Source organism: Pongo pygmaeus, chromosome 20 (assembly GCF_028885625.2).
Source record: "Pongo pygmaeus isolate AG05252 chromosome 20, NHGRI_mPonPyg2-v2.0_pri, whole genome shotgun sequence".
Classification (NCBI taxonomy): Eukaryota; Metazoa; Chordata; class Mammalia; order Primates; family Hominidae; genus Pongo; species Pongo pygmaeus.
In genome coordinates this window covers 1,085,761-1,204,282 of record NC_072393.2, presented here as the reverse complement: position 1 = coordinate 1,204,282, position 118,522 = coordinate 1,085,761, and the positions used below count along the sequence as shown (strand labels likewise).

Sequence of the window (118,522 nt, the reverse complement as noted above, 5' to 3'; positions counted from 1 at the left end):
CCGAGCGGCGCCAGGGTCCGGGTCCGACCACGCTGGGGAGTTCGAATGCGGAGGAGGCTGGGGGGCCCGAGGCGGCGGGGAGGAGGCCGGGTGGGGGTGGGGGCACGAGAGGTCCCACGGGGAATGGGAGTCGCGGAGGGCCAGAGGCGGCGTCACCCTGCGGCTGTGGTCCGCTGCCCGCGGACGGTCACCCTGCGGAAGCTCGGAACCACCCCCGAATCAGCCCGGCCTAGCGCGCTGAGGTTCATTAGTCATTCGGCAAACATCACCTGCGCACACAAGGCTTGCTGGGCTCCGAGCTGGGCGCGCGGGGGGCCGCCGGAACGCGGACATTCATGCAACTAGCATTTATTAAGCACCTCCTGTGTGCTGGGTCCCCTGCAACGAACAAAACAAAATCCCGGCCCTTGGGAAGCTGACGTGAACGAGGGGACTGCAGCGGGCTGGGAGGGACGCCAGCGGGGAGGGCAGGGCATGGGGAGCTCCTGGGGAGTGTTGGGGGAGAGTGCAGCCCGCGAGGGCAGTGAGGGCGGGGAGGCCCCGGGGCAGGTCGCGCAGGCCCTGCGGGAGGTGGGAGCCACCGCGGGCTGTGGGCAGAGCAGGGCCGCGCCCGGCTCCAGGCTCGCGGGCGCCCGCTGGCGGCTGCGGGGAGAACGGGCCGTGGGCGGTGCCGGGAGAGGAGGGCGGAGGCGGCTGCGCCGGTCGAGGGCTGGATGATGGGGTGGAAGATGCGGCCCGGGCAGGATGGGGGCTGAGGGGGGTGTTATGAATGGTGCTAAGTCCCTGGAAACCAAAGAACGAGCGGCCGGAGAAAGGGGCGCCGCTTTAGCGGGGCGGCCGGGACAGGCCGCCTCCAGCAGGTGCCTCAGCTGAACCCTGGAGCGGGGACGGAGCTGTGCGGCTGCGGGGGAGGCTTCGGGGCCACCCAGGACTCCTCCTTCAGAAGTCAGGGGAGGGCGCCGAGTTCAGTGTAAACTGCCGTCCAGGCGGGAGGCCGCGGGGATGTGAGAAGCCGCGGAAACCAGGACAAGGCCTGAAGGCAGCTGACCCGCAGCGCCGGGGCCAGACCTGAGCCTGATGAGGACGGAGCTGCCTGTCTGAGACGGCACGGATGGGGCCGGGCAGGTCTGGAGAGTCCACGCAGATTCTGGAGCGGGGTGTGGGACCAGAGGGTAGAAACAGAAGCGTGGGGCCGGGCACGGTGGCTCCCGCCAGTAATCCCAGCACTTTGGGAGGCCGAAGCGGGTGGATCACTTGAGGTCAGGAGTTCGAGACCAGCCTGGCTAACATGGCGAAACCCCGTCTATACTAAAAATACAAAAAATTAACCGGCGTCGTGGCGCATGCCTGTAGTCTCAGCTACTCGGGAGGCTGAGCAGAATCGCTTGAACCCAGGAGGCGGAGGTTGCAATGAGCTGAGATTCTGCCATTGCACTCCAGCCTGGGCAGCAGAGCCAGACTCCGTCTCAGAAAAAAAAAAAAAAAAAAAGAGAAGTGCGCATGTGGCCAGAGAGGCCTAAAGACAGAACCTGGGCCTTGAGTTGGGAGTGGGGCCCTAGTGCTAGTTAGAGGCTCCCACCCCACCTCCTGGACACCCCCCAAATTCTTGTGGACCTAGGGCACCACCTGGCCACCAAGACATGTGTCTCTCTGAACTGGGGGTATCTTTTTGCTTTAAATACTAATACATATTTTCCCTGATCACACATGCTGGATTCCAACTGCAGAAAACCAAGGGAAGCACCCATTAGCAACCACGTGCTGGCCAGTAGGGGCGTGTGCAGGGAGGGCTTTTATGGACAGGAAACTTCCCGTAAAGGTCCAGACAGTAAATTTTCAGTGTCTGCCTGGCAGAAGTAATACATGTATGAATGGGCACAGCTGGGTGCCAGTAAAGCTCTGCAAAAGCAAAGTGAGGCCCAGCACCCACTCCCATTACGCTTTCCTCAGGGAGGGGCCCTGGGGCTTGTTCCCAGCTAGCTGCCTCATGATGGGCACGGCCCCACACATCTCTGTGTCATTTGCTCTGCAGATGGACCTGGTAGCTCAAAAGCTCTGTCATTTCCATTTATCTTTTTCTTTTTTTGAGACGGAGTCTCGCTCTGTCCCCTAGGCTGGAGTGCAGTGACGCGATCTCGGCTCACTGCAAGCTCCGCCTCCCGGGTTCACACCATTCTCCTGCCTCAGCCTCCCCAGTAGCTGGGACTACAGGCGCCCACCACCACACCCGGCTAATTTTTTTGTATTTTTAGTAGAGATGGGGTTTCACCGTGTTAGCCAGGATGGTCTTGATCTCCTGGCCTCGTGATCCGCCCACCTCGGCCTCCCAAAGTGCTGGGATTACAGGAGTGAGCCACGGCGCCCGGCTCCATTTGTTTTTTTTTAGACGGGGCCTCGGTAAAGACTTCAAGTGTGCACCACGGTGCACCACTAGCACTTTTTATTTCTAATGCTCAGGGTTGAAAACCATGTTGCAGATAAAGCTGTTTCAGCAGGGCATCCACTAATTTCCCACTTTGCTTATCTGAGGTGAAAAGCACCTAACACCTCAGCAATTTTTTTTTTTTTTTTTTTTGAGACGGAGTCTCTGTCGCCCAGGCTGGAGTGCAGCACTTTCAGAGGCCGAGGAAGGCCGATCGCCTGAGGTTGGGAATTGGAGACCAGCCTGGCCAACATGGTGAAATCCTGTCTCGACTAAAAATACAAAAATTAACCAGGTGTGGTGGCGTGCTTCTGTAATTCCAGCTACTCGGGAGGCTGAGGCAGGAGAATTGCTTTAACCTGGGAGGTGGAAGCTGCAGTGAGCCAAGATCGTGCCACTGAACTCCAACCTGGGCGACAGAGCGAGACTCTGTCTCAAAAAATAAAAAGACAAAAAAAAAAAAGAATTCTGAATGCTGACAACCGAGACTACAATGAACCCTGCCTATACACGCCTTCCCTCCCTCTCCTTGAGCTGGACCCGGGGTGGGCCTTTGAAGCTGGGTCCCGTACAAGCTTCTGCTGTTCACGCTGAAGTGAACCTGGCCAGTGCTGCCCAGAGACCTCCGGCGGCCACCTAGCAGCCAGACTGTAGCAGGACGAGCCGCAGACAAAACTCCTCAGACATTGGATTAAAGAAGGAAGAGGTTTTTATTCGGCCGGCAGCGTCGGCAGACTCGCATCTTAACAGCCGAGTTCTCCGAAAAAGAAATTCTTGGCCTTTTTAAAGGCTTACAACTTTAAGGGGTCCACGTGAAAGGGTCGTGATACATCAAGCAAGCGTGGGAAACGTGACTGGGGGCTGCATGCATCAGCTAACAACAGAAAGTTTTACAATGCTTTTTCATACAGTGTCTGGAATTTACAGATAACACAAGTAGTTTAGGTCAGGGGTTGATATTACTTTTTTTTAACTCCTAGGGCCGGGTGGTGGTGCCAAGGTTGTCTGGCTATTTATCTTACTTTTGCATTTTTTTCCACCTTTTCGCATTTTCTCTCCTCCTGTCTTGTGAACTAGGCAAGGTGTGGGAATGAGGGCAGCAGAAGTAGTAGTGGCCTCCTTAAGACCACACTCCAAACTTTGGACCGCTGGTTTCAAGCCCAGTGGGTTCAGGTCAGCCCACAGGCGAATTTTCAAATATTCTACATATCTCAGGGGCTGCCAGCCAAGACTCGCCCCACTTCTGACTACCCAGCCAGGTCCAGGCCCTCAGTGGCCTCCCTGGTCTTACTTCCTAGCAGGGTTGGCCAGGGCACCCGGTAAAGTGGAGGGCTTGAGAGGCACGGCCAAGTGCAGCACTGTCCCACCGGCTGCGGGCCCCTCTGGACACCAGCCAGGCAGGTCCAGTCCCACCGACTCATGCTGCCTGGGGGGCTCCCGGCTGTACTGGAGCCGAGCTTATAACCCTGGGCCGTCCTTCCTCTGTCCAACCCACCTTTTCCCAATCAGAGAGAAAAACATGGACCCACACTTTGTCCGTAATATAACTTGATTCCAAATCGAGAGGTAATAACACGAGCAAATCACGTTTTTTTTTTTTTTTTTTTTTTTTTTTTTTTTTAAGGCAGAGTCTAGCTCTTGTCGCCCGGGCTAGAGTGCGACTTCCGCCTCCTGGGTTCAAGTGACTCTCCTGCTTCAGCCTCTCAAGTAGCTGAGATTATAGCCGCATGCCACCATGCCCAGTTAGGCTAATTTTTTTGTATTTTCAGTAGAGACAAGGTTTTACCATGTTGGTCACGCTGGTCTCGAACTCCTGACCTCAGGTGATCCACCCATCTTGGCCTCGCAAAGTGCTGGGATTACAGGCGTGAACCACCGCGCCTGGCTGCAAATCATGTTTAAATATGAAGATACAGCCAGGTGCAGTGTCTCATGCCTGTGATCCCAGCACTTTGGGAGGCAGTGGGAAGATCACTTGAGCCCATGAGATTTAGGCTGCAGTAAGCCATGATCACACCACTGCACTCTGGCTGGGCAACAAATTGAAAAAAAAAAAAAAAAGTGGAGACACATTATAGAAGAGGGCCCACAGGAAGCTGCTGTGGGGCATTTGAGGGTGAAGGTGGGGCTCCTCACATCTCCCTTGCCCCCACCTGCCTGGCTGAGCTCTCACCCTCCTGTCCACGGCCCAAAGGGAGGGGCCCCCCCCATCCCTGGGCCGCTGTGCTGGGTGCTTAGTGAGCAAAGTTACCACCTTCTGGGCTGAGGGTGACTCCAGCATTGAACGGGGTTAGTTCTCACGATGTTCTCCAACCCATGTACGGCCATCAGAGAGCCCACAGAGGGCTGGACGGTGCCCCCCCCACACAGGCACAGCCACTTTGTCCTGTTCTTTCAAGCATTCTGTGCAAAGGAGACAAAGCTGGCCAGGCCATGGATGGTGCAGCCTAGCCACGGGACACAGCTCTGTCCTGGACACGAAGCCCCAGGCTGGGCGGATGGGGCTGGCGCTGCAGCCATGGAGCCTGCTGGGAGAGGAGATGCCAGCAGCGTGGTGTCAGGAGGAGAGTCAGGAGCTTCTAAGAAGCCAAGAAGCGATGAGAATAGAAGGGAGAGGCTCAGGTGGCCCAAAGGTTCCTGCTACTGCTTCACTTCCTGCGGGAACCCTCCACAGGAGATGAAGGAAGCCAGAAAGGAGAGCCCAGGCCAGGTGAGGGCTTGAGGAGGGGCTGCACTTAGCCCAGGAGTGGCCCCCTCTACGTGGGGCACCCAGCTCCACAGCTGTCCCTGTAGACCGGAGCAGGGGCGGCCGAGTTGGGACGGGGCCCGCACAGCTGTCATTCTTGGACACCAAGAGACCATCCACACAACACTACCACACACCCCCGAACGTCCAACCTGAACCTCCTCACACCACGAACCTGAAGCAGGCCCAGGCCCCTCCCAGAGCCCGGGACACCGGGAAGAACAAGCTGCGCAAAGGACTGGAGTCATGTGCACCTTTATTAGCTGAGCCACTACTTGAGAGGGATGAAGCGGGAGGAGTGAGTGGCCCCGATGCCGGGCCGGCCGTGCTTTACGGGCTTGTAGGTGATGGAGAACTCGCCCAGGTAGTGGCCGATCATCTCGGGCTGCGGGAGACCAAGAGCAAAGCTGGGTGTCAGCTGATCCCGCCCGCATCAGGCGACCCCAGCCCACCCCAGCCGGCAGGGACGGCCGCACGCACCTTGATCTCCACCTGGTTGAAGGTCTTGCCGTTGTAGACGCCCACCATGCTGCCCACCATCTCGGGCAGGATGATCATGTCCCGCAGGTGCGTCTTCACCACTTCCGGCTTCTCCATGGGCGGCGCCTCCTTCTTGGCCTTGCGCAGGCGCTTCAGCAGGGAGTGCTGCTTCCGCCGCAGGCCCCGGTTCAGCCGCCGCCGCTGGCGCGCACTGTACAGCTGCATCAGCTGCTCGCTGGGGAGGATGCACCAGGCTGCTTCGTGAGCGGCCCGGCCTGGGGAGACCCTACGCACTCCGGGGGACAGAGAACTAAGGCTTGGTTCTCCCCAGGGACACAGCCGCACTGGACTTGTCACTGTCCACTGCAGTGACTATAATGAACACGCCAAGTCCCTCTGGCACCCCCGCCAGATATGCGCGACTCACCCCTCAGATGCAAGAGCCACCGTGTGACTGCAGAGATGCAGAGAGAACAAGCGGCCCGGAGACCACAGCCTCAGACAAGGTGCTGCAGCGTACAGCTCGGGCCAAAGGCCTCTAAAAACGCAGGGGAAGGCAGGGAGGGCGCGGTGGCTCCCGCCTGTGATCCCAGCACTTCGGGAGGCTGAGGCGGGAGGGTCGCTTGAGCCCAGGAGTTCAAGACCAACCTGGACGACATACAGAAACCCTGTTTCTACAAATAATTAAAAACCAAGGCCGGGCGCGGTGGTTCACGCCTATAATCCCAGCACTTTGGGAGGCCGAGGAAGGTGGATCACCTGAGGTCAGGAGTTTGACACCAGCCTGGTCAACACTGAAACTCGTCTCTACTAAAAATACAAAAATTAGCCGGACGTGGTGGTGGGCCCCTCTAATCCCAGCTACTCGAGAGGCTGAGGCAAGAGAATCAATTGAACCCGGGAGTCGGAGGCTGCAGTGAGCTGAGACGCGGCCATTGCACTCCAGCCTGGGCGACAGGATGAGACTCCGTCTCAAAATAATAAAAAATTAAAAAACAAAAGCGCAAGCCAGATGCCCACCACCACCCTGCCTGGAAAGGACCCAGCGACTGCCACCGCGCTTAGAATCTAAGGAGTCTAACGCTGCCCCTTTATTCTAAGTCACGTGGGCTACAGACAGTGGCTACACCTTCCAACTACGCCGCGGAAAACTTAACAACGGGGGGCAGGTTGAAAATAAGCAAAAACCTCAACGTCTCTGGAGAGTTTTCTGGGCGCAAGACCACACTCAGTCCCAAACCCGCGCGGAAACTGTGCTCGCCCACCGCCGCAGGACCCTCGCCCCGCCGCCCTCACCCGGACAAGCCCCACCGCTGGCCCAGCCCCTGCCCGCGACCCCCGCCGGCCGCCCTTACTAGGACATGTCCAGCAGCTGGTCCAGGTCCACGCCGCGGTAGGTGAACTTGCGGAAGGTCCGCTTCTTCTTCTGCTCTACTTCTGCCTGCGCGGGCGCGGGTCGGGCGTCAGCGGGATCCCGACACCCACTTCCCGGGGCCACCGGGCCCGAGGACACCGCGGAAGACGCGCGGCGCCGCCGGGGACAGAAGCCCGACAGGGACACACCGCATCGACCCGTCCCCGGGGATCACGCGCGGCTCCGGGTTAGGGGGACCCGGACATGAAGGCCCGGACAGGCCTTCCCGGCCCCGCGTCGTCCCGACACCCACCAGGTCCGCCCCTCGCCCCAACATCCAGCCGCCTGCAGGGTCGGGATCAAGCCGCCGTAGCCGCAGAGCCGAACTGCGGCCCCCGCGAGACGGTCACAGGTTGGATGGAGCCGGATAGGCCCAGCAGAGACGCGCCAACTTGCAACACTCACCATCTTGCCGGATCCTCAGGAAAGAGCGCTCTAGTCCGCGCCTGCGCAGTTATCGCGAGACTGACCGCGTGTCCCGCCCCCTCGACGGTGCGCGCACACGCGCTTCCGCTTTCCCGGCGGCGAACACGCGCCCTCTGCCGTCTGGAGGGCAAAACACAGGCTGCGGGTATTAGAGCAGCCGCCGCCTGAGGTCTGCAGAGCCGCTTCCTCCACGGAGTGGGACTTTGGACAAGTCGCCGTCTCTGTCTGAGCCTCGGGTTCGTGCTCCGTCATCTACACGATGGCACCTACCTCAACAAGTATTTATGGAGCGCCTACTCTTTGCTCGTAGGTGCGGTTTGGCGGTTCAGGTCCCAGTGTGGGAGGAAGACAGGAGCTCATTACAGATGCTGGAGCAGGGACAGGGCCTCGCTGAAAGAACCATTCAGGCTTTAACAGATAAAATTTGGTATATAAAGTTAGTAAGGGCAACATAGTGAGACTGCCTCTCTACAAAAAAATACAAAAATTTGTGTACACACGGACATAAAAGAATAAAAAATACAAAAATTCCCAGCTACTCGTGGGGCTGAGCCTTGAGCCCAGGTCAAGGCTGCAGTGAGCCGTGATCGCGCCAACGGCACTCCAGCCTGGGCGACAGAGCAAGACTCTGTCTCAAAAATAAAGTTAGGAATATCACTGGGTTTGTTAAGATATGTAAATGTAATATGAATAATAAGGATAGCTCAAAAAGGAAGAGGAGTAACTAGAACTATGTAGGAGTGACTTTTTTTTTTTTTTGAGACAGAGTTTGACTCTTGTTGCCCCGGCTGGAGTGCAGTGGCGTAATCTCAGCTCACTGAAACCTCTGCCTCCCGGGTTCAAGCGATTCTCCTGCCTCAGCCTCCCAAGTAGCTGGGATTACACGCACCTGTCACCATGCCCGGCTAATTTTGTATTTTTAGTAGAGACAGGATTTCTCCATGTTGGCCAGGCCATGTTGGTCTTGAACTCCTGACCTCAGGTGATCCACCCGCTTTGGCCTCCCAAAGTGCTGGGATTACAGGCGTGAGCCACCGCGCCTGGCCTAGGAGTGACGTTTCTGTATCTTACTGGAATTAAGTATAAAGTTGAAGGTGACTATTAACTACGATGTGGCACCTGGCTGGGCGTGGTGGCTTATGCTTTTAATTCCAGCACTTTGGGAGGCCGAGGCGGGCGTATCACCCGAGGTCAAGAGTTCAAGACCAATCTGACCAACCCCAACTCTACTAAAAATACAAAAAATTAGCCAGGCGTGGTGGTGGCATGCCTGTAATCCCAGCTCCTTGGGAGGCTGAGGCAGGAGAATCGCTTGAACCCGGGAGGCAGAGGTTGCAGTGAGCTGAGATCGCACCACTGCACTCCAGCCTGGGCGACAGAGACGACTCCTCAAAAAAAAAGCACAAAACCACTGGGAACCCGAGCTTAGCTGTGGCACTGTCCAGGGAGCTGAGCTCTCCCCAGCCATCCCCACAGTCCCAAGGGAAGCCAATTACACTGTACTCAGGGAGGGCTGAGTCTCCGTCCTGAAGAGCACAGGACCTGTGTGTCGGGACCATCCATGTTGCCCATTTTCCTGCAGCAGATAGCATCCTGGCTGGAAAGCTGATTTTGTGAGTGCTGCTCCTTGGCTGGGGGAGCTAATGTAATGGGAGGGGCTGACACTCAACACCATGATGACCTGTGGTATGGAGAGACAGCTGCCCCCGCCTGGCCCTCCTGGGAACTGGGGCAGCAGCTCCTGAGGACATGGGGGAAGGCTCTGACAGCAGGGAATGGAGCTGGCTTCCTGGGCTGAGGCGTTGAGGGGTACTGTCTCAGTGAGGAAACTGCACTGCACAGGGATGTTGGGGGTACCCCTTTTCTTGGCTCTCTCCAAACTAAGTCAAACCTTCCCTGTCCCCAAAATATGAACTGGGGCGGGGAGGTTCTGGCTGTCGCCTGCACAATCTCACACCTGGCATGCTGTAGGCTTCCAGTTTGGGACTTCACGGTCCTTTTTTTTTTTTCTTATTTTGCTTTTTGAGACAGAGTTTCGTTCTTGTTGCCCAGGCTGGAGTGCAGTGGCGCAATCTCGGCTCACTGCAAGCTCAGCATCCCAGGTTCAAGCGATTCTTCTGCCTCAGCCTCCCAAGTAGCTGGGATTACAGATACACACCACCGCACCCGGTTAATTTTTGTATTTTTAGTAGAGACGGGGTTTCTCCATGTTGGTCAGGCTGGTCTCGAACTCCCGACCTCAGGTGATCCACCCGCCTCGGCCTCCCAAAGTGCTGGGATTACAGTCGTGAGCCTCCGCGCCCGGCCCTTTTTAAGTCTCGCCTTCCCTGCCACAGTGACAGAGTATCACTTCCCAAAGATGCCCCTGTCCTAATCCCCAGAACCTGGGGATATGTATGTCACCTTCCATGGCAAAAGATATGATTAAAGGTCTTGAGATGAGAAAAGCCTGGAGCCCACATTCCCCGAGAAAACTGGTGGTGACCACGTCCTAAAAGTCACAGCATCCCAAGACCCACCGAGGGATGGGCCCAGCTCGCCACTCGGCCTCTGCCCTGAAGCCCTCGGGGTTGCTGAGACCACCAAGAGCCAAGGGGAAGGCGAGGGCGTCTCCGCCGCGTTTCAGACCTTTCCCAGGCTCTGGAAGGGTGGGCACAGGCCAAGACCAAGGAGGGAAAAAACGGACACAAAGTGGTTTCTAATCCAAACGCACTTCTCTTTATTCAAACCAGGGTCAAACTGGTCAATGGGAAACGCCCTGAAGCCACGTGCCTGGGGAGAAAGGCTTCCTACTCGGTTCGGTTCAGCGCTGCGTGGGATCCACGCGGCTGGCTGTGCGCAACCCCCACAGTTCACCTCAGACACTACCAAGCAGGTCAGTCGACAAAAGCAAGGAATTAAACAAAAAACAGAAACACACTCAGTAGATTTCTTCTTGAAGCTCCCAGAGTTTCTGGACCACCAAGTCCCAACCCCCAAAGCCAGGAGCGAGGGGACTAACAGCGCACCCCCCTCCACCAGTGCCGACGGAAACCCTGTTTTAAATTAAAAAATAAGCCAGTATACATCGTAGAAAATTTCTCTTAAAAATCTCACAATTTGTAAATGTATATTTTTTCTTTAACATAAAAGTTTACAATATACCGTAAAACAAAAGGCTCAGGAAAATAATTTCCAAAAAAAAGGAAGAAAAAGAAACCTGAAGTTTTGAATTAAAGCTGAAGACATTTTTTTTAAACCCTGTTGTTGAACCAGTGACTTTTTTTTATTGTGCTGATGGGTTAGAGAAAGAAATATTTAAAAACCTCAGTCCAGACGACACCCACAGCCGCTCCAAAAGCCTCACGCCCTCCCCCCGCCCCCCCAAGGTTGAGTCGCTACTTTGCCGCCACATTTGTGATTGTCACGAGTTCACAAGTTTGGAATCCTGGGTCTGGGCCGTGCAGACATCGCGGCGCCGCGGGCTAGCGTCGGTAGGGGTGGAACCCTTGCACGTTGTGGTTCTGCCCTCGTCCAAAGCCGCTGCCACCGGCGGGGGGGCCCCCCGACCCTGGCACGGAGGGACCCCCGTAGGAAGGAGGCTGCTGGCTGGGGTCCGAGAAGCCCTGTCCAAAGCCACTCAAGTCCTGCCCGTAACCTGCTGGGGGAGAGAGTCCTGTGAGCTCAGGGAGGTCCCCGGGCGGCTGGCACTACCATCGAGCGAGGCCACCTGGACACAGTTCCGCTGAGCCTGCCTTGAATCCACAGGCCCCACAGGGTGGGGGTGGGGCCCTTCTGAGGCCAGCACCTGGGCCAGGGAGAGGACCCCGGGCATGTTCTCTCCCTCAAAAACATGTGAGCAGGGGCACACACAGAGAAAAGCGGCTTCTAGAGCCCTCCATGGCCCACATAACCTCACCGCTTCCCTGTTCAATCCCGAAGACGTGGTTGGGGGTGGGGGGGTGAGGGGAGGTGGAGAAGCCTCGGGGCTTGGAGACACACATGGCCCGAGGCACAGCGGACCGGTCTTCTAGAAAGCTGGCTCTCGGAGTTTCAGAAAACCCCTGACGGGCCCTTGCGGAGATACAGGGCCTGCCCTTCCATCGCAGACCAGACCCCACGTTGTCCTTCCTGTCAGGGCACGTCCATCGGTGGCACGCGTCAAGGAAGGGTTTCTGGGCCCAACCTGACTGCCCCAGTGACACCACTGGCTGAGGGGCCAGCACACCCTGCAGCCTGTCCGGCCCACACAGCCGACCTCAGGAGCGTGGACAGCGGTGTCTTCACAAGGACAGAGCTGCTCAGGCTGCTCCCCACCCCGCTGCACACCTTGCAGGAAGCCCCTCCCACGACCTCTGGGTTCCCAGTCGGGTGCACGTGGGCACAGGTGGGCGTGGGCTCTCTCTGGGGGATCCTGGGCCCGCTGAAGGCTTGTGGCCAATGTCTTGGCACCGGCAAGGGCCCCTTCCCAGAGGGCACCGCCAGCGTCCACCCCCGCCCGGGACGGCAGAGGAAGCCACGTCCACCTCCCGGTGCAGGCGGGTGGGAGGACCCTGGAGAAGGAGGCGGCACCTACCTAGGCCACATCACTGCTCAGCCTGACCATAAGACTGTAAACAAAGTGTGGGCCGCAGCCCGGCGGGGCCGGAGAATAGGAACCCAGGCCTGGCAAGAGACGAGACCGGGGTGACCAACCCAAGCAGCCACCACCAAGAGCAGCGGCTGACACACGCCACGCCCCAACTGGGCGCCTCACGCCCCCCTGCCAGTCGCAGACACGCCAGGGTTTGGTGGTGAGTGGGTCAAGAACCCACACATGCGGCAACCTCGGCCCAAGGCCTGGGCGTGGGGGCAGGGGAACCAGAGCCATGCGAGGTGGGTGGGCGGGCACCTCGGCCAAACACAGCTCCCACGCCCCGGCCTCCACCAGGCCTAAAGGAAGCGTGTTCACAGGCACCCCAGAAGCCCATGGCCACCTGGAGACAGGTGCCCCATGTTCTCAAACCCTGCTTGTGAATGACCCCTGGTGCTGGAGTCGCTGACCGTGGTTGGAGCCCTGCCCACTGAGACCACTGCGTTGGTCCTGAGCAAGGCTGCTGTGACTCCCGGCTCGGTGCAGGGCGAGAACTAGACACGCAGACCTTGACCCATGCTGACCCCGCCCCCCACAAGCTCCTGCCCGGGAAGCACATGCGCTGCCTGCAGATCACGTCCAGGCAGACCCAAGGCACGACAGCCATCCAGTCCAGGGAGAAGCCCACATCCAGGCCACGCCTGCTACAGGACCCAGCTTCTGCCCCAAGCGGGGTCTGGACCCAGCGGGAAGCTGATGACGCCAGAAACTGGAACCCACCAAGGGGCCAGTGCACCCGGGACCCACACCAAGGGCCTCAACCTTGAGACAGTGATCACAGCCGCCTGGGACTCACTTCCCTCGACCCAGTCGCCACTCAGGTTCCCACACATGCAGGCCCTGCAACACCTGCTGTGCGACGAATGCTCTGCTGCGACAAGACTCCCACACTCCCTTCTGCCGGGCTCGAGTTGCCACGAGGTCTCTCCAACAACCCCCGCACCCCCCTCTCCTCCCTCTCCCCTTTCCCACCAGGTAAACGCTGGGGGGCATCCAGCAGGGGAGGAAGCAGAAGTAGTCAGGCCGTGCCCAGGGTCCTGGGGCCAGCGGGGACGCGGCATGGCAGGAGACCACTTACCATACTGACCATAGGGGAAGTCTGGCTGAGCTGTTGGGGGCTTGCTCATGTCCGGGGCGGCCTGAGACGGAGGCGGTGGGAAAGCCAGAGGTGCTGCCCCGGGAGTGGCCGGTGGAGGAGGAACCCCCGGAGGGGCAAACTGATCTGGCGGTGGAGGTGGAGGCCCATAGCCAAAACCTGCAGAGACACAAGAGGGCAAGGCACAAGACACGTTGTGCAGCTGGGGGCAGACCAGCAGGAGACCCACGCCCAGCCCAGCAGGAGCTGCCCAGATGGGACTGCCACCCAAACCCACAGAACGCCCAGGCCTTGTGGACATCCACACAATGGACCACAGAGCCACGGTCCCGGGCTGCTCCCCCCAGGAAAAAACACGCTCCTGGGAGCGTGGCGGGATGCTCAGCTGCAGCAGGGCTGCCTCGTTCCTCACGGAGCAGCCGCCAGGTGGGCCTCAGACAAGAACTCAAGGAGCAAGTAACCCCACAGCAAAATTGCTCTTTCAGAAGGACAAAAACCTGCCACCATGCCCAGTCCCCATGTTTAGGAAGCTGCCAGCACAGGCAAGGGCGCATCCTGACGTGCTTGGAAGGGACTGCCATGCTGGAGGTGCTGCCGCCCTTGCCCTCTGTTGCTGGGTATCAGGCGGGCCAAGGTTCCACCCAGCTCCCCTCCTGTCAGTCATCTGGCCCACAGGCCTCTGTGTGCAGAGCCTGATCCAGGCCAGGGATGGACCTGCCTGCTGCTGTGCCACGGCCACGTGGAGCCTCCAAACACCCGAGATGGGACTAGCTGACACTGTGGTATGCCCCAACTGTGAAACACCCCCAGGGCCCAGGGCCCGCAGGTGAAATCAGATCACGATGCCGTTCCTGCTGGCTGCGTGCTGTGAGGTGCAATCCCTGGCTAGGCAGGTAAGGGATGCAAGGCTCCCAGAAAGGACACCCCACGTATGGCCCATGTCCCTTCTTCTCTACTGGAGGGTGCCAAGACCTCACCCTGGGGGCCCCGTCTAAAATTCTGGATGCGCTGAGGTCAGAAGTTCGAGACCAGCCTGACCAACATAGTGAAACCTGTTCTCTACTAAAAATACAAAATTAGCCAGGCATGGGGGCGGACACCTGTAATCCCAGCTACTCAGGATGCTGAGGCAGGAGAATCGCTTGAACCCGGGAGGCAGACGTTGTAGTGAGCCAAGATCGGGGCACTGCACTCAAGCCTGGGCAACAAAAGTGAAACTCCATCTCAAAAAAATAAATAAAATAGTCCGGGCGCGGTGGCTCACGCCTGTAATCCCAGCACTTTGGGAGGCCGAGGCAGGCGGATCACGAGGTCAGGAGATCGAGACCATCCTGGCTAACACGGTGAAACCCCGTCTCTATTAAAAATACAAAAAATTAGCCAGGCATGATGGTGGGCGCCTGTAGTCCCAGCTACTCGGGAGACTGAGGCAGGAGAATGGCATGAACCCAGGAGGCGGAGCTTGCAGTGAGCCAAGATGGCGCCACTGCACTCTAGCCTGGGCGACAGAGTGAGACTCCATCTCAAAAAAACCATAAATAAATAAATAAGTAAATAAATAAATAAAATAAAATAAAACCCTGGGTGTGTCAGCTAATCTTACACTCAGCTTTTCAATTACAACTGACGTGTACAGGAAAATTAGTTAAGAATTAGAACCTGTGAGGCCAGGCGCGGTGGCTCACGCCTGTAATCCCAGCACTTTGGGAGGCCGAGACGGGCGCATCACAAGGTCAGGAGAGCTGTAATCCCAGCTACTCGGGAGGCTGAGGCAGGAGAATGGCATGAACCTGGGAGGCGGAGCTTGCTGTGAGCCGCGATTGCGCCACTGCACTCCAGCCTGGGCTACAGAGTGAAACTCCGTCTCAAAAAAAAAGAATTAGAGCTTGTGCCCCCTCAAACAAATGCCCCCTAATCCTGAAGTACGAGGCGAAGACACGAAGTCCAGGCTCTGTCTCCTGAGGAGCCTGTGAGGACTGGTCGGGCCCAGACATTCCTGCCATGAGCTCTCCAACCGGGCCGCCCTTTAGCCTAACCAGCGAGGCCACAGGCGACGGAGCCCATCTGCAGGTGAAGGGCCTGGTGGCAGGTGACCTGCTCGCCAGCCGGCACCCCACCTGTGGCTTTCCCTGTGGCTGAGACCGGACGTGTAACACAAGACTCCCCATCACCCCCGCCCACCGCCTGGCGTCTCCGGAGCAGGCGGGGGGCCCTCCCACAAGGCCCCCTAGACTTACTGAACTGTGGTGGGGCACCATAGCCCTGAGGGAAGCCCTGGGGAGGGGGAAAGCCTCCAGGAGGGGTGGACACGATGTAGGAGGTGAACGGTGGGGGTGGTGGGGGGGCTCCTCTTCCTGCAGGCGGCGGTCCATAGCCACCTGAAACACACAGTACGGGGTGATGGACAGAGAGCGCTGGACGACACAGCCTGGCCACAGTTAGACCCAGGCCTGCCAGGGGCCCTAGCAGGCCCCTCACCCTCTCTTCCTCTCCAGCACTCAGGACACAGGAACCAGGCTTTGCCGGCTGCCCCAGGACACCTGGCGAGTCAGCCTGCCATGTGACTTCTGTCCCCGCCTTTGCTCTATAAACAAGGACTTACCAATCGCCTGTCCTGCCGGCACCCACATTCCTAGATAAGAGAACAGAAGAGGAGGTTGGCGCCATGTCCACCCAGCTGTCCGACGCAGAGAAGGAGCCGCAGAGCATGGACGTCAAGGGCTGGGACCAACCCCAGAGCCTCCTGTGCTTAGAGCCTGTTCGTCCTGAGGGCAGAGCCCCCTGAACCCTGAGCAGAGAGGCACTCCCAACCCCTTGTAGAACAGGCCTTAAAGCCACTCTCCTCTGTGCCCTGCCAGGTGGCGGGCACTGTGTCTGCTGACTGGGGCACGGGTGACCTCCCGGCTCCACCTGAGGACCCCAGAGAAACCTGAGACTTCTAAGCCTCGAAAGGGCAGGGACAGTCCCCACAGCACCTCCGAGTTTCCAAGGGAGGCTCCAGAGAAAAAGGTTTTAGACGAGGTGCAGGGAAGCCACAGTCTCGGGACCCGGACGAGGCACATCTGGAACCCTGACCCACAACTCAGGTCGGGCTGCGGCCAAGCCCAGGGGTTCCGTGGCTGCTGGAAGCTCCGAGGACGGCAGGCTGGCCACAACATGGGCCTAACCACAGAGGGCCCACGGTACTGCAGAGGGAACGGCAGATGGCAAGGATCCAAAGCCTGCCGGGTCCTCAAGCCCCCCGGGGGCAGCACTCCGATTCTGAGCTCAGCTTGGCAATGCCAGCCCTCTCAGGGTTTCATGCTCACACCCGCCGTGGCACACGGTCGCGAGGTGCAGACGCTCACTGCAGCTCGTCCCGGTGACAATGAGTCCCAGGCCCCAGACAGGCACCTGAGCCGTGGCCACCCCACTACTGAGGAGGCTGCGGGTGCTGCCCGGGAGCTGGCTCTCGGCCGGCACCTCGCGGGGGCTCAAGGACACTGTGCTGCGCCAGCTCTGCGAACCGCGGCTCTGTGGGTGCACAGCAGAGGTGGGGAGGCCGCAGCGACAGCAGAGCCCAGGATGCCCGGGCCGAGTCTGAGAAGGGGGACATTCCCGTGGGTGCCTCTGCGTCAGCCTTACCTTGCGGGCCATATCCTTGCTGCCACGTGGGCGGGGGCTGGCCTGCCCAGCCATTGGCAGCGTTGGGCACAACCCGGCTCCCCCACTGGCTGGCACCTGGCTGTCCCGGCGCTTGGCTCTTGCTGTCCCGAGGCTCAGCTCGTTTAACTTCCACCTAAACAAACCGAGCTCTGGTTTAGGGCGAGGCTGCGGGTCCCAGCACCCCCTTCCCTTCAGACACACCCTCGGGTAACTTACGACTACACTTAGCATCTTACGACTTAAGACTAAATACTTAACTATAAACCTTATTTAGGCCAGTAGCATTTTTTTCTTAAAAAATTCTTTTGTGTTGAATTTTTTTGTTTAAAAAATGTTTCTCAGGTACAACAGATGCAACTGTAAGACACACAGAGCCCGCCCGCTGCGGGGCAGCAGGACTGAGCCCAGAGCCCTCGGGGGTTTCGTGCGTGATGAAGGGTCTTTCACTCAAGTAAAATGGCAGCGTCCTCCTTCCTCTTGAAAACATGGGGACAAAAAGGGACCAGGATATTCCCAGCAATCGGCATCCTCATCACCCTCTGGACTGCTTGGAGCCCACCCACCTGTGCTTTTAACTCATACCTGAGAAACACGGTTGGTGTTTTACTTAGATTTTTTAATTTAAAATGTCTAATGGAAGATAAAGACTTACCTTCCCCAGGCTAACGCTTAAAGAATCTCAATTAACTCAAAAATAATGTCAGAGGGAATGGATGTGATAAGAGAATCTTACATTACATCTAACAAAAAAAAGGAACAAACATGCAATAAAATGGACATTTGGATCAGTAAGCAATCTTCATACTGTGTTCGCTCAGCAGCCCGGGGCCCTTCCTCTCTAGACGTGTCAGGAGCCACAGCCTTCTCAGGAGGAGGGTGTGGGGCCGGGGACAATGGATGGAGCAGGCCTGACCTACTTATTCTAGGCGCAGTGGCTGACCTTCCTTTAATGCCTGCTTGAAAATATGGGTGGACTAACAACAGAAAGATCCCCCAATTCCGGGGCTGCCTCAGCATTTGAGAATCCTGAATTTGTCTTACTTTTCTGATAAATTGTAATGAGAACAGAGACAATGGATCCACCTGGAGTCAGCCTTGGGGTCTCAGTCTGGAGAGCTGCACATCCTGAGTTCAGAATCCCTCAGTTCTGCCTGTTAGAGAACAGACCGCAGCAGCCGCAGAGGAACAAAGCCCCCACCTGCCCAGTGCCCCAAGGACCGGCCTATGATGGGAACAGGATCCGTTAGCTCAAGGCAATGCGACAGCAGGACCAAGGGACCCATTTCAAAGAACTCAAATGAGCGAGTCTTCACACACCCTCCTCAGGGGACTGCGGTTCCTGCTTACAAAGCAGAGCCGTCCTTGTGCTTAAAAAAAAAAAAAAAAAATTCTTTCACCCTTTTCTACCTGAATGCAGCAATGCAGTCGCCTGGCATGGAGGGTTAACTACCGCCTGGGACCAAACACTCTACTAACGGAAAACCCCCATGAGGGGCTGGCGACGACGCCAAGTGCCGGTCCAGCCAACCAGTGAAGGCCGGCGCCGGGCAAGCTGGACTCCAACAACTGTCTGGCTTGGAAGGCGAGACCCACGCTGAGGTCGCCCAGCTCAGGAGCTCGCGCAGAACACAGTCATGGCTGGGGGGACCCAGGGGCTGCCCAGGGACGGCAGCAGGTGTGTGCACTGTACAGAGCTCTTTCTGCCCCATATATCAAGACCATGCTTTCCCCAAATTGTCACTGTCGTAGTCCCTCAAAACACTGAGCGCAGACTCCTTGAACCCCTAGGGGCTTGTACTGTCGCGCACCCATGCAGCCTGCATGCTAATTTTAAACTACAAGCTGCACTGAATATCAGAACAAGGATTGTGTCTCCTGTTTTAGTTGGGTTCAAATGGAATTAATGAAGTCTGCAACCATATCTAAGCCACGTGTATACAAAAATAACTACACATGCTACCGCTTTCAAAAAGGTTCTGCTGTCGAGACCTCTGGCTGGGGTAGAGGGCGGGGGCAGGAGATGATGAGCGCGACGCTCCCTCCAGGACATTTTAATTGAAAAAACAACCACGGCCTTGTCAGAAGGGCTAAGCGTCTTCTTCTGTTAACGGGAGACGCTGCCACACCAAGGAGGCCGGGTCAGAATCCCACTGGGTGTGTGAGGCGGCCTGGCAGAGCCAGCAGAGCTCCTTGGTTTGAAAGGACCAAGACAGGAATCCTGCAAAAACCTGGACCCCTAAGCTTTTGCTAACTGCAAGAAATTCCACACTGTAGAATTTCTACCAGTTATTTATTTCAGAGTCCACTTCTCAAGAACCTCCAAGGGTCCAGGTAAAACAAGGATTTAGGGACCCCTTTCTGACACACACCTTCCAAGGGCTGGCCTGGGGGTTGGGGGGGTGGCCTCCTGTCCCTCTCATCTCCGGGGGTAACACAGTATGAAGATGACACAACCAGAGGTCACTTGACTGCATGGTGCTGAGTACTACCGAGAGCATGTGGCTGGTGCCGGAGTTCCACAGTAAGTGACCCAATTCAAACAACCAGTCCTTCATGATGTTTCCACTGTGCTTTCGATTTTAAGCGGAACCTCGGCTCTCAAAGGTCCCTTGCTGATCACATTACAGGTCAGTGTCAGACAATGGGGATTTGCAGACATCTGAAGGAGTGGTCGTGGAAACCAAGCCTGAGGCAACGCTGCGGTTTCACTGGAGCCAGCCCCAACACCGCCACAGCCTCCCAGCCCCAGCCCCTACCCGCCCAGTCCCAGGTCACCCAGAGTGAGGGGCTCCAGGAGCAAAGCTGGGAGACGCCCACCCCACAGGAAGGATGCTCGGGAAGGATGGGACCCTCCTCACGTCTACAGACCCAGGCCCACCTCACGTAGCGAAGGTTCACAGGACGAACTCGCCCGACCCTTTCCGTGAAGGAATGTTCCTTTCCAGTGAAACCCCTAAGTTGCCTAAGACTTGGTTTGGTCTTAAGGTAAAATAAAACTACAACTACACACTTTTTTGCCCATGATGTCGTGAAAATGCATGTTGACAGCCTGGTCCACTGATTGTTCGTCCTCGAAAGTAATAAATCCAAAACCTAGCCAACGACGAAGAGTGAATCAAGGTAGCAGGGTGTTGTGACACAAAACAGGATGATGAACAGTATTAGGGACGGGCCGAGGGATCGACCTTGGGTTTCAGCTAAGCTGTGTGTGGGGCGCTGCAGGCCGTGGGGCAGCTGCCTCCCTCCCCAGGAGCCGCCACTTGACTGGACACGGAGTGGACAGACGGTGACGTCCGCACTCCCGATGACGGCTCCGCTGACTGAGGCCTGAGTCAAGCCTCCGCCCCAGACACCCGGGGCTGGGGCTCCGTGTCACGAACAGATTTGGAACAAGGAGCACATCTTAGAAAGCAGCAGCGGAGACAGTGGAACAGTAAGGGCCTCCATCGCTACTGGTAGACAAAGCGCCCCCCGGGGGAGGGTCAGAGGCGCATGCTGGAATATTCTGGCTCTCGCCTATGGAGAGATTGCCAGTGAACCCTGCAGGCCGGGGGCCCGCGTGGAACGCGCCACCTCAGTCAGGGGTGTGCACCGTGGATGTGTGTCTGCTTCTCTGAAACCCAGGATTCTCCCCCTTGGCTTGCAATTTGCTTTGCAGCTAGTGCTGACAGCAGCCATATATCGTTCTAAAGCGTTAACAGATACAGTATCTATCATAGCTGGTGCCTCACTAGGCTTACGCAACACCGTTGGGTAAGCCCAAGGAGTCCTAGGAGAGGTCATATCGTAGGCATATATGCATATTCTATACAGGTAGATAAACAATGCACAAAGATACAGGCCACAACGGGTTCCAGCAGGTCAGACTCTGCTGTCAGCAGCAAGAGCGAGATGCACCATGGGATCAAAACAGAAAATTTTAAAGGCAAAAAAAATTTAGCATTTCCCAAACACGAGAGTGGCAGTATAAACGAAGTTTAGTGGGTCTGGGGTGGGCGCGGCCCCCGGCTAACGGGGCGGGTCTCCTCCTCTAGGCGCAGGAGTGCGCTGGGCTCTCCAGGCCTCCCCGGCTAGGTGGAGCGTGACACCGCAAAGCACACTGTCCTCCCGAGGCGGGGCCCAGGCGGCACTAGCCCCTCCCCAGATGGAAGTGCCCGGCAGACAGCTGCCCAAGACCTCACAGAACAAAGACGGACGTGGGAAGAGCTGAGACCGGGCTGAACGTGGGCCGCCCGCGCCAGAGGCACAGGGTGCGTGACAAAGCACCACACAGCAGGGGACAGCGCAACACGGGCGTGAGGCGTGAATGAGCGCGGCAGAGAAGGGCCGTGGGGGTGGGAATAGGCAACGGCCCCTGGAAGGAGCAGCCCACCGTGGGGCCTCTCAAGCTGAAGAGACAGGGGCCGAGGCTGCTGTAGCTGGGACCAGGCAGAAACAGGACAAGCAAAACTGGGGGCGGGGAAAGATGGAAATAGGGCAGAAAGGGCAACTCAGACTGTGAGGGGACAAAGGTCACTGTGGTTCAGGAGCCTCCCACCATCCTGAGCACACGTGTGCACCTGAGCGTGACTGTGCACGCAGTGTCTGCAACCAGACGGAGGAGGAGGAGGAGGAGGAGGAGGAGGAGGAGGAGGAGGAGGAGGGACCAGGAGGGCAAGGCACACAGCGAGAGGAGCGCGGGATGGAGAAGACCTGAGGGGAGTGAGAGGCGAACAAGGCAGCGGCTGGAGCGGGCGGGCCGAGGGCAGACGTGGGAGGGCCAAGCAGGGACCCGCACAAACACTGTGTGCCCGAGACACAGGTGGGGTCCCCGACAGGGACATGGCCATGACCTTCAGTCAGTGGAGAGGAAGAGGGAGGAGGTGGCGGGGAGGGGGACACAGACCAGTCTCAGAAGATGCAGAAAGGCCAAGGGAAGGGGACACGCTCTCTGGGAGGACCCGCTAAGCAGCGCCGCGGCGTCTCTCTGGCCCCTCCACTCGCCTGACACCCAAGGGACACTTTCAAAGCACAACAGCTAAGGACATGTGGCCACGTGCTGGCCCCGAAGTGCTCTGTACACCACTGTGGACTCAGTGACACTCGCCACGTCCCGTCCACACGGGACAGGACAGGACGCGAGGAGAAGGGGCGCCAGCTCCGGGCAGCCAGAGGGGGACCGGGAGGATCTAGAAGCAACCCTCAGATTCCCGCGCACTCAAGTTTCCCAAGATCAGAGGCAGTATTGGAACACAGCATCGGTGATGAAACAACGTATTTAGAAGTAGACATTTTCGCAAACTGCAGGAGTGTCTGAAACCACAGGGCTCGCCTGGTCCGGGCACAGTGCAAGAGGCGCTGGGTCCTGGGGGAGGCGCCCTGAGCGCTGTCTAGGAATGCGGCTGTCAAGAGGCGACATCACCACTGAGGAAGCGGGACAGAAACACCTGAAACTTCGTTTACACCCCACTGGAGCAAAGCCGCTCCCTCCTCTGACTGCGGGACTGGCCTGTACCTGTGTGATATAATTTAGCACCTGGAGAAGAGAAATCTAAAGAGATATCGTTAATCACACACAATTCACAGAGAGAAAAGGAAAAACAGCTTACTTAACATCACTGTACTTTACTATGAAACACTTAAGTACGTCACTAAGCATGTATGTCTAAATTAAGTTACGACTAAGACTTAACAGCGTAACCGACATGGAGGAGGAGCGCTCCTAACCGTGGGGAGGGAGGTTCAAATGGCAAACTATGCTCCAGCATGGCGGGCATGCTGCGGCGCCACCTGGCGCTCAGGGCTGCCCCGACTGACCTGGGCCGGTGGTGCGGGGGCGGCACAGACGCGGCGGGCAGACCCAGGCTGCAGATCTGCTCACGTGGCCGGCCAAAAGCAGCTGATGAACCAAAACCATGCGGGCGGGCGGGCGGGACAGACAGCAGCAGCCACGGAAAAGGGGCACAGAAACTGGGCGCCCATCGTCCCAGCTCCACAAACCAGCATGGATGGGCGTGCAGGAAGCTGAGGGAAAATGAGGGGAGGCCCTGAGGTGACTCCTCACCCCTCCTCCCACCTGCCCTGCTGACTTCAGAGATGGGAGAAAACCGAAAAAAAAAAAAAAAAGAAAAAAAGAAAAAAAAGAAAAGAAAAGGAAAGAAAAAAAAAAAAAAAAAAAAGCATGGGATGGATCACGGAAAGTCCAAGCTCCACACCGAGCCAGCTGACCCAGCTGACGACACGAAATGAGACCGGCCACACTGGGAGGACTGGACGAGGGTGAAGGAAGGTCAAATGCAGAAGGACCACACTCTTCCGGACAGTGAAAAACAGAAGCCAGGCCGAGACTCATGACAAGTCGTAAAAACTTCAAAAGAACGAGCCAAAAAACAATGTGTGACGTCTGACCTCGGGAAGCACAGACAGGCTGAATGGGGTGCACATGAGGAGGAGCCCACGTTTTAGTCATTTGTCTCCAAATCGTCCTTTCCTGAGGCTGTTTGCTACAGCCGCCACCTGTGTGTGCCTGGCGGGTGAGATAGTTTGCCATCTGAGGGAGGAGCAGGGAGAAGGCCGAGGACAAACTAGATCTGCCCTTACCTCGGGGCCTCTGCTTCTCGGCATCATAGATCATGACTACCTCCGTGACCTGGAAGGAGAGAGTGGCGTCAGCCCGGGCACCAGGGCCAGCGCCGCGGGTGCTCTTCCGAGGGCACAGCCTGTTCCTACGAACCCAAACTCTTAGCATAGGGCGCGCCCTCCTTGAGCGGGGGAGGTGCACGGGCAACGACTGCTCCGTGGGGCTGCTGTCTGAGGAAGGCGGGAGCCCCAACACTCCCAGGGCCAGACGCAGGCAGGGAGAAGCAGCTCCAGGGCAGGCGTCTGGATACCCGCCTCCGGGCTGCCCATGGCCCTGCTCATGTGTGTGCTGAGGGACATGAAGGGCCAACAATGCCGACCACGCACCCTAGCAGGGGACGTGGGAGCCAGGAGACCCCACAGAAGCCCTTCCCACCCAAACACGGGAAGCAAAGGGCACACTCGGCCCTCACTCAAAGTGGCAGGGCAGCCACACACAGCTCCTCTGCAGACCCTGCTCTTCCAGGCCCTGCTCAGGGACTCTCATTCCTGGCCCAGGCCCGTGGCACCCTCAGGTACCACCTGATGAACGTGCGCAGTACTCAGGCACGCAGGGCTGTCCTGCTGGCGGGGCTCAGCGTGTGACCTGCGGGGCACGGCGTGAGTCCCAGCAGGACCTTGGGGTGACCACACGCCCCTGCCTCAGGTGACTGGGAGGGTTCCCCACCGGCCCCCTCCGGCTGTCCCAGCTCCCTCTGGCACCAGGCTCAACTGAGCTCGGGCATTTTCCCACCTGCCCACTGGAAAGTCAGCTCTGTGGGGCTGGCTCGCCCAGGCCACACTGAACCCCGTTTCCGTGTAACTGCCCTTCTCTGACACTTGACCCCACGGTGTTCACAATGGAATCGGGCGGCCGCCCTGAAGGCTGTCACGCTGGTTCGCGGCCCAACTACCCTACTGGGACATGAAATGGCCATGAAGGCAAAGGCTGGGCTTTCCGTCTTTTCGGAGGGCGCAGGCGTCGGGCAAATACGAGACAGCGAGCTCCCAGCCTGAAAGGCCCAAGCACCTGTGGCTCCGCCACTTCAGCCCCAAGAAGGCCCAGGACTGAGCAGAAGCGGCTCTGTCCCAACAGTGCTGCTGGGGTGGGGAGAAACTCACCACTCCGAACTTCTTGAAGTATTCCCTGAGCTCTGTCTCACCACAATTGTGAGGAATCCCACCGACAAATATCTTATTTGATTTACTGTTATCGCTCCTGGGTCCTTTCTGCTGTTGAAGAAGGGAAGGACAGTTAGTTCACGCGGGAACCCTCCAAACCCTCCCGCGAGTTGCATAGGATGTAAAGGCCAATCCGCGCTGGTTTTAAGAGTCAGCTGAAAGCCAGAGCAGAACACTCCACAAGCCTGCTAAGTCCAAAGACACTGGGCTCTGCTGAGACGCTTTCTCATTTTTCTAGAGAGACCCAAGGAGACAGGGATTTAGCATTTTTGCAGGGCTGAATTTCAGCTAAACTGACACACAGCACAGTGCATGCCTTGCCTTCAGTTATTCTGAATCACAACCACTACAAAGTGGAAAAGTGCTCCAGTGCGAAGGCAGGGACTTTAGGATGGCAGGGGAAAGGCAGCAGCGACGATGAAATGAGCAGAGATGAAGCTGGATTTCAGGCTGTAGTTCTCCAGCAGGTGACAACGATGACTACGGAAACCTCCAGCAGCTCAAGAGCTGCGTGAAACACTGGCCCAAAACACACAGCCCCTTCTGCCAGCCTCCCACTGGCGAGGGCGCCTGCTCCTGGACACCACTTCCCGGGGCCTCGTCGCTCACTGGGCGGCCAGAGCCAGGAGTCTCGGGTCCAGCTCCTGGGCTGCCCTTGGGGCTGGGGCTGCTCTCCTCCTGCCCCCACCCACCAACCGTCCTTTTTTTTTTTTTTTCCTATCCAAGGCTATCATATTTTAAGTTGTTCCAACTGCTTTGAATTAAGAGACTATAAACCTTTGGGGGTGAGTGCTTGCTGCCGTGACAGTCGGGATGGTTTCATGAGTGTGTGCGTGGGGTGAGTGCTCGCTGCCGTGACGGTCGGGATGGTTTCACAAGTGTGTGCGTGGGGTGAGTGCTCACTGCCGTGACCGTAGGGATGGTTTCACGAGTGTGTGCGGGGGGGTGAGTGCTCGCTGCCGTGACTGTAGGGATGGTTTCACGAGTGTGTGCGTGGGTCAGAATCCATCAAGTGGCGCAGTTTAACTACGTGCCCATTATATCTTAATAAAAGCTAGAGAGACATTAATTAATAACCAGATGGAATATGAACCTTGGATTCCAGTCTGAAAAAACCAGCTATGAGAGACACTTGTGAAACAATTCTGGAGCTGGGAACACGGCCTCGACACAGATGACACGGGATTCCCTGCAGCCGCTTTCCAGCCTGCTGACGGTGGGTGCGTGCGAGAGGTGGCCGTCATTTTAGGAGACACACCCTCCGGTCCTTAGGAATGGTGTATGTGGACAGAGATGGATGTAAATACATATAGACACATTTGGCAAAATAATAATTGATAAATCTAGATGGTATATTTAGATATTCTTTGTGTCATTCTTCTAATTTTTCTGTAGTTAAAAAGTTTCCCAATAAAAAGTTAAAAAAAAAAAAAAAAGAACTGTTCCAAGAGTTCTGAAGCCTGCAGTAGACGGGATTCTGCTAGAAATGCAGATTCTCGGGCCCCGCCCTGCTGCCCACACTGTGGAGAGGCTGGCACCCGGTGCCTCAGCAGGCCTCCAAGTCTGCACTGTCCAGCACGTTCTATGGGGCTAAGAGCTTTTCCACCTGCACTGCCCCACCAGGCTCCTGGTGCCGGTGTGAGAACTGCAGGGCTGGAGGAAAGTGAGGTGTGAGTGGTGGTGAGACCCAAATGCCAAGGAGACCCCATGCCAGGACAGTGCCCTGTCGGCCAGGCAAGCACCAGGGCCGCAGGTCAGAGAACCCAAGTTGCCGCGTCAGGGGATCTCAAGTGGAGCAGTAAAGTGGCCAGCACGAGCTGACACGGCCCGGCCCAGCCCCAGCAGTGGAAGGATAGCCCACCTCTGAGGAGGGCCAGGCAGTGGGAGGGGCAGGCCTGGCACAGAGGACACACAGGGCACAGAGGAAACATGACTGGCTCCTGATAATCAATGGCATGAGCTGTCATTTTTTTTTTTCCTTAAGATAGATTAGTAAGAATTTTCTTGGCTGTAAAACACTCACGGCACTGATAAATCTGGGTGATCCTCAGCTGCTCGAGTGTCAACCTACAAGACCTGTGTCCCTCTCAATCTTAATGAGCGACAACAGCAGATCGAAGACATGTATTTCCTTTCCATGTGGAGTGGAGAACACACAAGGAAGCTGCCCAGCCCAGCCCCTTACCCATCCTTCCTTTGGCCGTGTTCTCTCTGGCTGCATCCCCCGGGGAGGAGGCCGCCCAGCCCAGCCCCTTACCCATCCTTCCTTCGGCCGTGTTCTCTCTGGCTGCATCCCCCGGGGTGTGCATGGCTTGGGGTCGATCTGTAGGAAATTTCAAATCAGCTGGTTGTGAATAATAAGAGGCTGTTTCTCTAGGAAAGAGGGTGTCAGCACAACAGCAGCCACAGCACAGCAGCCGGGCCCGCCCCGCCCCGCCCCACCAGCTCCATTTACCCTGTATCCTCCTGCAATATCCAGCCTCAGCACCAAGGCTTAATCCTTCCCAATCAACCCCACATTCAAACAAGCTCTAACGCAAACATCGGTCGGAGTCCAGGAAAAAATGAAGCAGAGGAAGGACAAGGGAGACAGAGAGTGGGTGTGAGCTCCCAGAAGGGCACTTACGTTTCGGCCGTCTAGCGTGTGCGGTCTGCTGGCCAGCACCGTCCCCACACAGTTTGGGTCTTTAAATTTGACAAACCCAAAGCCTCGAGACTGGTTGGTGGTTTTATCTTTCATGATAACACAATCTACGACTTCTCCATATTGGGAAAAGTAGCTGCGCAGAGTCTCTGCTCAGAAATCGGGAAGAAAACACAAACACACAGGGCCAGAGCATTAGGCACGTGCCTGGCAGTGCTGCCGGCACGCACACTCCTCCAGTCCACCAGCCACGCACCGAGCAATGCTGCACTGGGGGTGGGGGGGTGTACGGGAAGTGCTGGGGAATTCTGCCCAACACACACTTGAGGTCCTCACGTAAATCAGGGGCTGCCAGTGAGCACAGCAGTGGCCAGCAATGACAACCTGACTTTGTGGGCATCCAGGAAGGCAACGTTTAAGGCAAGGCAAACATGACAACTCTGAATGGTGGCAGTGGCCAAGGAGCGCCAACTTTGCTACACACTCTTTCCTCCTATTCTGAACTCAGTAACAGCCTGGCCATCCCCGAGCCCTCTGCACTTCCAGACAACAGCTGTCTGCCTCCACAAGCCACCTCAGCCCGGAGCTAGGAACCTGCAGCCTGAAGTCTTCCCTGTAACTTGGGATGGAAATACCAAATTAACAGTCTCAGAGCAAATACACACTTATTCTGTCCCCTGCCCAGAAATCAGAACAACGTCAAAAGGACTTTAAAACATCCAAGACAGTAGCAAGAGGCGGGCAGACACAACTTGAAGGCCAAGGTCCTAGAGCCCCGTCTGCAGTACCCACCTGACACCCCTTCCCCACCTACCTTGGGTCGTGCTCCAGTCAAGACCGCCCACGAAGAGCTTCCTGCAATTCAATGAGAAAACATTCAGGATCAAGACAGCGCTCGCCTTAGAAATGCCCCCATCCGAGCCAAGCTGAGGTCTTAATTCAAACCACAGAAGCAGTTTACGCGAACGTGCTTGTGCGTGTGACGGCACACAAAGCTCACAGCGATGGCGAGTCAGCCTCGCCCATGCTGTCTGCAGACACGAAAGATGATCCCAAGCCTTGCCAAGGGGAGAGGACCGTGCCACAGAGCCACACGCCGACCTCAAGTGCAGCGGGCGATGAGTTCCTGCGACAGGCCAGTGGTGACGGCACCACACTCACCTGCGCTGCTGCCAAGCGGGACACAGGCTCGCTTTCCTACAACTTTTGCAAGTATTTTATAATCAGGAAAAAGAAGGTAGAAGTCTAGATCTGAAATGATGCACAGTAAACTAGAAGCCTATGCCACACGGCCTTGAATTACAGCCTGGGGCGGGGGTGGGAGGACACAGACAGAAGCCGCCCAATGAGCCTGCACTCACGAACAAACGAGGGGCCCACAGATGAAGGTGAAGGCCCTGAAGCTCCAGTCTCAGCACTGGCCCCACTGACAAACCCGCGCCACCCCCACTCTGGGGCTGTCTCTTATTGGCAGATGAGAAGGACCTGAAATTCAGTCTCAGCACTGGCACTTCCTACCTGCCCCCCACCAAAGACCCACGCCACCCCCGTCCTGGGGCTGTCTCTTCCGGGCAGATTAGTTGGAGCTCTCCCAAGGCGTCCGCCATCGACCCTGCAGCGATGCCCAAGGGCCCACCCACCTTTCTACCTCACTGCCGCTCCAGGTGGCCCCAGGGTCCTTGGCTGTTCCAACTCCCAATGGGTACCGTGCCACCTTGCATCAGCCATGGCACCCACTGGGCATGTCTGAGACACATGGGCCACAAGGCTTACCCAGGCACGGGGCCTTAGATGTCATTCAAGCTTCCCCCAAGCCCAGGAGGCAGGGAAGAGGTGGTTCTATCGGCGACTCTCCCATCCTGCCTGCTTTCCCTGGGAAAGAGGACATGCATTCAGAAATGAAGTCCCTGAGCTGAATCTCAGCTGTGACTCAGTGCCAGCACCATCATCACCCTTGGTCTCCAGAGAGCAAAACACCGTGCAGGCCAAAGCTCCCACCCGAGCCGCAAGAATCCCGCCAGCCTCACTGAAAGCACCATTCCCACGCGGGGCCCCGTATCCCTGACGGCCAACCACACCACCCTTGGCTTCGGCTTTCAGCAAAAATGTCGCTGGCAGGTTGAACACATTACTGCCCCAACAGCAGTCGGGAGCAACGTGCTCCTCCCTGCTCCTGCCAGCTCTCCAGGAGAGACCCCTGCAAGGTGGCTGGCACACTCATCACCTCTCATCAGCCACCACCTGGGGCCTGCGCACTCAGACCCCGCGAGTCAGCCCCTGGTGAAGTGTCTGCCACAGCCAACCGCCAGGAGCTTGTCCCTGTTCCTTCTTTTTTCCCTAAGAAAGGCTAATTTAAATTTAGTGTGTGAAAAACAAAGCATGTTCCCACCACAGGAAAGGCACCCACTGCCGTCTTCAAAATGTCAACAAGCAACCCCCCAGCCCCGTTCTTCGGTGGGGAGGGCTGCGGAGGGAAGAATTAGAGGCGGGGTGTGCCAGCCGCCCCGTGCTTCCTGACCCTTAGAGACGGGATCTGAAAAGGCAAATTTTAGGGAAACCATGCTGATCACACAACAGCAACAGGCTTAGGTTGAGGCCTCATTAACTTAAAATCCTGCGTCTCCCACGCACCCTCCGCAATCAGGCCAGGGAGCGTTGAGGTCAGGCCTAGAGACAGTGGGAGGAGCGAGGCCTCCGCGTGCCTCACTCTCCATAGGCTGAGTCAGGGCCAGCCCCGCCCACATCCCTGCCAGCAGGGCCCGGCACCCAGCAGGAGCCAGCAGCAGCCCCCACCCCATGAAGGAAGGGCCACCAAGGCTGGCTGGAACTGACCGGAAAAATGCTCATTTACACAATCCTTTGGAATTAAAGTTCAAGCATTCTCAAAAAAAAAAAAAAAAGAAACAAAAAAACAAAAACACACACACACACAAAACCCTGAAAACCAAACCAAACCCAAGTCACTTGAAGAAACAGCAGCCTCTAGTTAGCACTGCACCCACCAAACAGCCAGGTAACAGGCAGGTGTCCTCCAAGCAGCCCAGTCCCCCCTCCACCCCCACCTCGCTGGCAGAAGGAACTCGTCAGACCAGTCCAGTTTCGGTCCTCATTTAAATTTCAAAAACTGTGTATTAAGGGGGAAGGGCTAGAAACACACAGCTGAGAAACCTGAAACAGGGCCGGGGGTTAGATAACCTGGCATCAGTACTGTCTTTCTCAGCTGGGCGCAGATCACGCCTGTAATCACAGCATTACGGGAGGCCAGGACTTCAAGACCAGCCTGGGCAACAAAACGACACTCCAGGTGGTGGCGGTCACCTGTAGTCCCAGCTACTTGGTAGGCTGAGGCAGAAGGATTGTTTGAGTCGAGGTCGAGGCTGCAGTGAGCCGTGATTGTGTCATTGCACTCCAGCCGGGGTGACACAGATCTCATCTCTTAAATAAAATAAAATAAAAAATACTCTTAAATAAAAATTTAAAAAATAATAAATAAATACTTTCTCAATTTTTTTTTTTGAAAAATTGTCTCGCTGTGTTGCCCAGGCTGGAGCGTAGTGGCGCGATCTCGGCTCACTGCAACCTCCGCCTCCCGGGTTCAAGCGATTCTCCTGCCTCAGCCTCCCGAGTAGCTGGGACTACAGGTGCCCGCCAGCTCATTTTTGTATTTGTAGTAGAGACGGGGTTTCACCATATTGGCCAGGATGGTCTTGATCTCTTGACCTCATGATCCACCAGCCTCGGCCTCTCAAAGTGCTGGGATGACAGGCGCGAGCCGCTGCTCCTGGCCACTTTCTCAATTTTGATCACTGTGCTGTGTTCATGTGAGAGAATGTCATTGTTCTTGGGAAACAACAGATATCTCAGTGTCCACATGAAGGGGACTGCATTGGTCTCCAGCTACTCTCAAATATTTCAGTAGAAACACACACAGTGGGGACGGGTACAGTGGCTCACGCCTGTAATCCCAGCACTTTGCAAGGCTGAGGTGGGCGTATCACCTGAGGTCAGGAGTTCGAGACCAGCCCGGCCAACACGGCAAAACCCCATCTCTACTAAAAATAAAAAAATTAGCTGGGCTCGGTGGCGCGCACCTGTAATCCCAGCCACTCGGGAGGCTGAGGGACGGGTACTGCTTGAACCCGGGAGGCGGAGGTTGCATTGAGCCAAGATCACGCCACTGCACTCCAGCCTGGGCGACAGAGTGAGGGTCCATCTAAACACACAGACACACACACAGACACACAGACACACAGACACACACACACACACACACACACACACACACACACACACACTTCACTGGGGGTGGGGCAAGAGGCACCACGTGCCAAAGGGTAAAAGGTCAGCCAATAGTGAGTCTGGCAGGGCCAAGAGGATATGGGAATTTTTGTAATTTTCCTGTAAGTCAGAAGTTATATATACAGTTATGGTATAAAAGACTTTCATTAGTGAGAACAAGATAGAATTTAAGTTTCTTTTGAAATAAGTCTCATTACTTATGAAACCTGAGACAGCAACAGATAGCTTTCGTTTCACATAGCTGTGTCTCGAACTCCTCACCTCAGGTGATCCGCCCGCCTCGACCTTCCAAAGTGCTGGGATTACAGGCATGAGGCACCGTGCCCAGCCACACTGTGTGTTTCTATTGAAATATTTGAGAGTAGCTTCTAACGCTAAAGCTTCCTGTGTCCATGTTTCTTTTACTACTGCTCAGGAGCCACCGGCTAACACCTTCTCCCTGGTCTACAGACGGAAGCCTCCAGGAAGTCCCAGAAGGCAGGGTCATCTCCTCAGTGGCAGGGACTGCCTCCAGGACCCTGGCACAAAGTCCCTACTTCTGAGTCTCAGGATGTTTTAATCAATAAAATAAGAAAGCTCCTGGCTGCCAACCTCACCAGGTTGTGAGTGAGAAACCGGCACCCCAGAAACATGCAGGGCCCTGGGCAGGCACCTCCCAGACACTGTCCATCAACTGCCCAGGCAGCAAAACCAACTCTCACACAAGTAAACGTCAGAGTCCAGGGAGCCGGGCGCAGGCAGAGGCCAACAGGAGGAGCTGCTGGCTCTCATGGGCTTGCTATGGGGCTGGCGGTCCGCTTGTCCTCAGCTCCAGGCTTGCTCAGCCTGTACCTGGGCTGGCAGCGTGTGGACCGAGGACGTTAACGGGGCAAGGCAACACTGGCCTACGCAGATGAAGGGGTCAGCGAGCAATGTGGCTCCTGCACTCTGTCTCTGAAGAGGCCCTGCCTCTGAGGGGCCCGCTGGGTGGGAGAGTCATCACCCAGCTGATGGCATCTCCGACACTGGAAGTCGTGGCTCCTACAGACCTCACACCCCACAAATCCAAAAGGGGTGTTCTCGTCAGTGGGGGAGGCGTAGGACGAGCTCCACTTCTTCCCTTGCAACCTGGAGTCCGGTGTGCAGTCTGCCCACCGAAGGTCATGATGAACATCTCCAGGATCTGCAAGCCTGGCACCCGGGACCTGCAGCTCGACACCTGGCAGGTGCTCAATCCACGGTGGCCGGCGCAGCCACCCTCTTCTGCCTGTTAAAGCAAAAGCCGTTTTGGATGGCAACCTCACTTGCTGCGTGCCATTAGGATGGCTGTGCGGTATGTATGCGTAAAGTCCATCTGCAGAGGCTTCCTCTGGCCTAGGCTGACCACAAAGAGCCCTGACCTCCTGGCAGCACCAGAGCGGGCTTCAAAAACCAACGGCCAGCCTGGCCATTCGGGGCCAGCAGCCTCAACGGGGGCAGTTGGTAGGCGACCTTTCCCTTCCTGCTGGGCCGGGAGACCAAGCCAGGAGGAGCCTGCCTCCCCACAGACCCCACCTGGCTCCAGGCTCCGCCAGTCACACTCAGCTCAGTGCACAATCTCAAGAGGCAGAAGTCCAGGCCCAGTGGCGGCTGATGTGTGGGGAGCCCTTCTCTTCTTCCAGAGCATCAGGAAGAGCCTCTAGGGACTTTCCTGCCCCTAAGACCAGGTGGGAACCAGGCCCACGTCACCCACTGCCTCAGGCCAGTGAGCCCAGCCCCACCCTCCACAGCCTGGACTCCCTCTCACCAGCAGGGTAAGATGCCCTCCCCCAGCCCACGCCTGCAGGGTGTGGGGTCCACAGAACACAGGAGCAGTCCGTGAACTGGAACGCACTGCTGTGTGCTGAAGGAGCCCCTAAATGCCCACATCCTGGGTGCTAACTGTGGTCACCCTCATCCTCTCCCTGCCAGCCCCGCCCTCCCAGGCAGACCAGTGTCCTCCTTGGCAACGCCTGGAGCCAAGCTGGAAGCTCAGCCCATAAGCATCTTGTCGAATGAGTGGCCTCTGCCAAAAGCCCGTCACAGCTCTCAGGGATTCTGACATCGTGACACGGTGTCACGGGGACCAGGCCTGGATGGGAAAAGGCCTCAGTCCACAGAAGACAGCACAACCTCAGATTGACGGGTCACACCATGCACACAGCCGCCCAACCAGGAGCGCCCTCTGTGCGGGGCGGGCAGTGGAGGAGTGTGGACTCCTAGCTCCGGCTCCTCCACTCCCTGGGGTGACCCCGGGCGCATCCCTCAACTCCTCTGTGCCTCCGTCTCTCTGGCAAAGCCAAGGGTTAGAGCCAAGGCTACAAGCACAGCTGGGCACGCTGCGTGCTGCTGCTAGCTGTGGGCCACTGGGGAGCTGCTGTGTGAAGGGCAAGCACCAGGGTCCATGCCGCTGCCTTTCTAGACACCCGCCTGCTCCAGACCATCGGAGCCAAGGCGAGCCAGTCAGGAGCACATCCAATCTCACGGCCCATTCACAGGAATCAAAGGAGCCGACACAGGACAAGCCATAAACCACAAGGAGCAGCTGCCCCCAGCGCAGGGGAAACCAGGCCAAAAGCACAGATGCTCCCAGACAGTGGCTCTCCCCCCAGCAGGACACTGGGTGATGTCTGGGGACATTTGTGGTTGTCACGACTGGGGGTACTCCTGACCCGGAGTAAGTGGAGGCCAAAGATGCTGCCCAGCACCCTGCAGTGCCCACAGTGCCCCAGAGTGATCCAGGCCAGAGTGCTGACAGACCCCAGGAGACCTGCCTCAGAATAACCCCAAATGCACCAAGAGAGCCCCAGAAAGGCCGGCACGGCCCCATGAGGTTCCCTATCACTCCCCACACTGCAACAGCCTCCCCCAGATCACGGCCCTTTCTGGCCTGACCAACAGTCTTGCCAAGTGCCTCGTGCTCACTCTGCACAGGTACAAGTGGTCACGGCCTCTAGGGGCCCAGCCAGGAGCCCCACTCAGGATGTCTCCTTCCGCGGCCACCCAATAAACCCAGAGACCTGCCGTGGGCCTGGCTCTGAGCTGCATGGCCCCCAGCCACAGTCTTGGGTACCCTTGAAGCTGCCCAGAGGCGGCTTTCTCCTCTCTCCGCTGAGTCCTTCCTCCCTCTATGACTTTCCTACTGTATTTCCAGGTGTCCCCGTCTTACCATTCCCCAGTGTACCAAATAAAATCTTCCATAAACCTCTCTCTCCAGTTCCATGACCGCGTGCCTCCTTGGAGGCCAGCAGAACACAACGGCCCGGGCGCTCGAGGTGACCCCTCTGAGCCTCTGTCCTCTCCCCAGTAAGCTGGGCATGGGCCCTACCCCTGACACCTGGCCTACCACCCAGGTGCCCAGCACCCAGCAGCTACTCAACAGGATGCGGCGACCCTGGCCGCACTGTGTCAGTTTCCCAGAATCCAAGTCACAGGCGCTCAACCCAGACTTTAAGATGACTTCACAAGGCCAGGGAGGGCACACTGGAGACTCAGGCCTTCCTGATCGCCTGTGCTCTGAGCGCTCCAGGCCACCTGCTGGTACCAACCCTCTAACCCTCCTGACAGGTCAGTGCCTGTCCCCCACCCTTCGCAAGAGGACCAGGACAGGCTCCGCTCCCAAATGAGGACACTATCCATCACATCCACCATGTAGGGTCCACATGCCAAATCCACCGTGGTCCAGACAGGGACTCCCCACACCCCCACCACACATATGCGCTTCCTCCTGCACGCAGCCCCCCTCAAGCTGACTGAAGTCGGTGTGCATAAGGCATCCGTTATCACCGGCAGGCCTCAGCTGACTTTCATCCCCCATCAGGCTTTACGTGGACTTCTAAGCCGGCACAGGGACCCTCGAAACTTGGGATGACTTCTCAGACTCAAAAGCAGAGCTTCCCCCAAGGATGGCTCCCTAACCCACCTTCCCAGGTGTGGATTCCCAGGGCAGCAGCTGGACGGCCACAAGTGTCCCAGAATAGGGGGCTCCCAAGCTGCAAGTCTCCTGAGGCGTTGACCTCGCACCCATGCATGCTCCAGGCCCAGCCCTCCAAGCGGGGTCCGGCGGGATCTCCTGCCTCCTCCATGGCAGTGAGCAGTGAGGGCTCTGCATCAGGAAGAGGCAGCTCCTCAGGCTGCCGAGCCCCCCAAGTGGGTAAGGGACACCGCATACCCATGGCGTCCTGAGAGTCGCCATCTACTGCAGAGAGGGCCTGCTTCCATCCAAGTTCAGCACCCTCCCGCGTGGCACCCACCACACATGCAGGGGACCTGCCAGGAGGGCGCTTCACAGGGTCACAAGCACTTCACTCACACAACAACTCCACACGGCAAGGAGGTCAGAGTAGACCGTGGACTCCGCATAGAATGAAAGCCGGTCTCCCACTCGAGGGGCAGCTGTGGCAACACTTCTTGCCCAAGGAGTCTGACTTAGAAAGCAGTGGACACTCCTGGCAGCCGGGGAGGAGAACAGGGTCCATGCACTCCAGTCCTCCTCCACGCAGCCCGTGGCGTCCAGGTGGCCTCCGAGCCTACCTATGCTGTGGGTGGGACCCCTCCAGACCCAGGCTGGGACCCCAGCTGCCCCACTTCCCAGGGGTGTCCATGCAGGGAGGGAAGGGACAAGAGCCCTCACCTCTCTCCAGCCTCCTCACGGCCACGGCTTGGGAGGAGCGGGCCCACGTTCGCCCGCGGCTTGAATGGACCTAACCCAGGTACCCCATCTGGGAGCCCTTTCCCTGCCTCACCCCAGCGTCGATGGCTCCATCCCCCGTGGCCGGTGGACTCCCTGCTCAGGCCCATCCCTGCAACGTGTCCCACACAGGCACACGGACCCTGCCAAGTCAAAGTGCCTGGAGAGGACTCACAGCACGGGCGAGGCAGGGGCTAAGTGCTTTCATCCTGGTTCTCCAACGGAAGGTGCTCTTTTGTTTTGTCTGGGGAGGGGGAGAACCCACAAAAGGCATTTCCCATCCACAAGTGTGACCTGTAGCTGGTGCGAGAGGGGCCTGCCAAGGCGACCCTCTAGCAGCAACCGCTCCTGCACTAGCCAAGCCCAGCGCTGAGAACACAGGGCGTTGCTCAAAGCTAAGGGCACCGAGAAATTTTCACCAGACCACTAGGAAACCCAACCCAGACTGTTTTGCCGGAAAAATGCAACTCTAAAACAACATCGCTGCTGCAAGAGCCGCTCCTACCAAAGAATGGAGCCGAGCCCCGGGCCACAGCGAAATGAGGTTTCCCGGCCCCGCGGGGTCCGGAGCAGATCAGGCTCCTATGGGAGGGGACGCCTCGGCTCAGCAAAGATCCGCGGGCCCGTCGCCGCCTCGGAAGCGCTGACTCTCCCTTCCGCAGCTCAAGCCCACCCCCGGCGGGGAGGCGCTGAGGCAACGTAAACACAGCAGGCCCCGGCTGACCCGAGCCCCCCGGGCCCTAGGTTTGCGAACCCCTCCCGACCTTACCACTTCGGAGGAGTGGGATGGGAGCGGGGAGCCCGGACCCCCGAGTGGGATAAGTTGGGCGGTGGCAGAACCGGAACCCTCGGCTCGGCTCGCCACGTGCGCCGCCCGCCAAGTTTGGGCGCGCGCTGGGGGCGCCCCGGACCACCCCCCACGCCACAGTTCGGGGTCCCCCTGACCAAGAAGCCGGGAGGCGGCGGCGAGGGCGCCCTGGACTCCCCGCAGACTCCCTCAGGTTCTCATTCGGGGTCCCCCAGGCCAGGAAACCTACAGGCGGCAACTGGGGCGCCCCAGACCCCCCCAAGTTCCCGTTCGGGGCCGCCACAGCCGGGAAGCGGCGGCGGGGGCCCCCGAACCCCTCTGGCTCCCGTTCAGGGTCCCTCAGGACGCGCAGTCGGGAAGCGGCGGCAGGGGTGCCCCAGGACACCCCCCCCAGGTTGCCGCTCGGGGTTCCCCCGACCAGGAAGTCTGGAGGCGGCGGCGAGGCCCCCCGGACCCCTCAGGCTCTCCTTCAGGGTCCCCCAGGACGGGAAGCCGGGAAGCGGCGGCGGGGGCGCCAGGACCCCCCCAGACCCCGGGCACCCGTCCAGGGCCCCCGGCGCGAAGCCGCGGCGAGTCCGGGTCCCGAGTCCGCCCCCGGCCGGCGTGACCTTGACGGGGCGGCCCCGGGGGGCGGCGTCTGAGGCCGGGCGGCGGGGAGCGGCGGGCCGGGCTCGGGGCGGAGACGCAGGCCCGCGCCGCTCGTCCTCACCCGATCTCGTCGGCGCCCGAGTTGTTCATGGCGGCGGCGGCAGCGACGCTCGGCGCTCCTGGGCCTCCTCGCTCGCTCCCGCCTCCGGAAGGTCACCCGCTCCGTCGCCCTCCCCACAGCCGCGGCCCGGATCTGCGCAACGGCGGCGGCGGCGGCGGCGGCGGCGGCAGCGGCGGCTGCCTCCTCCCCTCGGCGCCAACGGTCACCGCGCGTCCCCGCGCCGCCGCGCCGCCGCCCCTGCGCACGCCCGGGCGCGCTCCCGCACGGGGCCTCCGGGGGCGGGGCCAGGGGTACTCCGTCTGTGCGTGCGTCCCTGCGGCGGATTTCGCGCCGCCGCAGTCGGGGCCGTCGCGCGTTTTCCTTTCTCCTCGGAGGCTCCCGGCGTTGCCGCGGGGCACGCTGGGAAATGGAGTCCCTGCGCTGGCCCCGCCCCTGCGAGGGGAGGATGTGCGCGGGCCTGGCCACGTGCGTGCGTGCGCGCGCGTGCGGGCTTGCGTGCGTGTGCGCGCGTGCGCGTCCGGCGCTCCGGGCTGGGCACCGCGTGCGCAGGCGCGGCTGCCGTTTCCTCTTTAACTCTCCACTCGGAAGCGGTGGAGCCGCGTGGGGCGCTGTGGGGAGTGGGAGTGTACCCGCCCGCACCCCAGGCGGGCGGACGGAGCGGGAACGGCACGTGAGCGTCCCGCGCGAGGCTCCTTCCCCTGTCCGCATTTCACAGAAGAGGATCCCGAGGGTCCGAGAGGCTGAGTCACTTGGCCAAGGTCACCCAGTTCGGGGCTGAACTGGAATCAAATCAAAACAATTAACTAAATTCAATGACTATGAAAAGATATTATTGACCCCCCCCCAAGTGCTATTACTATTAATAGCCAAATACTGTTTTAGTTGCATCTGTTAATTGCATACATCAGTGGTTGTTCTTCTGGGTGACTTTGCCCCCTAGGGGATAACTTGGCAATCTCTGAAACACGGTTTTGGTTGTCACAACTTGAGTGCGCGGTGCTGCTGGCATGGAGTGGGTCCAGACGAGAGATGCCGCTCAGCACCCTACAGTGCACAGGATGGCCCCCCAAAAAGAATGATACCCGTCCTCCAATGTCAGCAGAAGGAGGTGGGAAAACAGGTCCAGGCTGACGGTAGTAAACAGGTGACCCGCAGGGTTTGTAAAACCGGGTACGTGCTGCCTACTGCTTTTCTCCTTAATCTCACAGCACATTGACAACCTGATCGTTTGATTTATTCATCATCACAGAATTCAATAAATACAAGGGACAAGGCCGGGTGAGGTGGCTCACGCCTATAATCCCAACACTTTGGGAGGCTGAGGATCAATTGAGGTCAGGAGTTCGAGACCAGCCTGGCCAACATATATAGTGAAACCCCATCTCTATTAAAAATACAAAAGAAAATTAGCCGGGCGTGGTGGTGGGCACCTGTAATCCCAGCTACTCGGGAAGCTAAGGCAGGAGAAATGCTTGAACGCAGGAAGTAGAGGTTGCAGTGAGCCGAGATCGCGCCACTGCACTCCAGCCTGGGCAACAGAGCAAGACTCCCTCTTAAAAAAGATAAAAAGGGCCGGGCACGGTGGCTCACGCCCGGAATCCCAGCAGTTTGGGAGGACAAGGCGGGCAGCTCACGAGGTCAGGAGATCGAGACCATCCTGGCTAACATGATGAAACCCCGTCTCTACTAAAAGTACAAAAAATCAGCTGGGCGTGGTGGCGGGCACCTGTAGTCCCAGCTACTCAGGAGGCTGAGGCAGTAGAATTGCTTGAACCCAGGAGGCAGAGCTTGCAGTGAGCCGAGATCGTGCCACTGCACTCCAGCCTGGGCGACACAGCAAGACTCCGTCTCAAAAAAAAAATAGAAGGAACGAGATCACAGACAAATAGTACAAAACACTTTTTTTTCTTTTATTTTGAGACAGGGTCTCACTCTGTTGCCCAAGCTGGAGTGCAATGATGCAATCATAGCTCACTGCAGCCTTGAACTCCTGGGCTCCAGCTATCCTCCCTCCTCAGCCTCCCAAGTAGCTGGGACTAAAACCCCATTTAAAATAAAACTGGGCCAGATGCAGTGGCCCATGCCTGTAATCCCGGCACTTTGGAAGGCCGAGATGAGAGGATTGCTTGAGCCCAGGAGTTCAAGACCAGCCTGGGCAGCATGACGAAACCCCATCTCTACAAAAAAAAAATAATAATAATAATACAAAAATCAGCCAGGTTTGTTGGCACGCACCTGCAGTCCTAGCTACTTGGAGGCTGAGGCAGGAGGATGGCTTGAGCCCAGGACTTGGAGGTTTCAGTGAGCCAACATCGCACCACTGCACTCCAGCCCGGCCCACAGAGCCAAACCCTGCCAAAAAAAAAAAAAAAAAATCTGGGCTCAGTGGCTCACACCTGTGATCCCAGCACTTTGGGAGGCTGAAGCAGGAGGATCACTTGAGCCCAGGAACTCGAGACAAACCTGGGCAACATGGCAAGACCCTGTCTCTACCAAAACAAAACAAAACAAAACAAGACTAGAACATTTGAAATAACCACACATCCATCTATTGGTGACTGGATAAATAAAACAATGAAGCAGTGGGTGGATGAAATGCACAGAATGTGGCCCAAAGAAGGAAGTCGGGCACAAGCTGATTACAAATAATATATTTTTTAAAATACAGGCCGGGCATGGTGGCTCACGCCTGTAATCCCAGCACTTTGGAAGGCCGAGGTGGGCGGGTCACCTGAGGTCAGGAGTTCGAGACCAGCCTGGCCAACATGGCGAGACCCCCGTCTCTACTAAAAATATAAAAATTAGGCAGGCGTGGTGGCAGGTGCCTGTAATCCCAGCTACTCAGGGGGCGGAGGCAGGAGAGTCGCTTGAACCCAGGAGGCAGAGGTTGCAGTGAGCCGAGATCACACCATTGCACTCCAGCCTGAGCGACAGTGCAAGACTCCGTCTCTGAAAAAAAAAAAAAAAAAGCCAGGTGTGGTGGTGGATGCCTGTAATCCCAGCTACTCAGGAGGCTGGGGCAGGAGAATTGTTTGATCGTGAGGGGTGGAGGTTGCAGTGAGCGGAGATCGCGCCACTGCACTCCAGCCTGGGCAACAGAGTGAGACCCCACCTTAAAAAAAAAAAAAGAAAAGAAGAGAAGAGAAAAGAAAAGAACTAGAAGAGCCTACTTCTCCGCTTCTCCCTCTTCCCCATTCATTTCCTTCCTTCCACCGAAGGGCAAGCAGCGAGAAAAAGGCTGTGCAGATAGTGATCCGAATTTACTCCCAGTGTGACTATAAACAGATCCAACACACGGTATATAGTTTTGGTCTCCTTTTTTTCTTGTGGTAAAATATATGTGACATAAAATTTTCCATTTTAATTATTTTTGTTTTTATTTTATTTATTTATTTATTTTTTTTTTGAGATGTAGTTTCTCTCTTGTTGCCCAGGCTGGAGTGCAATGGCGCGATCTCGGCTCACCACAACCTCCGCCTCCCAGGTTCAAGCAATTCTGCCTCAGCCTCCCGATTAGCTGGGACTACAGGCGTGCACCACCACGCCCAGCTAATTTTGTATTTTTAGTAGAGACAGGGTTTCTCCATGTTGAGGCTGGTCTTGAACTCCCGACCTCAGGTGATCCGCCCGCCTTGGCCTCCCAAAGTGCTGGGATTACAGGCGTGAGCCACCGCGCTGCGCCCGGTCAATTTTTTTCTTTTTTTTTTTTTTTGAGATGGAGTCTTGCTCTGTCACCCAGGCTGGAGTGCAGTGGTGCGATCTAGGCTCACTGCAAGCTCCGCCTCCTGGGTTCACTCCATTCTCCTATCTCAGCCTCCTGAGTGGCTGGGACTACAGGCGCCCGCCACCACGCCCAGCTTATTTTTTGTATTTTTAGTAGAACCGTGTTGGCCAGGATGGTCTCAATCTCCTGAATTCGTGATCTGCCCGCCTCAGCCTCCCAAAATGCTGGGATTACAGGCGTGAGCCACTGCGCCCGGCCCCATTTTTATTATTTTTAGGTGCACAGCTCAGTGGCATTGAGCACATTCCCACTGTTGTGCAACCATCAACACCGTCCTCTCCAGAACCTTCTCATCTTCCCAAACTGAAACTCTGCCCCGTGAAATACTCACTCCTTGTCCCCTCCCCAGCCCCTGGCACCCCCCCTCCCCCATCCTACGTTCCGTCTCTGTGGATCTGAGGACTCCAGGGACCTCCTAGGAGTGGAATCACATAGGATTTGTCCTGTTGTGACTGGCTTATTTCACTGAGCGTGATGTTCACTGCAACCTCCGCCTCCAGGGTTCAAGCGATTCTCCTGCCCCAGCCTCCTGAGTAGCTGGGATTACAGGCGCCCACCACTACGCCCAGCTATTTTTGTATTTTTGTAGACATGGGGTTTCACCATGTTGCCAGGCTGGTCTCAGGGGATCTGCCCGCCTCAGCCTCCCAAAGTGCTGGGATTACACGCGTGAGCCACTGCGCCCGGCCCTGGCTAATTTTTAAAACATTTTTTTTTTTTTTAGAGACAAGGTCTCTGTGTGTGGTCTAAGCTGGTCTTAACACTTGCACTGAAGCAATCCTCCTACCTCGGCGTCCCAAAGTGGTGGGATCACAGGCCTGAGCCCCTGCACCTCCCCCAGGCATTGGGATCACAGGTGGGGGCTGCTGCACCCAGCCTATCAAGCATGTTCTGTGTGCCAGGATCACTGACAGCCCTGTGAGAGGGACGCTAGGACCATGAAGAAATACCTTCCGTTAGTGAACTACCAAAGAGAGATAAAACAGCTTCTGGCCGGGTGTGGTGGCTCACGCCTGTAATCCCAGCACTTTGGGAGGCCGAGGTGGGTGGATCACGAGGTCAGGAGATACAGACCATCCTGGCTAACATGGTGAAACCCCGTTTCTACTGAAAATACCAAAAAAAAAAAAAAAAAAAAAAAAAATTAGCCAGGCGTGGTGGCAGGCGCCTGTCATGACAGCTACCCAGGAGGCTGAGGTAGGAGAATCGCTTGAACCCGGGAGGCAGAGGTTGCACTGAGCCAAAATCATGCCACTGCACTCCAACCTGAGCAACAGAGTGAGATTCTGTCTCAGAAAAACAAAAACAAACAAAACAGCTTCTGACCAGGACATGCCTGTCCTGGGGCAGAATGGGGGTGTCTCCTAGAGGACACGTGGGCTCAGCTTGAGACAGAAGGAGACAGCGGCCTGACCAGGAGAGAGGCTGTCTAGGCAGGGGGGAAGAGCATGTGCCAAGGCCTGGGGCTAAGGAGCTGTGCAAGAGGTGGCAGGGGCGTGTGGAGGCGTTGAGCAGGCAGTGATGGGACAGGCAGCTGCCCAGACAAGGTGGCGCAGGGAAGGCCGCGTGCGGGAGCTGTTTCAGAGGCTGCCTACGTTCACATCCTGGCTCTGCTGCAACCTGTGAACCTCAACCTCTCTGGGCCTCAGTTTCCCTCGTGTTAAATGGGCATAATGACTGCATCTGTTAACCCGTGCAGAACGCATGGCAGGCAGGCAGTGCTCAGGACTCATGACTGGCCCCACGTTCAGAGGGGGAAGGAAACCGGGTATCAGAGCCAAGACGCTCTTGGGCTTGGGGGCCCCCAGGAAACAGGAGGGGGGTGTGCTTGACCCTAAGGGGCTACCCTGGGCTGGAGGAGGCCTAATTCCACCCCCGCACACCGCAGCTGCAGGGCTGCCCGAGGAAAGGGCATTGCTGGGCCTGAGTCCTGGTCTCCAGAACTGGAGGCGTCTTTGGGCAGAGCCCCCCATTAGGGACCCGGGGTCTCAGATGACCCCTAGCCTATGGGGGTGTGACATGGGCTCATGAAAGAGGGGCATCAGAGCTCTAATCCTGGGTCCCCACCCTCGTGGCCACCGGACCACCGGCTTAGTCGGCTGCTCTGTCTATGGAGTAGCCATTCTTTTTTATTTCTTAATAAACTTGCTTTCAAAAAAGAAAGAAAGGAAGGAAGAAAGGAAAAACGACAGTCATCATAGAACCTGGCTGGCGCGGTGGCTCACACCTGCAATCCCAACACTTTGGGAGGCTGAAGCGGGAGGATCACTTGCGCCCAGGAGTTTGAGACCAGCCTGGGCAACATAGCAAGACCCCGTCTCCATTAAAAAAAGATAGAACTCACTGTAGCATCTTCTGAAGATTAAATGATTTTAAACACTTAAAGCACTTCCAACAGAGCCTGGAAGATCCTCAGATTCTGACACCCCAGCGAGGAGGGGGCCTTTCTGCGGTGCTGACAGGTGAGGAAACTATGGCACGTAAGCGGCAAGGCGGGGATTCCGGTCCCCGGCCTGCAGGTTCGCGTCCCCGCGCGCGGGGCTGCGGTGCCCGCTCCGCAGAGGGGGCACCGAGGCTCCTTGGGGAGGGGGCGACCGAGGCCCCGACCCCACTCCCGCCACCTCTCGCGTGGCCGCCGCTAGAGGCCGCTCCTGGAGCCGCGCGCGTCCTCTCGCGGGTCCGCCCCCCGGGCCTGTTAGACCCGCCCCCGGCCCACAAGGCCCTGCATGGAGCGGGCCCGGGCGCGGCGCGATCGAGGTCGGGTCGCTGTCCACCCTGCAGCATGAGCGCCCCCAGCGCAACCCCCATCTTCGCGCCCGGCGAGAACTGCAGCCCCGCGTGGGGGGCGGCGCCCGCGGCCTACGACGCGGCGGACACGCACCTGCGCATCCTGGGCAAGCCGGTGATGGAGCGCTGGGAGACCCCCTATATGCACGCGCTGGCCGCCGCCGCCTCCTCCAAAGGTAGCCCCCGCCCGGCCTGCACCGCCCCCGGGGGCGCAGGGGAAACTGAGGCCGGGGCTGCCCCGACCCAGGGGCTCTGCAGCCCACCCTCCCGCTGGGGCGCCTCTGTCTCCTCCCCTGGGAAGTGGGGCTGCAGGGGAGGCACACGGAGGCGTTCACGGGGGGAGTGCCGCAGGCGTGGGGCCCACACACATTTGCACCGCCTAAGTATCAGAAACTTCCTCTCCAGGGGGAGTGAGGCCCCCTGCTCTCCGGATGGGGACCTCAAACGTGAGACCTGGGTGAAACTAGGTGGAACCGGGTCCCCAGCTCCCTGTCTGAGATCGGGAGGAAGGGGTCGTGCCAGGGAGAGGCTGCCCTTCTGCCTGCCTGGGAGAGCAGCCCCGACTCGCCCGGCTAAGAATAGCACTCGGAAAGCTGAGCTCAGGGAGACAGCTGTCCCCGGGGTGGCCCTGGCCTGCCTGGCGTCAGAGGCTAAGGGCTGCTGAGAAAGGACTCCCTGGCCCCACACAGGCCCCATCCAGGGGTCGGGCCTCAGTGTTCCCACCCTGAAAATGGGCACGTCCACTGTCCAGTGCCAATCAGGATTGAGGAGGGGGCCCATGTGTGGCCCACTGGGGACCAGTCCTTCCCCTCCCAGATAGTCTCAAGTCCAGGTCTTGCCTGGCCACTCTTGCAAATCCAACTTTCGGATAGAGGGAGGGGGAGAGAAAAGTAACCAACCCGAGAGATAAGGGACCCGGGACAAACAGCGTGGGCTGGGCTCAAAGTCCAAGGCTCTCGCCTCCCCACAGGCCTGGCCCCAAAAGCAGCCGTCTTCGGCCTCCCTGGCTGGTCATCCTCTCTCTGGCCGCTGGCCAGGGCCCACGCTGTTCCCGCTCAGGACTACCGTGTTCCGCCCGCCTCTGTCCATGCTGGTCCAGGGTGCCCTCTCGTCCTGTGGCAAATGTGACTCACGGCCCAGTCCAGCCCTGCACCCCTCCTCCAAGCAGACCCCTAGCTCAGCCCTGCGTTCCTTCCTCCAGGCAGCCTCCCCAGCCCAGCCCTGCCCTACCCTGGGCCCCCTCCTCCAGGCAGCCTCCCCAGCTCAGCCCTGCGTTCCTTCCTCCAGGCAGCCTCCCCAGCCCAGCCCTGCCCTACCCTGGGCCCCCTTCTCCAGGAAGCCTCCCCAGCCCTGCTCTGCACCCCCTCTTCCAGACAGCCTCCCCAGCCCAGCCCTATCCTGGGCCCCCTCCTCCTGGCAGCCTCTCCAGCCCTGCCCTGCGCCCCCTCCTCCAGGCAGCCTCCCCAGCACTGCCCCACACCCCCTCCTCCAGGCAGCCTCTCCAGCCCTGCTCTGCACCCCCTCTTCCAGACAGCCTCCCCAGCCCAGCCCTGCCCTATCCTGGGCCCCCTCCTCCAGGAAGCCTCCCCAGCCCAGCCCTACCCTGTGCCCCCTCCTCCTGGCAGCCTCTCCAGCCCTGCCCTGCGCCCCCTCCTCCAGGCAGCCTCCCCAGCACTGCCCCACACCCCCTCCTCCAGGCAGCCTCTCCAGCCCTGCTCTGCACCCCCTCTTCCAGGCAGCCTCCCCAGCACTGCCCCACACCCCCTCCTCCAGGCAGTCTCCCCAGCCCTGCCCTACGTTGTGCCCCCTCCTCCAGGCAGCCTCCTAAGCCCGGCCCACTTAGTGATGCCGGGCGCCCTGTGTCTGCCCAGGGGGCCGGGTCCTGGAGGTGGGCTTTGGCATGGCCATCGCAGCGTCAAAGGTGCAGGAGGGGCCCATTGATGAGCATTGGATCATCGAGTGCAATGACGGCGTCTTCCAGCGGCTCCAGGACTGGGCCCCGCGGCAGATACACAAGGTGCCCCTCTGCCCGCAGGCCCTCCAGGACCCCCACTCCTTGGGGTGAGGGCACTGCTTCCTGGGGGTTGGGGGCCTGGGGCTGCCAGAGGTGGAGGAGGTGGTCTTCTCTCTCGGGAGTCCCCCTGGCCGCTCCCTTTCTCCAGGTGGGGAGATCTTGGGGACCTCTCTACCCTGTCCTCTCTTTTTCTTTTCCCCTCTTCAAGGTCGTCCCCTTGAAAGGCCTGTGGGAGGATGTGGCACCCACCCTGCCTGACGGTCACTTTGATGGTGAGGGGTGAGGGGACGTATCACAGGGTGGGCCTCCCCAGCTCCAATGCAGCCCCTCCTTTGCTTGTGGGGGGCCCTCTGATGTGCACTGGGGGGACAGAGCCCAGGTAGGTGTGGGCCTGGCTGTGAGGGCTGGCAGGGCACCGGGGATGGGCATGCTCACGGAGGGGCCCTGGAGGCGATCTCGGGGTTCTCAAGCCTGTGTAGGAGCCCCACCTCTACCCACAGCCCCGTCTCACTGCACCTCCACCAGCTCGGGGATGAGCCGGATGAGGCTGGGCGAGGCGCTGAGCCCGGCCCTGACCGCGTGGGCTTCTGTCCTCCGTGCAGGGATCCTGTACGACACGTACCCACTCTCGGAGGAGACCTGGCACACACACCAGTTCAACTTCATCAAGGTGGTTCTCTCTGACTTGCTGAGATGCGGGAGGCCCTCGGGGAAGCCCCTCTGCCCACACCCCCCTCTCTGTCCTGACCACTGGCCACTCCCCTTCCACAGAACCATGCCTTTCGCCTGCTGAAGCCGGGGGGCGTCCTCACCTACTGCAACCTCACCTCCTGGGGGGAGCTGATGAAGTCCAAGTACTCAGACATCACCATCATGTTTGAGGTGTGTCCACCTGGAGCTCCCCATGGGTCTCCAGGAAGTGACCTTGGATGGGGGTGGGAAGGGGCTGCTGGAGCCACCTTGCCACCTGGGGAGGGTCCCTTCCTGACCCCCTGGGTGGGCTGGACTGTGCTGGTTCATTTAGAAATCAAAGTCCTTTGCCTGGCCCGGTGGCTGCCAGGAGCAGTGGCTCAGGTCTGTAATCCCAGCACCGTGGGAGGCCGAGGTGGGCAGATCGCTTGAGCCTAGGAGCTCAAGACCAGCCTGGGCAACAGAGCAAGACCTCATCTTTACTAAAAAAAATATAAAAAACTAGCTGGGCGTGGTGGCGTGTGCCTGTACTCCCAGCTACTTGGGAGGCTGAGGTAGGAGGATTGCTTGAGCCCAGGGGGCAGAGGTTGCAGTGAGCCAAGATCGAACCACTGCACTCCAGCCTGGGTAACAGCCAGACCCTGTCTCAAGAAAAAAAAAAAAAAAAGAAAGAAAGAAAATTAAAAAAAAAAAGTCTGGGCGCAGTGGCTCAGGCCTGTAATCCCAGCACTTTGGGAGGCCGAGGCGGGTGGATCACGAGGTCAGGAGATCAAGACCATCTTGGCTAATGCAGTGAAACCCCGTCTCTATTAAAAATACAAAAAATAAGCTGGGCATGGTGACGGGCGCCTGTAGTCCCAGCTACTCGGGAGGCTGAGGCAGGAGAATGGTGTGAACTCAGAAGGTGGAGCTTACAGTGAGCCGAGATTGCGCCACTGCACTCCAGCCTGGGCGACAGAGCAAGACTCAGAAGGCCAAGGCAGGTGGATCACTTGAGCCCAGGAGTTTGAGCCTAGCCTGGCCAACATGGCAGAATCCCATCTCTACTAAAAATACAAAAGTTAGCCAGGCGTGGTGGCGGGCGCCTGTAATTCCAGCTACTCGGGAGGCTGAGGCATGAGAATCACTTGAACTTGGGAGGCAGAGGCTGCTCTGAGCCGAGATCGCACCATTGTACTCCAGCCTGGGCAACAGAGTGAGACTCCATCTCAAAAAAACAAAAACAAAAGAAATGGAAATCAAAGTCCCTCACCAGCTCAACAACCTCCCATGGCTCCCCAGGGCCCCGTGGTTCAGCCCAAGCCCGGCGTGTTCCCCTCCCTCCGGCCGCCTCCGCCTGGCTGTCTTTGCTGGTTCAGCAGTGCTTGTCTCGCTGTTCCCTCTGCCTGGTGGAGGCGGCCTGTCTGAGAAGGGCTCTATGTGGTTGCCCTGGGCCGCTGGTGTGAGAGCCGGCTGGGTGCCTGTGGCCCTTGGGGCAGCTTTTCTTCCAAAATGGGAACTAGTGGCCTGTGTTCTTTTTCTGTTGTGATTCTTTGGCTCCACCCGCCACACTGGCAAGGTCTGGAGAACTGTGGAGTAGGTGCCCCGGGGGTGGCTCAAGTGTGGGGCTGGGGTTCCAGGACAGCCCAGAAGCTGCTGCCCGCATTGGGGAGCTGGAGATTCCCGTTCGCACCTGGGCTTCCAGGACTGCCCTGCCACGTGCCCACGGGAGCTGCAGCCGCCCACCCGGGCCTTGCCATCTGTAAACACTCTTCAGTGAGGGGTGGGCGCCAGGGGACACGTGACCCCCATGGCCCTCAGAGGTGACCTGGCGCCATCCCCGACCAGGAGACGCAGGTGCCCGCGCTGCTGGAGGCTGGCTTCCAGAGGGAGAACATCAATACCGAGGTGATGGCGCTGGTCCCACCGGCCGACTGCCGCTACTACGCCTTCCCACAGATGATCACGCCCCTGGTCACCAAGGGCTGAGCCCCCACCCTGGCCCGGCCACACCCATGCCCTCCTCCGTGCCTTTCTGGCCGGGAGCCCAGGCTGTCGCACCAGCCCCGGGCTGATCCCAGCTGTGTGTCACCAGCAGCCTTCCCGGCTTCTCTGTGAGGGTCACTGCTGCCCGCTGCGGAGTGCCTGAGGTGAAGTAAACGCCGGCGCTGGGCTTGGCCAGTCGGCAGTGAGTGTGCGACTATTACTTCCAGCGGCTGCTCCCTCACCTCCCGCCCATCCCACAGACACAGGAAAAGTGGGTGACTCCCCTCCAGGTTTCTGAGCGGCTCCAGGACCCCCCCTCCCACTGTCTTGCCCAAGGCAGACACCTCCAGCTGATGCCTGATGTCCCATCCTCAGAGGAAAGCCACCTGACCCTTTGCGGCAGGGTCAGGGAAGGGTGTAACCAGGTCGGGTCTCAGAGGGTGGCAGCACCATGGCCGGGGTGTGGGTGAGACAAGGATCTTTGCCCACCCCAGGCAGGAACCCACTTCTCTGTCCGCCCCGGCACACCCTGAGCTGCCCTCCTCCCACCCCAGGAGGGGCGTGGCTGCTGACAGCCCCCTGCCCCCAGCCTCCCATTTCCAGATGTGGTTTCCTCTCGGGAGGCATCGCCCCCGCTGGGCCCATTGCAGGGGCAGCCCCACCTGCCCTGCCCCAGGAACATCCCGGGTCCTGCCTGTCCGTGCCCTTGTACCCAGCTGGTCACCCCATGCCTTCCGCTTTGCCCCCTGCATCCACATGCGTGCAGCCCGCCCATCTTCCTGGGGCCGTCCTGCCCGCCCCCTCCACTGACCTCCTTGCCCTGAGAGAACGCCGGCTCCTGTGCTCTGCACTCGCCCAGGGCTGCTGTTCCGCTGGCTGACGCCCTGTCCCCACCCCAGCATGTCCTGCCTCCAGGCTGCTTGACCCGGCTGGGCTGGGCACCTGTTCCCCACCCCTGCCCCAGTCTCCCAGGCCCCATCCCAGCCTGGCCCGTCATAACTGCCGGTCCCCAGAACTGTCCCTGGTGTGCAGCAGGCATGCAGGGTGGGCCTGCAGAGCGAGGTCCCCAGTACCAGCGGCATCTGGCGCTGAACACAGGAAGATGGGACGTTTGCTGAATGAATGCACGTCCCTGATGAGGACTGGACTTTGACAGATGAAGGGGCTGGTGGGGTGGAGCCAGAGTCCTCCGAAAGCCCTGGGTGGAGAGGATCCCCAAAGTGGGGTCAGACAGCCTGTGAGGCTCACAGCCCTGCCCTGCAGCCCTTTGGTTTGGACCAGGTGCCACCTCCCCATCTCCCTGGCCCCAGCCCTCAGCTAACCAGCCCATCCCACCGCCTGAAAATGGGCCAGAGGGCAGTGGCGACCTGCCCAAGTCCACACACAGGCCACAGGCCACACTCTCAACCCCGGGGCAGGCTCGGACGGGCTTTGCTCAGCCTGCCCTAGGGCACAGAGGGAGACTGAGTCAGGGCCCTCCCAGGAGGGATGGGTGTGCGGCCTTCCCATGCTCGGGACTTTGGGCCACGATGTCCACCCCAGGGTCTTCGCAGAGTAGCGGGAAAGGACCCTGCTGGCAGGCACAGTGCCCGTCTCTGCCCCCGGCTCTGCTCCAACCGCCCCCAACCCAAGGGCGGCACGCCGCAGGGGGTCTGTGATTCCCCCCACCTCCCCGGCTCCTTTCACCCACACACCACACTAGGAGGCAGGAGCCCGATGGCAGGTTTATTGACAACCTCACGGGACACAAGCAGGCTGGGGACAGGATGGCGACAGGCTCAGGTGGCGGCGCCGGCGCTACCTGCGGTACCAGATCTGCAGCCTCCGCTCCCTCTTGATCTTCCTCTGCAGCTGCAGGATGCCGTACAGCAGGGCCTCGGCCGTGGGTGGGCAGCCTGCAGGGACCTTGCCTCAGTCTCCCTTCTCGCAGCCAGAGCCTGCATGACCGCGTGCACAGCGCAGCCGGCTCGGCTTTTGAGGGGTCTCCCGTGCCGGCCTCTGAAGGTGGAGGCTGACAGCCCTGGGTGGGCGCAGAGGTCAGGGTTTGGGAGCCGGCGCAGGGGAGGTCCCTGCAGGAAGAGTGGGGTCCTCCCCTGGGCAAGGCCCCACTGCCCTCCACCCATGGCTCATCCCGGGCTGTCACAGGAACCTCTTGGACAAGACGCTGACCTCACTAACCCGGCCCCGTCCCCAGCCCTCAGGACTCCATGGGGGCCAGCGCTCACCAGACACACTTAGCAGTGGGGAGCAGGACCCGGGGCTGCACTGGACGGAGATGGAGGCAGGGAGGCTGGGCGGAGGGAGGGGAGGTGGCCCAGAGCCCAGGCATCCCACGAGGACCCGATGACCCCCTTTCTGAGCTCCAAGCCAGAGGTCTTTGCTGGGGATCCCCTAGCCCCAGCTGCCAGGCAGGCTCATAGCAAAGGGCTTGAGCAAGAGGACGAAGCCCAGGGCCCAACGGGGACAGCAGGAGTGGAAACAGGTGGGAAAGGACAAGGCCACTGCAGGGCCTGGGAAAGGGCGGCCAGGCCCCACCTGGCAGAGCTCTGGCAAGTCCAGGCTGCTCCAAGGGAGGGAGAAGCACAGTCTGCGAGGAGGGAGGGAGGAGCGCAGTCCCCAGGGAGGGAGGAGCGCGGTCCACGCTCACAACCTGCCCCTTTGGTCTGCACTGCAGGGGAAGACACCAGGGGCATGGGCTAAGCTCTTGACCCCGGGATGGACCTCTCTGCGCTGATGAGGGTCACGGGGAGGCCCAGGCTGCTCTGTCCACTGCCCCCAGGTGACCTGAACCATGCAGAACGCTGAACAAATCAACGCCCTTTCCAGGGAAGTGGAATCCAAAGTCAGAGCCTGTTCCTCCACTTTTGAGAGGCGCCAGGATGTGCCTCCTGGCTTGCCCAACCCCCGAGACTCGGGACTCAGGGCTGGGCTCTCTGCGCATGCGCTACTGCCGCAGCACAGGGTGGCCAAGAACAGGACCTCTGTCCCCTGTCCCACATGAGCGCCACCTCCAAGTCTGCCTACCGTGGACCATTGTCAAGGCGAACGCTCCGGGGGGGGTGGCCCTCGTGGGACCACGTGAGGCGCAAGAGTCCCACGGGATCACCAGATATAAAGAATGTTCCCCGTGCGACGTGAATTTCAGGTATGCAGCCAATGCTCTTTTTAGTGTCAGTATAGCCCAAATATTGTTGGGATATACTCGTACTAAACAATTACTACTAATTGTTTTCCTGATGGTCAAATTCACCCTAACCTCACTGTCAAACTAAGCCTCCTACGTTTTCATGTGCCAAATCCGGCCACCCTGGGTCCCAGGGAGTCCTTGTGCCCTTCTGTAAGGCTGAGGGCGCGGGATAGTGTCTTGGCCTCCAGGAACCTTCTCTCTTGGTATTTCTAACTGCAGGTCTTTGGTTTCTGTCAGGCAGGACCATATGAAACTGCTGTAAACCAGGCGAGTGTCAGGAATTCCACTCCGCCTCCCCTCCTCCCTCTGATCCCTCTGATGCCTGAATACATCGCTGACTTCTCATAGGGGACACGCTCCACTAAGAGGGAGAGCCCCGAGTCGGCCCATCCATAGGATGGGGGAGCCCGCCGTCTGCTCGGGGTGTGGGACTCCCTCACAGGGGCCGCCGGGCTCCGTGTGGCGCTGGCCCTGTCCCCAGCTCCCTCGTGGGCGGTGCGGTCCCGGCCCTACCTGGGATGTAGATGTCCACAGGCACGATGCGGTCGCAGCCCCTCACCACCGAGTACGAGTAGTGGTAGTAGCCTCCTCCGTTGGCGCAGCTGTGGGGAAGGCGCGGGGAGGGGAGTGTGCCGAGGACCCGCCTGCCCACCCTCCCTCCTCGCAGCTGTGGGAGAGGCGCCGGGAGGGGAGTGTGCCGAGGACCCGCCTGCCCACCCTCCCTCCTCGCAGCTGTGGGGGAGGCGCTGTGAGGAGCACCTGTCGAGGACCCGCCCTGTCCACCCTCCCTCCACGAGGCCTCGCCCCATCCCCACCCGCCTTCAACTGCACGCCGGGCACCTACGAGGCTGGAACTTGTCACGGAGAAGCAATGAGCAAACACATACAGGCTCCCAGAGCCTCTGTGGGACCCGTGGGGCACAAGCACACGCGTGGCTGATAACTCGGGGAAAAGTGCTCCCCTCCCAAGGGGGCTCCTGACCATGGATTCCTGGGGCTGGGAAGTGTCAGATCACATGTGTCAACAAAAAGCCACTTCAAACAGCCACAGTGCCGACACCTAGCCCGTCTATGGGGTGGCTGAGCCTCACACGAGGCCCTCGCCCGATTCCGGCTCTGTCAGTGAGGTGCTGGGGTCCACCCGGGGCAGGTAGCTGGAAACCCCAGGCAACCACACAGTCTCCACTCCCAGCACTGCTTCCTACAGCCGTAAAAATGGACATAACCTGAATGTCCAGCAGTGGGAGACGGTTATGAAAACTCTGGAATATTCTAATTAACTGTTTAGAATTAGATTAGTAATATGTCCACACAGTGGGATATTACTCAGCCAAGAAAAGGAGCGAGGCTCGGACACAGGCCACAGCGTGGATGCACCTTGAGGATATCACGCTCAGTGAGAGACGCCAGACATAGAAGGTCACACAGTGTGTGATCCTGTTTCTGTGAAATGTCCAGGACGGGCCCATCCACAGAGACAGGGAAGGGAGGTGTGGGCACCGGGGGCTCGGAAGGGGATGCAGAGTGACTGCTGATGGGGACAGCGTTTCATTTGGGGGTGATGAGAATGTTCTGGAATTAGAGGTGGTGGCCTAAAAACCACTGAACTGCTCGCTTTAAAAGGGTAAACTTAGCAACACCCAATCTCTACAAAAATTTTAAAAATTAGGCACAGTGGAGCACATCTGTAATCCCAGCACTTTGGGAGGCTAAGGTTGGGGGATCGCTTGAGCCCAGGAGGTCAAGGCTGCAGTGAGCTATGACTGCACCACTGCACTCCAGCCTGAGCAACTCACTGAGACTCTGTCTCTAAAAAATAAAAATAATAAATATTGGCCAGGCATGGTGGCTCATGCCTGTAATCCCAGCACTTTGGAAGGCTGAGGTGGGTGGATCATGAGATCAGGAGATCTAGACCATCCTAGCCAACATGGTGAAACCTCTTCTTCACTAAAAATACAAAAATTGGCCAGGTGCAGTGGCGGGCGCCTGTAATCCCAGCTACTCGGGAGGCCGAGGCAGGAGAATCACTTGAACCTGGGAGGCAGAGGTGGTAGTGAGCCGAGATCATGCCACTGCACTCCAGCCTGGGCGACAGAGCTAGACTCCATCTTTAAATAAATAAATAAATAAATATTTTAAAACGTTAAGAGACTAAATACCTTTCAATGTTATGGGGAAATGACTAAAAATGATGGCAAGGCCAGGCGTGGTGGCTTACGCCTATAATCCCAGCACTTTGGGAGACCGAGGCAGGCGGATCACCTGAGGGAGTTCAAGACCAGCCTGGCCAACATGGTGAAACCCCATCTCTACTAAAAATACAAAAATTAGCTGGGTGTGGTGGTGCATGCCTGTAATCCCAGCTACTTGGGAGGCCGAGGCAGGAGAATTGCTTGAACCTGCGAGGCGGAGGTTGCAGTGAGCCAAGATCCTTCCACCGCACTCCAGCCTGGGCGACAGAGCAAGACTCTGTCTCAAAAAAAAAAAAAAAAAAAAAAAAAATGATGGCAAGTTAGAAGTCTGAGATTATAAAACTATCTACAGCACCTGTCATCGCTTATGTGTAAGTAAAGCAGAGAACTGGGCGGAATGTGAGGTCTGCTGCATGGGGGTGGACGGGAGGAATCGTTCTGGGGAGAGGCCCACCAGCGCATCTGCGTAGGGTGGAGGCACTGAGATGGCTGAAGGGCAGCGCCGGGACCACGTGGGATTTCACTGAATGTAAATGACACTTTTGATAAGCGCCATTAGGGCACAGCTAGGCCAGCACTCACGCTACGTCTGTACCTGGAGACGCCCCGCCCTGCACTCACCTCCCCATGGAGACCACGTAGCGCGGCTCCGGCATCTGGTCGTAGACCTGGAAGAGAGGCGGGGTCCGTGCGCAGCTCACTCTGGGGGCGGCTGGGCGGCGGGGACGAGGCCTACCTTGCGAAGCGCTGGGGCCATCTTGTTGGTGAGTGTGCCGGCCACGATCATGACGTCGGACTGGCGCGGGCTGGCGCGGAAGACCACGCCGAAGCGGTCCATGTCGTAGCGGGGTGCGGCCATGTGCATCATCTCCACGGCGCAGCAGGCCAGGCCGAAGGTCATGGGCCACAGAGAACTCTGCAGAGGCCAGGCTCGGGTCAGATGCCACCCCCGGAGCCCTGCGTGGCCCAGCGTGAGACTCCACGTGGAGCACCTAGAACCCCCGACTCATGTCCCGGGGCGGCAGCCGGCAGAGGTGAGAGGCACAGCGGCTCCTGCAGGTGGCTTCCGGGCCCCAAGAGTTTAAAGCGCGCCCCACCAGCCACATTCGAATAAATAAAATAGAGAGAAACGGGTGAGATCTGTCCTCATCACACAGTTCCTCGAACCCAGTGTATCCTAAGTCCCACCATTTCAACAGGGGGCTCCAGCCACTCTCTGAGCGCGTGGGCTACAGGCGATTAGTAGCGCAGGTCTGACCAGGAACTCTCTGCATTAACTAGATCTGGGTCCGCATACCAAGTGCGACGCCTCCAGGAAGCCCTCTCAGATCTCCTTGGCCACTCTCTCTCCTCTCCTCCATCTCTGTAGCTTCTCATTTCCCCCGCGATTCCCGCTCTCCCTGCACGCGGCTCCGAGACCTGGCAGGGGCCCTGCTGCATGTGTTGGCGGGTGACAGGGCCAGACTACAGAGCGAGGCAGGGCTGCCCGGGCAGAAACGGCCAGGCCCACCTGCCCACCAGGAGCCTGTGTTGGGACGGCCCCTGGCCATGCCTCAGGTGCCCTCCATTAGAAACTATCCTGCAGTGGGCATCCTTGTCTCGACCACTGCGGCCCTGGCAGGATGTTCGCAGTGGCATTGTTTAGGAAACAAAAAACAAAAGGAAACAGTGAACGTCCATCAATGGGGGATTGTTGAACCCGGGCTGTCGCGGCAAGTGCCGCAGGAGCTGGAGGGAGCTGCACGTGCTCACGCTGCAGGGGGATGGCAGGGGCTGCGTGGGGACTGGCGCCACAGGTAGGGGAGGCTTTAGACGAGTACCGAGAAGGATCTACTGCCTTCACACGCGCTCCTTTTAACTTAAAACACTGCTTTCACCTTAAAAGAGAAACAAGAGGAACACACAAAAGCCAGAAAGAGAATGACGGAAAGGGAGGGGGTCATCTCAAGCAGGGTCCGAATCCTCAGATGGAACCACAGGCCACTAGGCCAGCACAGGGGCCTCCGGGAGGGTCCACCCTGCTCCACAGCTGCACGGGTGTGTGTGCATCAGTGAGTGTCCCTGTGTGCATGCATGCCAATAGGTGCACATGCATGTGTCCACACAACGATGTGTGTGCATGTGTGTGCGTGAGTGTGCATACATGTGTGAGTGTGCATGTGTACGTGTGTGTGCATGTGTGCATGAGTGCGTGTGTAAATGTGTGCATGTGTGTGCGTGTGCGTGTGTGCATGAGTGCGAGTGTGCATGTGCGTATGTATAGGTGTGCATGTGTGCACAAGTGTGTGTGCATGTGTGTGCATGTGTGTAAGTGTGCATGTGTGCATGTGTGTGCATGTGTATGTGTCAGTGTGCGTGTGTGCAAGTGTGCATATGTGCATGTGTGCGTGAGTGGTGCATGTACACACGTCTGTCCATACATGTGAGCTTGCATGCATGTGTTGTGTGTGTACGTGTCTGTACGTTTGTGTGTGTATGTGTGTGCCTGTGAGTGTGCAGAGAGGCCCTGGCACTCGAGGAGGGCCTGAAGCTCATAGTAGACTCACCCGGCGGGCCCAGTTGATGAGGTCATCCAGCTTGGCCACCACATACTCGCCCCGGCTGCTGGGTTTGGGAGCCACGGCTCTGGCCTTTGGCAGGGCAGGCTGGGTGCTGGCACAGAGACACATGGGCACAGGAGGCGTCAGCCACACAGGTGCATCCCAGAGGCGGATGCCAGCCCCCACGGCCGCTGCCAGAGGTCTGGACCCACATGAGGTCAGGGACTGGGATGTGCGACCCCCTCCCTGCCCCATCCAGGCACCCCAGTGGCTGCGGCACTGATGCAGAAAATGCGGAAGGGATGGGGGTGGGGCGGGGGGGGTACAACCTCCCCCAGAAGGCCAGCTTCACCTGCTTGGGCCATCGGTGGCCACGCTCTGATGAACACCTTGTGCCTGCACAGCTGTGCCCACGCTGGAGCTGCCGGGAGATGGAACGCAGGTCAGTGGCTGTCCCAGGCCCCTCCAGCTCCCCCAGCCCCACTCACTGTTGTCCTGCCTCTCCCCTCCCTGCTGCGAGACTGCTCTCGCCTCTGCCTGTCAGTACTTGGGCCACTGGCCAGAGCCCCTGGGGCCGTGTGGCCATCGCCCTGACCCCCAATGATGGCCCAGACTTGAATGGAGTTTATTTTGTGATGTACCCAGCAGGTCAACAGTGTCCAAGCAAGGACAGTCCCAGGATCATCCACAGAAGGAAACTGGCACCAGACCCTCCACACATGACCAAGGTTAGATCCCTGGGCACACACCCTCACCGCCCTGTCAGTCGCCTGGGTCTCCAGGAGGCCTGCGCCTGGCTGCCATCTGCACAGGGCTCACAGCATGCCTTCCCACCCCAGGTGGCAGTGAGCTCTGACAGCACTGAGCCGGGCCCACAGGGTTTTCCTCCTGACTGTCCAGCTTTTGCCACTGCGTGGACTGTCCCAGGGAGGGTCCCAGCACATCACGGGCAGCGTGCAGACCGTCACCTGCATCCTGTCCCTAACACACCACGTGACCTTCAACAAGGCGCCCCCCCCCCCCCCACCCCCCTTTCATCTGTCGATGCTGAAGGCCCCTCCCAGCTGAGGGCTGGAGACTCAGGTACTCACCGAAGACCAAGGATCCAGAAGCTGCGCAGGCCAGGAGCTGCAGAGAGGACCACAAGGGTGGGGACAGTGAGCTGCAGGCAGCACCAGGGGCCACCGATTCAGGATCCCTGGAAGGGCCGCAGGGCCGGCCTCCAGGCGCTTCCCCGTCAGGCTCCTGCCCGCACGGCCTAGCTCTGACCCCAACTCGCGTGCCACTTAACAAACGTTAGGTAACGAGGGGGTTTTCAGAACACGAGCGAGTCTTAGTCCCTTGCTTGAGACCCCATGGCCCCGGAAGGAACCCAAACACTGCCCCGTCTCCCCGCCCTGGCGATCTTCACTGGCACCTGACGCTTTCCTGCGCCAGGGCCTCTGCAGTGGCTGCTCCCCTGCAGGGGACACCCCGCCTCACACTTGCACACCACTGGCCCCTTCTCATGAGGCAGGTTTCAGCTCAGATACCAGGGGCATCCCGCCTACACCAGCACCCCAGGTCCTCTGGTTGCCGGCACCCGGTTCTATCTCCATCTATGCGTGCTTGTGGGGTGCCTGCCACTCCAGCAATGCCAGGGCCTCCCTGGGCACCCAGTGCTCGTCCTGGCCTCAGCTGTGCCTGACAAGCATGTGCTGGGTGCTCCAGGCCCTGGCTAGTGCTAGGGGGTTTCCCACGCAGCTGAGCACAGGCCCCATCCTCCAGGAATCTGCAGTCCGCTGAGCAGGGAGGGCGCTGCCCACGTCAACCTACACAGCAAAGCACCCCTAGAGGAGCCAGCCTCAAAGGAAGCGCAGAGGAGGGAACGCGCCTGCACGAAGGCTCCTAGGAGAGCCTTCTCGAGGCGAAGGCTGAGGCCAGAGCAGGGCCTGCCACACACAGGGGCACTCAGCGGGAGGAAACGCCTGGAGGTGCAAGGAATCCTGGCTCACAAGGAAGAAGCCAGAAAGGCAGGCTTGGTGCTGGTGAGGGCTGAACTGTGTCCCTCCACCCGACCTGCATCTGAAGCCCTAACCCCAGGACCTCAGAATGTGACTGCTTTTGGAGATGGGGTCTTTAAAGGGATCATTAATGCCTGGGCATGGTGGCTCAAGCCTGTAATTCCAGCACTTCAGGAGGCGGAGGCAGGTGGATCACTTGAGGTCAGGAGTTCGAGACCAGCCTGGGCAACACGGTGAAACCCCGTCTCTACTAAAAATACAAAAATTAGCTAGGTGTAGTAGCAGGTACCTGTAATCCCAGCTACTCGAGAGGCTGAGGCAGGAGAATCACTTGAACCCGGGAGGTAGAGGTTGCAGTGAGCAGAGGTTGCGCCACTGCACTCCAGCCTGGGTGACAGAGGGAGATTCCATCTCAAAAAATAAAATAAAGGGTCATTATAAAGTACAGTGAGGTCATGAGGGTGGGCCCTCATCCGATATGACTTATGTCCTTGTAAGAAAAGGCGATCAGGACACAAACATGTACAGAGAAAAGATGCAGGGAGAAGATGGCCACGGGTAAGCCAAGGACAGAGGCCTCAGCAGGAACTAACCCTGCTGACCCCCAGTCTTGGCCTTCCAGACCCCAGAACTGTGAGAACATCAGCTTCTGTTGAAGCTGCCTAGGTGATGGTACTTTGTTGCTGTGGGTGAGGTGAGGCCCGATGGAGAGGCTGTGGGCAGCCTCCAGGGACCAGGGCCAGGGTTTGATGCCCCTGAAAGCGGCGATCCGTGGGGCCTTCTCCTGCCTCTGAGACCCTCCCTCACCCCAGCCTTAGCCTCATCCGGGGTTGCTGTTTCCCATGGCCCCGTCCAGGCCGCAACTCTCTGAAGGACACAAGCCTGTGACCTACTTCTTGGCATGCCTGAGGCTGGGCACAGCAGACAGGCTAACTGCCCAGCCCCAGGCTCTGGTGGGAGCTGCCCCACTCCAGGTGTCAGTTTCCCAAGCTGAAAATTCAGGACTTTAGGTAAGCTCCTAGCAGAGGAAATGCTCTTCTGAGAACCTCTGAGGGGATGGGATTCTGTGCCTCTAGGTCAGGGGTTTTTTTTGTTGTTGTTGTTGTTTTTGTTTTTTTGAGACGGAGTTTTGCTCTTGTCGCCCAGGCTGGAGTGCAATGGCACAATCTTGGCTCACTGCAACCTCCAACTCCCAGGTTCAAGCTATTCTCCTGCCTCAGCCTCCCGAGTAGCTGGGATTACAGGCGCTTGCTACCACGCTCAGCTAATTTTGTATTTTTTAGTAGAGACGGGGTTTCTCCATGTTGATCAGGCTGGTCTTGAACTCCCGAACTCGAGGATCCGCCCACCTCAGCCTCCCAAAGTGCTGGGATTACAGGCGTGAGCCACCACGCCTAGCTGGGTTTTTTTTTTTTTTTGAGACGGAATTTCACTCTTGTTGCCCAGGATGGAGTGCGATGGTGCAATCTCAGCTCACTGCAACCTCCGCCTCCCGGGTTCAAGCAATTCTCTTGCCCCAGCCCCCCTAGTAGCTAGGATTACAGGCATGCGCCACCACACCCAGCTGATTTTGTATTTTTAGTAGAGACGGGGTTTCTCCATGTTGGTCAGGCTGGTCTCGAACTCCTGACCTCAGCTGATCCACCCACCTTGGCCTTCCAAAGTGCTGGGATTACAGGCATGAGCCACCGCGCGTGGGCCAGGCATTCTTAACAAGGGGCCTGGTGAGGATTCAGAACCGTGAATTTGCTTGGAATAAAAAACAATATGTCTTTGTTGTCACCAGCATCTTATGGAAAATTAGCCCTTCATTCAATTCTTAGCGTAGGCTGGGTGCCGTGGCTCCCAGCACTTTGGGAGGCTGAGGTGGGAGGATTGCTTGAACTCAGAAGTTCGAGACCAGCCTGGGCAACAGGGTAAGACCCCCGCATCTCTACTAAAAATACAAAAACTATCCAGGCATGGTGGCGCATACCTGTGGTCCCAGCTACACAGGACACTGAAGTGCCAGAATCGCTTGAGCCTGGGAGGCACAGGTTGCAGTGATGAGCCAAGATGGCACCACTGCACTCCAGTCTGAGCGACAGAGGCAGACTCTGCCTTAATAAATAAATAAAATAAAAAATTCTTAGCATAGACAACAAAATACGGCAGTATTAGCAGGACCTGTAACTTTTCACCAAGAGGAATCACAGATGTTTCCTAGCCATGGTGCAGGGGCTGCAGACGTTTCCGCATCATCAAAGCCTCATTTCCACTCCTCACTCCTTCCAAACCACAGTCGTAATTAGACCTGCCGCTAGATCGCGTTCATAAGGGAAACATTTAGATTACTAAGTCGCCAATCAGGTTTCAAGACAATCTTTTAATAACTGCCTCTCCGTGTAACTGATTTTCTTGCAATTCTATGGATTTTATTGCATGCATTTAATAACTTTATCTGAGCAGGGGTCCGCAGGCTTCAGCTGATCCCAAAAAAGTCCCTGGAGCAGGACAGGCTCTGCGAGAGGCCCTTACCTCTCAGGGGTGGGGAGGGAGGTGGAGGGTCCAGCAGGGTGGCGTGGATGTCCTGAGTCCTGTTCCTTCCCAGGCCCGGCCCTGTGACCTCGAGGACCCTCAATGGGCCTCAGTTTCCCAGCCTGTCAGGCAGGCCCCGCTCTCTCCAGGGCATCTCAAGGGCAGCCTCGCGGGCCGTGCCCCGGTCTCGGGGACGTGAATGGGGCCCCTCCAGCCTCCGCCCCGAGCGCCTTCCTGAGGCTGGGGGCTTGCGTCATGACCTGCCGGGCCTCGGTTTCCCCGACCGTACTCTGGACGCAGTAACGGAGACCGTTCATCGCAAGCCGGGAGGGAGCCCGAGGAGCGGCCGGCTCGGAGAAGCCGGGAGGGGACCGCGGCCACGACGCCGGCACCGACCCCCGACGCCACCACGGCACCCGACGCTCCCACGGCCCCAGACCCGCGCTGCCCCACACCCGCCGCCGGCGCCGCGCTCACCTGACAGCGCCGCCATCTTGGCCTCGGCCTTCAGACAACCTCTGAGGTCCGTTCTCCTTAGCGCTCCGGGTTCCCGGGGCCGTCGCCCAAAGCGGCTCGGAGCGCATGCGGAAACTGGAACCCGGAGCCAGCAGGTTCCGCTGCGCTTTCGGCCTCCGTGGTTGTGCCTGCGCTGTGCACCCCCGAATCACCCGAGACGGAAACGTCATCGGAGTGCGCGCATAGGGGCCGCGGGTCTGTGGCGGACCGACAAAAACAGAAGCAGCATTCATTTTGTTGTTATTCCCGGGCGGCTAAAAGTCAGCGTCCGTCCCTGGGTGGGCTCGAACCACCAACCTTTCGGTTAACAGCCGAACGCGCTAACCGATTGCGCCACAGAGACAGCCCTGCGGCTCGGCTCCCGGGGAGACCTTATAAAGGATGTGGGGCCTGCTGACGCGAAACGAGCTGCGCCTGCGCGAGTAAGGCGCAGCGCGGGACGGAGTCCCGGCGAGAGCGACCCCTGCCGCCCAGCCGAAATAGCTCAGTTGGGAGAGCGTTAGACTGAAGATCTAAAGGTCCCTGGTTCGATCCCGGGTTTCGGCAAAAGTTTTAGCGCCCCTTGCGATCATTGGTGACCTTTGTTCAGGACTGGTCCAGCTGCCTCGCAGCTATCCCGGACCCCTTCCCGGAACATCACCCCATTCTGCAGAGGAGGAGTCGGGACGTGGACTCATCCCAAGGTAGGGGGGCTCAGACCTCACAACCCCAAAGCCTCCTCTTCCCACCTCCAAGAGGTCATACTTTCAGCTCTAACTTCCCCCTTCCCTGACACACCCTCGATTTTCCATCTTGCTTAAATTGATAAGTTTACAACCAGTACTAATGATATAAAAACTAACACTAAACACCCAAACTAGCAAAACAGAGTTTGTAGAACGCTTTCTGCATGCATATCATTTAATTTTCACAATTCCACTGGAGGTTTTGTCTGCCTGTTTTATGATTACGAAAACAGAGGCGAAGGCCGGCGTGGTGGTTCACGCTTGTAATCCCAGCACTTTGGGAGGCCAAGGCAGGCAAATCACCTGAGGTCAGGAGTTTGAAACCAACCTGGCCAATATGGTGAAACCCCATATCTAAATCCCAGCTACTCAGGAGGCTGAGGCAGGAGAATCACTTCAATCCGGGAGGCGGAGGTTGCAGTGAGCTGAGATTGTGCCACCGCACTCCAGCCACCGCACTCCAGCCTGGGCGACAGAGTGAGACTCCATCTCAAAAAAAAAAAAAATAAAGAAAACAGAGGCGCAAATTAGGTGGACACAGGTGAGTAGCAAGACTGGGGGCCCCTTGAGGACCACAACAGGTGTTTACTGAATTCGTGCCATGGGCTGGGGACCCACTGCTGAGCAAAGCCAGGCCTGGTCTCTGTTCTTGGGCAGCTCAAAAGGATTGGAGGGGCCCAGCATGGTGGCTCACACCTCTAATCCCAGCACTTTAGGAAGCCGAGGCAGGAGGATCACTTGAAGCCACGAGCTTGAGACCAGCCTGGGCAACATAGCAAGGCCCCATCTCTACAATAAATAATAATAATAAAGACTTGGAGGAAAAGCTGACGGGAACCTAAGAGGTTGGCAGGTGCACAAAACCCTCTTCCTTCTATAGTTCTCATAGCTGCCCATGCTGTAGCGTTTTGGTTTTATTTTTATTTATTTTTTTGAGATGGAGTCTTGCTCTGTCACCCAGGCTGGAGTGCAGTGGCAAGATCTCAGCTCACTGCAGCCTCCACCTCCCTGGTTCAAGTGATTCTCCTGCCTCAGCCTCCTGCGTAGCTGGGATTACACGCACACACTACCACGCCCAGCTAATTTTTGTATTTTTAATAGAGACAGGGTTTGTTGGCCAGGCTGGTCTTGAACTCCTGACCTCAGGTGATCTGCCCACCTCGGCCTCCCAGAGTGCTGGGATTCAGAAGTGAGGAACTACGCCTTGCCATGGTTTTGGTCTTAAATTTATATAAATATTTTTAGAATAATTTAGAGTTCTGAGTACCCCATGCCCAGTTCATGAGTGTGATACATTTGTTACATGATACATTATTACTGACCAAAATCTACACTCTATCCAAGTTTCCTGGGTTTCCTCTAATGCCCTTTCCTGGCCAGGGCTCCATCCGGGACCCTACGTGGCATCAGGCATGGTGTTTCCTCAGCTCCTGGGACCATGGCCGTTTCTCAGGCATTCCTGTTTCTGATGCCCTGCACAGTTCTGAGGCAGGACTTACTGTGGAACACTGCTCATTAGGGATTTTGCTTGTGGATTTTTTTTTATACAGTCAGGGACAGCAGAGTGCCTCCCCTGTCCCGGGCATGCCATGCCGGGGTCATGTGTCAGCTGCCCTGGACTCTTCCCGGGAGGAACAATGAAGCCAGCCCAAGGGTTTCTGGCGGCTCTTAGCCCTAGTGGTGGTGGTGGGGGATGGGGTGGGGACTGCAGCTGAGCTCAGTGGGGGCCAAGGGGGACGGTCCTCGGGCCGCTGGGATGACAGGGCCCCTGGGCTCGTGTCTGCTGTTCAGGCTCTTGCCTTCCTATGGGGTCTTTTTTTTTTTTTTTTTTTTTTTGAGACGGAGTCTCGCTCTGTCCCCCAGGCTGGAGTCTCGCTCTGTTCCCCAGGCTGGAGTCTTGCTCTGTCCCCCAGGCTGGAGTGCAATGGCACAATCTCAGCTCATTGCAACCTCTGCCTCCTGGGTTTAAGCAATTCTCCTGCTTCAGCCTCCTGAGTGGCTGAGATCACACGCATCCACCACCACACCCGGCTAATTTTTGTATTTTTAGTAGAGATGGGATTTCACCATGTTGGCCAGGCCGGTCTCAAACTCCTGACCTCACGTGATCTACCCACCTCGGCCTCCCAGAGTGCTGGGATTACAGGTGGGAGCCACCGAGCCCAGTCCCTATAGGGTCTTCATGTTCAACCAGGGCTGCTCTGCGTGACCAACAGAATGGCAATGATATTCATGTGCGGCTGCTGTGGCTCCTGGGCCGCTGACTCAGAGGCAAGCTGGCCATTACAGAGGGTGGGCACTCAGGCGGCTTGACCCATGTGGAGGAGAACCGCGGCCTCCTTCCCATCCCTTGCCCCGAGCAAGGCTCCTCAGACCCCCAGCCCCGTTGGAGCCTTCCGATGATGTGGCCCCAACCAGCATCTGGACTGCAGCCCCATGAGCCACCCCAGAAACCCCTGGCCAGGCTGCCCTTAGATCCTTGTCCCACAGAAACTGTGTGGAGAATGTTCCAGGCGCTGGGTTTCGGGGTGGCATTCTGCTGCAAAGGGGGCTGACTGATGGGCGGACTGGACAGAAGGGTGAGGTAGGTGGGGAGAAGAAGAATCTGGTTCAGGAACTCGGGGCCCTGGAGGACACCCCGAGACAGGGAACATGGAGGAGCTGGTTTCATGGGGCAGAGGCAGGACATGAGCAGAGGGCAGGCAACAGTTCCAGAAACAGCTCGGGCCAGTGAGAGGGGAAGGACCCAGAGTGGGGTGAGAGTGGGAATTGGAGAAGGTAAGGAGGGGGCGTGAGGCTGGCACAGGGAGGGAGGCAGACAGTCACAAGAACTCAGGCAGGCCAGCTGCAGTGGCTCTTGCCTATAATCGCAGCACTTTGGAGGCCGATGAGGATCACTTAGCCTCGGAAACACAGCAAGCCCCATTTCTACAAGAAGCACAAAAATTAGCCGGGCATGGTGGTGCACACCTGTGGTCCCAGCTTCTTGGGAGGCTGAAGTGGGAGGATCGCTTGAGCCAGGGAGTTCAAGGCTGCAGTGAGCCATGTTTGCACCACTGTACTCCAGCTTGGGCAACAGAGCCAGACCCTGTCTCAAACCAACCAACCAACCAACCAACCAACCAACCAACCAACCAACCAAAGCAAAACAGAAAATGCCTCAGGCAGTGGGGCCCACAGAGTGAGGTTTCTGTGGTTTGGAATTCTCGCTGCGTGCCTGTGTTGCCCCTTTAAGATGGACGAAGTGCCCCGTGCGGCCACCAAGGCCTCCTTGTTGGAAGTGATCAGACAGGCGAGGCTGCCCCAGTGAGGGGAACCCCAAATTCCCCCTCACACTGCTGGGAACAAGTGAGACCGGCTTCGGAAAAAGCATTGGCAGGGACGTGGGGGTCTCTGCGGCTCAGTGAAGGGGGTTGGGGAGTGTGGGCCAGGTGGTTGGGGGGCTGGCAGAAGCACGCATCCAGGCTCTGAGACACCAGCTGGGCCAAGCCAGAGACGGAAGGGGCAGGGGCAGGGGAAGGACGCCATGGTTTGTGGACAGCAGTTTTACATGGAGAACCAGGCCATGTATGGGGACATCTGTGGTCATCTCGATGGTAGAGGTGGGAGCTCTGGGCATGGAGCCAGCCGCTCAGCACCCGGCAGGACCCAGGACACCCCACCCCAGTGACCCAGGTCCAATGTCCTCAGTGCCAGGGACAGGCTCAGGTGGGGCTGCAGGGTTGGCTAGCTGCCAGGAGAGGGGCAGAGTGTGTACAGGCTTCTAAGGGCAAGGCTCCTGGCATCTCCCTGCGTGTGTGCACGGGGTCAAGCCTGTCTTCCCAGGGCTCCAGTGGCAGTCGAGGCACGCCAGCCATGCTGTGGGGAGGGCGAGCCCAGGACACCCATGCTGGCATCCTCGGGGCCCCGGAACGCTCCTCACTGGCCATGCTTGTGAGGTCAGCACCCCCGACTCCCACTCAACTGCCCGGCCGACAACCCAGAGCACCCACGACCCACCATTACTGAGGGAAGCACCCAGGCAGGGCCTGCCCCAGCGGCCTTGACACCCTCAGAGCCCACAGGACAGAAAGGGCAGAGGGTGCGGGTGGGGTGGGACGCACAAGGGGGCCTCTGGCACGTTCTGGTTCCACCTGCTGGGCAGGGCTTTGCTGCAAGACAGGTGCTCATTGTCATTCAGGCTGGAGTGCGGTGGCGTGATCTGAGCTCACTGCAGCCGCAGCCTTGACCTCCAAACAAGAGATCCTCCCACCTAAGCCTCCCCAGTAGCTGGGGCCACAGGCATGAACCCCAGTGAGGCCCCTGGCTGCTGTTTATTTTTTTGAGACGGAGTCTCACTCTGTTGCCAGGCTGGAGTGCAGTGGTGTGATCTCGGCTCACTGTAACCTCTGCCTCCCAGGTTCAAGCAATTCTCCTGCCTCAGCCTGCCAAGTAGCTAGGACTACAGGCGCCCACCACCACACTCGCTAATTTTTTTTAGTAGAAATGAGGTTTTATCATGTTGGCCAGGCTGGTCTCGAACTTCTGACCTCAGGTTATCCACCTGCCTTGGCCTCCCAAAGTGCTGGGATTGCAGGCGTGAGCCCCCGCGCCCAGCCTCTGGCTGCTGTTTAAACAGCACCCTAGGCCCGCCAGTGAGGTGGGAATCCACCCTAGGGCCAGGCCATGTCCCTGGGGATGGCAGGATCACTCTCCCATTTCCAAGCTTGGACAACCCACGCAGTGGGATGTGCTTGGGGGTTCAGAAAAGACAAGCCAGAGGTCTGGGAGGCGTTTAATTCCACCTCGAACAACTTGGCAAGGTCAGCAGAGAAGCAAATGGATAAAAGTACTTCACAACAGCAGAAGAGTTCCAGCAGGGACGCGTGATTCCCACAAAACCGTGGCGATGTGTCCTACCCTCAGGAACCCACAATGGAGGGCGGCTCGGGGGGACTTTCCATGAGGCAGTACGAGGCCCGTACATGCAACGCTGCTGAGCCCCGCCTCAGGCGGTGACACTGGCCGCCCCAAGTCCCCGAAAGAGCGACCAGCAGGGGGCCAAGGCCGACGCCCCTGACCCCCGCCTCCTCCAGACAAGACAGACCCCGGCGTGCGGGCATGGGAGGCAGAGCTGCAGGCCAGGGCCGGGTTTCCTGCTCTCGGAACTGAGCAGAATCAAGTGAAACAAAGGCCAGTGAACACCGAGTTCCAGAGCAGCCGCCGCCTCTGGCACCTCCCGAGTCCCAAGGGCTCGATACGAGAGTCCCTGCGGCCTCGTCCCGCTCAGCGCCCCGCATCTGAGACAATCGTGTTCCGATCTCCTCTCCGGTGGCTGTGGGCAGCTGGGGAGGACCTGGGGGAGGAAGGTCACAGCCCCTCAAAGCAAGGCCTCCAGCCAGGGCCAGATGCAGCCCAGCCAGTGGGGAGAAAGCAGCCCCCAGGCCACCGGGCCCTGGAACCCTGGAAATTTCACCAGCACTGCTGTCTAGGCGCAGCCTGGAGCATCCGCTGAGAATGAACAATTCATCGTCTGTGGCTTTGCTTAACAGCACATCTGACCCTGCTGGAACCTGGCTGAGCCCCACGGAGTCACAGTCTTCAGCAACCTGCAGCCCCGGCACCGTGTTGCGGACCAGAGCCGACCTGACAGCCACACCCCGGAAGTCGTTTCTCCAGACGGGAGCGCGGTTGGGCTTCCATACAAAGGCTGCGCTTCCGCGCATTTTCTCACTCCACCCCCGGGCTCCCACAGCGACCCTGACTGCTGCGGCCACCCTGGGACCCCAGCATAGCCATCCGGGCCGATGACTGAGACCGCGGTGACTGGCCATGCAGTGACGACACAGTGCAGAGACATCCAGTCAGGACAGGCCAGGCGAGCGGGGGAGGTGCAGGCGGGCTGGCCCATGGCAGCCAGGGCGTGTGGCTGCGCGCTGCGGTCCACTCGCACAGTGCGGAGCACAGAGGCCCCTGGAAAGGTGCGTGTCCCGCTCCTCTCCCTGCGGCCACGGCAAACACGACACAGAGCAGCGGCTCGTCTCTGCTCCCGCCTCTAACGAAGGCTGTTTCCTCACAGCTGCAGAGCAGAGTGGGAGAGCAAATTCTGGAACCGTCACGGGCGGAAACCACACAAGGGGGAAACAGACAAAACAGCAAATCCGGAAGAACCATTCCCGCTTCCGAAGCTCCATAATCACGGCAGACGCTTCTTAAAACCTCCCGTTTAATATCAGATGCCACACATAGGAGATAAATGTGCACGTCGGGAGAAACCACAGCACAGCCAGGAGTACTGGCGCACAGTGAATACGCTTCCGTCCTTTCAAAAGCCTTTCCCGAACGGTATCTTGTAAAAAATGCCAAAAATAAAATGAAAAAAACTGCCAGGAAAAGAGAACTGGCTTTCAATGTTAACGAAATGCATTCTCCAGAAGTATGGAAATCAGGACTGCCACGCAGGAGAACGCACAGACAGGTCTAAACGCAAACGTGCCCCCCTGAGCCCCCCATCTTCAGACATGCTCATGCACACTGGAGGCGCTTCCACCGCAAGGCCCCGCTGACAGCACAGCCGGCTGCTCCATCACTGACGGCGCCGGTTCCGCTCTTCAAGGAGCTGGTTGTCAAATATTTCCTTTTCCCTTCAGAAAACAAGACAGTCTTCATTTTAGTAATTAATCATTGTGTTAAAGTATATGAGAGAGAGGACTGGGTGTGGTCGCTCATGCCTGTAGTCCCAGCACTTTGGGAGGCCGAGGCAGGCGGATCACAAGGTCAGGAGATCAGGACCATCCTGGCTAACACCGTGAAACTCCGTCTCTACAAAAAAATACCAAAAAAACAAAAAACAAAAAACAAAAAAAAAACAGCCGGGCGTGGTGGCGCATGTCTGTAATCCCAGCTACTTAGGAGGCTGAGGCAGGAGGATCGCTTGAACCGGGGAGGTGGTGGTTGCAGTGAGCCGAAATCACGCCATTGTACTCCAGCCTGGGTGACAACTAAATTCTGTCTCAGAAAAAAAAAAAAAAAAAAGAGTGTGACAGAGTCCAGGCACGTTGGCTCACGCCTGTTAATCCCAGCACTTTGGGAGGCCAAGGTGGATGGATTACGAGGTCAGGAGTTCAAGACCAGCCTGGCCAAGATGGTGAAATGCTGTCGCTACTAAAAATAACAAAAATTAGCCAGGCGCGGTGGTGGGCACCTGTAATCCTAGCCACTCAGGAGGCTGAGTCAGGAGAATCGCTTGAACCCAGGCACGGTGGGGGGGTTGCAGAGGTTGCAGTGGGCCAAGATTGCGCCACTGCACTCCAGCCTGGGTGACAGAGCGAGACTCTGTCTCAAAAAAAAAAAAAAAAAAGAAATATATATGTATGTGTGTGTGTCTCTATATATGTATATGTATATACAAGAGAGGGCAGTTGTTTGATGGGGACAGAGCTGCAGTTTGGAAAGATGAAGAAGTTCTGAGATGAGCAGTGGTGCCAGCTGCATAGCACTGTGAATGTGCTCACTGCCATCGAACCATACACTTTTAACAAGGTTAGGATGGTAACTTTTACACGATGTATAATTTTTTTTTTGAAACGGAGTCTCGCTCTGTCACCAGGCTGGAATGCAGTAGCACAATCTCAGCTCACTGCAACCTCCACCTCCCGGATTCAAGCCATTCCCCTGCCTCAGCCTACCGAGTAGCTGGGACTGACTATAGGCGCATGCCACCATGCTTGGCTTTTTTTTTTTTTTTTCTCAGTAGAGACGGGGTTTCACCATGTTGGCCAGGATGGTCTCGAACTCCTGACCTCGTGATCCACCCGCCTCGGCCTCCCAAAGTGCTGGGATTATGGGCGTGAGCAACCACACCCGGCCTTAACAATGTTTTAAAATAATATTTATTTTTAGAGACAGGGTGTTGCTCTGTCACCCAGACTAGGGTGCAGTGGCATAATGACGGCTCACTGCAGCCTCAAACTCCTGGGCTCAAGGGATCCTCCCACCTTAGCCTCTCAAAGTGCTGGGATTACAGGCATGAGCCACTGTGACTGGCTAAAAATAATTTTTTACGAGAAAGTATGAGATGCCAAATTGTCCTAAGTGACCTCTCTGTAAAGGAAAATTATAACAATTGCTTAGCTAGCAACCCCTCTCAGGAATAGGGCTGCCCCGGATCAAAAGAGATCGACAACGGCTGCTGGCTCTGATGTGCGCCCCAGCAGACCCGGAAATAGGTGAGAGCACACCAGCCGCAGCACCAGAGAAAGGCAGGCCTGAGAAGGACAGCCTTGGGAAGAGTGCAGAGCGGCTCATGGTGCAACTCTAAAAGGACAAGAGGGACTGGGAAACGCCGTGCAGGGGGCGGGGACTGGGTCCCAGGACACCCAGTGTGTGACCCAAGGCTCCACTGAGGCCAAAGGTCAAATGCGATGCTACTCACTGGCCTTATTTTGACCATGTCCCCGGCATGATAAAATCATGGCCTGTGTATTCAACCCAATTAACTTCTCCATCACAGCACCAACACCGTTCTCACAGTTCACTGGAGGTTTTGATGGTAACTGGAAGCCGTGATGAACTCCTAACGGGTTTTGATGTCGGCAACCCAGACTCAAAAAAAAAAAAATCAGGAGGATGGAAGATTTCCACAGATGGGAGTGGAGCGGTGAAGAGGCTTCAGAGACGGAGGGAGAGGACAAACCAGCAGGCTGGGTCCAGGTGTCCTGGCTCCGACCTTACCCCCCCCGGACCTCACTTATTCTTACGGCAACCATGACGGGAGGACCATGAAGATCCAGCAGGAAAACACCCAGTTTCTGTATCCAAAGGCCTTTCCTGTTTTGGTAAGCCAGCTGGGCCAACACTCCCTAAACAAGGCCAAATTCCACCTTTGGGCCGCTCTGTGGGGGTGGCCTGCCAATGCCACCGAGGCCCCACACCTCCTCCCTGGCCTCTCCAGCAGCCCCTCCTGCCCTGCCCAAGGAGGACATGGGGCTGGTGGGGGGTTCAGTGTCTTCACCAGGAGTCTGCTGTGACCGTGGGCCTGGGAGACGTCGGTGGCTGCGCAAGCCACCCTGGCTGGAGACCCTGTCCTTGACTCTAGTTGAGTCTTCAGCCTGTCACTGCCCCTTGGGCCCCGCCTGGCTCCCAGCGAGGCCTGGCCGCGTGCCCAGAGACAGGATTAGGTGCTCTGGGGGCCAAACATCCAAGGGCGGCTAAGCACACGGATGTGAGAGAAACATCTTGATCACAGCATTCTTCTGGCTGCTGGAAAGCACCGGGCCCTGCTGCTGCTTAATCTTGCTGTATTTCTCACACAGCCATGGGGCTGTGGAAAGAGGAGAAAAGTTCAAAAAGCAAAGATCAGCCCCTGCGAAAAGAGATTAAGAACAGACACAGCCCAGGCACGTGCCCGTGGCCCTGCGCTGCCCACAGCGACCAGCTGGGAGACCCGGGCCCAGCCTTCCTGGGGGGCAGGAGTGACCCACAGGGTGAGTTCAGTGTATGGGATCAGCTCACCACCCAGGACCTGGGCCACCTCACGAGGGAGAGGGGCTGCAGCAGCCTGGAGTCAAACTGCCCGTGGATGTGGAAACAGAAACTGCAAGGCAGAGATGCAAGTGGCTGGAGATAGCGCCGGGAGCGGCCTACCGGTAGCTCAGCGAAGGCCCCTTGATGTACTTCTCCTCGGCCGTCTTGTAGTCCACCTCGTCCACTGCAGAGATCGCACAGATGATGGCCTGTGAGAGGGCACGGGGCTCAGCAGCAGCAGGCACTGCCCAACTGACCCCACGTGGCCCGCGGTTAAGAAGGCCGCAGGGAGCCCGGGTCACCAGGTTCCGGCCTCTAGACATGGTCTACCTCATGGTTCAGAAGGTGCAAACCTAGTCCATGAATCCCTGCTTGTAATGATGTTTCTTCATTAAATCAGTATTATCTTTTGGACTATAGACAATAGCTCAGATCACTAAAAGCAGAGAATAAAAGGCAAGACCCAAACCCACAAGTGCATTTCTGAAAAACTTTTAAGTTTTTTTTTTGGTGGTGGTTTTTTTTGGGACAGAGTCTCACTCTGTCGCCCAGGCTGGAGTGCAATGGCACAATCTCAGCTCACTGCAACCTCTGCCTCCCAGGTTCAAGTGATTCTCCTGCCTCAGCCTCCCGAGTAGCTGGGATTACAGGCACGCGCCACCACGCCCAGCTGATTTTTGTATTTTTAGTAGAAACGGGGTTTCACCATGTTGGCCAGGCTGGTCTCAAGCTCCTGGCCTTATGATTCACCTGCCTCGGCCTCCCAAAGTGCTGGAATTAACAGACGCGAGCCACCACGCCCGCCCTTAAGTTTATCGTAAAGAAAAAAAGAGTATCCTGAATACATAATACGTACCTGACATTAAGAAATCATCCCTATTTTTTACTATTGTGATTATGGTAAACACATTTTTCACAGAGTCCATTTGGTTCAGAGCAGAGTCTCTCCCACTCGGCCTTGTGGACGTCGGGGCCAGACTGTTCTCTGAGGTGGGGCCGTCCTAGGCACTGCAAGGCGCTGAGCAGCGTCCCTGCCCCAACCCACTCCATGCCAGAAGCACCCTTAGCTGTGACAAGCACAAATGTCCCCAGACACTGCCAGTGTCCCCCAGGGGGCAGAATCACCCTCCTTTTAGAGACACACACTAAAGTATTTATGAGCTTAAAAAAAAAAATGTGTCCAGGAGCGGTGGCTCATGCCTGTAATCCCAGCACTTTGGGAGGCCGAGGCGGGCGGATCACGAGGTCAGAAGATCCAGACCTTCCTGGCTAACACGGTGAAACCCCGTCTCTACTAAAAATACAAAAAATTAGCCAGGCGGCGTGGCAGGCGCCTGTAGTCCCAGCTACTCGGGAGGCCGCAAGAGAATGGCGTGAACCTGGGAGGCAGAGCTTGCAATGAGCTGAGATTGCACCACTGCACTCCAACCTGGGTGACAGAGCAAGACTCCAACTCAAAAAAAAAAAAAAAAAAGCTTGAGGGTTTTTATGCTCCAAAAAATAATTCTGGGCACATTAGAGTTCATTATGCTATTTTCTTTTTGGGTCTATTTGAAAATTCCCATAGTTATAAAGTTAAATAGTTTTGAGTATGTTTTTTTCCCACAGATGTACACATATGCCCAGCAATGTCCTCTCTGAAATTTCAGATACAAACTTCAAAATCATCTGTATTTGCTCCTCACCAAGCCCCGAATCCACAGCTGAAGTTCGAAATCACAGTCTAATTTGTGTGTTTAACTTACCACGGGTTTATCAGAGTATGAGGTGCATTATCCACTTGCAAGTTTTCAACTTACAATGGGTTTATCTGGGCACTAAATGCGATTCTGACTCGGGAATTTCCAACTCGCAGTGGGTTTCCCAGGACCGACCCACCAAGGCTGGGGACCATCTGTGCGCCCGCGGTGGGGAGGGAGTTCGCACGCCCTGGTGCTGACAGCTTCTAAGCAGCTCCATCTCTGCACAGGGGTCAAGTAAGCGGCTCTATCTCCGCACGGGGTCAAGAGCACGCACTCACATTTCCCAGCACTGACGGGACATAAACACAGGAAGCCTCCGCGCTCCATCGGCCACCGAATGGCCAGGGAGCCAGGGGCGGGCACCGTGGCCGCCTCCTTGTGCAGACTTTTGCAAAATCCCAGCGCAGGCCCCTCCCTGCCCACGTGACACACCAGTCCGCGGCTCACCTCAGGCAGAAGCACGTCCAGAATGAACCGGATCCGGTCACCGTTGGTGCGCTGGAGCACCTTGGCACCCACCTCCTGGTAGACGCCCTGCAGGTACTTCACCACCAAGTCCAGCTGCCCCTCATCCTCCAGGTAGGTCTCCACGCAGGTGACGTACTGGCTGGAGCTCAGGAAGGTCTGCAGCCAGCGAGATGGCTTCCTGCTCTTTAGGATGGCCCGCAGGTGGCTCTCTGCGCCCTTGGCCTTCACGATGTACTCCACCAGCTTCTGGTTGGCCCGGTCCCGGGCGGCCCGCGAGCGGTCGGGGAGCACTTTCCGGCAGGGCTGCCTCTGCCCCAGGGGGCACCCCACCACGGGCTCCTCGGGGCTCCCCTTGCTCAGTTGAGGAAACTTGGTCCCCAGGACGTCCTGCTGGATGGATTTTCGGACAGGATAGCCTGCAAAGGAAGCACCTGTCGTGGGACCGGTGCATGGGCTGCCTTCCTCGGGCGGCTGTGGGTCAGGGACAATGGGAGGCTGAGACATGGCAGGGGTTGGGGCAGACCCTAGCGCTCAAGCTCCGTGTTAGCACAGGAGTGGAGCATTCACGCTCCTAAAGATACTTCCTCTGCTGGGACCCCCGGCCTTTCTCCCCTCACTGGGCCCTGCAGCCAGGTTTAACCCTTAGAGCAGAGCAAAGCGCCTGCCCGTGCAGCACTGCCCAAGCAGAATCAATTCAGCCACGTCCACTCCTCCACCAACCAGGAGGCATGGAAAACTCCGCTACTGTCGATAAAGGAAAATGCTGGATCGACAGTGAAGTGGTGGCCAAACATCCCAGTGTTCATGACACGTTCCCTTTTTTTTTGAGACCAGGTCTTGCTCTGTCACCCAGGCTGGAGTGCAGCGGTGCAATCACACAGGTCACCACAGCCTTGAACTCTCGGGCTCAAGCCATTCTCCCACCTCTGCCTCCCAAGTAGCTGGGGCTGCAGGCGTGCAAGCCACACGCCCAGCTCATTTTTTTCTATTTTTTTGTAGAGATGGGGTCTTGCTCTGTTGACCAGGCTAGTCTTGAACTCCTGGCCTCAAGCAATCCTCTTGCTTCAACCTCCCAAAGTGCTGGGATTACAGGTGTGAGCCTCCACACCTGGCCTACATTCTTAACAATATCTGATGTGTGCAGCCACCAGCCACAGCAGGGACAGGCTGGATGTGGCCCATGGGATGAGGGCCCCAAGGCAGGCTGGGGAAGCTGCGCCAGCGGACACCAGCAGCCCCAGGTCCCAGGGAGCCTCAGGGGTCACATCAAAACCTCATAGGGGTTGAACAATGCTGTGTGGCTGTGGACAGTGCCTTGACCCCAACGTCCCCTTCCACAGCTTCAGACATACTTGACCCCAATGTCCCCTTCCACAGCTTCAGACATACAAGATTGTTTTTTCCAAAGGGCTAAAAGGCAGACCACATTTTCCAAGATGTGCCTGTAGACTTACTTATATCAGCCGCGTAATATTCCAGGAAAGAGCCAGCAAAAGACCCACAGCCTGCAGGGGATGGAGGGGAGAGAGCACTCTGTAGACCTAAGAGGAGCCCCAGGAAGTGTGTTCCAGGGGCCGGCCCGGCGTCTCTGTTTAGGAAATAATCAGACCACGCCAGAACCCCAGCCCACCCACAGGGAATGCCCCAGGCCCACGGAAATATGCCCCGCCTCCAGGCAGCTCCGGCCCAGCCCCTCCGAGGGGTCTTCAGAGGCTGGATGCCTGCTGCCCGGCTCCACCCCTCCCCAGCACCCCACGTACCTAACCGGACCCTGTAGTCGGTGATGAGGGAGACGCACCAGCCGATGGCCTGGTCGAAGTCCTCCCTGGCTTGATTCTACAATGAGACCCGGGCAGCCGGTGTCAGTGGGAGGCAGTGCCAAGCACCCTGGGTTCAGAAGCCACACAGAGCCCAGGGACCAGCCAGGTATCCAGGCTGCTCACGCTCCAGCCCGCATCTCCGATCCTCCTTGACAAAGGGGCTGGCAGAAGCCTCGCACAGGGATCCTCTGGTAAATGGGAAACGCACCAGGCACAGGTCTGGGCCCTGAGCTGCTCAAATGGTGGGCACGGGGGACCTGATGGCTTCGGCTGATCTGAACGCATCAACGGTGCAAACACCTCCCATGTGGCCACTGTGCCACATGACAGGACATGAAGTCCTGGAAATAAACTGCTCTAACAGCCGTTTTTGTTGGGAGCTGTTACCTGCAGCCAGGCTAGGCCAGCACCTGGGCTGGCAGCAGGGTGGGTCCTCAGAAAAGGACACAGCAGTCCCAAAGATGCCACAAAGCCACGACCATCACACAATGACCCAGGGAAGACTCTGAAGCCGAGGGCCACTAGGGGCATGGGGGCGCCCCATCAGCACATCCCAGGGCCGGGTGGACACTGCTCTCTGCCCACCCAGCAGCCCCCACACTTTCCTAAAGCACGGCTTCCCCACTATCATCCCTCAGAAGCCACGGTGACTACCACTGCATCAAGTGGGCTTTGGGACCACCACACACCTGACTCACAAGCAAATGTGAGCGCACTCTTAGGAAGAAGCAGGCACCCTGTGCTCTCAGAACCCAGGGTTTTTGATATAAACAGCAGCCCTTCTGCGTTTAAGGCACAGAGCTTCCTGCTTTTCTCCTCACCCCACACCGTCATCCATTTTTAGAAAGTAACTCGGTTCCAGCTGGGCGCGGTGACTCACACCTGTAATTCCAGCACTTTGGGAGGCTGAGGCAGGTGGATCATGAGGTCAGGAGTTTGAGACCAACCTGGCCAATATGATGAAACCCTGTCTCTACTAAAAATAAAAATAGCCGGGTGTGCTGGTGCGCGCCTGTAGTCCCAGCTACTTGGAAGGCTGAGGCAGCAGAATCGCTTGAACCCAGGAGGTGGAGGTTGCAGTGAGCCGAGATCGCACTGCTGCACTCCAGCCTGGGCAACAGAGTGAGACTCTGTCTCAAAAAAAAGAAAAGAAAGTAACTCAGATCCCTGAGAGTGGAAAAGACACCACCACGTTTTCTTTTTTTCCAGAGGAGTAAAAATAACTGCACTGAGTTGATGTGTTGGTGCTGGAAGTCGCTACAACAAAATGAGTATTTCCAGAGGGGAAATAGACATTTCTGAGTTAGACAAATCCCTTGCAGTTCATCGACAGCACATGATGAAAGCTGGCTGCAGATCCAGGGAGCAGGAATCCACTCTGCAGCAAGACGTCTGGCACGTGGTATCGGCCAGGCTCACTGCGGCACTTGAGGGCCCACAGGGCTCCCGACGCTGAGCTAGGGACGCCCCCGGCCGCAAGGGGCTGGCTACCGAGGCCCCCATGCCATGGGGTGGACTGAGACAGTCGGCCGGGGAAGGTGGTGGCCTTGTGCAGGGGCTCTCGGCTGCAGCCTTGCCTGGTGGCCCTGGGTAAACTGTCCTCGACGGAGCCCCAGCTTCCTTACCTTTAAAGCGGAGAAATGGGGCCGCAACTTCCCAGGACAGTTGTGAGAATTCAGCGCAGTGACTGAGCCCACGATCTAACTCTAACGGCCAGAGCGCAGCCTGGCTCTGTTACTTCCCACAAGCATTCACACGCATACACCACAGCCATGGATTTCAAGAGCTACACACAGAGGACACATTTACTAATCACAAAGTAAACCATTTAAAGCAAGCACAAAACATCATCCACCTACCAGAAGTGTCTGTTTCTCTTTACAATCAAAGTGCTTTAAACTTTTAAGAGACACTGTGAAACTTGAAGCAGAGAGAGGGAAAAGTTAACATGAATGAACTTCCTCTAATAAGCTAAAAACCTTTCCCTGCCTCTGATTAAGATCAGTGGAGGCCGCTGGAGGCCCCACCAGCCCCAGCTTATTTATGGAAGGTGACTGTTTCCCCAGCTGCCAAGAAGCCCCCAACGCACCACGGTGGGTCCAGTGACTTCAGCAACACTGACTGGGCCCCGCCAGGACAGGCCGACCTTGGGGCCTGGGTCTCCACTCCATACCTCCCAACCCTCGGGGGCAGCACAGAAGTAACAGATGACACCGGTTCTGCGTGTTCGACTTGGGGATATGCAGTGCGATGGTTTTAAAGGCTGCTTTCAGCCGGCTGATCCATCCATGTGTGCTTTCATCCCATGACTAAGGAACGACCAGGTAACCCAGGGGCAAACTCAGGTGGACGCACGGATGCTGTCTGTACACCTGTGTGGACCACATTTTGCTAGTTTGTGGGAAACGGGGCCCCAGTGAATGTCTGGTTAGGCTGCCTTTCAAAGCCAGCAAATCAAGTTGTGAAAACTGGGGTGTTTGACCAGACCCTTCACACACAGCCTTTGTTTGGCTCACCCTTCCCAGTAAGTGAGAGGTCACAAGAAGGGCACACCTCCAATGAGACCCCACTAGCCCTGCCCAGGCCTGGACTCTTGCCGGGGTATCCCCTCTGCCCCTCCATCCCCAGGCCCACTCTGACTCTGACAGCGGCCAGCCTGCCCCCCGGGCCCATTCACAGAAACCAAGAACAGCGGGTTACCCTTTCTTTTTCGGGTTCATGTTTCCTTCGATGTACAGCACACTTGCTTTCTTATCTCTCTGCCTGATGCTTTTGACCTGTTCACAAATCCAAGAAAATAAAACGTCAAAACAAAAGAGACCGTGGATTTTAAATATTTTTTTGTGACATCACATGAACATCTAACAGGCGTTGACCCCAGCTCTGGAGGTGACCCCAGCAAAGTCTCCCGCAAGGAGGTGCTGAGAAACGGCCCCATGCTCTGCCACACGCATCACTTGAACGCTTTCCCATCTAAGCGGAATCAGCCAGTTTTGTTTGGGTTTTTGAATAAAAAGAACCACAGCTACCGCTGCCAGCTGCCTCTTTAAATAAGCGTCCTGAGATTCTCCAGCGGCTCAGCAGGGCAGGTTTGTCCTCCTCAAGCTCTGGGTGAGTGGAGGAAGTGCAGAAAGGCTCGGGAACAAGCCCAGGCCACACGGGGAGGGGCAGGGACTGCAGGGCACTGCCACCTCCCCACAGCCTCCCCAGTCCTGGCCTGCCAGGACCACCGTGAGAAGGCAGTGAGGAGCGCCGGCGACCAGCGCCTCCGATGGCCCTTCTGCCCTGCACTCTCAGGGAGGCTGCCTGCTCTTATGCCCCAGGAACCTGTCACTTCAGTGACCTGTTAACCCAGCAGGGACCCCAGAAACTGATGAAAACAAGGGAAAGACTACCAAGGTGCAGGAGGGGAAGCTAGTGCCAAGGGAGGGCGGAGGGTGCAGAAGCCTGGCCTCCATCACCGCCGGCCAGTAGGCGAAACAAGGAGCCTAGCTAGGCCACAAACGTGTTGAACCTCCCCAGCAAACACCACACAGATTCAATCCCAGGTTTCCTGGAACCATAATCAGTCACATGCAAGGAGCCTGGGTGACTCGGGTGAAGTTGGTCATTAGAGCAACAAAAGTGTCTCTGGATTACTGCAGGGCCAATGCCTTTTGGCATTTGTCTCTTAGGAGGATAAAGGGAAAAAAGGGGTAAAATATGAAGGAGAGGTGAAGGCCAGGACAGCACCTGTGCCCAGGACAACAATCAAACTAATGAACTGCAACTTCCAGGCCTGCAGAGACGGAAGCACAGAATCTGCCCCGGCTTGAACTCATCACCCACACCGGGAACTTGGACAGGATTTCAAATTCCTGTTTGTACACATGCAACCAACCCCACCACAAAATCCAAATTAATGAGCTCTAATGGGGGAAAACGGGGTGAAATGCACAATATTTAAAATGAGCGAATCACAATTTTTTTTTTCCTTTTTCTTTCCCCCGGAGACGGAGTCTCACTCTGTCGCCCAGGCTGGAGTGCAATGGCACAATCTTGGCTCACTGCAACCTCCACCTCTCGGGTTCAAGTGATTCTCCTGCCTCAGCCTCCCGAGTAGCTGGGATTACAGGCGCACGCCACCACACCCGGCTAATTTTTTGTATTTTTAGTAGAGACAGGGTTTCACCATGTTGGCCAGGCTGGTCTCGAACTCCTCACCTCAGGTGATCCACCCACCTCGGCCTCCCAAAGTGCTGGGATTACAGGCGTGAACCACTGCACCTGGCCGCAAATATTTTTTTCGAGCAGGTCTTTCTAAGCCTGCTTGGTGAAAATGTGGCCTATAAACTTAACAGCATTGTGCCTTAATTTAGGTACAGGCATCTCCTGAAGTCTTTTGTAAAAACCCACCAACTTTTCCCAGGAAAAACAAAACAATGAAAACATTTATCCTGATCAAATTATCAAGAACTAAGGATGGGTGGAATAAAAATTTATGAAATTTAAGTAACTGCATCTTAGAAGACGGAGGAAGCTGTTCTTACCACTGCTGGCCAGAAGGGGTATTTTTTATATTTAAGCCAGACTAGCATTCCTACTTCAAACGAACGTGGTTCTAGAATTAAAGAAAAAAGAAAAACAAAAAAAAGAATAGACAAGTCAAATCCATATCAAGCACCGGGTGTAACAGCCTGAGAAAACAGTTAGCGCGATATTGTTGAAACCTGACTTTCTGTCATTCGCTTAAGAGATCAGGAGAATCTGAAAGGCAGATTCACATACCGCACACTACTTGAGTCTAACCACCAATGATGAGACAGTGAAACCAGCAGCTGAGTGGGGTGCTGCACTGGGTTCCCAGCTGCGACAAACACACCCTCGGGATGGGAGGGGTGCCATGAGGGGCGGCTGGGGCTCTGTCCTATGTGTGCGCAACTTTCATAACTCTAAAATAACCCCGCAGGAAGATACTTTTAAAGAGTGTGTGGCACAAAACAGAGGTGAGATAACAGCACGCGGAGAAGACCCAAACACAAGGACTAAGATTCTAAAGAGATTCTGGGAAACTACAGTCAAAAATGGGAAAATTATTTAAATCATAACTAGAAACTATTTATGAATGAAATACTTTCAATGCCAAAAAACGAGTGAATTATTTAAAATTTTAAAACTAAAGTATTAGAAAAACTACTGAAAACAGTGTGTCCTTAGACACACAAAGCCTGTGTCTGACCGCACTGTGGAAGGAAGGAAGTGCCGTGGTCCATGAACACAGATCAAAACCTAAAGGCCTATAAAGTAACCAACGCGACCAGAGGAAAAGGGAGGCCCACTGGGGTGAGTGTCTGCTGTGAACATGGCACAGCGTCGTTTCCCCGGTGAGGGGCATTTAGTCTTTAAGAGAAACTTCCAGGCCCACGTGGACAAACAACCAATTCAGAGGCCGGTCAGGGAACCCTCAGAAAGATGCCCAGCCTGACAGGTAGGAAACAAAACCAAACGGGAGCAAAACCCAGCTCCCACTGCAGGCAGGAGAAGCCAGGCAGCACCAGGCTCTGTATGTCCCAGTGACCCGACAACAGTGGGGCAGCGTGGTCGGAAAGGGCCGTTCCTGAAGGCACTGTGCTCTTTGTGTGTGCGAACGGATCCTGCAGAAATAATTTCCTGGAAGTCTCCAACGGGTGCCCAACAGCACCTGCAGTCCTGGGACCATCCAGACGGGTGCCCAATGGGTGGGGCAGGGTTTGGTGAGTGGTGACTGCTCACCCCAAAGGAAAAGGATCAGAAGAGCATGTGGAAAACTGTTAAAAAGTCTGACCATTAGCATTAGGCAAAAAAAGGGAAAATGTGAGACTGTAATGAAGCCCTTTCAATGATGGAAAAGGACTCAAACAGTGTGGACAAAAAAAGAACGACATAACAAGGCCACAGGCACGCGAGTGTGCGTGGAATGGCGCTCCCGAGGCTGCACATGCACCAGCTTCCTGGCTGGGGGCATCCTGCGTCTTATGGATGCTGCCAGTGGGGAAGCCCGGGTGAGAAGCCCCCTCACCTCCCTGTACTATTTTTGCAACATCCTGTGAATCTATAATTATTTTGAAACTAGACGGTTAAAGAAAAGAAAAACAAGACTCAGTTAAGAGGAATGGTTCATGGGCGAGTCTAAAGCGGGGCTGGTTCTCGTGACTTGGTTTGCGAAGCTGACTTTCTGTTCATGGCTGGCTCAGATCTTTGGGTCTCTCATTTCTAGTCCCTTCCACGTAGATGCTCAGGGGCACCTAAAGGCAGGTTTTGCTCTGGTGCAAGCAGCTACTTACAGGAGGGGCACGGGAGCAGTTCTCCCTTGGGCTGAAGACCCTGCATCCCTGGACAGCCCCCCAAACGCCATCACCAAGTGACAGGAGTAATGCTCTAACAGGGAGGGCTGGGCCGTCTCTTCCCAGGAGTCCCTCTTCCCTTTGTGTAGGTTATTCTTAAGATAGAGGACTGAAAACATGGCACTTCTGAAGGTCCCTTCCAGGTCTCGGTTCAGTGGGAGAGAAATGAACTCGCAGGAGACCTTTCGTGGAGAATGTGGGGCCCGGTCTCAGAGCCCCACCGCCACTGCCTTTGAGTGCACCGTTAGGACTGCAGGCGCACCCCCTGGTCATTTCTTACCATGGTATAAAAGGACTCTTGGTGGCTCCTCATCTACCTCGTCTTCCTCCAGGATAGAACGCATGGAATTAGACCCCATGGACTCTTCGGAAGACTGGCAGTCTGCCAATAACGTGATATTAGACTTTCATTGTCATTGTATTGTCTTGATGACTCATCCCAAGAAAACATTTCACAACACATGACCATCGATGCATAAAGAAAAGGTTCCATGCTATACACAACTCCACATTGCCAAATTCAAACAGAGTGCGCTTCTAATCAACTACATTTTAAAGAAAAATGCAAGAGGGAGGGAGGGAAGGAGGGAGGGAGAGAGGCCTGTGGTGAAGGGAAGGTGGGCCATAAGCAGCAGCCACCTCGGTCACAGAAGCTTTGCGCACTCTGGGTGGGAATCCCTTTTGTCCCAGCCTGGCTGCCCCTTCACATCTGAAGCAATCAGTGAATATGCAGGGAGGGGGCCAGGACAGGAGCTATGGAACAGGACAGGGGTGCGGATACGCAGGGAGGGGGCCGGGACAGGAGCTGACTATGGAACAGGACAGGGGCGCGGATACGCAGGGAGGGGGCCGGGACAGGAGCTGACTATGGAACAGGACAGGGGCGTGGATACGCAGGGAGGGGGCCGGGACAGGAGCTGACTATGGAACAGGACAGGGGTGTGGATACGCAGGGAGGGGGCCGGGACAGGAGCTGACTATGGAACAGGACAGGGGTGTGGATACGCAGGGAGGGGGCCGGGACAGGAGCTGACTATGGAACAGGGTAGGGGTGCGGTCACTTTGTCTTCAGAGCGTGGCAACCTCAGTTCCCTGGCGCTTCCAACATGCTAAGATGATGACCTCAGGAAAGAAGTTCAGAGTACAGACTGAAATATCTACGCAGTAAGTTTGTAGCGAGTAGATTTCCAGACATTTGATCATGTGGTAATTAAGATTTCTGAACTACTGTTGTGGGGTGGGGGGAGGGGGGAGGGATAGCATTGGGAGATATACCTAATGCTAGATGACGAGTTAATGGGTGCAGCGCACCAGCATGGCACATGTATACATATGTAACTAACCTGCACATTGCGCACATGTACCCTAAAACCTAAAGTATAATAATAATAAATAAATAATAAAAAATAAAAAAAAATAAAGGATGCTACAATGTTAAAAGGAAAAAAGTCACAGTGCTTGCCTGCAACCACACAAAAATACATCTGCACAGGAATTCTTAAAAAGTCAGTCTTTTGAGTGAGTGAATCACTTTTGAGATTCCTGCCCAATTTAATAGGAATGCGTTATTGCTTCCGTAAAAGAGTTAATCCTCGGGGTGCAGCCGCAGCTGTGGCCTCAGCACAGCCACAATGCTCCCAGCCCTGCCGCAGACAATCGTGGCCTGCCGCCCCTCTACGGGCTCCCCACTCACTCAACTCCCTTCCCTTCTAAACAAAAATAAGACGACAAATATTTAGAAGTTGACGCAATTATAGCCCAGTGGGGAGACAAACAAAAAGGAATGAGGAAGTCTCTGCTCTAAGTCTATTTTGGCAATGATCTCATTAAAATCTGGTCAAAAACACCCACGTGCCTGGCTCCCAGTCTGGCTGCAGAGGGGCAGGACTCCACCCTCTGCGCTCTCCTCCTCCACGAGAAACTTTTACCTTTCTCCAGCTTCCGGGAGTCCGGGCAAGGAGGACATCTGGTTGCATCCACAGAGGCGTGGGAGGGAGGCGGGCCGAGCCTGGCGGTGCTGCGCAGGGTCATCGACTCTCTGGGCCCCGGCCCCGGCCCGGGGGATGGTGCGGCCCCTGCTGCCCTGGGCTCCAGCTGCACGGCAGGCGGCCTCTGGCTGCCATCCAGGCGCAGCCTCTTTTTCACAGGGCACTCTCCGGGCTCTGAGCAAGCCGAGGGCTCAGGGGCTGGGGGCACAGTGAGGCTGCCCAACGGCAGACCGGGGTCGTGTCCCTCAGCGTTGGCACAGGGATCGTCCTCCCTGACCCCAGAGGGCAAGGACCGGGCTGCCCAGCTGCCTCCTTTGCTCCCCATGTCTCTCTCCGTGTCGTCCTCTGAAAGGGAAGATCCATTCGGGCACAAGCTAGCCTTCTGCGCTGAGTTTCTTCCCCTCTTACTTGTAAGAGTCCAATTTTTGTGGTGGATTCTGGACCCGCTCTCATCCTGGGCACCACCTCCAGCTGGGAGGACCAACGGGCCTCTTGGGTTTTCACTTTTCCTGAGCCCCTTCTTGTGGTCCACTTTGCACTCGGGGTCCTTTTCACAAGTGAACGAACTTGACAGGCTTTGTTGCACGCATGGCCTCCTCCTGTGAGGTCTGGAACTGCCCAACACGTCTCCGCGGTGAAGAGATGAGGAGTTCGAATCACAGGGTGAGGAGACATGCTCTGTGGGCTTCCCTCGCAGAGACTGGTCGGCTCTACCTGTCCCTGCAGAGCTTTCTTGACTCCAAATGGACCCCTCGCTCAGAACATCCAGAGCCACGCGAAGCGACCGTCTGTAGGCCAGTTCTTCCAGGGGTGCCGCAGGAACCTCATTCTGTGAGGCTGCAAGGACCGAACAGACACAATGCCGGTTACGTTCACTACGCAGGCACTGCGGTCACGGCATCGCTTTAGAAGCCCGCTTGTCTCATTCTGACGGCTAGTTTCATACCTAAATCACTGAAGGGGAGGACTAACATTTCTCACCTACATTTTCCCAAAAAGGGGACGAGGCTACAGAACAACAGCTATTCATTCCGGGATTCGAAGCTTCATTTTTTTAAAAACCAAATTTACTGACCTTAACCTGATTGGCTAAAAAGATAAATTCCTCCAAGTTACAAAACAATACCATGAGCAAAATGTATTCAAATGTTTTGCAAATCCTCTCTCAGCCTTACAATTTCAAATTCAATCAGGGTTAATAAAAACCAATGCCAACTAAATAAAGAACTCTGCTGGCAACGTATTCTTGGTTGGTGCGGGGGTTGGTGGTAGCAAGGAATAGGAGATTTAAAAGGCTCATTGTGGGCTGGTAAATTTTCAATACTTCTTTGCAAGGGCATTTCAAAGCCAGCAAAGAGCATCATGGGCCTCTGGTTTCCAGCCCAACCTCCCTGCTGCAGCACTTTTATTTATTCATTCCAACATATAGATACGGCACTATTTATTTGAACAAGATGATGGATGTAATATCACAACTCAGCAGGCATAATGCCTCAATCAGAACAGTATTCTCCTCGTTGAATATTAAAGGCACCCACAAACAACCAGCCCCCCAACACAATCTGCGCCAACAAGGACGACGCCGTCCAGGATGATGGTCAGCCCTGCCTAAGTTATGCAGAGATGGATCCTGCTTTAAACAAGAGCTGTTTTTCAGAAGACACAGGAAAATAGACCTGATTTTATAAACATCATTGGAAGAAGTCCGGTCCATCTTTTCACAAGAGAAACAATTATTTGCAAATGGGATAAACAGTTCCACTTTGAGGAGAAGGAAGGCTGGCAGTTTTGGGTTTGCACAACTGTGGCTAGGGGGCAGGCAGTCGCCAGTGCTCCTCACTTGTCATGTGTGTGCATGACCAGTCCCCGGTTGGGCTCAGGCAAAGCTTTTCTCACCCACAGTGTGCAAAGGAGGTGGGTGCTGAACTGAAGGCCTGGGAGAAAACGCACCCGGATGGATGGGAAGCCGAGCGCTCCACTTCCGATCTGCCTCGTGCCCCCCATGACAGTGCCTCAAACAATGGGTGCCACCAACCCTGGTGCCAGGCCACCCGTTCTCTCCCTTGGGCTCCGCTCTGGAATTTTAAACACACAACCAACTGCTTCTCAAACCTTGGGCTGAGACCAGACTGGCCAGGCAGCGACAGTGCCACGGAAGTCTTACTATAGGAAGAGGAAAGGAAAAAGGAGAACCTCCCCCCTCATGGCAGCAAACTCCTTCCTCGTCTTGTGTACTGGAGGCCAGTACTGTGTACAGGAGGCCTCATCTTGTGTACTGGAGGCCACGGAGGTACGAGACGGCCTTGATGCTCACCACTGACCATTCTGGGCGTCAAGAATAGGAGTGGTTCTAGGGGCAAATTCGGGAAAGGTTTAAGAAAGCAGATCCATTTTTCCTTCTCCTTCAGCTCAGGGGATTCGCGTTCCCTTGTATGAAGAAAAACATAGTGAACAGGGTGAATTTTTACACAGAAAGCTGAGCCTTCACATTCTCCCAAATGACCTCTTATTTTATGAAAACCTAGTGGCCACTTAAAAATACGCTCTTACCTAACGAGGAAGCAATGGCTTCAATTTGAGACTTCTCTAGGATCTCAACTTCAGTGCTTTTCACCTTAATTCTGCAGAGACAAAATCGACGTTACACACCACCAGCCAAGGCCGCCAAGATGTTTTCAAACATGTTTTCCTTTAGATAACAAAAGAATTAATTTCATTTTCCTCCTCAACCTTCTACTTAAACCAAAAGTCACAGCCAACTAGGAATTCATCTGCCTGAGGTTACAGGCAGCAAGAACCCTGGTGAATGGTTTTTTTTTTTTTTTTTTTCCTTTTAAGACAGAAAAGGTTGGCTGGATTTAAAAGTAAAAATGAATTCAAATTGTGACTTTTATGAAGCAAATCCCACTTTCAACTGCACAAATAACTCCTTTGTTAGATTTTCAGAGTAGATGGTAATGTCACTAAAAGCTGTTTACAGCCCAGCAGGTGTGTTTTGGTTTAAAAGGATGTGCTTTCCTTTTAAACTCGAGTATTCAATTACCTTCCCAGCCGCAGGGAAAGTGTGAGCTAGGGACCAAGCGAGCTTCTGAGGCAGCTCTGAAGATGCAGGCAGGAAGGAGTGGGGCAGGGGGAGCTCCACAAGGAAGAGCAACTGGGGAGCCAATGACTTGGACTACGCGGGATCAGTCTCCTTGCTCTCTTCAGAACTGGGAATTCTCACGACAGACGCACCCTCGCCACAATCACACAGGACTGACTGGGGCATCAGAATCGCCGTCATTCTAGATGATCTACACCTTCCCAGTGCCAGACGCGCCGTCGCCACAATCACACAGGACTGACTGGGGTGTCGGAATCACTGTCATTCTAGACGATCTACACCTTCCCAGTGCCAGACACTCACGCAGCAGAACAATGTGCCGCCTGGTCATCAGTTATTTGCCTTTTGAACGTTAAACACTAGTTTAGAGTGACAGGCTCAAAAACCAAATATTTCAAAATTGATGGGCCTGTCACAGACGTCTGTTTCTGAAAAAAGACACACAGATCTCTGGGAAGGAAATATCCCTATTTTTCTGGCATGGCACTGATTAAGAAATAGTCAAAAAAAAAAAAAAAAAAAGGAAATATCCCTATTTTAACCACAAATAGGGTCTACCCTGAGTATAATTTACATGTATTCAATGTTTGTACCAATCTCTCCATAGATCTCACAGAATGCCTCGTTTGGATCTTCAGCTTCCAAACTGACATAAAATCAAACTAGTTGCTTTCTCATGAGGTTATTATGAGCATTAATGAATTACATAAATGGTGAATAAGCCCATTTAGAGTGGGCTTCAACTGTTTTGGGGGAGTAGGGGATTGAAGTATCAGAAATCTACACAGGAAAAAACAGTATTAAAACAACACACTTAACTTTTCCTCTAGGGAGACGATTTGAACATCTAGAAAATATTCCTTTTTTCTCTTATTTTTTGTTGAAGTCGCAGTTCGGGCCAAAACCTACATTTAAAACAAAAGAAGATCCTTGTTATTAAAACAGCTGACATAGTGAGAAACAGTGGCAAAATTTAGCACAAATGCAGCAGGTAATCCTGAAGGCCTATAACCATGGGATTTCAGATATTTGGTCCAATCCCCATTGTTTCACAGATGGGGAAACTGAGGCATGAGAGGCCAGTGGCAGACAAAGACAAGGACCCGGGCTTTTGCATTGCAGCTGAGCACTGTCTACTGAATTGCTGGAAAGCATCTCCTGAACACGACCATAATTTACTATCACAGGGCTGCTCGCCAGATCTTTCCTTGAGTTACAGCCTTACATGCCTTTTTATAGCTGATTCTTTTTTTTTCTTTTTCTTTTTTTTTTTTTTTTTTAAGTGTTGTTAAAAAAGACATTTCTGGAAGTGTAACCTTGGAAGCACTAGACCAAAACCCCATTAAATGGGGAACGAGAATCAGTGCCAACCGTTCTGGCTCAATTATTTCACTGAAGCAAATCCTAGGTATCTCCTGATAAAGATTTTACTTGTCTCCCGAAAGTCATTTCTAATTCCTGAAATTACAGAATAATGGCTGTCACCTTTGCAGGCCATAATCGCTTTTCCCATCGGCAGAGGACATACTTGGCATCCGCCATCATTTACACTCATGTGGCAAGTGGCAATGATTTGGCAGAAAGTACTCCCAGGTCTGACGCCGATGTGCCCTGCAACAAAATTTGCACGGTGGTTTATACAACTGTTTGCTTGCGATGCTAACGCAGACACAGCCCTCAGGGGCAAAGGTTAGCTCGACTTAGCCTCAAGTAGATGGTTCAATTCCACAGTCTTGCATTGAGATGCTCAATGCCAAAAAGCAGACTGACAAACAGAAACGACGGGGCTCGGTATCCAGGGAGGCGCCTGCATTTTTTCATAAATAAAATACAGCGCAGTCCCTCCCAAAGGCTCTGTCTAGATTATTTTTAAAAGGTTCCTGAATAAATCATCTCTGTGCGGAAGACCCGCCTCCGACCTCGGCAGGAGAGGCATTTTACACAATCAAAGCTCACAACCCTCCCCAATTTGGGGAGTTAACAGTTGACCACAGCACAAAAAAAAAAAAAAATAAGAGCGGAAAAACGACTGCTCTTTTGGCTGCCATGTCCCTGAAAGAACGGGGACAGCTGCAGACCGTTCATAGCCATCAATGGGAAGGACTGGCTTGGCTGTTGACAGAAATGAAAAGGAGGTTTGGAGGTGGGGGTGGAATTTAGCAACAACGGAGGGGGGCGTCCCCGCAGCAGGGAAGAGGGGGTTCCCGGCAGAGTTGGGGGTGGCGTTTCCAGCAACAGAGGGGATCACAGCAGCAGCAGAAGTAGGGGTCCAGACAACAGGGACAAGATTTCATGGCGGAGGGAGGGTTGTGGCTTGCAGGAACGGGGGATTTAGGCAACAGAGAAGGGGGTCACAGCAGAAGCGGGGGGGCTCAGGGAGCAAGGATGAGGGCTCACGGAGGAGGTGGAGCGGAGGGTCCAGGTGGCAGGGATGGGGGATTTCACGGTTGGGGAGGGAATCCAGGGAAGCAGATGGGGGTCCAGGCAAGAGATGGGGTTCACGGCAGACGTGAGGGGCATCCAGGGAAGGAGATGGGAGTCCAGGCAGCAAGGATGGGGGAGCGGGTCCACCCAAGAGATGGGGTCCGGGCAGTTGCGGAGGGGCCCACGGCGGCAGGGACGGGAAAAGGAGTCCAGGCAAAGTGAGGGGCCCACAGAGGCCGGGACGGGAAAGCGGGTCCGGGCAGAGTGGGGGGCCCACGGCGCCAGGGGCGGGAAAGGGGGTCCGGGCAGAGTGGAAGACCCATGGCGCCAGGGGCGGGAAAGGGGGTCCCGGCAGAGGGGGGGCCCACGGCGGTGGGGACCGGGCGCTCCCGGAGGACTCTCTAGGCCGGGGCCCGCCCTCCCCCCAGGCCCGGCCTCCTCGCCTCAGCCCCGCCCGGCGGAACCGAGAGGACGCATCCCGCGGGCTCACCGGGCCCCCAGCTTTCCCCCACGCGGCGCCCCAAGCCCGGGCAAGGAGGCCGCGGCGGCCCCAACAGCGGAGGACCCGCCCGCCAACCGCTGCCGTCCGCGCCGCCCGCGCTCACCGCCTCCGCCGCCGCCGCCGCTCCCCGCGGGGCCGGGGGCGGGGCTTGTCTCGCGGCGGCGCCAAGCTCCGCCCCCGTCCGCCCGCTGCCCAATGGGACGCGCGCGCTCCCAAGGAGCGCCGGCCTCGCCCTCTCCGGCGTCCACGGCCGCGCGCCGGCCCCGCCCCTTCCGCCGCGCGTCTACCTCTTTTTCCCGAGAGTCCTGCTTGAGGAGAGGGGTTGGCGGGGCGTGTGTGGCCGCTCCTGGGCGCCGCCCTCCCGCGCTCCCGGCCCTTTGTCCTCCAGTCAGACCCCGGACGCCGCCCTCGCGGGTCTCGGTGGGAAAACAGGCGCCCCCGCCCGCGGCGACCCCTGAGAGAACCTTCCAGAACTTTCGAGAATCTTCCAGGTCCTGTGGCACCTCCCAGCCCGCGAGCTGCGCGCTACGGACCAAATTCTGGCTGATCCCAACCGATCCCAAAGCCGGGCATCCCCGCAAAGGCGTCATAAGCTTCTGAACTAGAGCAGGCCCCACCTCGGGAGGGTCCCAAGACCCCAGGGGGCGCCGGAAACAGCCGCGAGTGGCGGGAGCCCGGGAGCAATCACTCCATCAGTGTCAGGCCTTTCCTTGAGCGGTTTTTGATTTTTTTTCAGACGGAGTCTCGCTCTGTCACCCGGGGTGGAGTGCAATGGCGCGAGCTCAGCTCACTGCAGCCTCCTCCTGCTGGGATTACAGGTGCGCGCCACCCCAACCGGCTAATTTTTGTATTTTTAGTAGAGAATACTAAATGTTGATCAGGCTGGTCTTAAACTCCTGACCTCAGGTGATCCGCCTGCCTCGGCCTCCCAGTGCTGGGATTACAGGCCTGAGCCACCTCGCCGGCCCCCCCCACAGGTTTTTAAAAGCAAAGGAGGCCGAATTGGCGGATCCTTTAAGCCCAAGGATTCCAGACCAGCCTGGGCAACACAGCGAGACCCCATCTCTTTAAAAAAGATACAGGCTCACTCCTGTAATCCCAGCAGGAGACCGAGGCGGGCAGATCACATGAGGTCAGGAGATCGAGACCAGCATTGCCAACATGGTGAAACCCCGTCTCTATTACAAATAGAAAAATTAGCCGGGAGTGGTGGCGATGCCTGTAATCCCAGCTATTCAGGAGGCTGAGGCAGGAGAATCGCTTGAACCCGGGAGGCGGAAGTTGCGGTAAGAGGAGATCGCGCCACTGCCCTCCAGCCTGGGCAACAGAGTGGGACCTCGTCTCATAAAAGGAAAAAATTAAAAGACTTACAGCAGCATTCGTCACGCAGTGGCCCCGACTTTTCAAGGGGAAGGGGCGACAGCAAAGCCGGCTCTAACTTTTTTCCTTCTCACACTTGGGGGAATAGAAGGTTTGTGTCTTCGGTCGATCCCAGCAACCTCAGCGACTGATTTTTTTCCTTTATTAAGTTGAGAATTTTCACCTTTCACTTGTTTTTTATTTTTATTTACATTTTTGAGTCGAAGTTTGGCTCTGTGGCCCAGGCTGGAGTGCAGCGGCGCAGTCATAGCTCACTGCAGCCTCAACCTCCCAGGCTCAAATGATCCTTCCACCTTAGCCTCCAGAGTAGCTGGGACCACGGTGCGCACCACCATGCCTGGCTAAGATTTTTATTTTTTGTAGAGAGAGGGTCTTGCTATGCTGGCCAGGCTGGTTTTGACTTTTTGGGCTCAAGTGATCCTACCACCTCGGCTCCCCAAAGTGCTGGGATCACAGGTAGGATCCACCTTGCCCAGCCAAGTCTCAGTTTGTCTATAAAATGGGGTGGTGGTATGTGGGTGGTTGGCAAGAACTATGTCTCTGATATCATCCTCTCACGTTAAATCTGAGCTGGCGGTGGCTCAGGCCTGTAATCCCAGCACTTTGGGAGGCCAAGGCAGACATATCGCCTGAGGTCAGCAGTTCTAGACCAGCCTGGCCAATATGGAGAAATCCCCATCTCTACTAAAAATACAAAAATTAGCTGAGCGTGGTGGTGTGCACCTGTAATCCCAGCTATTTGGGAGGCTGAGGCAGGAAAATCTCTTGAACCTGGGAGGCGGAGGTTGTAGTGAGCCGAGATCGTGCCAATGCTCTCCAGCGTGGGTGACAGAGCAAGACTGACTTCCGTCTCAAAAAGAAAAAATCCTGAGCTGGCGTGTGACCTGCTTCAGCCCCGGGAATACAGCAGAAGAGGCGCTGTGCCAGATCCAAGCCTCTGCCTCGAGGAGTGGGGCCCAGTGCGGTGGCTCCCACTTGTCACCCCAGTGCTTTGGGAGGCTGAGATGGGAGGATCACATGAGCCCAGGAGTTCAAGACCAGCCTGGGCAACATAGTGAGACCCCGCCTGTACAAAAACAAAAAAGAATTAGCCAGGCATGGTGATGCACACCTGTAGTCCCAGCTAGCCAGAAGGCTGAGGCAGGAAGATTGCCTGAGTCTGGGAGGTCGAGGCCGCAGTGAACCGTGATTACACCACTGCACTCCAGACGACAAAGCAAGACCCTGTCTCAAAAACAAAACAAATCAAAACACTGAGCGTGGCAACAGCTCACACCTGTAATCCCAACACTTTGGGAGGCCAAGATGGGAGGATTGCTTGAGCCCAGGAGTTCAAAGCTCCTATGAGCTCAAATGAGCTATATTTTTTTTGTTTGTTTTAGAGACAGAGTCTTGCTCTTGTTGCCCAGGCTGGACTGCAGTGGTGCAATCTCGGCTCACTGCAACCTATACCGCCCAGGTTCAAGCGATTCTCCTGCCTCAGCCTCCCGAGTAGCTGGGATTACAGGCACATGCTACCATGCCCGGCTAATTTTTGTATTTTTAGTAGAGACAGGGTTTCACCATGTTGGCCAGGCTGGTCTCGAACTCCTGACCTCGTAATCCACCTGCCTCGACCTCCCAAAATACTAGGATAACAGGCGTGAGCCACCGTGCCTGGCCTCTGGCTCTGGTATTAAATAAATTAATGCTTTTAAAGTACTTGTGCCAGCGGTGAAATGTTAGGTCTTATTTTATTAAATGTCTTCTGCATTCGTCTGTGAGTTCCCTGAGTCCTGTTTTCTTTGCCATTGTACGCCCAGTTCATGTCACCGAGCACTCACTCAAATTTTGTTTAAAGAATGAATTTCTCTCCTAAACCATAGAGATTCGCAGTTGCAATAAAGGATCTGCTTCTAAGGCAGCACAAAGGCCTGGCAGGTCGCTGCAAGAACGTCCTTTCACAGGCTCCTTCCGGCTGGGCTCGCACGTCAGTTGTGGCTTTAATTAAAACGTTTCCCCTTCTGCTGGAAATGTATCATACACGATTCCCTCTGTTACTCAAGACGTTGTAAAACAACGGTCGCTATCGTATTTTTGTTAACCAGACCGCTATTGTGAGACGTTTCAGCGATTCCTGATTTTTCCATGATTTAAATAAGGCTGCAGAAAGCAAGTCTCGTATGTAAATCTTGGTGCACCTCTGATTATATCCTTACGATAAATCCCTGGAGGTGGAAATTGCTGGGTCTGAGGGTCTGGACATCCTCAAGGCATTTGACAGATAACGTCAAGTTGCTTTTCAGAAAGGTACCAATTCACATCAGCGGCAGCCCCGCATTACCACGGCCCATCTAACTCCCTGCACGAGAGCCGGGCGTGATTATTTCTCTCATCTTTGTTAATTTGATGATGGGTGAAAAATGTATTAAGTTTGTTACTGAACCATGAACTAAATCAAAGATTAAAACACACAGACACACACCTAGTGTGCCAGCCTGAACCAGAACTGAATCTATATTTTCTAAAGTGATTGAACTGTAACATCAAAATAGCCTCTGAACTGAAACTCAACCAGTGTTCCAACCCATTCAAGTCCCTAATTAGGCCATAAGGGGACCACACTGGAAACCTTGACCAGACCTTGACCTTGTTAACACGGAGCTACGACCGCCAGCTTTGACGGGGCCCCACTGCCAAGGAGCTTTACAGATGTGCAATTACCAGCCCCCTTCACACAAGCCAGGTTTACATAGGAAATTCAGAACACGAGAGAGGGCTGTCGCTGGTGTTTCTGGAGACCCAGGGGCTCCACGGAAGTCAGGATTGTCTTGGGGAGACCAGGATGACTTGAGCCCAGAAGGTCGAGGCTGCAGTGAGCTGACATTGCTCCACTGCACTCAGGCATGGGCTATACAGGGAGACCCTGTTGCTACAAAAAAAAAAAAAAGGCAGCGGGTACGGTGGCTCACGCCTGTAATCCCAGCACTTTGGGAGGCCAAGGTGGGCAATCACGAGGTCAGGAGTTCAAGACCAGCCTGGCCAACATGGTGAAACCCCGTCTCTACTGAAAATACAAAAATTAGCCGGGCGTGGTGGCAGATGCCTGTAATCCCAGCTACTCAGGAGGCTGAGGCAGGAGAATTGCTTGAATCCAGGAGGCAGGGATCGCAGTGAGCCGAGATGGTGCCACTGTACTCCAGCCTGGGCAATGGAGGGAGACTGTCTCAAATACATACATGCATACATATATACATACATAAAATAAAAAAAAAAAACAAAGAACAGACTCTTTCACAGGTTCTCGGGATTTGGAAAAGACAAAAACGAAAACAGACTCCTTGTCCAAACGGCAAGCAGACGCTTTCCATGGCATGAGACCTGTGTGAAGGCCCAGGTCATGCAGCCCCAAAGCCTGCTGGGTCTCAGGCGCTGACACAGGTACGCTCTCTCTGGGTCATAGGACAAATGGGTTACAGCAGTCCTCCCTTATGCGAGGGTTTGCTTTACACGGTTCCAGTTAGCTGCAGTCAGGAATTTTGTTTTGTTTTGTTTTGTTTTGTTTTGTTTTGAGACGGAGTCTCACTCTCGCCCAGGCTGCAGCGCAGTGGCGCTATCTTGGCTCACTGCAACCTCCGCCTCCCAGGTTCAAGCGATTCTCTGGCCTCAGCCTCCTGAGTAGCTGGGACTACAGGCGCCCACCACCACACCCAGCTAATTTTTTGTATTTTTAGTAGAGACAAGGTTAACCGTGTTAGCCAGGATGGTCTCGATCTCCTGACCTCATGATCCGCCTGCCTCAGCCTCCCAAAGTGCTGGGATTACAGGCGTGAGCCACCGCACCCAGCCTGCATTCGGGAAATCTTAACTGGAAAATTTCAGCCCGGGTGCAGTGGCTCACAACTGTAATCTCAACACTTTGGCAGGCTGAGGCAGGAAGATGGCTTTAGTGAACCAGGAGTTCGAGGCCAGCCTGGGCAATGTAGCAAGACCCCTGTCTCTACAAAAAAAAAAAAAAAGATCGTGGTGTGGTAGCACACACCGGCAGTCCCAGCTACTTGGGAGGCTGAGGCAGGAGGATCACTTAAGCTCAGGAGAAGAAGGCTACAGTGACCTAGGATTGCACCTACACCGCTGTACTCCAGCCTGGGCAACAGAGTGAGACCTCAACTCAAAAAAAAAAAAGAAAAACAAAAGTGGCTGGGCACAGTGGCTCACATCGGTAATCCCAGCACTTTGGGAGGCTGAGGCGGTGGATCACCTGAGGTCAGGAGTTTGAGACCAGCCTGACTAACATGGTGAAACCCCCGTTTCTACTAAAAATACAAAAAAATTAGCCAGGCATGGTGGCAGGGGCCTGTAGTCCCAGCTACTGGGGAGGCTGAGGCAGGAGAATGGCGTGAACCCGGGAGGTAGAGGTTGTGGTGAGCCAAGATCGCGCCACTGCACTCCAACCTGGGCAACAAAGCGAGACTCTGTGTCAAAAAAAAAAAAAGAAATTTTCTGTAGAGACACAGTCTTGCTCTGTTGCTGGTCTCGAACCTCTGACCTCAAGCGATCTTCCACCTTCGACCTCCCAAAGTGTGTGATCCATGCCTCTTCCTCTTATAAGGACACCTCATTAGATTAGAGCACACCCTTCTCCAATACAACCTCATCTTTTTTTTTTTTTTTTTTTTTTTGAGACAGAGTCTCTCTCTTTCTCCCAGGCTGGAGTGAAGTGGCGAGATCTCAGCTCACTGCAACCTTAGCCTCCCAGGTTCAAGAGATCCTCCTGCCTCAGCCTCCTGAGTAGCTGGAACTACAGGCACGCGGCACCACACCCGGCTAATTTTTTTGTATCTTTAGTAGAGACGAGGTTTCGCCATGTTGGCCAGGCTGGTCTCAAACTCCTGACCTCAGATGATCCGCCTGCCTCGGCCTCCCAAAGTGCTGGGATTACAGGAGTGAGCCACTGAGCCCGGCCACAACGTCATCTTAACTAATTATGTCTGTGGAGACTCTACTTCCAAGGAAGGTCACATTCTGAGGTTCTAGGGAGACGTATATTTTGGCTGACACTATCCAACATGGTCCAGCGAGGGTGAGTGTGGAATCAACCTTAGCTGTGTCTAGTAGCTGCACCATGGGGATGCCCCTCATTTCAGAGCTACCTCGCCCCGCCGTACTCATGTGGGACACTTTCCACACTGGAACGTAATTACTGGTCTACACGCTTGTCCTTCCGCAGGACGCCGGCCTCCTGCGGACTAGCGACCGTGTGTCATTCATTCTTGCATTGTAGAGGATGAGAAAAAAATTAATTTTACCAGCTGGCACCAGAATTCATTTTAGAGACGCAACTGGGTTTGTTTAGGAAAATACCTTAATTAGGGCCAGACATGCGTGAGGGAGGCCTGAGGGCATGAGATAAAAACGACCCACAAAGAGACCGCTGAACTCCTCTGCAGGAGAACACAGCTGCAGTTTGGGGGTCGCCGGAGAGGGGCTGTGGAAGGTGGGGAGCCAGAGAGGTGAAGACACAGACAGACAGCCAGAGAGACACAAGAAGGACAAATAGGGGGGTCAGGACGTCCCCCAGCATTTCGGGAAGGGCAAGGGCTTTCGGGAGCTGGCCTCCCCCAGCTAACACAGAGCAGGATGGAAATGCATGTCCAGCTACTCATGACGCTGAGGCAGGCAGATCCCTTGAGCTCAGGAGTTCAAGACCAGCCTGGGCAACATAGTGAGACTCCCATCTCTACAAAAAAATAACAAAATTAGCCAGGTGTGGTGGTGCACGCACCTGTGGTCCCAGCTACTTGGGAGGCTGGGACATAAGGATCACTTGAGTACAGGAGTTCGAGGCTGCAGTGAGCTATGATTCCGCCACTGCACACCAGCCTGGGTGCCAGAGCGAGGCACTGACTCAAAGAAAACTGAGGCAGAGGCCGGGCGCGGTGGCTCACACCTGTAATCCCAGCACTTTGGGAGGCCAAGGCGGGTGGATCGCCTGAGGTCAGGAGTTCGAGACCAGCCTGGCCAACATGGTGAAACCCTGTTTCTACTAAAAATACAAAAATCAGCTGTGCGTGGTGGTGGGTGCCTGTAATCCCAGATACTCAGGAGGCTGAGGCGGGAGAATCATCACTTGAACCTGGGAGGTGGAGGTTGCAGTGAGCCGAGATCATGCCATTGCACTCCAGCCTGGGCAACAAGAGCAAACCTCCATCTCAAAAAAAAAAAAAAAGAAAGAAAAAAGAAAATGGAGGCAGAGACAGGCGGGCCTTGCTGGAGCCTGGGTCACCCCAGGGGCCCTGGCTGGCACCCAGCAGATGTGCAGTATGTGTCTGTGTCCCCGTAAGGGATGAATATTAAGGTGATTTTGGGGCCAAGCATGGTGGCTCACACCTGTAATCCCAGCACTTTCAGAGGCTGAGGCAGGTGGATCACTTGAGGCCAGGAGTTTGAGACCAGCTTGGCCAACATGGTGAAACCCCGTCTCTACCAACGTGGGTAGGAGGCGTTGAGGGGCCTAGGGCGGTCCTGGAATAAGGACAGGATCAGTGTCTTTTCCATCCTGTTTCTTAGCTTTGTTTGACTGGTTACCTGGGGCTTGTATTACTTCTGTTATTGTAAAACAAACAAACAAACCGAAGTAAAAAGAATTTTAAGACCCTTGATAGGGTCTGGCTCTGTGTCCCCACCCAAACCTCACCTTTTTTTTTTTTTTTTTTTTTTTTTGAGACGGAGTCTTGCTCCTTCGCCCAGGCTGGAGTGCAGTGACGGGATCTCAGCTCACCGCAAGCTCCGCCTCCCGGGTTCACACCATTCTCCTGCCTCAGCCTCCCGAGTAGCTGGGACTACAGGTGCCCCCCCACCACACCCGGCTAATTTTTTTTTTTTTTTTTTTTTTTTTTGTATTTTTAGCAGAGACAGGGTTTCACCATGTTAGCTAGGATGGTCTCGATCTCCTGACCTCGTGATCCACCGGCCTTGGCTTCCCAAAGTGCTGGGATTACAGGCGTGAGCCACCACGCCCGGCCCAAACCTCATCTTGTAGCTCCCACAATTCCCACATGTTGTGGGAGGGACCTTGTGGAAGGTGCTTGAACCATGGGAGCAGGTCTTTCCCCTGCTGTTCTCTTGATAGTGAATAAGTCTCACGAGAGCTGATGGTTATATTTTAGAGACAGAGTCTCGCTCTGTCCCCCAGACTACAGTGCGGTGGTGCAATCTCGGCTCACTGCAACCTCTGCCACCTGGGTTCAAGTGATTCTTCTGCCTCAGCCTCCCGAGTAGCTGGGATTACAGGCATCCGCCACCACGCTTGGCTAATTTTTTGTATTTTTAGTAGAGCCAGGGTTTCAGCATGTTTGACAGGCTGGTCTCAAACTCCTGCCCTCAAGTGATCCGCCTGCCTCAGCCTCCAAGTTTCCCTGCACAAGCTCCCTTCTCTTGTCTGCTGCCATGTGAGACGTGTCTTTCACCTTCTGCCATGATTGTGAGGCCTCCCCAGCCACGTGGAACTGTAAATTGATTAAACCACTTCTTTAGGCTGGGCACGGTGGCTCACGCCTGTAATCCCAGCACTTTGGGAGGCCGAGGAGGGTGGATCACAAGATCAGGAGTTCAAGACCAGCCTGGCCAACATGGTGAAATCCCGTCTCTACTAAAGATACAAAAAATTAGCTGGGCATGGTGGTGCATGCCTACAATCCCAACCACTCAGGAGGCTGAGGCAGGAGAATCGCTTGAACCTGGGAGGCAGAGGTTGCAGTGAGCCGAGATCACGCCATTGCACTCCAGTCTGGGCAAAAAGAGTGAAACTCCATCTCAAAAAACAAAAAACAAAAAAAAAAGAGGGGATTAAGGTAAAATGTCATATGTCTGGGCTCTAATCCACTGTGACTGGTGTCGTTATAAAAGAAGAGATTAGAGCTGTGCGCAGTGGCTCATGCCTGTAATCCCAGTGCTCTGGGGGGCAGAGGTGGGAGGATCTTTCGAGGACAGGAGTTTGACACCAGCTTGGGCCACATGACCAGAGACCCGTCTCTACAAAACATTAAAAAATTAGCTAGGCCGGGCGTGGTGGCTCAAACCTGTAATCCCAGCACTTTGGGAGGCCGAGGCGGGAGGATCATGAGGTCAGGAGATCGAGACCATCCTGGCTAACAAGGTGAAACCCCCGCCTCTACTAAAAATACAAAACATTAGCAGGGTGTGGTGGCGGGTGCCTGTAGTCCCAGCTACTCGGGAGGCTGAGGCAGCAGAATGGCGTGAACCCAGGAGGCGGAGCTTGCAGTGAGCCGAGATCGCGCCACTGCACTCCAGCCTGGGCGACAGAGCAAGACTCCGTCTCAAAAAAAAAAAAAAAAAAAAAAATTAGCTGGTCAGCTGGGCCCGGGGGCTCACGCCTGTAATCCCAGCAGTTTGGGAGGCTGAGGTGGGCAGATCATCTGAGGTCAGGAGTTCGAGACCAGCCTGACTAACATGGTGAAACCCTGTCTCTACCAAAAATACAAAAATTAGCCAGGCGTGGTGACAAGTGCCTGTAGTCCCAGCTACTCAGGAGGCTGAGACAGGAGAATTGTTTGAACCCAGGAGGCGGAGGTTGCAGTGAGCCAAGACGGTGCCATTGCACTCCAGCCTGGGCAATAAGAAGGAAACTCTGTCTCAAACAAACAACGACAACAAAAACCGAAGTCATAGGCCGAGCACGCTGGCTCACGCCTGTAATCCCAGCACTTTGAGAGGCCGAGGTGGGAGGATCACCTAAGCTTGGGAGTGTGAGACCAGCCTGACGAATATGGAGAAACTCCATCTCTACTAAAAACAGAAAAAATCAGCCAGGCATGCTTTTTCCTCTCTTCAGCATGGGGCGCCTACAACTTGCGCGCTCTCTTTCTGCTGCTCCCCAGCTCTCGGATACAGCTGACACCGTGGGTTTCGGAGACCTGAAAAGCCCCGCCGGCCTCCAGGTGCTCAACGATTACCTGGCGGACAAGAGCTACATCGAGGGGTACGTGCCATCACAAGCAGATGTGGCAGTATTTGAAGCCGTGTCCGGCCCACCGCCTGCCAACTTGTGTCATGCCCTACGTTGGTATAATCACATCAAGTCTTACGAAAAGGAAAAGACCAGCCTGCCAGGAGTGAAGACAGCTTTGGGCAAGTATGGTCCTGCTGATATGGAAGACACTACAGGAAGTGGAGCTACAGATGGTAAAGATGATGATGCTGCTGATCTCTTTGGATCTGATGATGAGGAGAGTGAAGAAGCAAAGAGGCTAAGGGAAGAACATCTTGCACAATATGAATCAAAGAAAGCCAAATTAGAGGAGTGCGTCAGAAGCATGCAAGCAGACGGCTTAGTCTGGGGCTCATCTAAACTAGTTCCAGTGGGATACGGAATTAAGAAACTTCAAATACAGTGTGTAGTTGAAGATGATAAAGTTGGAACAGATATGCTGGAGGAGCAGATCACTGCTTTTGAGGACTATGTGCAGTCCATGGATGTGGCTGCTTTCAACAAGATCTAAAATCCATCCTGGATCATGGCATTTAAATAAAAGCTTGAAAGATTAAAAAAAAAAGATTAGCCAGGCGTGGTAGCACATGCCTGTAATCTCAGCCACTCGAGAGGCTGAGGCAGGAGCATCGCTTGAACCTGGGAGGCGGAGGTTGCAGTGAGCTGAGATCATGCTAGCCTGGGCAACAGAGCGAGACTCCCTCTCAAAAAAAAAAAAAAAAAAAGCCTTTCATTTGAACTGTTAGGCATTTCAGGGCAGGCTGCACGGTGTCATCTGCATTTCAAAAAAAAAAAAAAAAAAAAGCACTGCCATTTGAGGATTTGTTTTCTCTCTTCTTTCTCTTTGCTTGTTCTTCTCCCAGACGTGCGTAATCTACAACCGTCTTTTATTTGTTTTCTTCAAGGTCCTACATCATATAATCTTACGTTGTTCTCAGCCAATAACTTCTTTCTTTGTCTGAAACTCTCGCACGCAGACACAGCCTGCAATTCGCAGACAACCTCCCCGTCCTCCCATCTCCCCGCTGAGACTGGGTGACTGCTGCACCTGCCACAGAGAACCCAGAATTCTTAGGGTCACCCCCAACTCTCTTTCAGTTTCTACCCCCAGACACTGACCTCAAATGCAGATCTTGCAGGGGTTTTGTTTTTTTTTTTTTTGAGATGGAGTCTCATTCTGTCGCCCAGGCTGGAGTGCAGTGATGTGATCTCGGCTCACCGCAACCACTGACTCCCAGGTTCAAGCGATTCTCCTGCCTCAGTGTCCCGAGTACCTGGGATTATCAGCGCCCACCACCACGCCTGGCTAACCTTTATATTTTTAGTAGAGATGGGATTTCACCATGTTGGCCAGGCTGGTCTAGATCTCCTGACCTCGGGTGATCCACCTGCCTCAGCTTCACAAAGTGCTGGGATTATAGGCGTGAGCCATCGTGCCCAGCTGGATCTTGCCTTTTGAAGTCCCCAAGAGCCTTGGCTCTGACTCCAGGCCGACAAAAACTCCAGGAAGAAGGCCCAGCAGCGCCCAGAGAAGTGTGTGCACAGGATCTGGCTTTCCTCACCCACTTCAGGGCTGGACCCCAGCTAGGAATCAAACCTGGGCTTCCTTCCCCCTCGTTTTGCTTTTGCAATTGTCTGTACCGTAAGTATATTGGCTGTCGTCTTCATCTCGCCCACTGTGGCAGGTGACCACAGTTGTGCAAACATGACACTCTAAATGTGTCCATTCCAAAGTGGATTTGAGGGAACCTTGTTTATTTATTTTTATTTTATTTATTTATTTTGAGACAGGGTCTTACTCTGTCTGCAGCTCAGGCTGGAGTGTGGTGGCATGATCACAGCTCACTGCAGCCTTGACCTCCTGGGCTCAAGCGATCCTCCCACCTCAGCCTCCCGAGTAGCTGGGACCACAGGTGCATACCTCCACACCCAGCTAATTATTTTTTTCTTTTCTTTTGGAGATGGGGTCTCACTCTGGCACCCAGGCTGGAGTGCAGTGATGCCATCTTGGCTCACTGCAACCTCCACCTCCTGAGTTCAAGCAATTCTCCTGCCTTAGCCTCCTGAGTAGCTGGGATTACAGGTGCCCGGCACCACTTCCGGCTAATTTTGTATTTTTAGTAGAGACGGGTTTCTCCATGTTGGTCAGGCTGGTCTCGAACTCCCGACCCCAGGTGAACTGCCCGCCTCGGCTTCCCAAAGTGCTGGGATTACAGGTGTGAGCCACGGCGCCTGGCTTTTTTTTTTTTTTTTTTCTTGAAGCAGGGTCCTGCTCTGTCACTCAGGCTGGAGTGCAGTGATGCAATGTCGGTCACTGCAGCCTCTACCTCTTGGGTTGAAGTGATTCTCCTCCCTCAGCCCCCCAGGTAGCTGGGACTACAGGTGACCACCACTATACCTGGCTAATTTTTTTTTTGTATTTTCAGTAGAGATGAGATTTCACCATGTTGTTCAGGCTGGTCTTGAACTCTGACCTCAGGTGATCCACCCACCTTGGCCTCCCAAAGTGCTGGGATTACAGGCGTGAGTCACCGCGCCTGGCCTTGTTCTATGCATTTGATAAAGGTACCATGTTCTTGCACTCTCAGACCGAATAGCTTTACTGCCCTAAAAATCCTCTGTGCTCTGCCTGTTCATCCCTCCCTCCGCCGGCCCCTGGCAGCCTCTGATCTTTTTACTGTTTCTATAGTTTAGCCTTTTTCCAGAACGTCCTATAGCTGGAATCCTGCAGCACGGAGGCTTTTCAGATGGACTTCCTTCACGTAGTCACACGCATTTACAGTTTCTCCATATCTTTTTCTGGCTTGAGAGCTCCTTTTTTTTTTTTTTTTTAGATGGAGTATTGCTCTGTCACCCTGGCTGGAGTGCAATGGTGCAATCTCAGCTCACTGCAACCTCCGCCTCCTGGGTTCAAGCAATTGTCCTGTCTCAGCCTCCCAAGTAGCTGAGATTACAGGCGCCTGCTAGCACACCCGGCTGATTTTTGCATTTTTATTTTATCTTATTTTATTATTATTATTATTGAGATGAGAGTTTCCTTCTTGTTGCCCAGGATGGAGTGCAACGGTGCGATCTTGGCTCACTGCAGCCTCCGCCTCCTGGGTTCAAGTGATTCTCCTGCCTCAGCCTCATGAGTAGCCAGGATTACAGGTGCCCACACCACCACGCAGGGTAATTTTTTTTAGTATTTTTAGTAGAGACGGGGTTTCGCCATGTTGGCCAAGATGGTCTTGAACTCCTCACCTCAGGCGATCCACCCGCTTTGGCCTCTCAAAAGTACTGGGATTACAGTCGTGAGCCACCACGCCCAGCCTATTTTATTTTTTTCAGACAGAATCTCGCTCTGTTGCACAGGCTGGAGTGTAATGGCGCGATCTCGGCTCACTGCAGCCTCCGCTTCCTGGGTTGAAGCAATTCTCCTGCTTCAACCTCCCAAGTAGGAGGGATTACTGGCGCCCACCACCATGCCTGGCTAATTTTTGCATTTTTAGTAGAGAAGGGGTTTCACCGTGTTAGCCAGGATGGTCTCGAACTCCTGACCTCGTGATCCACCCGCCTCCGCCTCCCAAAGTGCTGGGATTACAGGCGTGAGCCTCCGCGCCCGGCCCCTCTATGTTTCTTTACACCTTTCTGTGATTCTATAATTATTTCAGAATTAAAAGTTTTAAAATACATTAAAACGTGTTTCAAAAGCTAGGCATAGTGACTCACACCTGTAATTCCAAGACTTTGGGAGGCTGAGGCAAGAGGATTGCTTGAGCCCGGGAGTTCAAGACCAACCGGGGGCAACATAGGGAAAGCCTAATAAAACATTTTAAATAATTTTTTTTTTTTTTTGAGTTGGAGTCTTACTCTTGTCACCCAGGCTGGAGTGCAGTGGCATGATCTGGGCTCACTGCAACCTCTGCCTCCCAAGTTCAAGCGATTCTCATGTCTCAGCCTCCCGAGTAGCTGGGACTACAGGTACACACCACCGCGCCCAGCTAATTTTGTATTTTTAGTAGAGATGGGGTTTCACCATGTTGGCCAGGATGGTCTTGCTCTCCTGACCACGTGATCCACCTGCCTCAGCCTCCCAAAGAGCTGGGATTACAGGCGTGAGCCATTAAATAAATTTTTTTTTTTTTTTTTGGAGACGGAGTCTTGCTCTGTAGCCCAAGCTGGAGTGCAGTGGCGCGATCTCGGCTCACTGCAAGCTCCGCCTTCCGGGTTCACGCTATTCTCCTGCGTCAGCCTCCCAAGTAGCTGGGACTACAGGTGCCTGCCACCACGCCCAGCTAATTTTTTGTATTTTTAGTAGAGACAGGGTTTCACCGTGTTAGCCAGGATGGTCTTGATTTCCTGACCTTGTGATCCGCCCACCTCGGCCTCCCAAAGTGCTGGGGTTACAGCAGTGCGCCACCGCACCCAGCTAAATAAAATTTTTTAAAAGGCCCCCCCCAAAGCTGGCGGGGCTGTAGTGTGCAGGGCCGCAAAGGGCCACCAGCGTGGCCACTCCCAGGTGGAGGACCCTGAGTGTCCCCTGCAGCACGGGTGGAAGCAGGGCCCCTGCCTCAGGCGTTTCCCACCCGGACTCTGGGTGCTAGTGACTCTGGGTTCCCCACCCTCCACTCCAGCCAAGACTAACTCCCATCCCTCCAGGAGCCATGGAATGGCCTCTGTGCAGCCTCGGCCACACCCCTGGGGCCCCTCCCAGGATGTCTGCCTCCACCCAGACCCGTGAGTGAACAGCTTGGGGGGCCCTGGACGGCGGTGGTCACTCGCGGGAGCTGTGGGACCCACAGGTCCAAGCTCTTTGTGGACAGGGCCTTGCAGAGGGGATGGCCTGACGCATCTGGAACCCATCTCCTCGTGGAGAATCCTTCGGCACACTGTGTCTCTGCAAACCCCTGCTGGGACTGGGAACGCCTGCCAGGGAGTGGCTCTGCATCCTCTGTCATAATGAAGGAGAGTGTTCCTATTCTGTAGGACAACCCAGGGGTCCAGAAGCAATGGGAAAAAAACTCTCTCAAAGCACAGACAGGAGAGGGACGCAGGGCTCCAGCGGGGGAAGGTGACCACAGTGTCCCTGCGCAGGCGGCGGCTTAACGTGCAAAGCCTCCAGGAGTCACCGTGACCCAGGTGTCGCGGGCGCTGCAGTTCCCATGCTGGTGTGGGGGCTGGAGTGTTTTTCTTGTTTTTGTTTTTGAGACAGAGTTTCGCTCTGTCACCCAGGCTGGAGTGCAGTGGCACGATCTTGGCTCACTGCAACCTCTGCCTCCCAGTTCAAGTGATTCTCCTGCCTCAGCCTCCAGAGTATTTTAGATTACAGGCACGCGCCACCATGCCCGGCTAATTTTTGTATTTTTACCAGAGACAGAGTTTCACCACATTGGCCAGGCTGGTCTCGAATGCCTGACCTCAGGTGATCTCCCCGCCTCGGCCTCCCAAAGTACTGGGATGACAGGCGGGAGCCACCGCGCCTGGCCCAGGGGGTTTTCAAGAATCTGGCTGAACGCTGGCTCACCTGCTCCCTGAAGAACCCTGCCCAGCCAGGACGCCTTCTATTCAACACCAGCATAGAGGACACAGAAAGGCAGGACGCCTGCTCCAGCTCCTCACGGAGATGAATGGTGGCAGTCCTGAACCTCCAGGCAGGATGGTGCCCCTGCGGACCTGGAGTCTCTCCCGTCTCCTCAACACAGTGCCAGTTCCCAGGATGGAGGGGGCTTATTAGGAGGAAGCATTTGAGCACAGCTCCCAGCTCCTTCACAGGCCACCTGCAGGAAATGTTCCTGATGCCAAGAAGTGCCTGGGGGTTGTGATTAGAATCCAGGGCGACCTTGACAAGTTCAACAAGGGCTTTGGCAGCAGCTGAGAGTGAGGTGCCAGGCACCCCAGGGGCATCAAACCCACAGAGAGACGGCAGGTGGCAGGCACTAGGGTGGAACCACGTCCCCCACAAATCATCCACAGACTGCAGTTGTAACCCCAGGACCTTACCTGGAAATAGGGTCTCTGAAGATGTAATCAGTTAACACGAGGTCATTCTGGAGTACAGTGGGCCCTGATCCAATATGCCTGGTTTCTTTCTAAAGATGGGAAATTTGACCGGGCGCGGTGGCTCATGCCTGTAATCCCAGCACTTTGGGAGGCCAAGGTGGGTGGATCACCTGAGGTCAGGAGTTTGAGACTAGCCTGGCCAACATGGTGAAACCACGTTTCTACTAAAAATACAAAAGTTAGCCAGGCGTGGTGGTGGGCACCTGTAATCCCAGCTACTCGGGAGCCTGAGGCAGTAGAATTGCTTGAACCTGGGGGCGGAGGTTGCAGTGAGCCCAGATTGCACCACTGCACTCTAGCTTGAGTGACAGAGCGAGACTCCGTCTCCTAAATAAATATAAATAAATAAATAAAAAAGGGGTGATTTGGGCCAGCCGTGGTGGTGGTCACACCTGTGGTCCTGGCACTCTGGGAGGCTGAGGTGGGAGGATCACTTCAGCCCAGGTGGTGGAGGCTGCAGTGAGCCACGACTGCACCACTGCACCCAAGTCTGGGCGACAGAGCGAGACCCTGCCCTGCAGACTATGAGACGGTGACTGTGTGCCGTTTCAAGCCACCAGGTTTGTGGTCTTTGTTACAGCAGCTTGGCTGGAGGCCCCCACCACACGGAGCCCCGAGGAAACCAGCCTAGGAATCACAACAGTACCCAGGGCCTCCAGGATGGCAATTCCAAACACCACACAAACAAAGCTGATTGTAGAAAGGGCCCATGTTTGAGCTCAAATGGAGGAGACGCTGGAGAGATGCTGGGGGCCCTGGGTGGGTGGCTGAGAACACGGCGGTCCCCGCAACTGCCCCGTGCTTTCCATGCCCTGTGACGGCTGCCTGTCAGTCACAGGGGTCGGGATAGGCGATGTCCCCGATTTTCCCTGTCTTTGCTATTTTTTTTTTTTTTTTTTGAGACGGAGTCTCGCTCTGTCACCCAGGCTGGAGTGCAATGGCATGATCTTGGCTCACTGCAACCTCCGCCTCCCGGGTTCAAGCGATTCTCCTGCCTCAGCCTCCTGAGTGGTTGGGATTACAGGCACCCACCACCATGCCCAGCTAAATTTTGCATTTTTAGTAGAGACATGGTTTCACCATGTTGGCCAGGCTGGTCTTGAACTCCTGATCTTGTGATCTGCCTGCCTCAGCCTGCCAAAGTGCTCAGATTACAGGCGTGAGCCACTGTAACCAGCTTTTTTGAGACACAGTCTCGCTCTGTTGCCCAGGCTGGAGTGCAGTGGCACGATCTCAGCTCTGTAACCTCCCGGGATGAACCTCCTGGGTTCAAGTGATTCTCCTGTCTCAGCCTCCCGAGTACCTGGGACAACAGGTGCCCACCACCACGCCCAGCTAATTTTTGTATTTTTAGTAGAGACGGGGTTTTACTATGTTGGCCAGGCTGGTCTTGAACTCCTGACCTCAGGTGATCCACCCACCTCAGCCTCCGAAAATGCTGGGATTACAGGTGTGAGCCACCATGCCCGGCCCCAAGTTGCTTTTCTAAAACCATACTCCCACCTGGCATCTCTAGAAACAGATCCAGGAACTGAAACCCTGATCTCCTTCTCCGGAGTTGGGAGACAATGTATCACAGGAGCAGGACCAGAGTAACACATGCCTTAGCACCCTCCCAACTGGGAAACATGTTTGCAGTTTTTGCTGGAAAGGGCTTAATAACCCCATCCCAGAGAGCTGTGTCAGATCATGACAAGAGAAATGGTCATTCCAAAAAGATGAGGAGGACGATAACAGAAGTACAAAGGGCTAACGAGCTTGGGAAAAAATATTTTGGCTCCTAGTGGTAAATTTTCTAAAAGGGAGAAACCGGCTGGGGTGGTGGCTCACACCTGTAATCCCAGCACTTTGGGAGGCTGAGGTGGGCAGATCGCTTGAGCTCCGGAGTTCGGGCTCAGCCCAGGCAACATAGTGAGACTCGGCTCTTAAAAAAATGGAAAAAATTAGCTGGCCATGGTGGTGGACGTCTGTAGTCCCAGCTACTCAGGAGACGGAGGCCAGAGTCGAGGCTGCAGTGAGCCGAGATCGCGCCACCGCACTCTAGCCTGGGGGACAGAGCGAGGCCCTGTCTCGCTCTGTTGCCCAGGCTGGAGTGCAATGGCGCGATCTCGGCTCACTGCAACCTGGGTTGCACTCGGCTCACTGAAATCCCAGGTTCAAGTGATTCTGCTGCCTCAGCCTCCTGACTAGCTGGGACTACAGGCGCGCGCGACCATGCACAGCTAATTTTTGTATTTTTAGTGGAGACAGGATTTCACCATGTTGGCCAGGCTGGTCTCAAGCTCCTGACCTCAGGTGATCCACCCGCCTCAGCTTCCCAAAGTATTGAGATTACAGGCGTGAGTCACGGTGCCTGTCCCAAAAATTGTTTAAAAAATCTATTCTACCAGGGAGGCTGAGGCAGGAGGATCACTTGAGCCTAGGAGTTTTTTAATTTTTTTGTTTTCCTTCTTTTTAATAAAAATTTAGATGGGGGGGTCTCACAATGTTACCCAGGCTGTTCTTGAACTCCTGGCCTCAAGCAATCTTCCCACCTCTGCCTCCCAAAGTGTTCAGATTAAAGGCAAAAGTCACCAAGCACGGTCAAGCCCAGGAATTTGAGTCTAGCCTGGGCAATATGGTGAGACCCCCTTTTTAAGAAAAAGTCAAAGTAACCAGGCATGATAGTGCATGCCTGTAATCCCAGCACTTTGGGAGGCCGAGGTGGGTGGATCACCTGAGCTCAGGAGTTCCAGACCAGCCTGGCCAACATGGTGAAACCCCGTCTCTACTAAAAACACAAAAATTAGCCGGTGTGGTGGCATGCGCCTGTAATCCCAGCTACTCGGGAGGCTGAGATTGGAGGATCACGTGAGTCCCGGGAGGTCGAGGCTGCAGTGAGCCAAGATTGTTCTACTGCACTCCAGCCTGGGTGACAGAGTGAGACCCTGTCTCAAAAAGAAAAGGAAAATAAAAAATAAATAAATAAATAAATAAATAAATAAATAAATAAATAATAAAAATAAGATAAAGTCTATTAATAATAGAAAGAAGAAGGGCCGGGTCTGGTGTCTCATGCCTGTACTCCCAGCAATTTGGGAGGCTGAGGTGGGCGGATCACTTGACGTCAGGAGTTCGAGACCAGCCTGGCCAACATGGTGAAACCGTCTCTACTAAAAACACAAAAATTAGACGGGCGTGGTGGCGCGCGCCTGTAATCCCAGCTACTTGGGAGGCTGAAGCAGGAGAATTGCTCGAACCAAGGAGGTGGAGGTTGCAGTGAGCCAAGATCCTGCCACTGCACTCTGGTCTGGGTGACGGAGAAAGACTTCATCTGAAAAATAAAATAAATAATAATAGGAAGAAGAAGAAAAGTTCCACAGAGTGCTTTAAACAGCCATTCCTCTGCCGTGGGGCAGTCAGCCTGCTGACTCCTGGGGGGGCGGCCGAGAGGCACTCGCTAATGGCACAGGTACCCCAAGCTGGAGGCTTTGGAGGCACGACCTGGTCTCCTGGCCCCGGGAAAAGGGGGTCTCCTTGCTTCCCTCCTGCCGCTGCTGGTGACCGTGTTTGGGTGGTGGTCCCTGGCCTGTGCTGAGCTGGGGGGATGCCTTTCTGTAAGCAGGGGCAACGGCGTCATCGCACCCCAGCCCGGGTAGCCCATGTGTGTGCCTGTCTGTGTCTGTCGCCCACGCTGGCCCCAAATCTATTTTGAAACCATGTACATTTTCACCTCCGGGCAAGTGACGGCTTCACTCAGTGTTCGTTTGGGGAAGCAGGTTTCTCTGATGCTATTTGGGGACCTGCCTAGTGCCCGACAGGGTGAGGAGTCCGCTTCCTCCTTGCCAGGCCTGTGCAAAGCTTTACCAGCATCCCTAGATGTGCGAACTCACAGCGTCTCCAGGGCTCCCTTGGGCCAGGGTCCTCATGTGCCACCAGCCCCTTCTCTCACTGGGAGCAGAGGGCGTTCCCAGCAGCGGTTGAGCGACGCTGGGATGAGGGCGGGTCTTGCTGAGAACGGCCTCCTGCTGCACGATTGTGGGTGGACACCCAAGGTGACCCAGGGCCAGTGGGCCCGAGGGGCCAACACACCTCAAGAGGTGCTCCAGGGCCGGGTGCGGTGGCTCACGCCTGTAATCCCAGCACTTTGGGAGGCCGAGGCGGGTGGATCACCAGGTCAGGAGATTGAGACCATGGTGAAAACCCGTCTCTACTAAAAAAATACAAAAAATTAGCCGGGTGTGTTGGAGGGCGCCTGTAATCCCAGCTACTCGGGAGGCTGAGGCAGGAGAATGGCGTGAACCCGGGAGGCGGAGCTTGCAGTGAGCCGAGATTGCGCCACTGAACTCCAGCCTGGGTGACAGAGCGAGACTCTGTCTCAAAACAAAAAAAAAAAAAAAAAATTAGAGCTGCTCCAGGCTTCATTCCACAGAGTACATGCCAGGAGGAGCCCAGAAGTGGACAAAGAGGCCTGAGCCTGACCCAAGGAGATGGCAGGTCCTAGGCCTGTCCAGACAGCGCTGCTGGACGTAGCAGTAAGAATACGAGACAAGCCAGGCACGGTGGCTCAGTAAGCCATGATTTTGCCACTGCACTCCAGCCTGAGCAACAGAGCAAGACTCTGCGATCCACCTGCCATCCTAACAGTGTGAGAGGCCGAGGCGGGCATATCACCTTAGGTCAGGAGTTCAAGACCAGCCTGGCCAACATGGTGAAACCCCATCTCTACGAAAAGATACAAAAATTATGCCTGTAATCCCAGCACTTTGGGAGGCCAAGGCAGGCGGATCACCTGAGGTCAGGAGTTTGAGACCAGCCTGACCAACATGGTGAAACCCTGTCTCTATTAAAAAATACAAAAATTAGCCGGGTGTGGTGGCACATACCTGTAATCCCAGCTACTCAGGTTGCTGAGGCAGGACAATTGCTTGAACCTGGGAGGTGGAGGTTGCAGTGGGCCAAGATCACGCCACCGCACTCCAGCCTGGGCGACAGAGCGAAACTCCGTCTCCAAAAATAGCAACAAAAACAAAACACACTTGCGGGTCCATCTTAGCCAGGGAGCTCTAAGGAGAAGCTGGAGCATCCACAGGGACCAGGGCCCTGTAAGCTGCGGCAGGTTCCGGGCACCAGCCATCCTCCAGAAATCCCGCTCTGCCTCCAAGTGACGCATGAACGACTGTAGCCAGCAGCTGGAGGAGGGGCTGTCTTTTTTTTTTTTTTTTTTTTTTTTTTTGTTTGTGAGACGGAGTCTCACTCTGTCCCCCAGGCTGGAGTGCAATGGCACGATCTCGGCTCACCGCAAGCTCCGCTTCCCGGGTTCAGGTCATTCTCCTGCCTCAGCCTCCCGAGTAGCTGGGACTACAGGCGCCAGCCACCAAGCCCAGCTAATTTTTTGTATTTTTAGTAGAGACGGGGTTTCACCTTGTTAGCCAGGATGGTCTCCATCTCCTGACCTCGTGATCCGCCCGCCTCGGCCTCCCAAAGTGCTGGGATTACAGGCGTGAGCCACCGCGTCTGGCCCAGGAGGGGCTGTCTGAGGTGAGGCAGGAGGTCCTGTTCCCCAGCCCCACCCAAGGTTCCATAGCAGGGCCACGGCTGGCAGACCCCTCCACGACTGTGAACACAGCCCTGGTCCGGCCTGGCCGCCGCATCTTAGCTCAGAAATCGATGCTGTTTACAAACAGGGCCCAGGCATCCAGCCTCTCTCTTGCCCCCCCAGGCCCCCAACTCCCCTGTGGATGAAATGACGGATCACCCCCAGGAGGGGGAAGCAGTCTCGCCCTCCGGGGCGGCGGGGTCCGCTGAGTGCCTAATGCAGGTCTCAGACTCCTCGCGTTGTCAAACGCATCAGCCCGAAGCCGGGCCCGAGAGGCAATTAGCAGATCGAGCCATGAATCATTGATCGCTGCTGGGGTGCAGCCGCCTCGGCCGCCTCGTCGCGGCAGTTTTGGGCTGATTATGCATTCGCTGTAGGAGAGGAAGCACTAACTCCAGACCTTGTGTTTTATTCATGGATCTGGGCTCCATGCAACCATCACAAGTTTTTAACAGGGAAACCGAGGCCAACAGGCACAACGTGCAAAGTGCTGCTGATCTGGGCCTCCCAAAGTGCCGAGATTACAGGCATGAGCCATGGTGACCAGCTATTTTATTCATTTTATTTAATAAATACATAAATATGGTTGGGCACAGTGGCTAACGCCCCTGTAATCCTAACACTTTTGGAGGCTGAGATAGGTGGATCACCTGAGGTTGGGAGTTCGAGACCAGCCTGGCCAACATGGAGAAACCCTGTCTCTATTAAAAATACAAAAATTACCGGGCGTGGTGGCGCATGCCTGTAATCCCAACTACTTGGGAGGCTGAGGCAGGAAAATCACTTGAACTTGGGAGGCAGAGGTTGCAGTGAGCCGAGATTGCGCCACTGCACTCTAACCTGGGCAACAAGAGCAAAACACACACGCGTGCAGACACAGACAAATCTTTTTTTTTTCCAGGCAGAGTCTTACTCCATTGCCCAGGCTAGAGTGCAGTGGCAAAATCATGGCTCACTGCAGCCTCAACCTCCTGGGCTCAAGCGATCCTCCCACGTCAGCCTACCAAGTAGCTGGGATTACAGGCGTGCACCATCACACCCAGCTCATGTTTTCTTTTTTGTAGAGATGGGGTTTTTCTATGTTGCCCAGGCTGGTCTCAAACTCCTGACCTCAAGTGATCCACCTGCCTCAGCCTCCCAAAGTACTAGGATTATAGGTGTGAGCCCCCATGCCCAGGCTGGGTTTTTTTTTTTTTTAATTTCATTTGAAAAAATGTTTTTGAGGCTGGGCGCGGTGGCTTACACCTGTAATCCCAGCACTTTGGGAGGCCGAGGTGGGCAGATCACGAGGTCAGGAGACCGAGACCATCCTGGCTAACACGGTGAAACCCCGTCTCTGCTAAAAATACAAAAAATTAGCTGGATGTGGTGGCGGGTGCCTGTAATCCCAGCTACTCGGGAGGCTGAGGCAGGAGAATTGCTTGAACCTGAAAGTTGGAGGCTGCAGTGAGCCAAGATTGTGCCACTGCACTCCAGCCTGGGTGACAGAGCGAGACTCCATCTCAAAAATAAATAAATAAATAATAAAAACAAAATAACCTGTATATTCTTTAAAACTCATCACTGCCGGGCCAGGCGTGGTGGCTCACGCCAGTAATCCCAGCACTTTGGGAGGCTGAGACGGGCAGATCACTTGAGATCAGGAGTTCAAGACCAGCCTGGCCAAGATGGTGAAACCCTGTTTCTACTAAAAATATAAAAATTAGCCGGGCATGGTGGCAGGTGACTGTAATTCCAGCTACTCAGGAGGCTGAGGTGGAAGAATCGCTTGAACCCGGGAGGCAGAGGTTGCAATGAGCCGAGATTGCACCACTGCACTCCAGCCACGGCGACAGAGCGAGATTCCATCTCAAAAAAAAAAAAAAAAAAATACAAAAACAACTCATCGTAGCCTGAGAGTCCTTGCTGGGAACATTCACAGAAGTGATAGGTCCTTGTTTTCTTTCAACACCATTTTCAGATGTTTCGTTCTGAGTGCCGCAGCATTTTCCATAATCTGCAACACACAGCTTCCAGGGCTAGGCTGCTGGTGCGTTCCCAAGCCCCTCTCCTGCCACATCCCCCAAGGGGCTGGGCTGATCCCAATCCCAGTCCCAATCCCATGGCAGTGGTGTGTTAAATGCCCGTGTGACACCGCCTCTCTCGACATCAGGGAGACCCCACGTCCCCACGGGGAAATAAACGCAGTTCACAGCTCAGGATGCTGCTGCGGACAATAATCTTCCTGTGGGTAGCACGGGCGGTGCCCACAATGCCTGCAACCAGGACTGAGCAGGGACAAGGGACAAGGAACCAGGAGCCAGGCCCCCTCCTCCTTCCCGAGAGCCCGGTACACGCACCGACGCTGTCACCCCTGCCTTGTCCAGAGGGCGGAAGGGAAGGTGTCCCCTACTGTCTCCCAAAGGATGCTTGAAACAGCCACAAAGACAGCCTGCCTGGAAGGGCTCTCAACCCCCAATTTCCACAGCTGCCCCAGGGGACCCAGACAACGGAGGCGGGGACAGCAGAAAACACGGGACGACAGCAGGCATTGTCACAGCTTTCTGCAGCTGTGTCCATCTGATTTGGGGGGAACTGGAACCAGGGGAGGGATGCAGCCCAGCCCATTGTCTGCCGCTTCCCTTCCAGCCCCTCCCCAGGCAGCCCCTAGCCTCCACTCCGGACTCCCGAGGCCCAGCGTGCCTCGGAGGAATCCACACAGCTGTTTTGTTTTTTGTTTTTGTTTTTGTTTTTGTTTTGAGACGGAGTCTCGCTCTGTCGCCCAGGCTGGAGTGCAGTGGCACAATCTTGGTTGACTGCAACCTCCACCTCCCGGGTTCAAGCGATTCTCCTGCCTCAGCCTCCGGAGTAGCTGGGACCACAGGTGTGCACCACCATGCCCGGCTAATTTTTTATTGTTGTTGTTGTTGTTTTTGTTTTTGTTTTTTTGAGACGGAGTCTTGCTCTGTCGCCCAGGCTGGAGTGCAGTGGCGTGATCTCAGCTCACTGCAAGCTCCACCTCCCGGGTTCACGCCATTCTCCTGCCTCAGCCTCCCGAGCAGCTGGGACTACAGGCGCCCACCACCACGCCCGGCTAATTTTTTGTATTTTTAGTAGAGATAGGGCTTCACTGTGTTAGCCAGGATGGTCTCCATCTCCTGACCTTGTGATCCACCCACCTCGGCCTCCCAAAGTGCTGGGATTACAGGCGTGAGCCACTGTGCCTAGCCATTTTTTGTATTTTTAGTAGAAACGGGGTTTCACCATGTTGGCCAGGATGGTCTCGAACTCCTGAGCTCGTGATCCACCCGCCTCAGCCTCCCAAAGTGCTGGGATTACAGGTGTGAGCCACCACACCCGGCCAATTTTGTATTTTTAGTAGAGACAGGGTTTTTCCATGTTGGTCAGGCTGGTCCTGACATCAGGTAATCTGCCCATCTTGGCCTCCCAAAGGGCTGGGATTACAAGTGTGAGCCACCGTGCCCAGCCATTTTTTGTATTTTTAGTAGAGATGGGGTTTCACCATGTTGGCCAGGATGGTCTCAAACTCCTGACCTCATGATCCGCCCACCTCAGCCTCCCAAAGTTCCAGGATTACAGGTGTGAGCCACCGCGCCCAGCCCCACACAGCTTTTTATAGCTGGAGTCTCCGAAGACATCTCGGGCACAGAGTGACCCCCAGTCCATGGCGGCCACGTGGAGATCTCGGCTCCTAAGCAGGCTTCTTCCCACCTGGCCGCTGTGGGTGCCCCCTCTCCAACCTCAGCCCACCTCCCCGACACCAGGGTCTTTCTCGAAGAAGCACCCACCCTACCTCCCCTTCCCAAATGGAATCTGAAACAAGCCTCTGCTGTCTCTCAATGAGTTGCAGTTTGGAAGTGTTTTTTGTTTTGTTTTGTTGTTGGAGACTTTAATCTTGTTTGTGGCAGAGAATATTCTAGAAGGTAAAAGGAAGCAGCACCTTGCTAGAAGCCAAAGATTAAAAACTCAGGGCCGGGCGCAGTGACTCACGCCTGTAATCCCAGCACTTTGGGAAGCCGAAGTGGGAGGATCACTTGAGCCCGGGAGTTTGAGGCCAACCTGGGCAACACAGTGAGACTCCCATCTCTGAAAGTCAAAATAAGGCTGGGCACGGTGGTTCATGCCTGTAATCCCAACATTTTAGGAGGCCAAGGTGGGTGGATCACCTGAGATCAGGAGTTTGAGACCAGCCTGGCCAACACGGCGAAACCTCATCTCTAGTAAATATACAAAAATTAGTCGAGGGTGGTGTGCACCTGTAATCCCAGCTACTCAGGAGGCTGAGGTAGGAGAATCGTTTGAATCCGGGAGACAGAGGTTGCAGTGAGATGAGATCATGCCACTGCATTCCAGCCTGGATGATAGAGCAAGCCTGTGTCTCAAAAAAAAATTTTGTAATAAAAATAAAAACAAATTCTGTCCCAGAAGACTAGTTTACATGGGAAAAGAGCAGCGATATTAATACAGTGTTAAGTGATAAATAGGTACAAATTAGCAGCTAAAACATCACTCTTTGAGAAAAGAAGGTGCACGTGTATGCGTCCACGCCTGGATACACGCGCCGAGTCATGACTGGAATCGTATAAACAGTATTGGTTCTGGGTGGAGGTGCTAGGAGTCTGAGTTTTGCTGTGTGGTTTGGTTTGGGGTGCTTTTCCGTGTTGGTCAAATTTTCTAGGTTCCCGATGTCCTGTCCTAATTGGCGAGAAGAGCAGGTACATTTTTTTTTTTTTTTTTTTTTTTTTTTTTTGAGATGGAGTCTCGCTCTGTTACCCAGGCTGGAGTGCAGTGGTGCAATCTTGGCTCACTGCAACCTCCACCTCCCTGGTTCAAGTGATTATCCTGCCTCAGCTTCCCAAGTAGCTGGGATTACAGGTGCCCACCACCACGACCAGCTAATTTTTCTAGTTTTTTTTCTTTTTTTTTAAATTTTTTTTTGAGACTGAGTCTCCCTCTCTTGCCCAGGATGCAGTGCAGTGGCACAATCTCGGCTCACTACAACCTCTGCCTCCTGATTCAAGTGATTCTCCTGTCTCAGCCTCCTATATATATATATATATATATATATTTTTTTTTTTTTTTTTTTCAGTAAAGAAAAAAAATTGGGTTGGTCAGCCTGGGTTGGCCAGGATGATCTCAGGTGATCTGCCAGCCTCGGCCTCCCAAACTGCTGGGATTACAGGCCTGAGCCACCGTGCCCAGTCTGTTTTTTTTGTTTGTTTGTTTTGAGATGGAGTCTCGCTCTGTCGCCCAGGCTAGAGTGCAGCGGCGTAATCTCGGCTCACTGCAAGCTCCGCCTCCCGGGTTCACGCCATTCTCCTGCCTCAGCCTCCCGAGTAGCTGGGACTACAGGTGCCCGCCACCACGCCCGGCTAATTTTTTGTATTTTTAGTAGAAACAGGGTTTCACTGTGTTAGCCAGGATGGTCTCGATCTCCTGACCTCGTGATCCGCCCATCTCAGCTTCCCAAAGTGCTGGGATTACAGGCGTGAGCCTCCGTGCCCGGCCTTTCTTTTTTTCTTTTTTGAGATGGGGTCTCACTCTGTCACCCCGGCTGGAGTGCAGTGGCACAATCTCGGCTCACTGCAACCTCCGCCTCCCTTGTTCAAGCGATTCTTCTGCCTCAGCCTCCTGAGTAGCTGGGATTACAGGCATGAGCCACCACGCCCGGCCTTTTTTTTTTTCTTTTTTGAGATGGTGGTCTCACTCTGTCGCCCAGGCTGGAGTGCAGTGGCATAATCTCGGCTCACTGCAACCTCCACCTCCCTGGTTCAAGGGATTCTTCTGCCTCAGCCTCCTGAGTAGCTGGGATTACAGGCGTGAGCCACTGCGCCCGGCCCCAGGTCCGTTCTTTTTCGGACAGCCAGGCTGACAGCAATGTGATGTTGGAGTCAGCATGGGGGTGAAAGGGTGGATGTCCCAGCAGCCCA

General features: G+C 55.8%; 6 protein-coding genes, 1 long non-coding RNA gene, 2 other non-coding genes and 1 pseudogene across 39 annotated transcripts; 3 read left to right on the top strand and 7 right to left on the bottom strand.

Moving 5' to 3' along the window:
- Positions 1-5,407: 5,407 nt before the first annotated feature.
- RPS15 (ribosomal protein S15) lies at positions 5,408-7,897 on the bottom strand. Of its 2 annotated transcripts, XM_054465367.2 has the most exons (5): positions 7,759-7,897; positions 7,468-7,608; positions 7,004-7,089; positions 5,649-5,883; positions 5,408-5,553 (listed from the first exon to the last, which is right to left on the bottom strand). In XM_054465367.2, the coding sequence occupies exons 2-5, from the start codon at positions 7,468-7,470 to the stop codon at positions 5,440-5,442; spliced, it is 438 nt and encodes a 145-aa protein (XP_054321342.1). In that variant the 5' UTR covers positions 7,471-7,608; positions 7,759-7,897; the 3' UTR covers positions 5,408-5,439. The 2 variants fall into 2 exon arrangements, with proteins under 2 accessions (XP_054321342.1, XP_054321340.1); XM_054465365.2 differs by lacking the exon at positions 7,759-7,897 and having other exon boundaries at positions 7,316-7,498.
- A 2,286-nt stretch (positions 7,898-10,183) lies between these two features.
- Positions 10,184-38,016, bottom strand: DAZAP1 (DAZ associated protein 1). 20 transcript variants are annotated; one of them, XM_063657421.1, is made up of 13 exons: positions 37,768-38,011; positions 28,079-28,119; positions 27,247-27,413; positions 26,806-26,943; positions 24,561-24,671; positions 23,421-23,469; positions 19,852-19,934; positions 16,821-16,974; positions 15,799-15,828; positions 15,434-15,574; positions 13,179-13,355; positions 12,044-12,132; positions 11,001-11,125 (listed from the first exon to the last, which is right to left on the bottom strand). In XM_063657421.1, exons 1-12 carry the CDS (start codon positions 37,794-37,796, stop codon positions 12,044-12,046), a joined length of 1,209 nt encoding a protein of 402 aa, XP_063513491.1. In that variant the 5' UTR covers positions 37,797-38,011; the 3' UTR covers positions 11,001-11,125. The 20 variants fall into 20 exon arrangements, with proteins under 20 accessions (XP_063513485.1, XP_063513486.1, XP_063513484.1 ...); XM_063657422.1 differs by having other exon boundaries at positions 24,561-24,668; positions 26,878-26,943; positions 37,768-38,010; XM_054465357.2 differs by having other exon boundaries at positions 26,878-26,943; positions 37,768-38,008.
- On the bottom strand, positions 29,143-37,720 carry LOC134738805 (uncharacterized). The gene is made up of 4 exons (XR_010124866.1): positions 35,873-37,720; positions 35,483-35,665; positions 31,825-32,809; positions 29,143-30,699 (listed from the first exon to the last, which is right to left on the bottom strand). It is a non-coding gene; the product is annotated as an uncharacterized LOC134738805 (long non-coding RNA).
- A 5,939-nt stretch (positions 38,017-43,955) lies between the features above and the next one.
- On the top strand, positions 43,956-49,209 carry GAMT (guanidinoacetate N-methyltransferase). The gene is made up of 6 exons (XM_054465360.2): positions 43,956-44,514; positions 46,210-46,355; positions 46,561-46,624; positions 46,955-47,022; positions 47,124-47,234; positions 48,870-49,209. The coding sequence occupies exons 1-6, from the start codon at positions 44,025-44,027 to the stop codon at positions 49,008-49,010; spliced, it is 1,020 nt and encodes a 339-aa protein (XP_054321335.2). The 5' UTR covers positions 43,956-44,024; the 3' UTR covers positions 49,011-49,209.
- Positions 49,210-50,719: 1,510 nt separating this feature from the next.
- Positions 50,720-62,344, bottom strand: NDUFS7 (NADH:ubiquinone oxidoreductase core subunit S7). 4 transcript variants are annotated; one of them, XM_054465364.2, is made up of 9 exons: positions 62,263-62,344; positions 61,927-62,162; positions 58,021-58,057; positions 57,282-57,350; positions 56,936-57,041; positions 55,126-55,305; positions 55,011-55,057; positions 52,708-52,796; positions 50,720-50,902 (listed from the first exon to the last, which is right to left on the bottom strand). In XM_054465364.2, the coding sequence occupies exons 2-9, from the start codon at positions 61,940-61,942 to the stop codon at positions 50,805-50,807; spliced, it is 642 nt and encodes a 213-aa protein (XP_054321339.1). In that variant the 5' UTR covers positions 61,943-62,162; positions 62,263-62,344; the 3' UTR covers positions 50,720-50,804. The 4 variants fall into 4 exon arrangements, with proteins under 4 accessions (XP_054321339.1, XP_054321338.1, XP_054321337.1 ...); XM_054465363.2 differs by lacking the exon at positions 62,263-62,344 and having other exon boundaries at positions 61,927-62,259; XM_054465362.2 differs by lacking the exon at positions 62,263-62,344 and having other exon boundaries at positions 50,720-51,027; positions 61,927-62,157.
- On the bottom strand, positions 62,235-62,308 carry TRNAN-GUU (transfer RNA asparagine (anticodon GUU)). Its single transcript has one exon. It is a non-coding gene; the product is annotated as a tRNA-Asn (tRNA).
- A 94-nt stretch (positions 62,345-62,438) lies between the features above and the next one.
- TRNAF-GAA (transfer RNA phenylalanine (anticodon GAA)) lies at positions 62,439-62,511 on the top strand. The gene has a single exon. It is a non-coding gene; the product is annotated as a tRNA-Phe (tRNA).
- Positions 62,512-67,450: 4,939 nt separating this feature from the next.
- On the bottom strand, positions 67,451-68,503 carry LOC129020295 (uncharacterized; annotated as a pseudogene).
- Positions 67,451-91,116, bottom strand: PWWP3A (PWWP domain containing 3A, DNA repair factor). Of its 8 annotated transcripts, none has more exons than XM_063657407.1 (14): positions 90,891-91,116; positions 89,163-89,288; positions 88,497-88,582; positions 87,125-87,195; positions 84,515-85,411; positions 82,867-82,968; positions 80,754-80,824; positions 78,925-79,001; positions 78,084-78,144; positions 76,165-76,240; positions 75,859-75,909; positions 74,384-74,820; positions 72,315-72,403; positions 67,451-69,313 (listed from the first exon to the last, which is right to left on the bottom strand). In XM_063657407.1, exons 2-14 carry the CDS (start codon positions 89,220-89,222, stop codon positions 69,256-69,258), a joined length of 2,136 nt encoding a protein of 711 aa, XP_063513477.1. In that variant the 5' UTR covers positions 89,223-89,288; positions 90,891-91,116; the 3' UTR covers positions 67,451-69,255. The 8 variants fall into 8 exon arrangements, 7 of the variants coding, with proteins under 7 accessions (XP_063513477.1, XP_054321309.1, XP_054321308.1 ...); XM_054465334.2 differs by lacking the exon at positions 90,891-91,116 and adding an exon at positions 90,707-90,766; XM_054465333.2 differs by lacking the exon at positions 90,891-91,116 and adding an exon at positions 90,592-90,727.
- Positions 91,117-100,737: 9,621 nt separating this feature from the next.
- LOC129020294 (elongation factor 1-beta-like) lies at positions 100,738-101,537 on the top strand. The gene has a single exon (XM_054464414.2). The coding sequence runs from the start codon at positions 100,797-100,799 to the stop codon at positions 101,481-101,483; it is 687 nt and encodes a 228-aa protein (XP_054320389.2). The 5' UTR covers positions 100,738-100,796; the 3' UTR covers positions 101,484-101,537.
- Positions 101,538-118,522: the final 16,985 nt, after the last annotated feature.

Coding starts and splice junctions, on each gene's coding strand:
- GAMT (XM_054465360.2), top strand. CDS start 44,025: ATGGCACGTAAGCGGCAAGGCGGGGATTCCGGTCCCCGGCCTGCAGGT. Junction 46,356..46,560: donor CCCCGCGGCAGATACACAAG/GTGCCCCTCTGC, acceptor CCCCTCTTCAAG/GTCGTCCCCTTGAAAGGCCT. Junction 47,023..47,123: donor ACCAGTTCAACTTCATCAAG/GTGGTTCTCTCT, acceptor CCCCTTCCACAG/AACCATGCCTTTCGCCTGCT.
- NDUFS7 (XM_054465362.2), bottom strand. Junction 57,351..58,020: donor TTCTGGATCCTTGGTCTTCG/GTGAGTACCTGA, acceptor ATCTCCCGGCAG/CTCCAGCGTGGGCACAGCTG. Junction 55,058..55,125: donor TGGCCCCAGCGCTTCGCAAG/GTAGGCCTCGTC, acceptor CCTCTCTTCCAG/GTCTACGACCAGATGCCGGA.
- PWWP3A (XM_063657407.1), bottom strand. CDS start 89,222: ATGATGGCGGATGCCAAGTATGTCCTCTGCCGATGGGAAAAGCGATTA. Junction 85,412..87,124: donor AGCCATTGCTTCCTCGTTAG/GTAAGAGCGTAT, acceptor CGGTCCTTGCAG/CCTCACAGAATGAGGTTCCT. Junction 74,821..75,858: donor ATATTACGCGGCTGATATAA/GTAAGTCTACAG, acceptor CTTCCTTTGCAG/GCTATCCTGTCCGAAAATCC.
- RPS15 (XM_054465365.2), bottom strand. CDS start 7,339: ATGTTGGGGCGAGGGGCGGACCTG. Junction 7,090..7,315: donor TGGGGCGAGGGGCGGACCTG/GTGGGTGTCGGG, acceptor GCGCCCGCGCAG/GCAGAAGTAGAGCAGAAGAA. Junction 5,884..7,003: donor CAGCTGCTGGACATGTCCTA/GTAAGGGCGGCC, acceptor CATCCTCCCCAG/CGAGCAGCTGATGCAGCTGT.
- DAZAP1 (XM_063657410.1), bottom strand. CDS start 37,796: ATGAACAACTCGGGCGCCGACGAGATCGG. Junction 24,672..26,805: donor CACGGCCAAAGGAAGGATGG/GTAAGGGGCTGG, acceptor CTTCTTCAACAG/CAGAAAGGACCCAGGAGCGA. Junction 19,935..23,420: donor CGAGAAGCAGAGGCCCCGAG/GTAAGGGCAGAT, acceptor GTCGTTGGCTAG/GTTTTGGATTTATTACTTTC.
- LOC129020294 (XM_054464414.2), top strand. CDS start 100,797: ATGCTTTTTCCTCTCTTCAGCATGGGGCGCCTACAACTTGCGCGCTCT.